Source organism: Lipophrys pholis (assembly GCF_963383615.2).
Source record: "Lipophrys pholis genome assembly, chromosome: 7".
Classification (NCBI taxonomy): Eukaryota; Metazoa; Chordata; class Actinopteri; order Blenniiformes; family Blenniidae; genus Lipophrys; species Lipophrys pholis.
The window spans coordinates 4465773-4609951 of NC_137638.1; the positions used below are offsets into that span (position 1 = coordinate 4465773).

Here is a 144179-nt window from a genome sequence, read left to right on the forward strand (position 1 = left end):
CTGTTATTATTTGATTTAAAGGGGCGTTGTTTATCTTGTTTTCATCCATAATCGGGCAAGCGAGATCTTAGACTCGTCTGATGCCTGGAAGTCCTGAGCTACGTTGCTCAGATACGGTTTGTATTGAGATTCAGGTGTTGGTTTGGCCTTAATCAGAAATGTGTGTGTTGTGTTGTGTTTTTTTTTTTTTTTTTTTTTGTCTTGTTTTGTTTTTTTTTTTTTTTTTGTTTGTTTTTTTTTCTCTTTCTTTTCTTCCTCTTTCCGTTTTTTCTTTTTCCTTTTCTTTACAGAAACGAGGCACCAGAAAGCACCTCATCACTATTATCTTTACTCTTAGATGTCTATCTCCATGACTCAGCCAGGTAACGGACTTCGCTTGATCTCCTGGAACACAAAAGGCATGAACAGGCCCACCAAAATAAATAAGGTATTGACACGTATAAAAGAACTTAAAGGAGACATTATTTTTTTACAGGAAACCCACCTCAGATCATCAGAGGTATCCCGGGCAAAAAGGTCATGGATGAGTCACATATTTCATTCAAGGTTTTCAGATAGGTCGAGGGGGGCGGCTATCATTATCTCTAAAAATGTCATGTTTAATCATTCTTCAACTATCTCTGACACCAATGGACGCTATGTTATTGCGACAGGCACGCTGCAGAACCTCCCAGTTATTCTGGCTTGTATTTACGCGCCAACATGGGATGATGATAAATTCTTTCCTACTTTTTTTTCTAAAATTCCTAATTTAGACAACCACCATCTATTGATTGGAGGCGACTTCAATCTGGTTCAGAATGTCAAATTAGACAAATCCCACCCTGGTAACTCTTCACTCTCTAAAGCAGCCAGCATGCTACAATTTCACGCGACACAGCTTGGTCTCTCAGACCCCTGGAGATTTAGAAATCCTGATGTTAAAATGTACTCCTTTTTCTCACACGTCCATCACACCTTCTCGAGGATAGACTTTTTCCTAATTGATAATAACCTTTTGCACCAGATCAGTGCCTCTGAATATCATCCTATAGCGGTGTCTGACCATGCTCCTACCTCTTTAGACATTAATTTTCCCACTCCCAGACTCTCCCCGGGGCCTTGGAAATTTCCCTCCCAAAATTTGGCTGATAAAGAATTTAAACATTTCATTAGTGAGCAAATCAACTTTTACCTTGAACTCAACGACACAACTGATGTCTCTGATGCAACGCTCTGGGAGGCCCTTAAGGCTGTAATCCGAGGCCAGACTATTTCGTATATCTCTCAGTTGAGAAGGGGCGAGAGGGCAAGAATACAGGCAATTGAGGTCGAGTTAGGGAATATCGATACGCTCTACGCATCTTCCCCCACCCCAGACACGTACAATAAACGGGTTCTATTGCAGGCAGAATATGATATATTGACCTCACATAGAGCAGAAAAACAGCTAAGGCAAACAAAACAACTCTTTTTTGAACATGGTGACAGGGCAGGGAAACTTTTGGCCCATCAGGCTAGAGCTGTGGAGGCCTCTAGGCTGATAACTAAAATCACAGCGTCCTCAGGGAGTGTGGTGTCTGACCCGATTGACATTAACTTGGCTTTCCATGAATATTATTCCAAGCTCTATACTTCTGAATGCAGTTCTGATCTGTCTTCTAGCCCTCTCTCATTGCTTAATTACCCTAGAATCAACGACTCAGTGGCGGAGGAGATGGGTCGTGCCATCTCCCCCTTGGAGATTCAAACTGCCATCCAATCGATGCAGAGCGGAAAGTCACCAGGCCCAGATGGCTTTGGGACTGAATTCTATAAGGCCTTTCCTTCCCTGCTGGTCCCAATACTAACCAGAGTTTATAACAATTCTTTTCTCACAGGTAAACTGCCCGACACCTTTTCACAGGCTTCAATATCACTACTGCTTAAAAAGGATAAGGACCCAATTTGCTGCAGCAGCTACAGACCAATTTCTTTGTTGAATGTCGACCTTAAAATTCTTTCCAAAGTTTTAGCTACTCGTCTCCAGCGGGTGATGTCAGCTATCATTTCAGAAGATCAGACAGGCTTCATTCAGGGCAGACACTCTTACTCTAACACCAGGCGGCTCTTCAACGTTTTGTATGCAACCCCATCACACTCTCCAGAGATAATTGTATCACTAGATGCGGAGAAAGCCTTCGATAGGGTGGAGTGGAATTATCTGTTTTATATTTTGGACAAATTTGGTTTCCATCCAAACTTTATTTCCTGGATTCAGCTTCTCTACACTTCCCCTTGTGCATCTGTTCGAACCAACAACACCCTATCTCAACCTCTCCTGCTTCAACGAGGGACACGCCAAGGGTGCCCCCTCTCTCCCCTGTTATTTAACTTAGCCATAGAGCCTTTAGCCATTTGGCTTCGTGGCAATGACAAATTTGAAGGGGTTATCAGACATGGCTTGACACATAAAGTGTCACTGTACGCAGACGACCTCCTTTTATATGTCTCCAACCCTCTCTCTTCCCTCCGCGCAATACTTGACATTTTAAACAGTTTTGGCCGGCTATCTGGCTATAAACTTAATTTACAAAAGAGTGAACTACTCCCTGTGAATGCTTCAGCCAGAGCCCTCTCACTAACAGCCTTCCCCTTTAAAATAGCCGTGGACGGCTTTAAATACTTAGGGATATTTATTTCCACTTCCTTTAAAAGCCTTTTTATTAAGAATTTTCAACCACAACTAGAAAGGTGCAAACTAGATATCTCCCGGTGGGCTTCACTCCCTTTGTCAGTCGCTGGTCGCATCAATCTAATTAAAATGGTAGTGTTGCCAAAATTTCTGTATCTCTTTCAACATGTTCCTGTCCTAATTAACAAAGCCTTCTTTACTAAACTGGATAAAATACTTGGTGCCTTTGTTTGGGGTGGCGGGCCTGCTCGTATTAAGAGATCGACGCTTCAGTTAGCTAAATTAGAAGGAGGCTTTGCCCTGCCAAATTTTCGTACATTTTATTGGGCCTGCAATATTATGAAACTGCCAATTTGGTTAAGCTGTCACTCCGCTCCTGATTCCCCAGCATGGGCCCAAATGGAAGCTTCTTCATTCAGGTGCTCTCCCGCCTCAGTGGTCTGCTCACAATTACCCACCCCGACCTCTAACACTGCTGACAATCCAGTGGCCTTACACACCATTAAGATTTGGCTCCAATTTCGTAAGCACTATGGCCTACACAGAGCCTCATTGCATATACCTATTTTGAATAACTCTTCATTTCCCCCATCTCTTACAGACTCTGTTTACCGTGTTTGGTCAACTAAAGGCCTTGTAACCCTCGACGATTTGTATGAAGATGGGATCTTCCTTTCCTTCTCTTCACTCGCCTCTAAATTTAGCCTACCCAACAGCCACCTTTTTCGTTATTTCCAAATCAGACATTTCGTACAGGGGTTGTTCCCCCATTTCCCCAATCGACCCCCCGAATCTGAAATCGACCAGTTTCTTCTACTTTTACCAAACCACAAGCGAATCATCTCGGTCATCTCAGGCAGAATTAACTCGCTGAACCCTTCACCTGTAATCTCTCTTAAAGAGTCCTGGGAGAACGACCTGGGTATTTCCATTTTAGCTGAGCAGTGGAACAAGATTCTCCAACTAACACACTCTTCGTCTATCTGTGCCAGACATGGCTTATTACAATGTAAGGTCCTTCACAAAGCACACTACACCAATGAGAAGCTGGCTAAGATATTCCCAGGTAAAAGCGGTGCATGCAATAGATGCAACCAATCCCCAGCCAATCACGTACACATGTTTTGGACCTGTCCCCGGCTCACCAAGTTCTGGTCTGACATATTTGAAACCCTCAGCCAAATTCTCACTACCCCTGTCCCCCCGGACCCACTGACTGCACTTTTTGGCCTGTCACAGGGTCATGGCTTGTCCTCTGCAGCAAAACGCCTTGTAGCCTTTACCACTCTCCTGGCCAGACGTGCCATTCTTCTTAAGTGGAAGCAAGCCGCCCCTCCATCACACAACAGATGGATCCAGGAGGTCCTAGCCTGTGTCCGTCTGGAGAAACTGCGATATTCTTTGAAGGGATCTCTCGGAACCTTTCGGGAGATCTGGAATCCCCTGCTGAGTCATGTGAAAAATATTGACCTAACCCCTGAAGTTAGTGATGTAACCCCTTGAGGTGTCTCTCTCCGCTCTGTTTACCACTACTATTATTGTTATTATTTCTTCTGTCTTTCTCTCCTTTTATTTGTGTTCTTTTACTATTATTATTTAATTATTATCTCTTAATTTATTTTATTTTTATTCTTTCATTTTATTTAAATTTTTTATTTTATTTTATTTAATTTTTTTTATGTGTGTGCGTCCGTGCGAATGTGGGACGTGCTGTGTTCTGGTGGCTAATAATGGGTGGGGAGGGGGGTGGAGGGCTGGGGCTTAGGGGGATTAAACTACAGACACTTTACCTTATTTTATAGACACTGTGTCAGGCTGCCACATTCTGCTCATATCTATGTACCCTTTCTACCTCAATTCCTGTGAACTAGTTCTGCACCAACTGTAAACGTTCTTTTTTTGCTGTTGTGATGCCTACTGTCTGTCTGTCGAAAAACCTAATAAAAAGATATAAAAAAAAAAAAAAAAAAAAAAAAAAAAAAAAAAGAATTGTGAAACAAACAACTATTTTCACAAATTTTTCTACCATCAAAACATCTGATCTGTTTGTGTTTATATTAATTAAAGACATTCGTAAATCATCACTTTATCTTTATATTGAGGATTCAGGTATTATCCCAACTTGTTGGGAATTAGACGCCTTTCTCATGTTATTCTCTCTGCATTCGTGACCTTCAGATGTTCTGCCTTTTCCCGTACTCAACCCCCCCAAAGTACAGTCCTTCTTTCATAAGGTTGTTTGCATAATAAATATGATGCTGTCCAAACAGCAGCCGTGAAACAAAGCAGAAACACTTGGTTTTGTGGAGCCTCCGTGTCTCATGAAAGCCACCGTGAGGCCCATTTATTCCCCAAGTTATGAATTATGGAGCACGGCTAATAGGCCGTTTCTACCCTGTTTAACTTATTGTGGCCACGGGCTTCTGGAGCTGATGGCTGCCGCTGTTTCTGCCCGGACTGCCCACCTCAGCACTCATCACCCAGATTATACTCCCCATCACTGTGTTATTGTCTCATTATTGTGTTACAGAGGTAGGTCGGGGTGGCGGGGCTCGGGGAGGGGGAGGAGGGGGAGGCAGACTGGATCTCCGTCCAAGTGACCCTCCCCGAGGACTTAACCCACACCGTCCCACCTCGCTGCTGCATAATGGATGAAGGACAGACATTGGGCGGGAGGACTGGGAGTGGGGCCCTTATTACCTTGTGATTCATTTTTAATGAGGTAAACAGGTCTTTCCAGGTCACCTGAACGCTCACACCCACCCACCGCGGGTGGTGTGTCTTCCCCATCGACTGCCTTATTGCTGCCCGCTTTGACATCCAGCATGGCTGCAGGGGCTGCGTAGTATAATTAGGTCTCACTGTCATTGACAGAATGTGTCTCACTTCCCACAGAGTCCCTTTCACCTCCTTCAAGTTAGACGCCACCAATTATTCAGTGGCGAGAAGACCTTATTATAAGCGCTCTGGGCAACCTTTGCCTCACTTCTTCCTCTTAGACTCAGATTTCCAGCCGTGAATGCCACCACTGACACTGTTAAGTTACCGAGTGTTGTTTCATCATTGGTTTCATTGCACTTTGCAGCCTATGAATTAAATTTTAAATCAGAAACAGAGACAGGAGCCTTCCTGTCTTTCTTTCTTTCTTTCTTTCTTTCAGCGCAGGTGGTCATGTGCTCTCTCCCTTTGCCTGGCATGTTATTGTAGCCCCTGCTCCCCCCCCGTTCTGCGTACATGTTAAAAATGACAGCCGATAAAAATGAACAATGTTGTGCTCTAATGGAAATGAAATGGGCTCCCTCAAGCAGACGTCTGCTTCCGGAGGATGACAGGCGAGGATGCACGCACGGGGTGTCATCTGGGAAATCAAACCCCGCTCAGTTCACTTGCTCTGAAAAGTCGGCGAACAGGTACGCCTTCGCAAACAGGGAGGTGGAAGAACTCCCACTGCAATTCTCCCGGCGAAGCCTGGCGAGCCTGCGAGAGGAAGGCGGGGGGGGGGGGGGGAGAGAGGGAGGGAGAGAGGTGAGAAGAGAGGAACAGATGGAGAGACGCAGGGACTCTGCGTTTACAGTCGTTTAAAACAGGTGCTATACATAGCCAAGCTTTCAACCCATCATCTCATCTAAATGATATCATTACAGCCAGAAGTCATTAAAAAAAGATCTCTTCCCCCAGACTGTATAGATTTCCTTCCCTCTCCCTGGGGAGCGGAGATGAAAATGAATTTCGGGCCCCTCCAGTCATTGAATTTGCTTTTTATCACCCGATAGCCGCGCTACATATGTGCCATTGTGCTGTATATGGGATTAGAGGGGATCTTTTCTGCCTGACTGGCTACCGGCTTTCAGCAACAAGACGGGGATCGTTTCCCCCCGCTGAGAAAAGCTCCGCTCAGCCCGGACGAAGCCCTCAGCGCTCACTCCACCGTCAAACGCTCACGTATGGATCCTCACTCGAAATCGTTATCAACGTCTGGGGCGCTCGAGATGCACATATCCCCGAAGGCAGCATCACATGAGTTGGAAAAACATGTATATGCTCGCACTCAAAGTGACTCATTTCCTTCAACCTTCATCAATAATCCCTCTCGGTGTTCTCTCAAGAAATTCCAATTAGACACACGAAGCCACGGAGAAGCCGTCCCCACCAGCGCCGGCCTGAACGATCACTCCGAGAGGTCACGTTCTGACTTAATGAGTGTCACACCATCCTCCAAGCAGCCTCTCATGGAGGATCGTTTGATGCTCGCTCCTCTCCCGTTTGAAGTCAGAGCTCCGAGCTCCAGAAGGCGCAGGATCTTTCCTGTCGCTCTTTCGTTCCTGTGTTTACTTGAGTCCGTATTTTCATGTTTACTTCAGTTTCGTGAGCGCACAACGGCTGGTTAATTGCAACCAGCGGACACTCGGTCACCCGGAGAAAAACTCAGGAGGCGGCCAGCGATACGTAGCCTTTGATCCGCCGTGTCGGGTTTCCGCACGGAGGTCTTTGCGCACGCAAACAAGCGAGGAAACAGCGACGAAGCTGCTGTTCTGCTTTTAGGTTCGTCCTTCCGTCAGTCTGGCTCAGGATCGCAGGATGCTGCAGACGATACCAGCTGACTGTTGATGAAGGCACCAATGATCCTCCGGGGGGGGACCTTCATGGGGGGGAGCCAAAGATTCACGGGGGGTCGCAAAGCTTTGTTGATTTTAAGTGATATAACACTTTAACAAATGTCTGAAAAAAATAGATGAGTCAGCATTTATTTCATTTATCTCACAAAAACTTCAAAGTTTAAGCGTTTATATTAAGATTGTAAGCAGCGGGAGAAGAAATGGTGGCTCGTCAGGCTAAAGAGAAAGATGAATCTGTCCCAAGAGAGTAACATAGAATGTGGCTTCATTGAAGCAATGGAAAAAGATTTGAACTAAATTCATCTTTTGTGATGAAAACCTGGTGAAGGACAGTTTGAAACGTCAAACTGAAGCAGCTCCAGACCAACAAACACCCTGAGACGGGGCGCATAAACCCCGAACTGCTCCCAATGGATGGCCCAGGCGCCTTGCATGGCAGCTGCCTCCATTGGTGTGAGAAAAAGCGTGAAACGTCATTCTACTGAAGTCTCCTTTGAAAAAAAAATACCTCTCAAGGATGAAGTGATCGAAGTCTTATTGAAAACTAAAGATTAGAAATACAGTAATTAAAATGCAAGACAATAAAAGAATAGAAACTGTTTTTCTGTTCTGTTGTACAAAGCAATTGAGCAACACAACAGCACTCAAAAAAATGATTTGTTAAGTAAACGTCATTTAATCACGTCACACATTTCCATCTATTCAGATTAAGTAGATTGAATCTCTTTTAATCCCTTGTATTAGAATGAACCATTCAACAAAGAGAAACTCAATATGCTCATGCTAATCAAACATATGTAACCTAAACAACATTTTTTTTTTTTGGAGTGAGAAGTCGTGTCAATGCTTTCCATTAGTCACCAAACTCAGAAACACCCCCACTCCCTAGTAAAACTCTCGTTGTAACATCCGACTTCGTCACAATATTGAAAGTTGTCAACCATATGGAAGCTTTTAGGAACGCTGCTCCCGCACTTAATCTTGGACACGGTTTACACGACAACATTTCTAGTGAAAACGCGTCGATGTTGAGTTTTTGGTTTTTCAGAAAAGATTCTTGTTTACGCGGCAACATTTTCAAAGCAAATGTCCATTTCCGTGGAAACAGCCAAAACTGTGAAAACAATGTAGTCAGCATGCCAGGCCACGAGTTAACGCTGCTGTTTGTTTTTGTAATGAATCCACACACACACACACACACACACACACACACACACACACACACACACACACACACACACACACACACACACACACACACACAGGCAGCAGAGAACAATACGCTATAAACATCAACAACGCGGACATTCGTAAGGACGGACAACGCTGACTGTCAAAATAAAAGTACCAAGTCCCAGGAGAATATGGACTGGGAGTCCATAGGGAAAACTTTGTTCTGATTGTCCGGCTACTGAGCACGTGCGGTTGTTGTGCACACTTTTAAAAAGTTGCATTGTCCACGTTTCCACGGAGATGCGATTTACTCCGTGCACCATTGTCATGTAAACGGAAGCCCGAAATGCAACGGGAGTTTTCTGTCTTCCCTTGAAAGATGCTGTCGGGTATAAGGTTAATTTAGGTTAAAAGACAGGGTAAATGAGGGTGAATGTAGTTGAAACTAGATATAGATTTAAAACCATATCAGAGTGAAGCATTTTGCAATAAGAAATAAAAAAAGTAGGAAAAAAAGCATTCATGCAAAAAACATGAGGGAAGGTGCCGGAACATGTGAGCAGCTATTAAAAAAACCAAAGTGTGATTGAAGGATTGAATCGTTTAAACATTGAGCATGAAGTGAAATGTCTTTATTGATGAGTGGCTGCGGGTTGGTAGAGCGGGGTCGTCTCTCAGTCGCACTGTTGCTGGTTCGATTCCCAGCCTCCATCTGTCCACACGTTGAAGTGTCATTGAGCAAGACACTCAACCCCCAAACTGCTCCCCAAAGGATGGGCCGAGCGTGTGAATGGGTGAATGTGATTAACAGTGTCAAGCGCTTTGGGGAGCTGCTCAAGTGCTACCTGAGTGATATCCATTCACAAACAAACAATCCGCGCATTTGTCCTCCATCACAGTCTGGTGAGCCCAGGAGGAGGGAGAAGTGAGATAAACATCGAAAAACTGACAGTTTTCCTCCACGGTTGTCTTTTCTTTTTTCTTTTGTTGAAATGACCAAATGTCGCGTTGAGTGGAGCGGCTGATGTGAGAGCTGTTGGATCAGTGTGTGTTTGGTGTGTGTCTGTGTGTGTGTGTGTGTGTGTGTGTGTGTGTGTGTGTGTGTGTGTGTGTGTGTGTGTGTGTGTGTGTGTGTGTGTGTGTGTGTGTGTGTGTGTGTGTGTGTGTGTGTGTGTGTGTGTGTGTGTGTGTGTGTGTGTGTGTGTGTGTGTGTGTGTGTGTGTGTTCAGCGTTTCCTGGCCTGCTGCATCCTCACCACTCTGGCTCTTGTTCTCCGCCTGCTTTCAACTTCTTAAACACTATGTTAATGCCGGCCCTGCATTCACTCATATCTCTCTTTCCATTGGCTTGCCCGCTGCAATTTGCTCCTAATGGTCCAACCACCACCACCACCACCACCACCACTACCCCCCTTTCTCCCTCCACCCCTCACCCCCTATTTTCCTCTCTCTCTCTCTCTCTCTCTCTCTCTCTCTCTCTCTCTCTCTCTTGGAGCCTCGAGGCGTCCCGTTTCAGCTCCTTCGCTTTCAGTCACAATGCTGTTGGAGAGGGTGAATGGGTGGGGTGGTAGCAGCAGCAGCGGCGGTGGTGGTGGTGGCGGCGGCGGTGGGGGCGTTTAAAGAGAGCAGTAGGTGGGAGTAGAGTCTGACCGCAGAGGATCTACTGCTTAAGAGAAAGGGAATTCTCTCTCTCTCTCTCTCTCTCTCTCTCTCTCTCTCTCTCTCTCTCTCTCTCCCTCTCTTTAACTCACCCTCTCGTTCTCTCTCTCCCTCTCTCACTGGCTGCGCACCATCAGCCGGCTCTCTAGGTAGACTGGAGTAAACACTCAAAGAGAACAGAGAGAGGAGGGAAGATGACAGAGCTGTCAGCGCTCTGAGAGATACAGACCGGTGAGAACATTTGTCGAGGGCGGCTGCCGGCTGATAAGGCTCTCCTCTTCCTCTTCTTCTACTGCTTCTTCTTCTGCTGCCGCACATTTTCCCATCGGGCTGTGGGCATCGTTGCACAAGAGGTAAGTCACCTTCTCTACCTGCTGCTGCAAGCCCAATGAATGAGTGCTAATTACATTTTAATTGAATGAGAACTTTTGAACTTCACACGCCTCTCCGGCTTGTTCTCAGAAACGAGGTGCTGCTAAAACTTTCCCAGTGGGATTTTTCTTTTTCCTTTTTTTTTCTTTTTTTCTTTTGGTCATTTTTTGGGTGAATTCACAGGTGGTGTTTGAATTAATTATGTCAATTTCTTGTGCAAATATCTTTCTGAAGTGACAGTTTTCTGATCTCCTGAGAGCAAAGTGGAGGCTAAATGCCACTGAAGGAGATTATTTTCCATTCATCCGAGCTGCTACTGTAATGCGTTGCTCCTGTTTTCCAAGCCTTCATCTCTGCTCTTTACCGCCTGCACCTGGGTGCCAATTATGGCTTTTACTGTGAAAACTTTTTTTTCTTTCTTTTTTTTTACTTCCTGGACATCGGGCACAAAAAAGGTTACGACGAAGGTTGAATTCTCGCAGATGAGCGGCGGTGTGTCCGGCTGCGCGTTATCGCCGGAGTCGCTCCAGCTGTACACTTTACGGCTCGCCAGCAGACAGTAGGCTTGTGTAACCCGGGAGACAGACAGCTGCTCTGCATTAGATGCTGCTGCTTGTTCCTCTCCCAGCTTCTTCGACGCGCACACACACACACAGACACACAGACACACACACACACAGACAAACACACACAGAAACACACACACACACACACACGCACGGCTGTAAAGTGGCAGCCTCGCTGTGATGCACTCGCACAATCGCCGGACTGTTCATCTCCATGTGCGTCGCAGCCGCCTGTCCCCGGGTCAAGCTTCATTTTGTTTGTTGTTTGCGTCCCGCGCGTGGGGGGAGGAGGGGGAAGACGCCGGAGAAAGAAAAACAGATTTACTTAAAGGAGAGGATGTTTGATGATAGATTAGAGAATAAAGCTGCCATTCATTTGGATGGAGTGTCGAAGCCAGATAGGCCACTTCTGGGCTGGTGCCAGTTTTTTCTTTTTTCTTTTCGGGGGCCTAAACAGTTCGAGGTCACACTTGTCCATTGTAAACTTTAAATTATAGAGTATCAACTACTCAAGCAGAGAGGAGTCAAAACCAACATCACTGAGTCAGCAGAACCTTCTGCAGGCTGGAGCAACTTGAGCTAGTTAAGCATTCTTCCCCCTTTCTAAGTTTAATTTGTAAATGCAGACATTTCCCATTTTAAAGTTTTTAATGCCTTATGAGACCGTGTTGAGACTGGAGGAGGGAGGAGTTTCATCTGAACAGCGATGAAAGTGCTCCTCTTGAAGGCAGGATTAATCACAGATTTACACTGGGAGCCCCCTCCAGCTGTTTGCAGGGAAGGAGGTTGAAGCCTTAAGAGCGTCTTGGAGAAAGAATATAGAGAGAACGAGGGGGGGTGGGGGTTGGGGGTGGGGGGGGATTGGGAGGGGTGCGGAGTGAGGTGGGCTGTGATGGAGGAGACCCGCTGGATGCCAGGGCCGCCTCTGCTGGATGGTAATTGTGTGATGAGGAGATGCAGGGGCTGCAGTTCTCCACATCCGACGACTGTAAATCCACAGTGATCAGCCAGAACATTATGACCAGTGAAGTGGTGTTGGTGGGGGGGGGGGTTAATGATAATGTGGGGTTGTTTCCGGTTTGCTGTGATCAGTTTCGGTTAAAAGATGTCCAAAGAATGGACACGGGTGACGTTGGGACTCACCTTCAGAGGTCCAGTAGAGTCCATAGGTCGACGTTTCAAGCTTCAGTTTGGGAGCAAAGAACGGGATCCAGGCTGGTGGTCATAATGTTATGGCCCATGATCGTGGTATCTTAAATGGCTTTCTTCAGTTTCATCACCGTCACCCTGAGCTCGGGTTGTGAGTGGCAGCACATGCGCGCTCTGGCACATGAAATGTTTTCTGATGCTTCCCGACACGGTGACACTCGGCATAATGATGAGTGAAAGAGCGGCCTTTTGTTTGGACAGCTGTTCGCTCCCAACGCTCCGCGGCCGACGCGGCTCCACGAGAGGGTGACTGTCTTTAACCCCACTTAGCTCCTCCAGTGGTGATTGAGAGCAAACAATAATCGCGGGTATTCATGGCGACCCACGCTGGGCAGGACTCTGGAGAGATGTTTTGGTTGGGGCTAAATGAATGTCATCTTTAATTCAGGCTGGTCCAGAACCCCCCATCCCCCCCCCCCCCCCCCCCCCCCCCCCCCCCCCCCCCCACCTCCACCACCACCACCACCTCCCTCCTCCCTTTGTCTCTGCCTCCTTCGACTGCACCGCCTGTTTCTGGGGGGAAAAAATGTTTCGCTGACTCTGGAAATTTGTGGCGCCGTGTAAAGTCCTGGCGGATTTGTTGTAATTTATGGTGGCGTGTTTGGAAAGTTTCACCTGGACTGCGGCGCGAGGCGGACGCGACCACCTGCGGTCCAGATGGTCCTCAGCTTGTGGGTAGTAGTAAAACCCCACAGAGATTCATGGCTCCTGGAGGATAAACCCTCCTGACGGGCAATCCAAATACCATTCTGTCATGTGTCAAGATCATGTGTCGAGAACATCGGCTGTATAAACACTGAAGCATGTAGCGTGCACACAAAAACAAAAACTACAGTGTAGTTCAAATACTTTGATATGCATTGGACCAGCCCAATTTGCCTATTGTATTCTTTAATTTAATTGAACTTAAACAAAACAAAATAGGTAGAATTTCGCCGATACCACTTCTTTAAAGAACGAGTACGCGCACCAACCTTTCGCTACTTGCAGATACAGAGTACTGATACAAGTACTTACTAATTTATGCTGAATAGGCAAATGAAGGGCATGCGTTGCTGCCTGCCACCTCATTAAAGCTACGCACACCTCCAATAGTCTACAGAATCCTTTTATTATCAGCAGAACATAATTTACAGTCTGTATTACTTTTGTCATTCTCATTCATTCTAAAGAATCTCTAAACTGCTGACAAATGACGTTATGTAGTACTAACCAGGTTGTATCGGGAATCTTAAATCAGCACAGTACTGCCACCAACTGGTAAGTTTGAATTGCCTTCCAAAAACACTGAGATTTTCTCACTTCTTGCAAGTTAAAATTAGTTTGCGTGCAACAATGAATCTGCTCTTTTCCTTTAACCACATCTCGTCATGAAGTCATGAAAACCTCATTTATGACTTGCTTTTAATGACTGAATGAGGTTTTTGGTAACAGGCTGTTGCTTTGGTTGACTTTGGATTTCCAAAGCTTGGACGTAACTGCTTTGGCTCGAGCATATTGCAAGTAAGACCAAGAATTCTGACTGTTGCATTTAAAAGACACACATTGGGTATGATATTTGTTATCAACGTCTTCAAATACAAGCTTGGCCTTGTGTTTACGACAGCATCTTAGCCTTGTCATTTAACTAAAAGCATACTTCACACTTCATATGTACATGACCACATGATGTACTGAATTGAAAAATGACATTGAATATTGAATCGATGTTCCAATACAGCCTGTAAGGAACAATAATGCAACAAGTGTGGATTGAATAAGGGTTGTTTACTCTAAAAGAGGCTATTTTTTGTTCCTTGAATGAATAGAAAAATGTCCATTTCCATCTGATGCTGGTTTGACTACGAATGCACAGGAGGCATTTGGGTACAGTGCTGAGCATGGGAGTTTAGATACACTCAAAGCTCAGCGAACAAAGTGTTCACTGCGCATGAAATAGGGAACACGGGACAAATAGTTAGTATTAATTTGTGGCATTTTTGCACGTTAAAGAAAAAAGCAATTTCAACCCAGAGTTCAACAACACCAAACCTTGCAACAACAAAATCATAATTCAGTTACTTTACTTGAATAACACACACAAGATAAAGTTTGGAAATATTCAAAACACAAGAAAAAACCTGAATGGTAAAAATGTAGGAATTAAGGACAAAGTAAAATGACTCCTCGACCATTAAACTCAAAAACTGCTGAAAAGCAGGAAAATAGAGCTTCATGCCATCTTACAAGTCTTCTCAGTATAATGTAAGACCAGGTAGCAACATCACAGTGTGAACCACTGAGCAGGGAGCGTCTCCATGGCAACAGACGGTGATCTCCTTTAATTATCCTCCATCAGGTGCTGCTCTCATCCACTTTGTATAGGAAACCTTTCTTCGCAGTTTTTTGAGATTTATTTGGAAACTCTTAGCCGTTAACGTCCCAAATTCTAACCAATTGTTCCTTGAATAATGACAAACCATACCTGAACACTTCGTGCAATTTGGGTGAGTAGTTTTTACGAAAAGTTGGTGAAATGCATACACCAATAAATAAATAAATTCACGCAGACGAAAACATAGCCTTCTTGGTTAACTTTGTCGGTGAAGGTAATGAAGAACTGACAGGTATCAAAAGTAGAAGTTAAATTGAAAATCGTGCAGAAGCTCAACCACAGAAACAAAATTACCCAGAAAAACTAGTCTAAAGAGGGTTCAAGTCATACGACTCTCCTCAGAACCAAATTGATTGACCCCATTGAATCCTCTTTCCCTTTGAGTCCATGTAATTATTTGTAAGGATTGGAATTTACAGCAATGTTCCACAGAAGCCACTGCAGCCTTTTCCTCCCTCAAGCCGAGTCACATTAGTCATCACTGGAGAACAAAGACCCCCGACTCAATGGAATCCAGTGTTTTAACCATCCCAGATGGTTTTTAATGTCCCTCCAATGCTAATGTGCTCCGGGAAAGGAGTGGAAGTCTTGGAGCTGTGGGATCCGGGATGCCTTTGTATGGCCGGGCTCTTCATTGGAGGCGGCCAATAGATGAGCACATGTGGTAGACTCTTCGCTGCGACACTTCGCCTCCACCAGTGACCCCGCACATTGGAATGCATGAGCCAGAATGTTGCTGGGACAAGATGTGTGTGTGTGTGTATGGGGGGGATCTTTTCAGAGGGGCAGACAATTTAAATTGTTGAAAATGGTTAAAAGGGGATAAAAAAAAAACAAAAAAAAGCAGGGAAGCCAATGAAGAGCCGACCTCGGGGACCGGGGTCATTAGGCTCATACAAGTGTGTGAATGGAAGGCACTCCCAATTTGGACACGCAACACGCTTCAGGCTTTCATCACAGACAAGGACAAACAGATGTCCGGGTATCCCAGCCAACATGCTCGCTTCCCTTTCTACAAGAGAGAGAAACTCTCTTCCACGCTGTCTGAATGGAAGCAACCAATAAAACCTCCAGTGTAAAGTGCTCCAACATGCGGTCTCTGAAAACCTGGACCTGTTGACTCAGCAGTGTCTACATTTACCGTTCTGTCACCTCAGACATCGGAACGATTTCCTCACAGAAGGGGGTGAATTCTGTTCTCCGAATGAAAAACGGCGCAGTCCTGCTGTCTGAGTTTACTCACCGGTCTATGTTTCCTGCGCCGAAGACAGAAAGGATTACTTTCCCAAGTCAACTCACTTATTGAAAGGATATTTCCTTTCAGTTTAATTCTGGTTCATTAGATGCTTTCATTGTTGTTAAAAAGGATCATATTTTGATGCCCACCGAAATGTAAATTTGCTTGTGCCTCACTAACTGGCAGACTGTCAGATTTTCCATTACCAAACATGACGACACGCGGAGCGCCGAGTTCATGAGCGGATAAATGAATCTCTGAGGTTTTTCCATTGTTTTGTGTTGTTGTGACGTTTACAATAAAGTGCACCTGATACAAACACGGATTACGTGAGGCGGTTGATGGGGAATCTGGTGCCAGCGGAGAACCTGGAACTGCTCCGGGACCGCCACTTCAGGCCGGTCACACGCGGTTGTTTCTTTGCCGCACGACACAGTTTGAATGGCGTGGCAGCAGACGGCGCACTAACTGGCGGGAGCATCATGTTTCCATGACGACTGAGCACAACAACATGGGGAGCGCAATGTTTACTACTGGGAAACGAAGGTCTGAGGAAGAATCTGGATTAGTCAACAATAGTTGCAGAACTACACCAGTTTTATGTTCTTTGTGCACAACAGCTCATCGCACTACGACAGCCTGAAAGCTCAAACGTACGTATAGTTGGGGCATAACTTGAGGCTGTACTACGCAGCAGGATTTTCTCTTATGGAGGAAACTTCAAGGTCAACTGGGTTTTATCTAACCTGCTCCGGAGCAGGTTATGTTCTGGATAAGTGATCGACCAGGATGAAAGCTCCGTCTCCTGATCAATCAGATCCTTTATAAAACGACCAGCCCGTTCCTAGGAAATCATGATTGAGTTTTTAGAGAAAGATGCAATCCTTTGACATAATGAAATACAAACCCTCACTGAGAACTTTGAAGGATTATAATTGTCCTTGTTATTGATTGTGTAGCTCCACAAAGGTTGATCTGAAATAATGAAGTTAATAAAAATGGTCACACGTGGCCGAGCCACTCGTGTCGTCACGGTGAGGAATTCTTGTTCCAACACGAAGTGCACTCACACGGGGGAAACTCAGCCTGAGAACAACTCATATAAACTCAAGGAAGAGCACTGAGGAGGCTCTGTCCGAACCATCTGTGCCATCTTGAAGGGAAATTGAGTGATCAGAGTGCTGTCGGTTCGTATTATCCAATTAATTAATATCCTATAATCTCACAAAGTTATGCATTAACAGAATCAGCAGTTTTCTGGTAGAATTCCTTTCTGGCCTTGCCTGCAGCAACAGTGTTGTTTTTGGCCTGATGTGTTTGAGTTCTTCAAACCCCGCCTCTTTTTATGTGACTGTGCACTGATCACAGTGAGTTTGTCAATCCAGATAACCCAGGTATGATAATCCCACGTAGTAGTCCAGACCTCCACCAACGCAAAGAGCGACCGGAGCCGGTTGTGTTTCACCAGATCATCAGTGTTTGTGCTCACACCTCTCAAAACTCTACTAATGACTAATAACTTCAGATATTAAACAACCCTGAGTATTACATAATTGACACTCCTTAAATTGGAAAAGGTTTTACGTGAAAGCCCAATGATCAATCATCTCAGTCTAATATTTGTAACGGCTGACGTTGTAAGCAGCTGCGACTGAGTCATTATTAACTTTGGTGAAAAATTTGCCCTCGGTTCACGAATGAATGCGAAAGAAAAATGTGTACCAACAAAGCAATTTGCAAAAACTTAAAGCAACAGATTAATTTAATTTCTGACTTCCAGATTATGTTTTCAAATCCTAATGAGACAATCATCCTGGCTGAGTCATAAGCCTTATTCTCATACTTATAGTACATTTCTCATGCCTGAGAGTGTTGAAAACTGTAAAAACACATAAATTAAATATGGATTATTGATGTTTCCATACAAGTAAGTAAAAATTGCTCTCAGTTATAATTGGTAAACAGATGGATTTATTCATGGATGAAACATCAGGACCACAAACATCATGAAACTAATTCCTGACCTGCAGGTAACACGTTGGAAAACATTCCAGACAGTCATGGTAGCCGATCGACAAATCTCTCTCTCGGTCTGATCTCCATACATTTGCTCATTTTCAGTATCTGACATGGTTCGTTGCTGTAACTGTGTTGGCGCGCTTAAAATTTCCTCTCTTTATTTCCTATGTCCTCGTTCTCGTTCTCTCGTGCCACTCAGAATAACTCTGCACTGAGAAATAATCAATTACAGCCCGTTAAGAGGTGTGAATGATTGCAAAACCGAAATGTGAAAATCCACGTTGATCCCAGAAGGAGCCGTGCAAATACTCAGCGCCACATGTGAAACCTGCTCCTGACCTCTAGATTACACTTTCAAAAGCTCCCCAGACAATCTTGCTGGCCGAAGCTCGTCTGAGATTGCAATGAGATTGCTCTCTCTCTCCTTGCAGCTGATTACCTGAGAGGGAAGGTGTTAGTTACACGGTAAGTTTAGACGAGTCCCCGGAGTTGACATCAATACCTCTGTGTAGTGCCACGGCGCAGGCTGCGGCGGCCGGCAGGTACCAGTCGGATTTCTATAGTAATTGCAGTGCAGCACGTAAGCCGAGGAGGGGATGTGGGTAGAAAGAGCAGGGCAGCGCAAAATTACAAAGCGTCTGGAGGGAACAGCAGGTGGACGTGCCGTAAAGGCTGCCAAGCCTGCGCGGCTCACAGGGGTTAGGCTAATAAACAGCAGGTCACCGGCACCCGACATGTTAAAGAGCTCATGAACAATGACGAGCGTCTAACGTCTCCATCTGGACCCGGCGAGAACGGCAGCGCAAGACGGCGGCGCGTCGGGGGAAGAGCCATAAAGAATATTGATGGGCCTCGCGGCGGGCACAATCACGGCGCGGCGATGTGAGCGTGCGCCTCGGGATTGACCCAATGAGCGCGCTCGTTCGTCAACATTCGTTTTCCCACGTTATCTCTGTGTCAAAGTTTGAAATTGGTTTTGGTTGAATGAAATAGACTTTTTTTTTGGGGGGGGGGGGGGGGGGGGGGCGGTATCAGTCAGACACGTCGGCTCGGCCCTCCGAATCACTCCGCCGGCTCGTCCCGGCGCGATAGCGGCTCGGCGTTGGCAGAGCACTCCTCTCGCAAGAGTATCCAGATAAGTGTTTCCTCCCGTATCTCCCAGCCAGCCTCCCCCGTCCACCTTATCAGCCTGGAACACACTAACCCCCACCACTCCCCCACTATCTGTGTCATCAGATCCAATGGGGTCACAGCGGAGAGCCAATGAGCACAGCCTCGCTTTGATGAAACCAGTCCTCTTTTCATCCATCAAAAACAGCCCCCCCCCCCCCCCGCACCATTTCCCTCGTGTTTAGCAAGTCAAATTCTTATTTTGCTTTTCTTTTCTTTTTTTTTCCCTCCCCGACCCTGTGGGAAATAATGATAGCGTAGAGAGAAAGTTGTAATGAAAATATTGATATGCTTCATTGATTTCTCAGCAGCGCCTTCAGTCCAAACGGAAAGATTTCATTCTTCAAAGAGAAAGAAAGTGAGGAGAGGTGGAATTTATTGACTGTGAAGCCAGGCTGACACCAGAATCATCTCGTTTTCCGAAGGGAAATCGAAGTGGGCAGATAGGGCAATGTGGAACTTTCTATTTTTCCGGCAATTTTCTTGAATTCCTTCAAGAAAAACTTGCCTCTGCTGATGAAATTGCTTTTAATTGAACTCCATGGCTTATTTGTTTTCGGAAAGTAAAACTTCAAAGACCTCTTTTGTCATTTGGTTCAAATATGTTCTTTTGTTTTTGAAAATGCAGAGCAGAACCTCGATTATCATTCAGTGAAAAGTTGGAGCGTGATGGATAAGATGCTTTATTATGCATCACAATGAGACTAAAATATTGTCTTGGAGCAAAAACCTTTTTTTTTTTTTTTTTTCATTTTGTTGCTAAACAATTTGATTTGGTAAATAATTACTTTGTCAAACAAGCTCTTATCTTGTTTGTAAATGAATAAACACAAACATTTTCATTGGGGTAAAGTAATGTCTGGTCTGGAGACATTTTCAAGGACTTTAAGGTTTCAGTCCCTTAAAGTCTTGAGATGTTCTGATCTTCATCTTGACTCGGTCTCAGGTGTGGTGGTCTTGATTGCATCACTAGTCTCTGATAAGACTCACAGATACACAGGTATCAGTTGTTGGGACAAACGGATCCGTGGCTCCTGTAACCGTGGAACAGTTTTCTACATTAGGATTGAATAACCAATGGAGGCAATGTTCAGATAACGGCTGTGTATCATAATCATGGACCAACGCGTCCTGCAACACTGCGTCTAGTTGTGCTTCGTTCTCAACGTTACCTTCAGTTCAACCTCCTGCTGTTTCCATTGTAGTTAGTGTTGATTTTTTCAATCTATCAGGAAATCTACTCTTCTTCTTGGATCACTGTATTGATTTAGAGCAGCGCCCTCTGTAGGGTTGAATTCCAAATACACATTCCAACACATTGGACACATAGGAGTATCAAGGCAATGACGTTGACATGGTTTGATGGACACATATATTTTTTTCATGTGTATGTAGGCACAAGTCAACTGGACAACATCCATCCATCCATCCATTCAATTTTTCAAACATCCATCCATCCATCCATCCATCCATTCACTTTTTCAAACATCCATCCATCCATCCATCCATCCATCCATCCATCCATCCATCCATCCATCCATCTATGCATCCATCCATTCATTCACTTTTTCAAACATACATACATCCATCCATACATGCATGTATGCATCCATCCATCCATCCATCCATCCATCCATCCATCCATCCATCCATCCATCCATCCATTCAAACAAAGCCATCAATGTTAGCTCTTGTCATCATCTAGATCACTGGGTAAAGTCAGTTTGTTTAATGAACATGCAAACTCAACCCTGAACATTTAGATATATAGATAGATAGATAGAATTTTATTGTCTGACCCAAAGGATGTCAGAAATTTGTCTTTGACGGGGCTCAATTACCTTTGGGTTTAAACAGGAGACACTCCTGCGGTCTACTGATAATGCTAATCACTACCTCACTGGGTGGTCCAGTCTCCCAGCTACGTCTCCAAAAAGCAGGGAGTGTCAGTGGGATGATTTGCGAGGGCTGCACAGTTTCCTCACAAGCTGGTAGCTTAGATTAGTTACAGTCATTCATGCTGCTCTGTGAAGCGTTCGCTGACCTCCTGAACCTGACTCAGGCCCGAAATATGTATCTGTCAGCCCGAGAGGAGGCCTGTTTTTAGCCAATTAGCTGTGACCCGATGTCATGGCCTGACCGGATCGCTGCCACATCCATCAGTCTTTTATACACAAGTTATCCAAGATAGGGTTGCGAGGAGCTGGGGTATATTTCATATATTCTGGGTGAAGGGCAGGTTGCAATATGGACCCATCACCAGGTCAAATACAGAATGATAGATGACCACTCATCCTCTCTTCAGTCAGAAAGAAACCAACATTTTCACACTCCTCCAGCTGGCCACGTGAGGATGCTGAATCAAATTACAAATTTGAAAGCTTTTACTTAAAACCATTTTTGAATCGGCTGCTTTGAAATTTGGTGCTAGGTAATCTTGGAAATGTAATTTCATATATGTGTATGTATACTTTAATGATATAGTTTTTATTAATAGAAGCAAGAAATTTAAAATGAAGTTATTTTCCAAAGTTACGATTGATTCCATACATTTCAAATTTAGGGGAAAAGTAACCATTAAAGGTCCCAAATGATTTCAACTTCACTTTCTCATGGTTTTCCAACAACAATATGTGTCCCAATAGCCTGTCTGTGAGGACCCAGAAGTGAAGAAAGTCTCTCATCTCCTCCACATACTCGCTCCACTTTTTAGTGAGCGTGTGCTCATACAGGTGAATCAACGATTTTCCCTTCATGACATCATGTGGGGAAACAACCACTCCCTCTGGTAGCGGATACTCACTTTGAACCTCACACAGGTAGATGAGCTCTGCCCTCTAAAATTAAGAGCAGGTGCCATTTTTTCAGACCGACACAGCTCATTACCATTTGAAGGTACGGACACAGAAACGGTCTGTTCTCAGTCAAGCTCACGAGAGGGACTTTTAGACTGGCTGAAATTTAGGACAAAGGCTGGAATTGGGGAAATTCACTTTATATACAATGTTGTTGGAATCTCTGACGCCTGTCTGAAAGTGTTGAAAAACTGTATGATATAGGATATTTAAGACAAAAGCTTCAGCTTTACACATGAAGAAACAGGACTTCTGTAGCTGTTGTCATGTATGACAGAATTAATGACAAATTAGCATGTGGCTACAAGAATGGTGTTACAGTAATCATTGTATTATAATATGTAATTCCTAACACTACCCTTCATAGACAGTTGATTGCAATGATTTATGTATGCCCATGTTTTGAGCCAACCACCCATCCCCTGTATGTGTTTTATGCAATTTCGTGCAATGAGGAGATAAAGTCCATTTCAGTTGATTGGGTAAAAGGTAGATATGAAAGCTATAGAGATTCCTCGAACATCACGGGGTAAACACCGAGACAGAGGCTGGTGTGAATTTCAAGCCCCTGCAGAAGCCCGACACATGCACAAGCAGAATATACAAACCTGGAATCAAACAAGGGACTTGTTGATGTGAGGCAACAGTGCTCACCACTACATCACTGGCTTATTCAAATCTAAAAATCTGCTCTTGGACGGGTGGGTTGGTGAATTGTCTCATTTTTACACCCCAACTGCCAGACATTCCTACCTGCAGACAGGCGATGACATGGACTGAATCCGCCCGGTCTCCTCCCTCCGTCGCCCATCAAGTGAGCAGTTTGCTTCTTCATTCTGCCGTCAGGCAGCTTTTTCTTCTCTTTTCATTTTTTTTTTTTTTGTGTACTTCAGCCCAACAACGATGGCCACATCGGTCATAAAAAAAAAGGCGGATAAAAAGGCAGACAGAGAAAGACGGCGAGCATGAGGCGATAAAATGAAAAAAGAAAAATAAACCTCTTTCTGAAAGCGGCATCAAACCAAGGCATCGATCGTGCTTTGAGCAGCCGTCCCGAGCTCGCGCCTCTTCCTGGAAATTCATTTCTGCGCTTGACGATTATAACTCACCGTGGTTCTGCTGTCCTCAGCAACTCGCTATCTCTCCGGCGCTGACCTTGGCGGAGATCCGGGAGCCAGATCAATATTCACCTGCTCGTAGACGCGGGAGAATTGCTCCACGCCGAAGCCCGACTCGACTGTGATGGATATGTTTATCACTTCAATTCTGTCCGATTTGTGGCTCCTCCTGATGTCAAATCACCCGTTCAGAGGTATAGACGTTTATTTCCTGACATGGCGGCGAGCGTCCGCGGCTGAGGCCCGTTTCCTGCTCGCTTACAGAGTGACAGTATCTCAAGGTGAAAGGGGCCTTCAGACAATAACCCCCTCATTCAGTCCTCACTCGCAGCGACCCAGATTTGGATTCTGAACCAAAGGAGGCAAGCTGAGTTTTTGTCATGGGTGACCTACAAAACTAGGCAAGCTTGATAAATTCTTCAGAATTGAAAAAGGGAAGCGTCCTATCAGACCTGTTTAACATACAGTCGTGGGACTTGAGTTGTAGTTGTCGTCATTGAATATTTACAGCTTTTTTACGCACCAAGTGGGGCACGCCGCTTCATTATTCACTTTGTTTGTTGTCGGGTTATCAGACGAACGCTCGGCGCGGCGTCTGCTCGACTCTTCTCCGCCCCTCCTGTGGAAATACTGCATCTCCGTGTCACTCCGCTTGTTTGGAGAAAAACCCACAAACCGATAACTTTTGCCTTTCTTTCTTACCAAAACAAATTGCATTTCCCCTTCAAAAGGACTTGCACAGATAACCAATCGTAGCTCCGCGCCCTCCAGGTAATGGCTTTCCGTTTAGATTTATCTCACAGCCGCCACATGGTCGAGGTCTCGGCGGAGGTGGACAGCAGCGATGATGGAGTTAACCTGCGTGTAGCGCCCGCTGAAAGCTGTGACACCTACGTTAGTGCAGCAAACCAATGGAAGGGAGAAAAAAAAGTGTTACAACTATGAAACAAGCTGTAAAATTGGCATGAAAACTCATCTTGGATTATAAACATTGGTGTACAACCTACTGAAAAAGTGATTAAGATTTGACAGATGGTACAATTACAGAATATTACAACTTGCAAAATAGAAACTATATATAATAATAATACCAAAATTAAGATTGGCTGGCACATTACCCCCTCTCTAACAAAGTCATGGTTCAAAAACTGAACCTGGCAGAACTGATATGAAGTCTAAATAAACTGTCAGCAGTGGACTAAAATAATTATGGTAAACAAAGACTTGCTGAAATAAATAGATAATAGCAAAATACAACTACCAAACCATAAAAAGCATGTAAAATAACAATCTAGACATGAAAATAGACATTTATCTCATATTTTATGTCATTTTCCAAGATGGCCGCCGTTCTCCTCAAAGACAACGCAACTCTTAGAAGTGCCGTCTCTGCGAAACACGCACTTCAGGGTTTTGGTGGTTCGGTTCATTTGAACTGGTGTATCGCACCATAACAAACTCAAGCTGAACTAAACAAAACTTATATGACAACAGAACCAGTCATGAATATAAGATGAAATCAATAATCCATCCATCCTTCCATCTTCTTTGCGGCGTCATTCCGCTCAGGGCCACGGAGCATTAGAGCCAATCCCTTAGCTAAGATAAGCTACATGAATAATGGATTATCAAGAAACAGAAACACAACCAGCAAGCGTTTGAAAATAACGCCACATGTTCGTACTGAATAAGCATTTCGAGTTTCCAACTGCCTTTATTCAACAGGAGTACCTGATGTGTGCAGACTGACGAACGATTCTCCTGAAAATCTTCAGTTAGTCGCCGGCCTTTAGGAAAAACACACATCTGCTCATCAATCTTTAAAACCAAAGGAAAGTAAAAGTTTGTGTGAATGATGGATGGAAACACGCCGCAGGAAGAGAAGAGCAACACTGGGGGGGGCGGTCCTGTGTCTTATGGGGGGAGTTTGTGCTGACTGGACGAGTCCTGGGTCTCCTCTTTATCTTGATCGGTCCTCCGTCGTGTGAAACTAATACATTCTCTCGATTTACATGAAGGACTACGGTAGAGATTTTCAGACGGCGCTGCAGACGAGGAGAAAAGAAGAAGCCGCCTGCAGGAAGCGTGCTCCTCTGCGTGCAGCTGAAATGTTTTTCACATTAAACTGAAGAGGAAAATCAGCTGTGCAGAAATGGATCGGACGTTATGGGTTCACGTTACTCACATGCATTATTCACATGGAATAGATTGTCCAAATATTTCCCCCCAAAATAGTGACGTAGCTTCAATTTGTTTGTGTTTCCATTGACTGTGTGTTTCAAATGGCATAAGATGTAATTGATTGCAGATATTTTCCCAAAAATGTCTTCATTAAAACATTGTTACTGAATTACAGAGGAAAAGTACCGTTATGTGAAACTAAATATCTCAAGGCAGTAATTCGGTATCGTCGTCTACGTAAGTGTTTGTTTTTATTGTGACTCGTCCTTATTGCAAAACAAAACAGCTTTATTGATATCATGTAGCCCCATAATGGATGTAATAATGATAAAAACCTCTAAACAGCTGAGGTTGAAATAAGTTTAGCTGAGGTTATAACTTTTTAAGTTTAAGTTTAACTGTCTTATCACAGACACACACACACACGCACACGCACACACACACACACACACACACACACACACACACACACACACAGTGTTTGCATGTTCTCTCTGCGCTTCCATTGACTGGACTGTGCTCATTATTGTACATTAATGACTTGTACAAAAATTTTTCAATTGTACCCCTTTTTTCATAACCTAGAGGTTAGAGGAGCTTACTTGGGATTGGACGTTTGCAGGTTAAAATCCCACAGCTGACAGGACACTACTTGACCCTTGACCTATGACACTGCACCCTGGCAGCCCACTCGTGTTATAATAATATAATTAATATCACGGGTATACGCAGAGATATACGTTTCCCAAGGGATCAATAAAGTATCAAAAAATAAACATCCTAATTGCACCGTCAGGTTGGTGAATTACCAGAATATTTAGGTTTTTTGGTGAATTTTAATTGCCAATTTGTATCATTTCAACATTTCTTTTTCCGTGTTATTTTAACTAATTCTTTTTGAAAGATTAAGAATACCAAGATTTAACTGCAGAGATGCTATTTTAGATCATAAAAAACTCTTTCACTTACTTTCTTGTGTTTTTTTGAGGGGGGGGGGGGGTGGAATTTACAGATTCTACGCAGCTTTCCAGGGACGGACAAACGGTTAATTTCTCATTGATGTTGAATGGTGAACTCATTCACTTTTTTTAATAAAATACTCCAACATACCTGTAAGCGGCAGATCCGATCAAGTGACCAATATTGTACCTGAACACCTCCTTTGTAGGTAAACAATGGAAGGTATTTGCTGTCATCACTGCTCTCAATATTGTATGTCAATCTGTGTAAAGTGTACACAGTCTATATAATACAGGAAAATTGTAATTGTCCAAACATATCCAAGTCTTTTCATAGAGGACGCTGCAAAACGGGTGCTCGATAGATACCCTACGTATTTGTCTACTCTGGGGGTCTTTCTGTAGGTGCTGCTTGGTTCAGTCGGTTCTGATTGGTGCTCCCATTCACTTCAATTCAAATACAACAATACCATCAAATTAATTTACCATCCCTCACCGCGACAGACCGAATCACTTTTGAAACGGGGCCCCGGCTGAAGCGTTTTCCAGCTCTCCACTGTGTGAGGTACAAAACTTCAAGTGTTTCCCGAGCGCTCAGTCACAACGGGGGTAATTTAGATCAGTAGCGCCGAGCGCGAGCGTGCCAGCAGGTTCTCGCCTGGTAAAATTCTCCTCACACTCAAACCACAAGGCGGGCAACAAGCTTTGTTGCCGTTTGAGAAGCTAACTATAGAGCAGAACCAAGTGAGGGAACCACAAAGCAGCAGCAGTCAGATTGTATCAAGTCGTGTCCACAGTGCCAGCAACCGGCCGCATTAGCATAGCGCCCGGACCACAGGGAGTCCGTGAAGGAAGTCCAAACAGAGGGATCAGCGCTGCGTTTCTCAGGGTCACACTCAGATTCTCTCATTGTGGCAGTTCTGCTTCACACCGAAGCCACGTAGATGGCAGCTCCGAGGAGGAAAGATCAGATCTGAACATTTCAACCGCCCCGTGGAACTTTCTCCTCTTCATCTATTTCTGTGCCGAGCCACACTTTTTGTTTTGTTTTTTTGTTGTTGTTGTTGTTTTTTTTGTTGTTTTTTTTTGCCAAACTCCACAGATTCTCTCACAAAAGGTCCCGCTTTTGGTCTCCCGGGGGTCGGCTCCTCTCAGAGGTCCATGGGGAGAGCAGCCAGCTTCAAAGTGAGAAAGCCAACCATCCGCCCAGAACTAAAACCTCAGCAGCGACTCAATGCAATTTTCTGGCTGTTTCATTGATTTAATCCCTGGTTTGTGATGCTTGGGCACAGCAGTGTGACTGTAGTGTGGAGATTCAGTGTGAGACAGGAGGATGAAGGTGTAGAGTGGAGGGGGGGGGGGGGGGGGGGGGGGGGTTTCTCCCGAAGGTCCCGATCCTCAACTCTCCCATCGGCGAGCCATGATCACAGTCCACACATGGAAGTGCTCATCCCCTGTCTAATTAGACGGCCTGAAGGTTGGAGGGAGGCCGTGGGATCCCTTCAAGCTGAGCTCACCACGCTTCATCACTGCGCCGTGTGAATTTACTCAACAAGGCAGAGAGCAATTGGCTGCAGCGGTATAGAGAGCAGATTAAAGTGTGCTGCACCAGATGGAAAGTGGCAGTGATTGTGCAGTTTGAGTGTCTTCTCAATTAGGCCGCGTTTACACGAGTGAAAACAAAACACTTTCATTGCGTTTTTGTTGTCTGTTTACACAACAATGATACTCTGAGCCACTGGAAACACAACATTTTGAAAATGCTCCAACTCTGTCCCTTTGGGGGGAAATTATTTTATTTTATTTTATTTTATTTTATTTTATTCTAGTTTTATTTTATTTTATTTTATTTTATTTTATTTTATTAAATTAAATTAAATTAAATTAAATTAAATTAAGAAGTTGTAATCCTTCACTGCTTCTCACTCCTTTTCGGACAAACAGCCTGATACTTTTCTGCTGTTTCTTATTCAGTTCGATTGGTGAAATAGCTTTGGTTGATTGGTATGCACTGTTGATTTTAACCTTTGAATCCGAGCATGTTCGAAATAAAAGATCAAATGAAATGAACCAAATCACCCTACAGGTCCCTGATGACTGATGAACACCTGAGATCTGTTCTGAGAACAAAACTCACAGACTTCGATGTAATGGCAACAAAGAGTGCTCACTAAAAGTGAATATAAGTATTTACACTGTAATGCCTTTTTAAAAGTCAAAAGATTTGCCCACCCCTGGCGTAGACACTACGCACTGCCCGATTTGTACTGTAGATGCAGTAGTAGTAGGATCAGCCTTTTTTTTTTTTTTTTAATAAAGATGGGAATGCTTAAGTGTCCTAATTTGTTGCCTTCTCTGACTGTTTCTATAATTTAATCTCTCGTTTATGATGCTTGGACACAGCAGAGGTAGTTTGGATGTGCATGTTTTGTTGATTTAAACCAGGGGTGTCAAAGGTTCAAGGTTACCTTATTAGTAAACGCGGGTAAATTAGTTTTACAGATTTTTGTGATGCATCTGACACGTCATAACAAATAAAGACACACAATGAACCAGACAAGCAGCTAATTGGTCGAGTGAAACAAGACGGACAAGACAAGTGCTCAATGTTCCGCTATTCACAGATAAATAAGATAAGATCAAAAATAGATAAGAACAAAACACAATAAAACCTTACAGAGATAAAGAGCAGTCACTAACATAAAACCAGAATAAGAACATTCAATAAAGATAATAACGATAATAAATAGAGCTAAGAATAAAATGGATATTTTAGATATACACGATAAAGTGTGATAAGAGTCTTAATCAGTGGTGAAGGTGAAGGAAGTTCTTCAGGTGCGATCACACGTCAAAGCAGGATTAAAAAGAGCTGCTTCCTCTCACTTGTCAGACGCCTAAAAATGGCAGACGAACGATGTGTTTTCACTACGAAGCCGCCTCATATATAATCTCGCGTTTTCACGTCAGCTTTTCCAGACCTTTTCACGTTGGCTGCTCGCAGGCGGCGTATAACCTTCGGAGCAGCCAAGGCACACAGCGGCTTTTTACTCCAGGTAGGAAATGATCAGTGTCAGCGTCTCTGAGCAAGGCAGTGTGAAAAAGCGCAATTATACGAACTCAGCCTGAGCCAAGTCTGCGGCTCTGTGTTAAATCTGTATTCATCATTCTGCCTCCGGTACTGACAGACAGAGCACTTTTATTTCATGTCGCTCATCACGTTCCGCCATTTGAATAACTGCAAACGAGAAAAAGAAAATGTTTTACACTTACTGCCTGGATGGTGCCTTTTGTGCAGTTTCTAACCGTTCTAAGAGCTAAAAATAAAGTAGTTTTAACAGAGCGATTTTGTCATGCGATTATTTTCACATTTCATTAAACAACAAACTAGCACATCATATTTTTTTTAGATTTTTACTATTTGAGCTGTTCAGCATTTTTTTGTGTGACTTTTCCAGTTACATATAGAAGTAATGGAGAGTCTTTGTGGTACTGTAGCATCATCCTGTTGTCATACAGTGACATCTAGAGGTCACACATGGCATGTTCCGCTTTATTTTGCTTTATGTCACTTTTTAATAGTTCCATGGTTAGACAACCAGAAAATTTTTTAAAAAGTGTGTATTATAGTCTAAAAAATAAGGTCTATATAATGTTTGTCAGTGTGTTGTTACTTCATTTACAGTGAATCATTTTTGTTTTAGAAAAGATTTCCATTTCCATGAAAGCGATGCAGTGTTCATGTTGGGCCTCTGGTGGGTGTGTTGGCTGTTTCTGTTTTGAAAATACGCACTCAAATACACACAGAGCTCAATACGCTATTAATATTAACAATGGGAGTACACAGACATTCTAGTGGACGGACGACCAAGTTGTAATACTGTGAACTACCAAGTCGTTCTTGTTGTTCCCATTGTACATCTACTGAGCATGTGCAGAATAACTATTTACTACAGCCATGATGCACATGCGAATCTTCAAAAAAGTTGTGTTTCAACCCTCAACCAACCAGTGTATTTTATTATGAATCCTCAGGTTTTTTTACTTTTGGCTTGTGCATGGCGACCTCAGCACATATTTCCTGCAGAGCTTTTAAAAGACTCCAATGTCTGAAAGGTTGAAAGCCGCGTGCGTGAATCATGTTTCAGAGAACTCAGGAGAATTGTCCAGGAATGCTGACCTGATGATTTCTTTCTTACTTTTTTTTTTTTTTTTTAAAGGTTGCGGAGACTCTCCGCTCGGGTTTTACAGGAAGCCCCCAGATGTTTTAACCATACGGTGGTATTAATCTGTCAGCTCGGGTTGTGGTCTGAGGAAAGGAGGAGGCTCCCAGGCTTTGCAGGTGTTACAGGGGGCCTGTTCACGTAGCCTGGTCAGGAAACCTTGCATAGACAAGGTCACGCGCCGCCGCCCCCACACAGTAATTGCTGCCCTTGGTTCTCGGAGGAATTGTGAGAAGAATGCACCCGGTGACATGCCGCTAAGTGTGTGTCTCCTCCGCCGAGAGTCGAGGGGCAACAGCAGTGGAGGAGGGCTTTTGTTCGGGGCAACGCCGGAAGGTTAATTGCTTTCTAAGGTGGATGCGATCATTTTCCCACTCCAGCGTTCGTCCCCGGCGTGTGCCGGCGTGCTTGGATGACGAAGGCGAACCAGAACAGTGTAAAGTGAAGACGTGAAATAACCACCGAAGAAAGACTTTTTTTTTTTTTTTAATGAATGAAATGTTTAAAGTTGTAGTGGTTAGCGCTCTCGGTTCCTGGTTCCCTGCTTTGGTTCTGCTCTTCAGGCCTTCCTGTGGATGACTTGCATGTTCTACCTGTGCATTTCTGGGTTTTCTTCAGCCAAGCCGGTTCCTCTCCCACCCGTTTTACACAACACTGAAAACGCGGCTTTTTGACTCCTGATGGAGGTTTCTTCTTGTTGACAGGAGAAACTCAAAGCAACTGAATCAGGCTAATTGGACCTGGGCCCCGGTTACACTGCAACATTTTTGAGTGTGAATAGAAAACCTTAGTTTCATTTTGGGTGTCTGTTTACACAACAACGGTGCTTCGAGTGACTTTTTGAAATTGGCTCCCAAGGTGAAACTTTTCGAAAATGCTCTGAATGGTGGTTTCATAAAAAAAAATACAAATAAAAATAAAAAACACTTGATATGAAAGCTACATTGTTTACAGCATTTTTGCCGTTACCGTGGCAACGGGCATCGTTTTCTAAAAGTTCCTGTGTGGAAACACAAAACTTTTCTGAAACAAAAATGCAAAAATTATGTGTTTGCCCTAGAAACGACATGTAAACGGGGCCTAACCTCTCTGTGATCGAATGTAAGAATTCTTCACTCATTATCAGCTCAGATTGGCTCCAGAACACTGTGGCCCTACGTTGGATAAAACCATGTTGAAGATGTTTAAAATGTAGATTTTTTTTTTTCCCATCTCATCTTTTCTTTCTGTTTGTGTTTTTCTGCAGGACCAGAGACCACAGCGTGTTTGACTGCCCGGCTCTTCTACGTTCAGTCGGTGCAAGGAAGTTGACGTCGTCATGGAGACGAAAGGCTTGGTGCTGGGCTGCCTGACCGTGGTCCTGCTCCTCCACCTCTCCACCGCCGGCCTGGTCAAGAAGGTCATCCGCCACCGCCGGGAGGCGCTGATGCCCAGGAAGACCCAGGAAAACCTCACCCTGCCTCACCCCGACCAGCCGGTGGTGTTCAACCACGTCTACAACATCAACGTCCCGTCCACCTCCCTCTGCTCCATCGACCTCGACTCGCCGGGCAGCGCCGACCTCAAGCACAAGAGCGCCGCCCCGGTGGACATGCAGAACACGGAGCACATGGACCAAACGCTGGACGGCGACAATCAGATCGTCTTCACGCACCGCATCAACATCCCCAAGCAGGCGTGCGGCTGCGACCACCAGCTGCCCGACATCAAGGACATCCTGAGCCGGCTGGAGATGCTGGAGTCGGAGCTGTCCAGTCTGAGGGAGCAGTGCGGCAGTGGAGCGGGCTGCTGCGGAGCTCCGGTCACCGGTACGCCTCCGCCCTCCACCCTCCACCCTCCACCTGGACGAGAGTGGATGTGTTTAAATGAGTTTATTCTGCATGTGAAATTTTGATTTGCAAAGTGCTTCGAGCCATTCGACGTCTGCAAGGAGGAAGGTTGTGTTTACCGGTTTTACGCAGTGGAACGAACACAACTCCATTTTAAAAGCTGCCCGAGGTGATGTTTAGAAGTGGGGGAACATATTCAAGACCAGCCAGCTCGGATTAGCCGCAGGTTTTTAGAAGTGCCAACACGGATTTCTCACAAGAAAGCACAACCTAATGAAATTTATCTGCAATACTCATGCAGAAGTGGCTTGATTTCATCGATATCCCAACAAAAACCAGCTGTGCAGTTGCTAAAAGCTAGATGCGTCACATTTTCAACCTCCATTTATCCCTGATATGCGTATTTAAATACCAAATATTTAAAGCTATGCAGTCAGAGCTAAGTGTTACAGAAGTGTACGTTTTAACCATTTTTACATTAGTTGCATAAAACATTGAATCTAGTCCGACATAAAGGTTTTACTCAATGTTGTGGATCTCTTCCTATTGTCAGAGGTTTCTTTAGATTTTAAACTAAATGAATCATACTTTATTAATCCCCTTGGGAAATTCCTTTTTTCCGCATTGACCAATCCTCTGTCTGGGATGCGGTTGGCGCTCCAGAGAGCTGATGGGGGTCAAGGGTCATGCTCAGGACTCCACAGTGGTGATCTGTACACTGTGGGAATTGATCATGCTCAGTTCTCTGACCCAAGGCCACTTCCTCTAACTTGAAGTTCGCCTTGACTTCAATATCGTTCATCTTCTCTCAATTGAACTTAATCCTGGCAAAACAATCGAAAAACACTTTCACTTTTATATAATTTTTTTAAAGTTTCAATCCAATATGTTTCAGTAGTTTGCATTCCATGTAAGGACCAACCAGAAGTCAAAAGCTGATTTTAGGCAGCAGATGATTCTGGGTTACGTTTGTAAGATGTATCAGTGCACATACTGTATGTGGTTAGTCTGGATATCGGTTTTTCAGAAACTAAAATGTAAAAACGATGAGTTTTCACTTGAAACATCGTCGTGTAAATGGAGCCGATGTTTGAATCTGTGACGTCACTGAACCACAAAGTGGCTCCAGATTTCACACCAAAGTGAACTCCTCAAGAAGATGCAGCCGTTAACTTTTCTTCTCCTTTCTCACCTTTCGTCCAGGTGAATTGTCCACCAAGCCATTCTGTAACGGACGAGGGAACTGGAGCACGGAGACCTGCAGCTGCGTGTGCGAAGCCGGGTGGAAGGGTCCGAACTGCACCGAGCCAGAGTGCCCCAACGACTGCCAGGACCAGGGCCGCTGCATGGACGGGAGATGCGAATGCTTCGAGGGCTTCGGCGGGGACGACTGCAGCCTGGAGCTCTGCCTGCCGGAATGCGGCGACTACGGCAGCTGCATCGAGGGCTCCTGCCTCTGCGAGGACGGCTTCATCGGCGAGGACTGCTCCCAGACCAACTGCCTCAACAACTGCCTCGGCCGCGGGCGCTGCGTGGAGGACGAGTGCGTTTGCGACCACCCGTGGACGGGCTTCGACTGCTCTGAGCTCATCTGCCCCAACGACTGCTACGACCGGGGTCGCTGCATCAACGGCACCTGCTACTGCGACGAGGGCTTCGCCGGGGAGGACTGCGGCGAGGTCACGTGTCCCGGCAACTGTAACAACCGTGGCATGTGCGTGAGGGGCCAGTGTGTGTGTCAGACCGGCTACAGCGGGGAGGACTGCTCCAAGCTCACCTGCCCGAAGAACTGCAACGAGAGAGGTCACTGCTTCAATGGCAAGTGCATCTGTGACCCGGGCTTCGAGGGCGAGGACTGCTCCATCCTGTCCTGCCCCGACAACTGCAGCAACCAGGGCCAGTGCGTGAACGGAGAATGCGTGTGCGACATCGGCTACGAAGCCGAGGACTGCAGCGAGCTCTCCTGCCCCAACAGCTGCCAGAACCGCGGCCGCTGCGTCCACGGACAGTGCGTCTGCGACAAAGGCTTCGCCGGCGAGGACTGCAGCATCAAGACCTGCCCCAAAGACTGCATGGGACGTGGGGAGTGCGTGGACGGGAAGTGCGTGTGCTTTGTGGGCTTCACGGGGAAGGACTGCGGCGAGCTGACCTGCCCCAACGACTGCCTGGACCGCGGGCACTGCGTGAACGGGCAGTGCGTCTGCCACAAAGGCTTCACCGGCGAGGACTGCAGCGAGAAGACGTGTCCCAGCAACTGCCTGGACCACGGCTACTGCGTCGACGGCAGCTGCGTGTGCTACGAGGGCTTCACCGGGCCGGACTGCTCCCTCCTGACCTGCCCGGGAGACTGCCAGGACCAGGGCCGCTGCGAGAACGGGCTGTGCATCTGCGACCAGGGCTTCATCGGGGAGGACTGCTCTGAAGGTAAGACACCAAAGAAGAATTTTTATCAGACAGATTTAAGTAAGAGTTTTGTAGCCGTTCCCACCAGAGGACACAGCAGGTCATATAACGCAAAATTCCCTTTGTAATGATTTTCCAACTATAATATGCATCCCCATACCGGGAGTGATGCCCCAGAACTGGCTTGTATAAATATTTAAGAGAAAGATCTGCGGTTCCAACACTTTCTTCTTTGGTCGTTTCTTGAGAGTGACTCAGTCTGGTTTTATTCGACGTGTCCACATCTGTTGTTGACCTCAGAACCCCCTCCCGTTGATAACCCAACAGAAAAGAAAACCTAGTTCTGCTTGAAGAAGCTGTAAATATTCTGCTAATTCTGCAGCCATCAACATGAATTTGTAAGTCCTGAGTGACTCCTTTACCCTCATGTTAACTTTACCTAAAATCTGATTAGTTCAAACCACTGAGACACGTTTAAATCATCTGGTAAAGCTTTTCTCCTTTAATCCTTAGTTTATATTGGTGAACGCTGTATATTTCTCTTGACGGGACAAAACATTGCCTTTGTTTCCATCATACTGCAAGAATGAAAAATTATCCCGCTTATTTTAAGTGTCACATGATGAGCGATGAGCTTTGATTTTCTGTTACTTTGTGAAACGATGTCTGGATTTTAATGGGCTCAACTTTTTTTCCTGCTAATATCCAGTGGAAAAAAGTTCAAATGTGTTTTTTGGAAGCTGCTGATTAGAAGTTGGCAGCATGAAATAATGAAGAATTAATGCATCATTTGAATGTGTTGTATTTCAGATATAAACCACAAACTCAGTTTGGGTTTAATTTTAGATCATCACAACTTTATCTTCTTGATGGAAAAATGGATCTGAATTTTTAAGAGTCATTACAGCTTCTGGAAAAATGTTCCTTTTTCACTCGATATCGTGTCAATAAGCCCTGAAACAGCTTGTCAGAATATTAAACAAAAAAACAAGTGAACATGTATTTGCTTCAAAAAACTAAAACTTGATGAAATCCCTCCACAGACCAATGCACAACCACATCATTGCAAACATTTATACAGTATATCAACCTGATTCAAACAACATTGTCCCGATGTAAAATCCTCTGTCACCTTTCGCTTTCACTTAGAAACAACTTAACAGTCCCACCGAGGCCCTGAGGCTGAAAGCACTCTCATAAAGGTCCAACGTTTCTCAAATATCACACCAGCAGGCTTTCAAAGTGATCACTAAAATCTTTAAATGAACTCAAGGGGGCAATGGAAGGACGTTGAAATTAAAATAATGTTCTTTGTCTGTTAAAACCAGTAAAAATAAAACCAGACTGAGACTTCCTGTCTCTCATTGTTCTGTTCGGGTCAACACATTTTGGATTGCTTAGTAAGTTAGCCGTAAATTCAATACAAAATACAAAGTAAACTTTGTCAATGACAAATGTACGATTCAAGAAAACCTTTTGATTAAGAAATGTATTTTTATTTTAAGGTACATCTTTTGTCAAGACAATAACGCAGAGTTTGGCTGCTCATGCAAGTTATATTCAGTAAAGAAGTGATTTATATATCAAAATAGACGGTACATACCTCCTGTGACCACTAGTTGTCACTGTATGACAGTAGAAAGTTACCATGGCGCAGAGAAACTGTTATCGTGATGAAGAAAAGAAAGAAAACTAATCATGAACTAAAAGTTGAGGAAGAAACTCAACAGCTGCTGGACCTGGATTATAACACTGCAGGAACTGGAAAAATAAATGTGTTCGGTGTCCCTCCACAGTGTCTCCACCCAAAGACCTGAACGTGGTGGAGGTCACCCCGGAGTCGGTGGGCTTGTCCTGGGAGAACGAGATGCGTGTGACGGAGTACCTCATCACCTACGTGCCCACCAGCCCCGGGGGTCTGAAGCTGGACATGAAGGTGCCCGGCGACCAGAAGCTGGCCACCATTCAGGAGCTTGAGCCGGGCATCGAGTACCTGATCAGCGTCTACGCCGTGCTGAGCAACAAGAGGAGCGTTCCCGTCACCGCACGAGTGGCCACACGTGAGTTAATGCTGTCTCCAGAAGTTTCTGTGGGTGGGTTTGCTGGGGATGCACCGATACCACTTTTTAATGGACGAGTACAAGTATGAGTATAGCTACCTGCCGACGCCGAGTATTGATATGGGTACTTATTAAATGACAGAAAGACTAATTCATACTTAATACACAAATGATAAACGAAGCCTTGCTACACACCACCTCTGCACAGTGTCTGCGTCAACGCTACACACACCTCCAACGGCCGTACAGTCTACGGTACGCATAGCGCAGTGTGTAGCATCTATATACACACTGTCCTATGTGTACTGTAGACCGAGCTTGGGAGATCAGGGATCTGTTACAATTACTCCGTGCATTATTGGCCCATTGACCCGATACTGGTGTCGGTATCGGTATCGGTACATCCCTATCGTTTAAGCTTGTGGGTCAGTTAATGGTCAGAACCAAAGAAAACAAAAAAGAACATTTTGATTGTTTTACAGCAGTGGATGGAGAAAAGAAAACTGTACTGATTTGTGTCATTTAAGCAAAGGATGTGGTGCTGGGAAGATGCTCTATAAACACATTCTAGTTCAGGTTCCTCATCCAGCCCAATTTCAGCTTGAGTGGGCCAGACTGGTAATATAGTACCATAATAACCTCTGAATTTTAAATTTAAAGTATTTTTTGTTGTTGTTTTGGTCCAGAGTCTACGTGATGAAAATACCAATATTTTCACAAAACCAAACAACCACTACTGAAAATGGCAGCAATCTCAACATGAAGCCACTTTTAATTAAATCCAGTGAAATATCCAGAAACCTTCTCCTATATCTGTTGCACCATGCATGTTTTTATAAACTCACCCTGACAGCGTGGCTTTGAGGCAAGTTTTCATGGCAGCATCACCGATATCTCCCAGTCCCAGTGTTGAGTTGTGTACGCTACTCTTATGAAAGTTGTTAAAAATCAGTGTTTTCTTTGAAATTCTTACCATTTGCTTGGTGGTGTGGCCGGATTGGAGCCTTTTGTGGGTCAGTTTTTGACTACGGGCCTTATCTTTGACACTCCTTCTCTATAATGTCAACAAAACAGCTGGATTTAGACTTTAAAACCTGGATGATGGAGTAAAATCAACCCCTGCCTTATGCTGGATTCTGATATTTTTCCTTTCAGCTTCTCCAGGTCACCTTTGATTAGCCAAGACATTCCAGTGAAGCCAAACGCTGGTGGACGGTATAAAGTGTTTAAAAGTGAAGACAATGCTTTCTCTTTGTTTTCTTTTCCTGTCAGATCTCCCTGAGCCCGAGGGACTGAAGTTCAAGTCAGTGCGAGAGACGTCCGTGGAGGTGCAGTGGGACCAGCTGAACATCCCCTTCGACGGCTGGAACCTCATCTTCAGAAACACCGTGAGTCCTCGTTCTGTGGTTGAACTCTAAAGCCCCTGTCATTATCCACATTTTCCTCTGGTGGAAAGCATATCTGACCCCCTTCTTCTTCCTCTCCTACGCACACACACGAAGCTCAGGCTGAGCGTCCGCTGGAAAACGCTCGCGCCGAGCCAGAAGGCGAAAACAGAGCAGTTAAAACTGTTAGCAAGTCCTGACAGCTCCAATGACCGTACAGCACCCGCTGAATGTCACTTTGTTTAACGCTTTATTTTCCTTTCGGAGCGCTCATACAAGCCTTTCCAAGCAGTATCGCTGGGATCCACTCAAAGCCACACTCTGTTAAACCCAACTGGCTGTCAGCTCTTAAGTCCAAACACCACCCAGAATGCTTTTATGTATGTTTTGGCTGTTTGGGTTTTTTTTTTTGTTTTTTTTCCACCTTCTTCTACACTTTCTGCCAGGACGGGGCTTTGTGGTGGTTGATGACTGCAGTGTTTTTTATTATATGGACTTCGGGGGGGGGGGTGTTTCTCTTGGCAGAAAGAGGAGGACGGTGAGATTCTGAACTCCCTGGGCCGGCCAGAGACCACCTTTGAGCAGTCGGGCCTGGGTCCGGGCCAGGAGTACGAGGTCAAACTGTCGGTGGTGAAGAACAACATGCGTGGACCGCCGGCCTCCACTAACGTCTTCACGAGTGAGTGTTCTCGGTCACGCCCGCTAACCGGTTTACGGGGGTTTTGTTTGGCGACGGTTCGGGTCCGGGAGGATGAATGTATCGTCTGTCTGCTGCTCTCACGCTGCTTCAAAGCCGCGGGGATTCAGACAACAAACACAAGGTGCAGAAAGAAAAACATCTGCTGAATTAGCAGCTGATTACCGCCTTGTTTGGATTTCTACTAAAAAGGTTTGAAATACGCTCTTTTCAAGCTTCGGATGATTTTTGAACTGTTTTCCTGCTTATTCCAAAAAATAAATAAATAAAAAATCAGTAATTCTGGCTTCAGAGCCAATGAGCTCCATTTGCTGGAGTTGTCCTCCTTTTCCCCCAAAATATGACGTCAGGAGGCGATCAACTGAACACACAGAAGAAAAATTATGTATTTTTCTAAATTCCAAATCAATAGTGTGGAAAATATGAAAATAATACAATGTTATGCTGAGTCGCTTTTAGCTCAGAGATCAACGACTTCACAGCTTTTACATATGAGGAGCAGAAAATGGTTTTAATGCCAGACATGTGGGATTCTCACTTTCAAACTAAGAGTGTTCCAATGTTAGTTTTGTAGAAAACCCTGGTATTCTGTATCAGCAGTTTGAGAAAAGACGTACAGGACCAGAAACTACAACTTTGATTCTCTTGCATCAGTTTAGGCCCCCGTTTATGCGACAAACGTGAAAGTGGAAAACTTCTGTGGCGTCTTAGTCGACGGTGCTGAAAACGCAACGGTTTGAATGATTGATTTCAATTGGATGAAAAAAAATCCCTTTGTTTAAATTCAATAATGGCAACTTTGTGATGAATTTCTATTTTTGGTGGAATTTCTTTAATCACACCAGAAAAATAATTGTTAATGGAGAAAAACAGCCAACAAATATTGACAGAAGCTTTAAAAAGCTTGTCTGAAACAGATCATTTGAAGTAAGAACAGTACTTTCTGTTATGTGTACAAGTCAGATGCAGACTTCATGAAACTGAAGGTTTTCCAGGAAAACGTCATATTTGAAAAATGTTGCTCATCAGTCCAATAATGTAAGACACACATCAGGTTACCGTGATATTTGCAGAGAATCGATGTAATTTTTCTTTTCCAACATGTGGCCTGACGGCTGTGGCTCTGCAGAAATTGTGGCATAAATTGCAGTTGTGGAAGCGAATGCAAACAGCAAGCTGTCACCTTCAAAACCTTCATACGCTGCGCGGGATCATCGCTTTCCCCCAGATCTGATTTATCCGTCTCGCCGCCCGTCGGTACAGGAAACAGCCCGACGCGTCAGCCCTGAGCGATCAGCTCATTAGCTGTCACCGCATTGTTGTGATTTAGCGCGCGTAGTAAAAAGAGAATCGCAGCCGTATTGGCAGGCGATGAGATTTCTCCATCGCCTCCATCACGGTGAAGATCGAGGGTTTGTGAGGCTCGGAGGAGCAGGAGGAGATCAATATGGAGTCTGGGGAACGATTCAACGCACACAGAAACTGCTTCATTCATTTAACTTTTTATATTAACAGGAAATGACCCCATATTAAAAAGTGTTAGCTCGCTAGCAGCATGCTGTGAGGGAGGTTCCACATTAGATCTACAAATAGTAGTTTTTGTTCCATTAGTTCTATCAAGAGACAAGTTAAAGAAATGCTCTCTACACTTTTTTTTCAATCATTTGTCATTCAAATATGATTTTAGCATGTTAACCATGTGTAGCCGGTCTTCTTTCCGCTCGCCGGATTATTAGCCTCGTTAGCATAGCATAGGAATTCTGATGCATTTTTAGATTTTTTTGTTAACAAGCTTAAGAGTAAGCAAATTCAATACATGCTACAGTGCTAACGTGTAAATACAATGCTGACATGTGAATACTTTTACGCGACAACATTAAGTGAAACCGCATTGTTTTGGAATTTTTATTTTAGAAAAGTTTCACTGTTTGAAAACGATGGCAAAAATTGGCAGAAACCCTGAAAACCATGGAGTTAGCATGCCGGGCCATGAGTTGGCGCTGTTTGTTGTTTTTGTAATGAAACCACACAGGCAGCAGAGAACAATACGCTCTGTGCATTAACAATAGGAGAACACGGACGTTCTAGTGGACAGGCTCTTAACTATAAAACTACCAAGTCCCAGGAGAATATGGAGTCATGACACTCTGGACGAAAACGTTCTTATTGTCCATCTACTGAGCGTGTGCACAACAACGAGTTACTGTAGTAATGTTGTGCATGCGTAGAAGCAGTGTTTTCGTTTTCCAAAAGTTGCGTTTTCTGTGACTTCCAGCACTGCTGTCGTGCTCAAAATGATGTGAAATTCTTCTGTTTTCACTTGAAATCATTGAAGAAAACTTTTCTGAAACGATTCGTGTAAACGGAGCCCAAGTCACTTCCTCAGCTCAACTCTCGTGCGATCAGCTGAAAATGATGAAGATCTCCAGAGGAATTTTAAAAAGTCTTAAAAAAATAGTGAATTCTCAAAAATCCACACAATCCAAACTGTACACACAGTTTATCACTAGAAATGCATTAAAATGTGTTTTTAATGAAACTTATGAACACTTTTGAGTAAATGTCTTGAACTCTGATAAAGTATTATGCATGTGCATGAGGACTTTGTTTGAGTTTAATTTAATTGTACATTTTCATGCCATATTTCATTAAGAAATACATTCATATAGCGATCTGAAAGAGTCTGAGTGAACCCGTTGTTCTTACGCTTCAGATAGTTTTGAGTCCAGCTCACAGCCGCCACACAGTTTTTTTAAATTTCCTCTGTTAAAGGCTATTTCAGGCGCTCCGGCTGGGGGGGGGGTCAGCATTAAAACTCTGCTCCGAGTTATTAAACGTGTTTTCTTTAAAAAGTAAAGCTGCACGGCTGAAAGTGAAACTCGCCCGGTCCGTCCCACGAGAGTTTTCTCTTTCAACGCGCCGGTTTGAAGCGGCGCTGCGGACGCTCGCCACATTCAGCGTTATTATTTATGGTGTGAAAATATTCTGCGTGGAAATACCATCGGACACGAACACGACACGGAACATTTAGGCTCTTTACATGAACTGCGCTCTGATTGCCAGAGTTTAACCAACAAACTCTGGAAATCAGTTCTGGTGCTGGTTCTCGAGGTTTTACCATGTTGTTGGAACACATTTTATGTTTCTGGATAAATTCACTTTAAATTCAGATTAGGAGGTAAACGTAAAGAACCCAACTCAAGTATTCTGAGTCGAGTTCAAATGATTCACGGCTGCTGTTAAAGAGTCTATATCTTTTCTTTTTTTTTAAAGTCTGGATCTTTTTTAAAGAGTCTGGATCTTTAGATTTTTTAAAGAATCTGGATCTTTTTTAAAGAGTCTGGATCTTTAGATTTTTTAAAGAATCTGGATCTTTTTTCAAAAGTCTGGATCTTTTTCTTTTATTACAAGTCAGGATCTTTTTTTTTTTTTTTTAAAGAATCTGAATCTTTTATTAAAAGTCTGGATAATTTTTAAAGAATCTGCGACAAGGGCCCTGGTTCAAATACCAGCCGGGGCCTGTCTGTGTGGAGTTTGCATGTTCTCTCCATGTGTGTGTGTGTTTCCTCCGGTTTCCTCACACAGTCCCAACAAACATGCACCATGGATTGCATGAGCAAGACCCCTAACCCCCCCCCCCCCCCCCCCCCCCCCCCCACACACACACACACACACACACACACACACACACACCAGCCCCCCTATGAGCGCCGCACTGTGAGGCTGCTGCCGATGGGTCATTCTTAAATTGTCCCAAGAGGATTAACACAGTATGATAAATAAATTAAACAAACTAAATTAAATAAATAAGCAAACCAATTTACACGCATGCATGCTTACACACTTAAAAACACATAACAAATACACACACAGACACACACGTGCACACAAACATACAAGCTTAAACATAAACAGACTTGCCCTTTGTAAGACTACACTCTTTGCAGGTATACACACACACACACACACACACACACACACACACACACACACACACACACACACACACACACACACACACACACACACCGCAGCTCTGCTTGGATTAGGGAGGTTGAGAGTTCTTCATGTCACTCAGGCTCTTAATGTTTCCCATTACAGCAGCTTGCGAGAGCAACACTGTGGGATTTGCATGCTGTGGAGCTAATTGTGTGAAAAGAGTCTCTCCCTCTCTCTCTCCCTCTCCCTCTCCCTCTCTCTCTCTCTCTCTCTCTCTCTCTCCCTCTTTCTCTCTCTCTCCCCCCCTCTCCCATCATGTGTGGGAGGCTGCAGTCAGTCAGGCAGTCAGACTCGGAGGGACGCCGGCCTCCCAGCGGAGCGCCATCGCCAGCCTCTCGCACTCAAATCTGTGTTAAGCTCACATGCAGATTCTTCACTTTATCAGCCCGGCGCAGAGGCTTGACTTTCCCCAAGTTGCCTGCGTGTGACAAATCAATCTGAGCGGCGCCGAAAAGACGCCCTTCATGGCGTTTGGGATTGGATCTGAAAATAGTTTGAATAACCTCATAAATTCACCTGCTCAGCTGAGGAGACTGGCTGTGTTCACGCGTACGACTCCCCAATGTTTACGCCGTCACAACCTTTCTGAATATTACTTTCAAACGTCTGAGGGAGGGGAAGGGTCATTCGCAGGTTACTCCTTATGAACGACACACCAATCAGCCGTAACATTATAACTTCCTCCTTGATTTCTGAGCTCTGCCCTGTGGCCACCTCATATAAAATAAAGAGTGAATCAGTTACATTTTTAAAATGAGTTAATTGCACAGTTTTTGTCAGTTCGTCTTGATTAATTGGAGTTTTCCTGCATGTTTAAAATTATGGACATAGGATTTATTGTGGATAGATGGAAAAAATGAACCCAACACTCTCAAGTGTTATCTCCTCCACATTAATGTGACATCGAACGTGAAAGAGACATTTTATAAAAAAAAATGTATCCTTATGTATGTATGTATGTATGTATGTATGTATGTATGTATGTATATGTGTGTGTGTGTGTGTGTGTGTGTGTGTGTGTGTGTGTGTGTGTGTGTGTGTGTGTGTGTGTGTGTGTGTGTATATATATATATATATACATATATATATATATATATATATGGATACATGTAGGGTTGACAGAACAAATGAGGGGAAATTTAAAAAAAAAATGTAATTAAAAAAAACATACCAAACAGAAATAAAGAAAGAAGAACAAGAACAAAGAAAAGCAATCGGACAAAAAAATGTATAACTAAGAACAGAACAAGCTAACTTGATAACTAGTTAACTAGATTGTGAGATACTGTACATAGTTTGTTGTTTGTATGTAGTCGCCCTCGGGGTTTCACTCCGAGTTTTATTATTTCTTACCCATTTAGACCAGTTGTTGGTGAATTTCTCATTTTGGAGATTAAGCATGTAAGTTATCCTTACAAGGACTCTCATTCTCTCATGTGAAGATGATTGACTCAATTCGACAAGACTTTTCCTTTCTTCATCCAGCTGTGGTTTGTTGTTGGTGCCAATGCGAGCTGACGCTGAAGGCAGGTTACGTCCTGAAGAGATCAGCCGTCCATCAAACACACTACAGGCAATTTAGGTTCCCCAGTTAACCTCAAACACAAGTTTGAAAAGAATTAAGAGAAGCTACAGACAGAAATGTTTCCCCAACTGGACCCAAACCGAAGGTACAATTTGCACAGAAGTTGAAGAAACTGTTGCTAATGAAAGTTCCCCCCCCCCGCAGTGATCGACTCGCCGAGCCAGGTGGACGTCCGCGACGTGACCGACACCACGGCGCTGATCACCTGGTTCCAGCCCGTGGCCGACGTGGACGGGGTCAGCATCTCGTACGGGCCGAGCTCCAGCCCGGCGGAGCGCAGCGCGGTGGACATGTCCTCCACCGACACCCAGTACCACCTGGGAGGCCTCAGCCCGGACACCCAGTACGAGGTGACGCTGACGGCGAGGAAGGGCGAGCGCAGCAGCGCCCCCGTCTACGAGTCCTTCGTCACAGGTGAGGCTGTCGCTCTGTGAAACGCCGCCCTGCTCCCGGATGTGGGGCGTTAGTAAGAGGGACTGTGGGGCGGGTAGGGGGGGGTGTCAAAGTGTCCATGTGTTCTCATGGGTTTAAGTGGAAAGACGATCACTCTGTAGGGAAAAAGAATGAGGATGAAGTTGGAGACTGGTGAGGGAAGGAAGATAGAGGAAAGAAAAACATCTGTGACAACTGGAAAATGTCAGAAAATCGTAGCTTTTTTTAGCCTGCATGAGGATTTCATTATAAATGATCATGCTGACTGTCACTGTCCAGCTGTGTTCTTAGGGAGACTCTGTCCACAGACTGGCTTTTTATCTTACTCTGCCACTATCACACCAACGTTTATCAGCGTGCACTCTTTCTGCTAAACACTTTAATGGTGTTCATTCTTCGTGTTAGATTACGTTACAGTATTCATTAAAAATGAATGCTCTTCTAATGTGGCTACAAGTGAAGAAATCGAACAGAACAGAAATGTAAATCCCCAAAGATCTGTGCAAATCAAAGAAAATGTGTAATTGGTGAGTTACTGGAAGATGCTCTATAATCTGATGTTAGTGGGAGGGAGATGTTCTATAGTGTGGATATTAGAGGAGTAAGATGCTCTATAATCTGGATGTTGGAGGAGGGAGATGCTCTATAATCTAGATGTTAGAGGAGGAAGATGCTCTATAATCTGATGTTAGTGGGGGGGAGATGTTCTATAGTGTGGATATTAGAGGAGTAAGATGCTCTATAATCTGGATGTTGGAGGAGGGAGATGCTCTATAATCTAGATGTTAGAGGAGGAAGATGCTCTATAATCTGATGTTTGTGGGAGGACGATGCTCTATAATCTGGATGTTAGAGGAGGAAGATGCTCTATAATCTGATGTTAGTGGGAGAAAGATGCTCTATCATCTGATGTTAGTGGGAGGACGATGCTCTATAATCTGGATGTTAGAGGAGGAATATGCTCTGTAATCTGATGTTAGTGGAGGAAGATGCTCCGTAAATCATGGAGACGTGCAGTTACTGTACATGAAGGTGAAGATGGGATTATCTGTAATCCCATGTTCTTGTTGCAGACCTGGACGCTCCCACAGACCTGCAGACGGTGGAGCTGACGGACGAGAGCATCACCCTGGAGTGGAGGAACAGCCGCGCCGACGTGGACAACTACCGCATCAAGTACGGGCCGCTGTCCGGCGGCGAGCACGGAGAGCTGCTGTTCCCATCGGGACCTAAAGACTCCACGCAGGCCAAGATCACCGGTACCACAACCCGGAGCCACACACACAATCCAGCCAGGAATCTTTACACATTTACACTGACTGCAGGTTTTCAACCACATTTAATCAGGAGCTTTGATAGTAAAAACACAAACCCAAAATAAAGTCAGGCGGGACATGAGGAGTGAAGCAGTCAATAAAGTAATAGACAAAAAAATTACAGATGACAGGTGGCTAAAAAAAGAGACCATATAAAATAAACAGGGCATCATTTTGAGTAAAAATAAATCGATGGAACATTATCGCTGAAGGTAAACCTAGAATAAAACCAAGTTTATAAACGTGACTTTTTAGAAGTGATAAAATAAGGTCCTGTTTCCTCGTCAAGTGAAAATGCATCGTTTTTGCATTTTCCTTAGAAAAATGTCATAATTCTTATCAGAAGAGTTTCACGTTTACACATCAACACATTGAAAACAATGTAGTTTACCTGTAGGGCCACTAGTGGGTGCTGTTAGTTGTTTTTGTAATGAAATCACACAAACATGCAGCAGAGCACAATACGATCTAAACATTAACAATGGTGACATTCATATAGAGAAAAGACGAATGGGATGCTGTTATACTGTGACTGTCAAAATAAAACTACCAAGTCCCAAGAGAACATAGAGTGGTAGTCATGACACTCTGGAGGAAAACATCGTTCTTAATGTCCATCTATTTGCACATGTGAACTATTAACTATGGCTGTGGTGAAGTTGAGTTCTCCCCCGTTTCCACAGTGACAGATTCAGGCTCAGCAGCTCTGTTGTCGTGTAAACAAGACACCCAAAATGCAACAAAGGTTTTCTGTCTCACCTGAAAACGTTGTCGCGTAAACTGGGCCTTAACAACCCTGATAATCTCCAGCTTCTTCGGAAGAAAGAAAGAAACCCTGCAACATTATATTAGTCCTTATTGAAGACTTGTAATGATTATCATTGATGACATAAGACAGCTTTTTCTTTACACGTCACTCAAAATTCCAGTATGACATTGTAGTGGTGATTTGTATTTACTTCACTATTAACCAGGAAGCAACAGATAGCACGATCCATTCACGTTCTAAGACACTAAAACCAACAATATTCTGAATTCACGGCTTCTCATGAAGGCGTTTGAAATGAGAAATGAAGCACATCAGTGGCTGTTTAACCAGTAATAAAGCCCTTCCTCTCATGCTGATTGCAGCGGAGTGAAAGAGCTGTCTCACTCCCGATTCTCACATCGGCTCATTACCACTTTGCATCCCAATGAACAGCAGAGAGTAAAAAAAAAAAAGAGATACAGTGTGGAGTGTTTGGTCTCCTAATTCTCGGGGCAAGTGTCCCTGTTAAACACTTGGAGTTACGTTCAGCCTGCTCATTTTCCAAAATGGGTTCCCTTTGTCCCGCGTCGTGAAATGTTTGCCTCGTCCACAAAAGACTCCACTTTATTAGAAAACCACCCAGGAGGGGTTTTTGGCATTCACTCGTTAAACGGACCAACAGCAGGTTTTTTTTTTTTTTTTTTTTACTCGTTTTCGCCGTTCTGCACCGCTGACATCATAAAGCTTCCAGCAGGCGGATGTGTGTGTGTGTGTGTGTGTGTGTGTGTGTGTGTGTGTGTGTGTGTGTGTGTGTGTGTGTGCGTTTTAACTTGGGAGTTAAGTTTCTGCTCTACATGCCGCAGTGAAGCAGCATTAAAAACCATGAGAAACATGAAGGGGAAGAAAAAAAAAAAATCCCCCAAAAAACTGGCTTGTTGTGTCTTTGTCTGGACCCCGTCTTTGTCCTTGGGAGGCCCGTCCCGCGGAAATAAAGCAGTGTGTCCATTCAGCTGACGCCCCCACCCGCCCCCGCCCACCCCACTCAGCTCCACACACACACACACACACACACACACACACACACACACACACACACACACACACACACACACACACACACACACACACACACACACACACACACCTCAGCACTTCTTTCACACACTTATTATCTGTAATTGCCTTCACGCTCGTGATTTTATTGATAATGAGTTTCCTGGGCATTAGGTGTAATTTCATGCTGCAGGACTCGGTGTGCGATGACCTCTGTGGGAGTTAATAAAGGAATTAGAGGCGATCAGTCCTGGAGAGGGCTTAATTGTGGGAGACCAAAGGGCCCCCGGAGCCGGCGGTATCATAGCAAGGAGCGTTCCCGCTCCGCGACAAGGGCCCTATAGATCCATCAATGCAAATACGGCGCCGGCGCTCCGCGGAGCCACAGGCTCACCATGAAACGCAATTAGGCTGCGATCCATTGTGCAATCAAGCCACAAGAGAGCGTTTTTGTATGCGTGCATTTGTGTGTGTGTGCGTGCGTGTGTGTGTGTGTGTGTGTGTGTGTGTGTGTGTGTGTGTGTGTGTGTGTGTGTGTGTGTGTGTGTGTGTGTGTGTGTGTGTGTGTGTGTGTGTGTTGCCAAAGGCACCAGAGCTTTGAGCCCAAACAGCTGGCCACTTGACTACAGAGTCTTCCCCTCGTTCGGCCGACGCCTCGCTGGATCGGTGCAAACAGAAACATGACAGGGCTTATTTCTTTAATCTCCAGATCACAGCTCGTTTCTGAATGTCAATGTGGTTCTGCAGGTCTGAGGCCCGGCACCGAGTACGGGATGGGAGTGACGGCGGTGAAAGAGGAGCGGGAGAGTCTGCCCACCACCACCAACGCCGTGACCGGTGAGACACTTTCACACACTTTTGAGTGTCCATGAGCATGTACGGGAGCGGTCCCACCGTGAGGAATTCATCAGGTTTTTTTGGGGGGGGGATCTTGTTTTGTACGAAGGCAAATGCCAGCCTGCATCCGTGCCTCATTAGTCTGCACTTATTGGAAAAGCCGGGAATGTACAGCCGGTTATTTATGGAATTTATTGGACGACTATTACACACTTTGACACACTATCACAGTTCCCTTCACAAACTCTTAATTTATCCACAAAAGAAAACTCTCCCTTCATCTGAAGCAGACTCCTTTTCTAAACTTGCCAAACTTCTCAGATGTTTCCTGGATTCCTGCAGTTTTATAGGATTTTATGTAACAGCCTCCGCGGTTCCTTCCTCACACGGATTTTCTTCCCCGCTGGTTTCACTTCAGCTATCATCGCGACGTTCCGCCTGCTCCTCACAGAGACGCCGATCCCAATGAGCCATTTTCAAAAAGTTGTGTTTTCAGTGACTCCGGGCAAAACGCAACAAAAGTTTTGTATTTTTTTCTTGGAATCGTTGCCGTGTACACATGCCCTTAATGACTCATTATAAACCGCGTGCAGCTGACGCCTGGTCATCAAGTCCACCGTTCTCACACAACAACGTTGTGAAAAAGAGATAAACACTATAAACATTAACAAAGTGGGTGCACAGACATTCGTATGGACAGACGACCCCATTGGATTGTCTGCTGAGCACGTGCAGAACAACTATATTTGCTACGGCAAGAAAATAATTGTCACTATAAGTGTAAACACATGCATTCACTTCCACTGCCTCCTTCCTCAATGCTTTTATTTTGTAAACATGTATTATGGTAGAAAAGAAGCCCACACTTAATCTTCTCCTGAAACTGTACATTGGCAATGAGAAAGTACCTTCTTTTGTAGGTTGTCTCATAATCATGAACAGATTTTGTCCTTTTCTGTCTGCAACAATTCAAATCATGAAAAGAAGCTCATGGGTTTCCCGTCTCAGCACTTCAGTGACGTCTGTGACAAACTCTCGTCTCCTCCTCCCTCCACTCACCAGCCTTGGACGCTCCCAAGGACCTGACGGTGGCGGAGGTGACGGAGACCACCATGGTGCTGGAGTGGAAGCGGCCACTGGCCAAGCTGGACGCCTACCGGCTGGTCTACATCTCGGCCGATGGCCATAGGGCCGAGGACGTGGTCCCGGGCGGCGCCGAGTCCCACGCCCTGAGGGGGCTGACGGCCGGCATGCTGTACACCATCAGCATCTCGGCGGAGAGGGGCCGCCGGACCAGCGTGCCCGCCACCATCTCGGCCCCCACAGGTCAGCGCCACACGGATATTCGCGATACGAAATGATCTTTGATTGCGACTTCACAACTTTCTTTTTTTTTTTTTTAATCAAAGGTTTTATTCATGTTTGTGATTCATGTCCATGATTGAAGGGAGATGGTTTTAACTTTCCCTTCAGCATTTAGAGCCGAACATCTTCAGAAAACAGTGATTCAGATAACGACCATCCAATTCACTAACTTCAGGTATAAAAATTTGCTTTTTGTAAAAAGGGTCAGAATCTCCCCCGTTTCACCGTCTCATATGCACTTCAATATTTCTATCATTTGAATTCTTCTTGCCTGGAACTCATTTTTCTCATGATTCCAGTGCCCCCGCAAATGCAGCATTAGCATTAGCATTCAAACCGTGTGTTTTTAGGAAACAGTGAGACTAGCTTCCCCTCGGACTGCCAAGGAAACATGAGCCGTTACACAACGCCAGGTATTTAAAATAAATAAATGATTAATTAGTTTTTAAGTTTTTCAAAAATAAGTGCAAGCTAATTCATTTTGTATGAGGAAGCTAAGTGAGCCGCGTTTACAGGCAAACGTTTCTCTCCAGCTTCTGCATCAACTCCAGCTGCAAACGTCTTCGTATATAGTTTATCCAACGATTCAGACGTCAACACAAATACCTCGTTAGCCGTAGCAAATAATGCTAAAGCTGCATTCGCACAATGCACGCAAATATTTTGTTTGAGGAAAACGGTGCTGGTTAGCATTGCTAATGCAGATTTTTGTCAAATCAGTGATTATTAAAACTGCTAACTTTAAATAAAATTACACTTAAACTCTGGAGGTAGGCACATATTGCAAATACATGTAACTTCACGAGTAAATTTCTATCAATTGGCCAAAGTCTTTTTTTGTTTTTACCTTTTGTATAACTCAAAAACATGCAAACACAAAAACTTTTACGGGGCAAAGTGAAGAATCGAGCTATAAGTTATAATTTCGACTCAATTTGGGGGTTTCAATCCAGATATCTGCTTCTGAAGCTGGTACTGATGATGTGCTGATAGTATTTCATCTATAAAGTGGATTTTAGCTCAGCGATATCTGGTGGAGATCGTCGCTCCGTCACTGGGAGAGGAAGCAGACGTTGTAATAAATGCAGCTCTCCCAGCACTTATTGCAAAGTGGCTTTGAGTGTAAAAGACACATTAAACGATGTGGAAATCCGATCCGATTTAAAGCGCTGCTGGTCCGCATACCACCGGAGCGGAGTGAGACTTGGCATGCGGGACCGCCGTGCGTCTCGCAGCCCGCCGTTTCCACCATGGCTTGGAGCTGGTGGCGCAGCGTTAAAGAACAAGAGAAGTTCTCATTAACCATAGGTTCATTTTTTTTCTGTCCTTCAGTACTGCAGCCAAACCGAGGCAATGAATTGAATTCATTGTTAGCTTCTGAATGTAAGTCACTCTGTCTCTACCTCCCCCCATCAAGGCTCATTTATAGCATGTGGGATTATTTTCCTTCTCCCCCCCTGCTAGTTTACCCCCCCTTATTTCTTTCTTAACTTAAACATGTGAAGACAAATGGGGTGATTGTGGCACATTTTTTTCGTGCCTCCAAGACAAATATATTTCACATATAAATCTTCCTGTTATGCAACGTGTGCCCATTAAACGCATGGCTACGGGCGAATGTCGATACGGCATGAGGGAAAAGTTCTGGAAAAACTATCTTTTGCTGCATTTCTGGGAGGATTGCACGCTGCCAATATATACTGTGTGTGTGTGTGTGTGTGTGTGTGTGTGTGTGTGTGTGTGTGTGTGTGTGTGTGTGTGTGTGTGTGTGTGTGTGTGTGTGTGTGTGTGTGTGTGTGTGAGAGAGAGAGACAGAGAGAGAGAGAGAGAGAGAGCAATCCAGTCCTATTTCAACACATTGAGCCTGAAATCCTGCATAAAGTGCGCTAATTAAATGCTAGAAATCCAGGAAATGTTTGAAAATGCTCCCACTCCGTCTCCGTGGAAACGTAATTTTTTTCCGAAACGTGGGTAACGCACATATCACTGCGGCTGTAGTAAACAGTTGTTGTGCACACGGTCAGTAGATGGACAATAAGAACAGTGATTCCTCCAGAGCATCGTGACTCACACACTGTTTAAAAGCTTGTTGTTCTCTGTGCGCATGTTTGTGTGGTTTTATGACAAAAACAACCAACAGCGCCAACTCGTGGCCTGGCATGCTAACTACATCGTTGTAAACAGGCGACGTTTTAAAAACTTTGCCTTGAAAACGTGAAACTTTTCTCAAACGAAAATGAAAAAACTTGCGACGTTGTCGTGAGAACGGGGCCCTCGCCACTTGGCCTACATTGATCGCTAGTCTTGATTGCTGGAGAGAATCATTGGTTTAAGACCGAACGGAGTCCTGTGGAGGTTGTAGTGAGGCGGGCCGCGGTTAGCGTTACTACCTTATCGCTCTCTTGTTTGTTTATTTTGTAGTTTTACCAGCATAAGGTTAGAGTTTCCCATTATTCATTATGCTAAGCTAGTGCACTGTGCTAACTGGAGATAATTGTGAAATGAGAATCTGATATAATGAGAGCCTGAGTGTTTGTATTTATAATGTGTGTCCGTAATGAGATGCAAACACACGCACACACGCACACACACACACACACACACACACACACACACACACACACACACACACACACACACACACACACACACACACACACACACACACACACACGAGTCATTCATCTACTATATTAGCCTCATAGCTGAATTGTGCACTTGCTACGCGTGCGTGTGTGGTCGTGTGTGTCCGAATGAACAGACAGATAAACTGAGTCTAGTGTGTGTGTGTGTGTGTGTGTGTGTGTGTGTGTGTGTGTGTGTGTGTGTGTCTGGGGGATTGTGCGGACATGTGTGCGCCCTGCGCATTGTTCATTCATGTGATAATTGTTGGCGTGAGCCCTGCTCCCCTCTGGTTTTGTGCGATTTGACCGCGATGAACTGCGGGCTGTGTCAGATAAAAGGCCACATGCTGCGACTCCTGTTCAAACATTGTCTCCAGAATAAGCCCCCCCCACCCACACACACACACACACACACACCCCACCGACCCACCCACCTCTAATCCACGGACCCAGCCCGATCCACAGACTTTATCGTCTCCAGACACGGATCACGCTCGGTTTTCCAGGAGGGGGCGGAGGTGAAGTGCGGCCGCGGGGCTCGTCTTGTACTTGACAATCATCGAGGAGGGTTAACGTCCCGATCTGAAATGTTTCAGAGGAGAGAGAGCAAACACCGAGCTGTGACGAGCTTCTAAACATAAGGATGTTTACAGATGAAATTAAATGCAATTTAACATGAAAAACCTGCAGAAACAGACCCAAATTTAATCAGCTGACTGCAAACAAGAGCAGCAGTGCAGCCGACCCTTAAAGGCGCAGTGCATAAGATATAAGTAATGCCACTATTGTGCGTTCGATGGCAACACTGAGTCAAAGCAGTTTTTGTTTTTTAGTTAAACTCTTTTCAACTTATAAGTTAATTAGTAATTTGCGGTTTTGCAAAGTGCCGTAATGTTGTTGAATCGTGCGACAACGATAGGATTCGTGCTAAAACACTTCATGCGATGATCGTAACATTTTTTGGACTTGTTTTTGAGTTATATTTTCTTGATTTTGTGCTTCTAATTTTGAACAAGCTTGAAATAATTCGAGCTGTTGATCAATGACAATCTTTCTCTAAATTAAGTGTTCGGTTTTTGCAAAATAATCACCATGTTTAACTCATTTATTTCACAAGGTTCTGCCATTTTGAATCGCACCACGTTAATGCACAATGTCCAGGGAAGTAATCTAGAACTGTGTTTTGTAGGTTGTGCATGTCGTCATTGCAGTAATGATCATTTTGTGTCATGGTGAACAACTCTACCAAAACTTCCAGTTTATGTTCTGTTTATGATTCAATTCAGACGTTTCTTTCATCGGACCGATGACAGACAAGATGTTGACGCCAAAGCAGATACGTTTTCACCACTTTAGCAGGTTCAATGCTATACTAGGCGCTCCACTTCCATCGGCAGTGCTTTGGCGGTTCAGCTTCCGCAGTGAAGTTGGGGATTAATCCGCCGACCATGAGATGTGATGAAGATCTACCCTAACTGACGTCATCGGCCATAATTACAGCAGAACAGCAAAGAACAAAGATATTCTATCCAACACCTGGATCTGTGCAATGGAAAACAAAAAACACTGTTGAAACAAATTTTCTTGTCAGTGGTTTAGTTTCTGGCCGAACTTTAGCCAGATTTTGTTTAATTTAATAAAAATGTTACGAGCCTCCCATTGGCTCATCGGAGCTCCCGTGATGGTCGTGCATGAACGTCTCGATTCAACGAACAAACGGAGAGCGCGGAAAGCATGAACAGCAGCAAGATCTCCGACCTGCATGCGTGGAGGTGATCTGTGCTGCAGCGTCGTGAAGGTTAAAGACGCTGCCTCCAGACTAACATGAGATGCTGCTGCTGCTGCTAACACATGAAAGAGTGTGGATCAAATGGAAGATATCTGGATGACAGGATGATATCTGTGGGGAACATTTGATTTTCACATGTTTCTAACTGCATGGCCTGATTGAAAGCGTCCGTCACGACACAAAGCTTGGATTTACAGTGAAGATAAACAGATTGTTTTGGTCTTGGCAGCAATAAAAATATATTTTCCAGATGTGTTCACCAAATTCAGTTAGCTTTAATCAGTAAGTAATATTTATTTTTGTGCAGCTACTTTGAAAACCAAACTATATTCACCATAATGAAAAGTGAAATTGAATTTGAATGTTGTTGAGAAGTTCCTTCTAATCACATTTCTGCCCTTCTTTCTGTGCTAATTTAGCAAAAAGCTATCGTTTCTCCTTATTTTCCATAAACTGAGTACTTGAGTATATAAAGAACCACTTCAGAGCACCTTAAAACAAACACATCGCTGTTTGACATTTATTTTTTAAAAGCTAAAAAGAAACTAAAGCATGTCAGCATTAGCAAACTTACTTGCATAGAAATTTATATAAGCATTAAACCCACATGTAGAAAGATACAGCGTGTAGGCACATATGCTCAGACTCCAGGGCTGATTTAATCTGTATACCATTTAGGAATCATCTCTGTATATCTGATAATACAGTGGTAACAGTCAAAGTTTCACACATCTGGACTCTGCATTGCTGAGTCACATCTCTCAGGACCAGATCATCATCAGCCACAACATGCAGTAAATGCACTTCTCCTCATCCATGTGCCTCTCTCAGTGATCAGCTGATTCCAGCAAAGCCCCCACCCCCCACCCCCACCACTTCACCTCCACCCCCAACCTGCCCCACATGCCCATCACATTCCTATTGTCTCCCATCCCATTTACTCTGCACTCAGCGAGGAGAGGATAATGGCCGCCTTGATGTTTACCTGTGCCATCAATCGCCATCTCTTTCTAATCTGCTCTCTGAATGCTTGCACACACAATGGACTCCAATTACAGTCTGCTGCACGAGGCTCTGCACGCCGCCCCCCACCACCACCACCACAGGTTTGAAGTGGACAGCGTACTTCTGCCTCACCGGCCGGGCTACGCTGCACCTTCCAACGTTAATGGCTCGTTCGCGGCCATTAATGCCGCACAAGCTGCATCAGCATGTCCGCCCGCCGCTTTCCCTCTTTACGTCTTCCCACTTATATGGTAATACAGAGGAGACGGCTACGGGCAGCCGCCGATAATGAGCCTGTTTGTTCCCTCTGGCCTTTTGTAGTGGAAATAGAGGGAATATTTCCACTCCACGTCCTCTCTCTTTCTCTCCTGACAGCAAAATGAAATGATTGAAACACAAATGAGCGCTCGTCAGTGTCAGGCCCTTTGTTGCAGATGGACTCGTTCACACGCCAACCAGAGTCGCGTCTTGTTTGTTGTTTGCGTTGGACATGTGGCCGACAAGAGAAAAGTTTGAATCCTATCAAAGGTCTTCGAGTGTGTGCGTTTTGCGTTGGATTTGTACAATGTGCAATGTCGGGTTATCAGCCTGACAAGAAGACGAATGTGGTGATCGGAAATAAGAGTAGCAAACAAGTACGCATACTACTTAATCTAACCAAATCATCTAAATATTGAAATCCCAAACTTTGAGTTAAAGTGTTTTGGGTGAAAGAAGACATTTCTTTCAAACTTGAATGAAGTGGACGGGGTTGTGGAACCCCTGCTGAAAAGTCAACTCAGATGTAGTCTGTTCCCTTCAAATAGTAAATGGATTTCACTTATTTTGCATTTTTCCACTGCTTGAGCTGAAAGCACTTCACACTGTTAATCACATTCACCCATTCACACAACGGTGGAGGCGGCTGCCATGCACGGCGCTTAATCCATACATTGGAAGCATTTTGGGGTCTTTGATTTTCAAAAGTGGAAACTGTAAAGTTGGTTTGAAATGTTGAGTTTCACTGTGTTTCTAAATGCCCCCAGGCAGGGTGTAACGGTATAAAGTGTTGGTCGTGTGCAGCCCCGTGGCAGTGGGCTGATCTCCAGTCCACGAGGATCTAATCGTCTGTTCACTGTGTGTTGTCGATGTGTCTGTCGCCACCCAGAGGAGGAGAAGCCCCTGGTGACCAACGTCACCATCAGCGACGTGTCGTGGGACAGCTTCATCTTGTCCTGGTCTGCGGACGACGGTGCGTTCGAGGCCTTTCTGGTAGAGGTTACCGACGCCGAGACGGGCGCCGAGTGGCAGAACCACACGGCGTCCGCCGACGCTCGCAGCTTCGCCGTCAGCGGCCTCTCCCCGGCCACCTGGTACAGGGTCAACCTGTACGGGGTGTTCAAGGGGCTGCCCTTAGACCCCGTCTTTGCGGACACCATCACAGGTATCCTCGCCGTCACTGCCGAGGCCTCGCTCTGTCCCCTCGATTCCTCCTTCTGCACAGCCGATTAACCAGCGCTTCCCCGCTCTGCTCTGTCTCAACGTGGTTGGCTTCCAGGTCCTGCGCTGTCGGGATGCTTTCTGACATGTCGGTTTCACCTCGAGACGACGAGGACAAGTGACTCGTGCTTGTCAAAGAATCAGATTTCTGTCAGGAAGTTTGTGGCCACTCTTACCAACAACCTGTAGAGCTTGAGGCTTTTTCTTAAAATTACAACTGTGGTTCTTTAGTTAGCCTGAGGGCCCGTTTCCATGGCAACAATTTCAAGTGAAAATGCAAAACTTTCGTAGCGTTTCGTGTGTCCGTTTACACAAAGGTGCTCGGAACTAAGGTGGAAAAGGCCTTTCGAAACACCTTTTGCTCAGGCTCCGTCGTCATGTAAACGGGCAAAAACGATTATTTTGCTCCTCCACGAGTCGATGGACAATAATAACAATGGCGGAGTGTCATGACTCCCAGTCCATATTCTCTCATTTTCACTTGAGTCGTGTAAACAGGGCGTGAGACGCTGACTCATGCTAATTAAAGAACCTGAGTTTTTTTCCATTAGTCTTACAATGTTAGATAGTTTCTGGTCATGTTTCTAATCTTTTTGCCTCTTTGCTTCTGCCTTCTTTAAGCTTTTCCCCAAAAGGTGTTTCATTTGCTTCAATCAGTGCAGAAAAAAACTCTTGTGCTTCTTTTTCTTACTCTGTCAGATTCTTTCCTTGGAAAAACCTTCATATGATGAATGTTTGTGACTGAAACTCGCTCTTCAGTACTTTTGTGAACGGACTCCAATAGATCCTTGTGCTTTTTCACACTTTAAAGCTTCATCTCTTGAAAAATGTTGCTTCCAGAAATGATATCTGCAGTGTCCTAGGTATTTACACACATATTGATGAAAACGAGGCAAAAGTATTTGCTGTTTTGACGAATTTCTGCAGCTGAAGTTTCCTTTGTGTGGATCTTTTAATTCATCTCCTGTTGAGACATTTCAAATCATCCTCTCAGCTCTCATTTCCTGAGCACAAACTGTTTACCTGGAAGTACACGTAAACAGCTGATAGGCTACAGGTTATCCTTCACTGAGTAAACAAAATCTCCTCATAGAACAACGCGTTCTTCCTCCTCGCTCTGTCGGGCACGTAGCCCTTCGCTCGACGCCAGCGAGACGGGTTCTTTCAGTCTGTGCGAGTCCGCCGCTGTTTGATCCACGTCTGAGCCGTCGGTCCGCCCTTTGGTACGAGTCCAGCCTGAAGCAGCACCTGGTCTGTTGTTCGATTGGGTAGAAAAAGCACATAAAATAATAAGAAGAATAAAAAGCGGTGAAACAACAGGTGCGGCGGAGTCGCCGCCCACCGCGCCAATCACAGTCATTATCAGCGATTAAAAAGCTGTAAATCCCAGTATGCGCCTAATGAGAGGGCGGTAAACAGTGAAGCCAAAACAATGCAGCTTTTACAAACACCAGTCACACAAACAACACGGCGACCTGAGGAAAGACAGGAAAGCGCAAAAACAACAGTTTTTTTACTTTTTTTTTTTATTCAAATAATCGTCTACATCTTTTCTATCATCATCATTCAGCGGTTCACTGATGAGAATCAGTCAAGTGGAAGAAAGATGGGAGGACTGACAGAGCGGAGGACAGGGAAAAAAAAACAACCCTGAGGCGCTTTTGTCACTTTGTGTGAGGCCTCTCGTCTGTATGCATCCCCAGTCCCCTCCAGCCTGGACCGCTCTCCATTCTCATGCTGCCATTGCCCCTGGGCTCTGGTGCCGGGGTGCCAGGGGCTTCTGGGGCCACGCCGAATATGGCATGCGCTCAACACGGCCCCATTGTCTGCATGCTAATCGCACGGCGGAATAAAACCATCCGAACATTTTTCATTAGCATCGCTTAATCCATAAAACATTCCCAACTTGTGAATAGCAAGAAGCGCCGGCTAATTTGATCACGTTATGCGCGGGCCTCGACGGGCGGACCGGAGGGAGGAAGGGGAAGAGATGGAGAAAACTTTGACGAACAGAGAGAGCGATTGATGGAGCCACAAAGAGACGAGGCTGGTATCAGACCGGAGTTATCAAGTCTGGGTTCGGATCGCAGACCCCCCCCCCCCCCCTCCTCCTCCTCCTTTTCAGGAGGTCCGCTGGCGCCGACGTACCTCCTCTAAACACAGAGCCGGGATTGTGTTCCCGCAGGTCTTGAAGGGGAGGCTGGAGGAGAAGAAGAGGAGGAGGAGGGTGAAATCAGTAGCGAGCTAGCACATGTTAGCTGATGGACGCGGCCCTCCCTCTCCTCCACTGACCAGCTAAAGCCGCCCGGCGGCTAATGAAGAGTGACAGCTCCCTGGGATTTGTCTGCTCTGCTTCTCATTTCCACCGCTTCTTCTCACAACAAATGCCTCATGCCCCCCCCCCCCCCCCCCCTTACAAAAAAAAAAAAAGAAAAAGAAAGAAAACTGGGGGTTTGAGGCGAGTTCAAGGACCCCTGAGACCCTCACATTTGGTGTAGTGTTTTAATGAGCAGTGGCGCTGGGCTTTATTGAGCCTTTTTTCCCCGAGCCCACTTAATATCTGCTTCTATCCAGACTGCTTTAAAAGCTCCGTCCGGTCCGTGCATCCATCTGCGCCACTTCCGGAAGTTTCTCTGGCTAATTAGCTGCAGCGGACTCGTCCTCTGGAGAAACGGAGCTCTTTCTCCAGCAGCTGGAGGCTCCTGCTGTCTCTCAGCCCCTCTTCCTATCACCGCCATTATTAGCTGCCGCTAATGACTGCTTAACTACCAGCTCTTACAGCGCCACATGCACACGCTCCCATCTGCATGCGCACAGATGATTGCGCCGCACCGTACAGTACCGCCGCACCATTCTGAGGGAAGCAGCTGTTGTTGTTTGACACAGGCACTTTACTTTTATCTGGGCTCGGTCGATTGGACTTGAAGAATTTTGGCAATTTGAAATTATTTCAAGAGCAGCTCATGTGGCTTTGCTTTGAATGCTCGATTGAATAAAAGCTTGAGTGCATTTAATATTATTACCAGTGAAATCGACGTGATTAGTAGATTTGCTTGCAGAGGCAAAGTGAACCCAGACAAGTTTTCAGCATCTCACATTTTCACCGGAAAGAGTTGTGACTTTTAGCTTTGTGCTACTTAAACTCATCAACCAGTAGGGGACATTTCCAGTCTTGACTAATTTATGTTGAATATGTAGAATGAAATCATTCACAGAGAAACTTTGTGAGCATTTCACAAAACATCATCGTCATGTAAAGGTAAAAAATTATTAAATACTCAGCCGGATGAAGGGCCCGCTTGTATTGCAAGTGAAGATGGAAAACTTCCGTAGGGTTTTGGCTGACAACGTTGCTTGAAGCCACTGAAAACACAACTTTTTGGCAAAGGCTTCCAAGGTGGAACTTTTCGAAATCGCTCGGGCTCCGTCTTCATGTCAATAACGGAAGCGCTGCTACTGTGCATTCAAAGTTTCTCTACAACATCACTGCTGCCTCATTTGAATGATTTCTCATCCAAGCAAGGCTCAGAAAGTTTTGGCGCCAATGGAGGGCCACCTTTAAACTGTGTTTCAACAAAAACAAAGTGTAAAATGAACAATTTGTTTTATTTCTTGGCTTTAATTTGATCTTCTTTTTTTTTTTGTCCGAGCACAAATCTTGACTTTTTCCATTAGAGTCAGTAAATCCTGAAAATTATCTTTGCGTAGATTTCAAGCAGAAACACGTGAGCATGAAATGACTTTAAAATTTTAGCTCAAGCAAATATACAACCATCTTCCTCCACTAACTGATGTAATTTCAGCTAAACTCACAGTCATTAAACTGATCCACACAGTGCTGACAGCTAATGCTAATGCTAACACTATGTGAGCCTTATTTCACTGGACTAACAGACGACGATGCAAATTTGCTTTCCCAAGCAAATACTTAGGTTTAATTTAGAATCACTGTTGAAGTAACTCATTTTAAAGATTCAACCAGTAACTGTGATTAATGACAATTTTTCAGTAGCTTCCACAACAGTGAAGATGAACTCAGTTAGCGTGTAGCTCCTGTGCACAAGAATTAACATGAAGATTTAGTTTTCATTCAAAGATCTGTCAAAATACCAAATCATAGAGAAAAATACTGATTTAGATGTGAAAAGCTGTGTTTTTTTAAACGGTATATGACATTAAAGAGGCTGGTAAATTGTATTTTTCAATATATAGGGCCTTTATAGCTTTACTAACCACAGTACTAACATCGATGGATCACACATCCAAGCCTGAAACGACTCATCTGGCTCAACGATCAACCTGAACTTTTTCCTCTTCCTGTGTCTTCGCGCTACAACTCTTCTCATCTCGCCGCTCTGGAAACTTTTCCGTCCTCTTCTGCTGCTCTTCAAATGTCAAATAAGCTCTTTAATTTCCAGTGGGGGAGGAGAAACTAACTGTCGCACCCCTGTCACTCAGAGGCCGAACCGGAGGTGCAGGATCTCCTGGTCTCTGACGTGGGCCCCGGCAGCTTTAGGCTGTCCTGGGAGGCCGACGAAGACGTCTTTGACACGTTTGTGGTGATGGTGAGCGAGGCAGAGGACCCTGGCCAGCCCAGAGAGCTGGTGCTGGGCGGCGAGGAGATGAGCGCTGAGCTGACGGACCTTGCCGAGGACACCCAGTACACTATTGAAATTTTCGGCCTGGTTTTTGGAAAACGCTCCAAGTCTTTGACGGAGCGGGTGAGAACAGGTACACGGTTCAAAGGACGGAAATCACATCCGGAGCCCGACGTTGTCCATGTGGTGTCAGTAGCAGCTGTGTTCTAATACTCGTCCTCGATGCCTCCGGTCTATGTTGTCTGCTAACCTCCCGGCAAAGCGCCACGGTGTTCGTCCAAAGCTCGCTGTGTGTTGGGTTCTTGGTGTTCCTGAGCGGTTCCAGCAGATGGCAGCAGCCTCACTATGTCCCTCGTCCTTCACCAGAGGCTCAAACCAACAAACATGCTCACAGGCCTCCGCTGGATCTGACTCATCTTTTAGTTACTTCATATCCTACTTCCAGGAAAATAAACCTCTACACCGATGATGCACCGTTATTACAATACAGAGTAATGCAGGGTCCCTCAGCAAGCAGCTGATAAGCTAGAGCAGTTATCTCAAGAGACAAAACTGATTTGATCATTTTTAAAGCCTAAATAACATTATCAATTCTGGTCATTTTGATTAAATCCAAGTTGCAGGATTCAGTATTTTGGTTGTATTCTAAGGTGAGTGTCAGACGTAAGCCCCGCCCCCTTGAGGTCAAAAGACTAGGTCAGAATTCTAAGTTTAAAATAAACAGACTCACAAATATAAACAAAATGCATCATCAATTCAATCCCAGTGAAACCAAATATTAATCATCAATAAATGTATTTTCCATTTTTAACAACTCTTAGCTACATTAATCAGAACAAATACAACACTCAATTTGAAATATTATATTTAAAAACAAACCTATTGAGAAACAGATATAGCGAAAAGATTAGTAGCCCAAAGAGAAACAATTACATTTAAATTTACTCAATGTATACACATTAAATTTACTTATATGGTAAGAAATACATAGACAAAGCGCAGACAGACAAACAAAAAGCAGAAGATATGGTCTGTTTTTAATTGTTTTAAGGTTTTAGGACTAAATCCTGCAGCACTTTATCAAGTCAGATGTCCTGAATGCAGTTTATTGTTCAGTTTTTTCCGTCTTTTCAGCTCTGTGTCGCTCTGTAGTGCGTCTCCGTCCTGCAACATGTGTTGTCTTTGTGAGGAGAGGTGATCCGTGGTGGTTTCAGGTGGTGGTGGTGGTGGGGGGTGGGGGTCGGGTGAGGGGTTAGGCTTCGCTCTTGGGTTGCGTGGCGCATGTTTCACTTTTGTGTGTCCATGAAATGGGGGCAAGTTAATCTCCTCAGGTCTGTCACGCGAGATACTGCGGCTTCGCTCTTAACCAGGAAGGGCCTCTGACTCCGACCCGGTGCCCCACCAGGACCCCCCCACCCTCCCAGGCCTCCGGGCTCTCCTTTTTTTGTCCTGTTCCCTCTTCTTTTGGGTGGTGGATCTGCTTCAGCTACAATAACAGTCTCTATGTGTCTTTGCACGTCCCGCTGCTTCGTTTCCATCGCAGAACGCAACACGTCAGCACACCCACTAACTCACTCTCCTCTGTCTTCTATGTGTGTGTGTGTCAGACATGGGCTCCCCCAAAGGCATCCGCTTCTCCGATGTGACCGACACGTCGGCCACCGTCCACTGGGTGACCCCGAGAGCTCGGGTGGACAGCTACCGGGTCACCTACATGCCGGCCCACGGAGGTCAGTACGTCCACAACACGCTCTCCTGCATCGGGCGGTAACGAGGAAACGATTTGTGACGCCTGGCAAACAGATTGTCAAACAAAATGCTGTGATTTCTTCCATTTAGCTGATTTCACAGTGTGAGGACGGCTCATTACTGAGTTTACACAGTGTGCACGCCCTGGCTGCCGCAGCAGCTGTTCCAGGCTCAGGAGTCTCTGTACTGTACAGACAGACTGATGCTGCCCCCTGCTGGCCACTTAGAGAAATCCACGCTTAAGCAGAAGGAATATTGACTGATAATAAATATTCAGTCAGGTTGATGTGGACCAGTTGTTTAGAACAAAACAGGAAACAAAATTACATTGAGTTAAAACAACACCCTCATTTGGAGGCACTTTCACAGACACACTTTCTGCTCTCCAGACACTGACGGTTACAAAAGTGGTGACACAGGTCATCCTTGAAACACAGACTGCGAAATATCTTTGTCAGTCAAAACAACTTTCCCGTAACAGATTTCGACCATTCTAATTGACATTTTATCTGTAACATTTCCCTAAAACCTCTTTAAAAACAATGTGTTTGTTGTGTGGCTCTTTGTCAGTGAAAACAACTCGTATTCAGTTATTAGTTTTCCACCTTATTCAACGTTTTCACATTTCAAGACATTTAGTTTAACAAATGCTGAATCAGACAAATAATTATAATCTCCTGACAGTTCATCTATATGCAAATACTAAAGCTCACTGTGTTGTGTTTGCAGCATTAAATTGTGTTGTTTTTGTTGATCCTGAAAGCAATAAGCTCCACTGAGCTCTGAGCAGAATGATTAACCTTCATTGTTGCTGAGACACAAGGTTCATACTCACACTTTATCTGTTTCAGGTAAAAAATAAAAAATAAAATACAAAACAACAAACTAAGATTGTTTAGTTTTACTGACTGTGAGCTTTGCTCGGCGCATGACGTGAGCTGTCTGTCCTCTCAGGAAACGCTAAGACGCTGACGGTGGACGGCTCCGACTCTCAGACCGTGCTGCCCAACCTGACGCCCGGCGTCACGTACGAGGTCACCGTGGTGGCGGTCAAAGGCTCCAGGGAGAGCGAGCCGGGGTCGGACAGCGTCTCCACAGGTAACTCGAATCGAGATGCTACAAATCCGACGCTTTCGGGTCAGAATCAGGGAATGTGGATTATTAAACGTTGATCTTGTGATAATTATCGTGGATTTAATACGTTGCGGCTGGTTTAGCTTTGCAGTCGCATCTCGTTTCCATGACAACCGAGACCACCATGTTGAATTCCTCACCGATTTTCAATATGAAGCATCCTCTAAACACAATAAACACAACATGAATTATATACCATACACCCTACACATAATATGTGTGTGTGTGTGTGTGTGTGTGTGTGTGTGTGTGTGTGTGTGTGTGTGTGTGTGTGTGTGTGTGTGTGTGTGTGTGTATCTTCCAGCTCTGGATAAACCTCGCGGCCTGACGGCGGTCAACATCACGGACACGGAGGCTCTGCTGCTGTGGCAGCCGGCCATCGCCACCGTGGACGGATACGTCATCACGTACCTCGCAGACACAGGTTTGGGAAGCGAAATAAAGCTTTATTATTTTCACATATAATCGGACACATTTCTTAAACAAGTTACACATAGATATAAATACAGAACTTGATTGACGTCCCGTTCATAAGATTCTGAAGTCATTGTAGATTAAATCTTCTCATTTAACTCCATTAGATTACAGTTTAATTCATTCAAATGTCAGTTATTGTGAGAGTCTGACACTTTTGATCGAAATCATGTTTTAAAGACTGAATTGGCTTTCTGCACCTTCGTTTAAGAATTTCAACTTTTGTTCAGTAATCCTGTGTATACTTTTCTAACATGTTTAATTTTAAATATCCAGATACAGTTTCTACATTTTCTTCTTTATTGTTCGAGATTCACTGTTAATCAACAAGGCACGCAAAGGTTTCTTATCTAAAAATCATTAAAACTTTTAAAATACATTTAAAAAAAAAGATATTTATGTGCATCCAGTATGTTTTTATCAAATATATTGTTTATTAGGTTTTGTTTTTATCCTGTATTCTTCTTAATGTTGTGCTGTTTTTAAGATTTTGATCTTTTAATGACTTTCTCAGGTGAATTAGAGGACTGTCCCACTTAAAGACCATGTAACGACCCTCCAGATGTTCCTGAAACTGTGACTTTACCCTGCTTTCATTTTCAGCGTGGTCGGTCACACATAGAAAATACAAAAATGATTAAAAGAAAAGTTTAATTCAATTCAACATTATTTCTGTAGTATCAAATACAACACGGTCATTACAGGAACTTTTATAGAGAAAAAGACAACAATTCCACGGGGAGACGGTGGACAGGAAAAACTCCCCTTTAACAAAAGAAAGAGAGAAATAGATACGATAAACAGACAAGAAGTCGAGGAAAGAGATGTTAGTAGCATGTAAAAGTGTAAGACACATGTTGAGTGAGAAAGGAAAGGAGTTCAGTGTAGGTCCTCCAGCAGTCTTCTCCTGCAGCAGCTTGACTAGAAAAACTTATTTAGCTTTATTAAGCTTTATTAAGCTTAATAAAGAAAAGTCTTAAGCCTAGCTGTCAAAGAATACACCAACCAGAATTACCACTGAGGGAAGAACGGACGCAACAATACACTGCTTAAGATTTGAAGCCCTTTGTTGTTTTATTTTTCCTTATTTTGGCTGATAAATCATGAAAAATTACAGATAAATCTTAAAATATTTCATAATATTGAATATTTTTCTTATTTTCCAAATGGAAGAATTAAAATCTGATGATTGAAAATAAATGAATAACTGTCATTTATACTAACGAAGCCTTTTTGTTAAAATACAACATACAGTTGATTATTTAGAAATAAGTAGTAGATATGTAAATGTCTTTCTCTCTCTCTATAATTGACATCTCTGACCTCTGACCTTTGTGTGTGTGACTTGTCGCCCTCTAGGGGCGTCGGTGATGGAGCACGTGTCGGGCAACGTGGTGGAATACGAGATGAGCTCTCTGGCGCCGGCGACACACTACACCGTGAAGGTGTACGCCGTGAGGGATCTGGCCAAGAGCGCCGCCACCACCACCGAGTTCACCACGGGTGCGTTTCCTGCGCCCGAAGCAGTTCAGGGGAGGAAGAGATGAGTTTCAGACAATCAGACAGCAAAACTGAAGCTAATTCGGTTTGTGTTTCCAGACGTGGACGCCCCTCAGCACCTGACGGCCAGCAACATCCAGACGGAGAACGCCATGCTGACCTGGAGGCGTCCCCGAGCCGACATCACCGGATACATCCTCACCTACGAGTCGGCCGCCGGCCTGACGCGGGTCAGCCCAGATCACAATCCGTCCAAATACGATTATTCAAAGATTTCGTCTGTATTTTCTGAACTTGAAGCCAAATACTTGAACTTTTCAATTTTGAATATCTTTGTAGACATTGACAAATCGGATTACATGTACAGATTTGAATAGAGATTAACAGATGGGTCATATTATGCAAAAGTCACTTTCTAGTGGTTTTCTAACAGTAATAATCGTCCTCATACCTGGAGTGACGCCCCAGAAGTGAAGACAGTTTGTCCTCTCTCTCCCTGGCTTGTTTCAGTTTTAAAAAGAGTGTTGCTCCAACCAGCCAATCAGAAAATCAAACCCTATATAGTGTCATCGGGGGTTTAACCAATCACAATCAAGGTAGGCACTCCCTTTGACTCCTCCCACAATTAGGCAGCTCTGCTCTGGCAGCTGGCACCACGAGAGGAAGTACTTCCTCCTCTTCCCAAGATGGACATGTGTGGGTGGAGCCAGTCCAGCTCACACAGACACAGCAGATTCTGAATGCAGCTCCTATGATCCAATATTCAAATGGATGGAAAATCAAGGAAAAGCTGCATTTGGGGCAATAAAGTTTGAATACAGCATCTTTGGACCAATGAGACCATGTGAAAGTGTTGAAAAGCTGGATAATATGACTCCTTTAAATGGGAGTCTGTTAACAGTCCTATAATGTTGTTTTGATGGGAGCTCATGTTACCAACATGTATTGGACGAGTGTGCTACATTAATGGGTCAAAAGGCTTTAAATCTCTGTTTTCTGTCGGGCAACTCAATATTCAATAGGGCTGCGCCCATATCACTTTTTTACCTTGTCTATAGCTAGTACTGATAGGAGTACTTTTTGAAGTCTAACTTAGAATCAAAATGCAATTGAGACCTGAAGGCTCTGCGTCAACATGCCATATTGATGTAGGAGTTTTGTTTATGACAAACATGCATTCAGAATTCTGGCAGAATTGAAAATATTAAATTGTTTTTTGATGTTGTCAGTTTTGCTCTCAGCGTTCAGAACGATGTATTTTGGTTGTTTTCCCCACAGGAGGTCGTCCTCAGCCCCACCGCCGTGTCCTACAACATGGCTCAGCTCAGCGCCTCCACAGAGTACTCCGTGAGGCTGCAGGCGCTCGCCGGGCCCAAGAGGAGCCGGCTCATCTCCACCGTCTTCACCACCAGTGAGTTGGTCCTCAGCAAGGCTCCACCAACCACAGCAGACACAACAATCGTGAATGTAATCCATTACTTCAATACAGGTTGAAAACATTCATCTGACAATCCAAAGTAACCACAGACTGACTCAGAGTTCAGAAAAGTCATAAAAAGTTGTACTTTTTTTGGTTAAAAATAGAACTTTTTTAAAAACACCTGTATAAAATATCTTTATTCAAAGCAACAACACTGCTAAACAAGCACAGATAAGAGTTTTTTCTCTCTGTTGGAAGATACATTTTCTGATATTAGAATCCAAAAATTGACAAGCAGTTTGTTTCGTAGCATTTTTCTGAATCAGGTGAGATATATAAGTTATTAATAACATTTATTTTCAGACTGTTGGTAAACTTGATCCCCTTGAGGTGGAAATGGAGATTATGAAGCTCGGTAGCCGCGGACTCGTTTAGCTAACTTGCAAACTTTGGCGTTAAAATATAAATCCACTGCTGCATTTTATAGAAAATGTTGCAGAAGAAAGAAAAAAATTAAAAATGATCATGTTTTTGTTTTTTTTGTATTTTTTCATTTGGCCTCAAATGCAGTTAATTTCTATGTGGTGTTCTGCAGGGAGCTATTCTGGGACTACTGTTGTTCATTTTTTGCCTAAAACTAGAAATGTTTCAACTGAAGAGCCACAAAGTCACCGATTCTATAAATGAGTTCATCATTGTTTCCAAAGTACAAATACAAGAGAGTAAAGAACATCTGGAGAAAAAAAAACTGTTTTAAGTGAAAACCGCAAATTTTTCTTGCGTTTTGACTTTTGGTTTAAATCAGGGGCGCCAAACTTATCTTATGTCAGGGTCCACATACAATACAGTTTGATCTCAAGTGGGCCGGACCGGTTAATTATTACACTATAATGTAAAAATAACTGGAAGTTTTAGTACAACAAAGTATTATATTATTAAGAAGTTAACATTTAGTTATACTTCTTCCTACCCCCGTTTCGAACACGTAACGCACATATTGTGTGTGTCATGAACTCTGGATTGTCGTTTGGACGATCGTCTGTTTTTCTTCTTCTTCTTTTGGGTTTAACGGCAGTTTGCATCCATAAAGTTGCATTACCGCCACCTGCTGGTTCTATCTATCTACGTCGTTTCCCATCGTTCAGCTTCCTGAGTCTGCTACGTCTCAGAGTTGTCACAATATCTCTTTTTTATTGTTTGTTTATCTTGTTTCTTCTTTTTTTTGCACATGTTCAATAAATAAAGAGATAAATAGGAAAGTGATCTGAAACAAAACGTCAAAAAAGGAAGCAGTTCCCACTGGATCGCGGATAAACTGCTCGGACCTCAGTACGGTGGCAGTTCCAAACCTGATGGGTTCCTCTTTGTGTTTGTTTGTTTATTGCAGCCGGCGTCCTGTACAGACACCCGAGGGACTGCTCGCAGGCCCTGCTGAACGGAGACACGTCCTCCGGCCTGTACACCGTCTACGTGGGCGGAGACGAGAGCCAGCCGCTGCAGGTTTACTGCGACATGACCACCGACGGAGGCGGATGGATCGTAAGTCCAAAAGCAGGGAGGCAGAGCAGCGGTAGAGTCGCACAGAAAACATTCAACATATCTGCTTTGTGTGTGTGTGTGTGTGTGTGTGTGTGTGTGTGTGTGTGTGTGTGTGTGTGTGTGTGTGTGTGTGTGTGTGTGTGTGTGTGTGTGTGTGTGTGTGTGTGTGTGTTTCCAGGTTTTCCTTCGACGTCAGAGCGGCCGATTGGAGTTTTTCCGTAACTGGAAGAATTACACGGGCGGTTTCGGGGACATGAACGATGAGTTCTGGCTGGGTAAATTTTTGCTGAGTTCGGTTGTTTGTTTGTTTGTTTTTTCTGAGTTCCCGTTTCCACGGCAACGATTTCCAGTGAAAACCAAATCATCTGTGCATTTTGAGAGTCCGGCGCTCGGAGCCACTGCAAATGCAACTTTTTAAAAGCGGCCCCGAGAGTGGCAAGTTTTCGAAAATGCTCAGGCTTTGTCGCCATGGAGACGGGCGAAAACGAGACTTTCTGGAAACACTCGGGCTCCGTCTACGAGGAGAAACCTCCAGAGTGTCATGACTTCCAGTACATGTTTTCCTGGGACTTGGTAGTTTTATTTTGACAGTCACCGTAATAACAATCCAACTTGGTCATCCGTCCATACGAATGTCCGTGTTCTCCCATTTTTCATGTTTATAGCGTATTGTTCTCTGCTGTATGTGTGTGTGGTTTCATTACAAAACAAAACAACAGCACCAACTAGTGGTTTGACATGCTAATTACATCATTTTCAGTGTTTCTGTCGTTTCAGTTAGATAAATAAAAAAAACGCTACGTTTTCACTTGAAATGTTGTGGTGTAAACGGAGCCTGAAAGTGGAGTTTGTGATTGTCCCCCTTGTCCCTCCCAGGTCTGTCCAACCTGCATAAGATCACGGCCGGAGGTCAGTACGAGCTGCGAGTGGACCTGCGAGACAAAGGCGAGGCGGCCTACGCTCAGTACGACAAGTTCTCCGTCTCCGAGCCCCGAACGCGCTACAAGGTTCACGTGGGAGGATACAGCGGGACGGCAGGTAGGACCTCGGGCCTCCGCTCTGTCTACAAACACAGATCTTTTAATGGCCTGAAGGATTCCACTTTATTTTACCGCTTTACTCAGATCACTGTGAGATGATGCCAAACTGTGGTTCTCAAACTTATTCCACCTGAGACAGAATACAAAAACTCAATCAGCTCTGGACGCCTAACAAAGGAGACATGTCTTCCTCTAATGTAATGCTTACATTTCTGGTTTTATTTCTTTTCATTCCAGGTTTTGTATCGTTATGATAAACAGTTGAACTGGAACTTTATGCACAATCCCAAGAAAAGAATTTGCATGTAGATAAAAGACCTGATTGACTCATTCAGAGAGAGAAGTGCAAAGTTACTACCCACCTGGTTCTCACAATGAATATAGTAGTACCATCAGTATACACAAAACATACAGATAGAACTCTGTCCATACTGTCTCAATATATCTACATACCGAGGTTTCTTTCTTTCTGTCTTTCTTTCTTTCTTTTTTTAGTTAGTTAGTTAGTTAGTTAGTTAGTTAGTTAGTTAGTTAGTTACAGATTTATTTACTTATTTATTTATTTATGTATTTCCTTAGTTAGTTACTGATTTATTTACTTACATATTTATTTATTTATGTATTTAGTTAGTTAGTGATTTATTTACTTATTTACTTTATTTATTTATTTACTTAGTTACTGATTTATTTACTTCTTTGTTTATTTATTTATTTACTTAACTATTTATTTATTTAGTTATTTATTTCCTTAGTTAGTTACTGATTTATTTACTTACATATTAATTAGTTAGTTAGTCAAACTGTGGCAAACATGAGATGTATTCTCTAGAAATATTTACACAATTTGGAGGAAAACGTTGCATTTCCTGACCATATTTGTCAATAATAAGGATAAACGTCTGAGCGCACTGAACACGTTGTTGTGGTCTGCAGGCGACTCGATGACCTACCACCACGGCCGGCCGTTCTCCACGTACGACCACGACAACGACATCGCCGTGACGAACTGCGCTCTGTCCTACAAGGGAGCGTTCTGGTACAAGAACTGCCACCGGGTCAACCTGATGGGACGATACGGCGACAACAGCCACAGCAAGGTACCGCCTCCATTCGTCCTCTTTCTTTTTCAGCGTTTCAAGACTTCAGAGCGACGGAAAATCTTATATAGTGTCACTGTGAAGAAGGGAAACGAAGAAGACGTTTTGTTTCGTTGCAGAATGAGTGATAGAGAAGAAAAGCTCAAACATCTTAAACTTAAAAAAATGTGTATTTCTTTTCCAAAATCTGCACATGTAGTCACTTTAAGGCCTGTTTACACGAGACTCCTCTTCCTCTCCTCCTCAGGGAGTCAACTGGTTCCACTGGAAAGGACACGAGCATTCTATCGAGTTCGCCGAGATGAAGATCCGACCATCCAACTTCAGAAACCTGGAGGGGAGGAGGAAACGCTCATAAACAACAACAACAACAACAACAACAACAGTGCTACCACTCTGTCTCCACCTCCACCTCCACCAAAGCCACTGCCAAGAGCCCCGCTGCCTCCAACCAACTCATCCTCCCTCCTCCTCCTCCTCCCTCCTCCTCCTCCTCCTCCCCTCCTCCACCCGCCGGCAGTGCGTAAAACCCTCGTGTGCATGTTACGAACTGGACTTAAAGCGAAGCCCACCAACAGACCCTGCTCACGCACCAAAGACAGCCGGCTGTGACCCCCGCCTTCCCCTCCCCCACGTCTGGAGGCGTGAGCGCGGCTCTTGGCCGTCGCCTCGTGAGGACGCTCACAACAACAACAACAACAACAACAACAACAACAACAACAACAACAACAAGAACATCAGTGTCAATCATCCGGATCATCAGAGGAACTCGGCAAAAGGTTCAACAAGACGAGAAAAATCCAGACATCCACATCTCCACTTTGTCTTTATGTTAATGTCAAATACAAATGTGCAGTGAACACATTTACATTTCGTTTCGGTTTTTACTTTAACCGATTTTAAAATCACCACATAAAGGAAAAGCTCTCTTAGACTAGGAATTAAAAAAAAAGGACAGAATCTTCCACTAAGGTCAAGGGTGTCAAACTCATTTGAGTTCAGATCCTAAGTGGACCTAAGTGCCACGATAACCTTTGAATTTAAACTTGACAGTTGTTGTGGCGCAGAGTACACGTAATGAAACTGTCGATATTTAAAAAAAAGACAAATAATTACTACAATCGCAACATGAAACCAATTTCAATGAAACCTTCTGAGAAATGTCCAATAAGCTTCTCCTCTGAGGATGTTGCATTATGGGTGTTTTTTTTACAAACTCCCCCTGACAACATAGGGAATGTCAGTTTGCTCTATTTTATGGCCGCATCACTGACGTCTCAGTGTTGGACTCTGTCTTGGACTCTTGGGTTTGACACCCCTGACTCAACCGGACCACCTCCACCTTCTACATCTTCCATCTTCCAACACTACGAGATCCACAGCTCCATTCTCCGTCAGCTCTGATTATTTATTTGCTGCTCATGGTGTTACACGTTCATCACATCCACATTCTCCTACGCATTAGGATCAGTACTGTGTGAAAGGCCGTTTTAAAGCCTGGAGGGAAAATCCGATCATGCACAGAGAGAACAGGAAAACTCCACACAGAAAGCCTGGATTCGAACCCGTAACCCCTCAGCGTGACCATAGAGCGCGAACCACTGCACCACCGGGCAGACTCATGGTGGCGCAGTGGATTCGCTCTCCCACCTCACACTGGGAAAGTTCCTGGTTTGAGTCCACGCCTGGTGTCTCTACATGCATGTTGTCCCTGTTCATGTGTGGATTTTCTCCAGTGTGTTTTGAGTCGCATAAAAGTAGAATGAACATAACCACAAACTGGAGATTCGGCGAATGTTCTCAAAGATTTTTAACTCGATCGTCTTGTGCCCCCCCACACACACACAAGCCTCCAACGCTGGAAAAGTTCAGAAGTCTCCCACTAACTCGCCCCTTCGTCCGTCTTTGTGCGACTTAACTCGTCTCCGTGTCACTTCACCCCACCCCCCCCTTCACCCCGCCCCACCGTCCCAGGATTTAAAGGTGGAAGTGTTTCACCCTCGCGTCTTGCGGACGGCCATATTCCCCCCCCCCCCGAGCCCCCGAAGGCATCACAGTGTGTTTTTGAAGAGAAGAAAAAAGAAAAAAAAGATTTGTTTCTCTAATGAATCCGAGGCAGGACCTATTATTCAGTATATTAATGACATGCGGTGAATTTTTTTTTTTAATTTCTATTCCTCTTCTCTTTTTAGTTGTTTTTGTTTTGTTTGATTTTTAATTTTAAATTTTTTTTTTTTTGCAAAATGTGAATACAGTACATATATGTGGAACAAGAGAATGTTATTGTGATGCTCGAAACTTTTGAAAAAAAAAAAAAAAAAAAAGGCCAACTCCAGTGGAATTCCAGTTGTCATAGTAAGTTGATGAAAATAGTGTTCGGACAGGCCAAAATAATAGAGAACTAGTTACTGTTTTTACCCCACCCATGCCCTAAAAAAAAAGAAGAAAAAAATTACCTACCCCTCTGATTCCCCCGTACCCCCCCCCCCCCCCCCCCCCCAATCCCCTTCCTGCCCCGGCAGGATACTAAACCACTGACCTTCTAAAGAATGCCTGTGTAAATTAAGTTTGTTTCTATTTGTTTATAACTGGGTGAAAAACAGGTGTTTCTCTGTAAGCTGTATTACAATAAAACAGTTTGTTTTAAAAGGATGTCTGAGTTGTTTTTTTAATACACATTCCGCAGCAAATCTCAATGTATTTTCTCTTAAATGCAGCTGAAACTGTACATTTAGTTTTCATACCTATTGCAGCTCACTTTGGTCTGCGGTGATTCCGAGCTCCTCTACACCAGCACGTTAAAAATCCCCTTATCATCTTTCCAAATTTAGACAAACGACCCACTTTCTCTGCTGAGATCCAATCTTGAGAACCTCTGTTACTCTCTGATGCACACACTGCCAAGTTACTTTAGAAATGTGCTTTTTTGTTTACCGACACTCTTTATTCTCCTCTTAATATCTGTAGAAGGTTGGTGTGCACGGAACTCGTCGCCTCCTGAGCATCACCAAAAACAATTCAGTCAAACATTCTGTCTTCAAATTTTTCTCCACTATTAAAGTAAGATTTCAATCACAGGGAGAGAAGTTTACAATTGTTGTAATGGCTCCACCTGAAGTTTAACAAGTATTTATCAAGAAAAATAGAATCACACAATTTGTATAGTAATTGTTAGGGATGTCCCGATCCGATCGGTAGATATCGGATCGGGGCCGATATTAGTGATTTGTGAGTGATCGGGGATCGGCAAATCCAGCCGATCACCCCTCCGATCTAGACTATTATATATAGACTATTGAGTATATTTGCAATAGCAGTGTGAGTATCGGATCGGGAAAGTATCGGTATCGGCCGATACTCAATTCTGAAAAATCGGATCGGTATCGGGGGCAAAAAAGTGTGATTGGGACATCCCTAGTAATTGTATTCATTCTTATTCCCAATGGGTAATTTACTAATAATATAAATAAGTTTAAATAAAGGTTATTATTTTAATATATTGTATAATATATATAATGTAGGCTGTATTTTGTTGTGCTGATGTGGCTTGGATCTTTTGGGCTTTTGATGATACCTTATTCTTAATCTTGATTTTTTTAATGACTTTTTAGAAAAAATTTTAATCACATATTTCTATTTTCTTTTTTGCAAAGTGTTATAATTTCATGCAAAGCACTTTGTGTATGAACTAACAATAATAACAATGATGATAATAATAATTATTGTTATTATTATTATTATAATCATCATCATCATCATTATTGTTATCATTATTATGATATATAATTTGCATTATTTATTTATAAGTATAAGTTTATTGTAGTTTTGATGATCCAGTTATATCACCACCAATCATGATAAGGCTCTTTCTGTGATCTTCGGCTTCTTTCGGCTCCACTCGGCTCCACTCGGCTCTCAGCGGTCTCCAGTGGGAGTGGCTGCAGGCTTACTTCCTGGTCCTGTCGCGGTCCGTCCGGACGGACCTGTTTTTCTGGGGGGGGGGGATATATGTTTCTGTCGGAGGCGGTGGTTCTGCGCCGGGATCTGTTCGCATTAGCCGGACAGAAGCGCCTCGCGGGCGGCGGCGATGCGGACAACTTTTCCCTGGAGGTTGGTGAAGTTTGTGTCGGCCGCGGCGCTGCTCGCGCTCCCGCTTCTGTTCGCGCTGAGCGGTTGGACCGAGAGCGAGGATCCGTTCCTACCGAGCCTGCTCCCCGCGGAGGACTACCGCCTTATCTCCCCCCAGAGCTACCGGCTCCTCCTCGACCAGCCGCACGCCTGCCGGGACCGCAGCCCGGTTCTGGTGCTCCTGGTTCCGGTGGCGCCCCGGGACGCTGCTGCGCGGCGGGCGGTCCGGGCCACGTGGGGCTCCGCAGGGGCGGACACCCTCACCTTGTTCTTCGCGGGGGTCCCGGCAGGTGAGGACCAGGGGTCCCTCCTCCAGGAGGAGAGCCGGCGCCATGCAGACATCATCCAGATGGACTTTGTGGACAGTTACCAGAACCTGACCATCAAGACCCTGATGATGATGAACTGGGTGGCGACCCGCTGCCCCGACGCCTCCTACGCCATGAAGGTCGACGCAGACATCTTTGTCAACGTCTTCTACCTCCTGGAGCTCCTCAGGACCTTCCCCAGGACGGGCTACATCACCGGGTCGGTGATCCGGGACGGCAGACCCAGGAGGAACCCGGACAGCAAGTGGTACCTGTCGGAGGAGCAGTACCCCGAGGACTACTTCCCGCCCTACGTCTCCGGCGCCGGCTACGTCTTCTCCGCCGACCTGGCCCGGCGGATCTCCTGGGCCTCCGGGTTCGTCCGGGCCATCCCCATGGAGGACGTCTACGTGGGGCTGTGCCTGCGGGTCCTGGGGGTCCGGCCGGTGTACTCCCGGAGCCTGCTGGGCCTCAGGAACCTCTTCGAGATCCGATCGCTGGAGTACGAGCGCTGCAGCTTCGCCCGGCGGGTCATCGTCAACGGGTTCCAGCCGGCGGAGCTGCAGGAGGTCTGGAGGGACTTCTCTAGAGGTCACAGCAGCTGCTGACCCCCCACCCCACCCCACCCCACAGGGAGGGAACCACAGCCATCAGACCCGGTCCAAGAGTCAGAGTATCCGGTCCCGTCTGAACCGTGAAGTCACATCATCAAATACTTCGAATTTAACTGTGCCTAAGTAGTAAAAGTGTTTCTTTAAAAAGACTCAATGAATGAATGCAAGACAAATTTAAGTTTGATCGTTTATGTTCGTCACACTTAAAAAGTTTATTGAATTTTGTTTAAATTCAGATATTTTAGAATAACATGTTAATAGGAAAGAAAAAAAAGTGCAATATTAGTTAACTGATTAATTTTTTACCATTTTTTTAATCAAAAATTTGCCAAAAGTCTTTTTTTTTTTTTTAAGGGTTTTTCTTTGTTAAAATTTAGTTTTCTAGTTGGAAGTTAAGACTGTTTTTTACACCACAAAGTAAAAACGGATCATTTTTGCATTTTCCACCTTTTGGATCCGTTTTTTTTTTAAGTCGTGCTTTCAGTGACTCCCAGCACCGTTGTCGTGGAAACGACTCCCAGAATGCCACAACATCTGACTTAAATGTCGGAATACTTGGTGGTTCCCAACGTGTGGAGCAGATGTGGCTTTTAAACAAGAAATCGTGATATTATGATCACAATAATTCACTTTGCGCAGGTGGATTTTCAGGAATTATTGCACTTTTTTGTTATATGTTACTTTAAATCGTCTCTCAGTGATTCTACAAGTAGAAAATTCACATTTCCAATTGAAGCCAAAAACTTTAAAAAGAAGCCATTTTTCCCCACGAATGCATATTATAAATAGAATTATATATTAAATAAATTTGTTTCTAATTTAAAAGAAAAAACCCACTAATATTTTAGCACCCTCATTTCACATTTGATTGTGAATTAACTCTATCATTATTGTTATAATTATTAAATTACCATGAGCAATGTTTCAGGGAATTTAACTAAATGGTTACTTTAACAACGTCTTTTACTTTTTTAACAGCAAATCAACATTTGCCAAATGTTTCTGCACCATCTGCCTGACAGACGGAACCGTCTGAGCTGTAATCCGAGTAAAAATATCCGCTGTATGGCCTCTCGCTATTTAAACCTGTTGGCCTTAAATATATTTATAGCATGCACTCTATTTATAAAAAGAATAAGTATGTTCTGTTTACCGTAAATCTTGTGTGTTTACTAGTTTCTCACCTGCAGGTGGCGCCGTTACAGCCGTCCTGAACCAAACGTGCGGTTTGAGACGAGGTTGGTGGCTGCCACTAGAGGGCATTCAAGAGACGTGTTGTGTTGTAATGGCTCCACCTACAGGAGAGAAATGTATGTGCAATATTGGCGTCGCTCGGTCCTTAAAGCCGATGTTTTTAAAGAGACTCTAGAGTTTCTTCTGCTGTTTACTGATTTATGAAAGTCAGTTTTATACCAAAGTCTCTGTAACGCTTGTTCAGTTTGTGCCTGATGGGTCGGAGGAGCTCCGTTACCCACAATCCACTGAGCCTCACGCAATAACTTCAGGATATCCTAAATTGTCACGTGTATCAGGGTTGGATGTCGGTTTGTTGTGCAGATAAGAGAAAAGTTTTTGTAGGTTTTACCTTTACTGATCTCGATATATCAGAATAGCAATTTAGCCGCTAACGCATACAGTCCAGCCTTGCAATACCATTTTGTACCACTTGGTGCTGCGTTGAGTTACTTCCATGCCGTCAGTACAGAAATGAAAAAAGCAGTTGAAGCAAATCTGACAGATGGAAGAAAAAAAATGGCAGTAACAAGGACTGACGCTCTCACTGTGACTCTCTACTGCCACCTAGTGAACAAAAAGTCTTCACCGCCAACTTTATGTACCGTACCTTTAAGACATTAAACGTAAAGATGTGTTTGAGATGGAACTCAGTGCAGCTATCCTGGATGTAAGCAGTTAGCGGTTTGGAGTATGATTCCCGGGTCGAGTCTGTAAAGTGTTCGTTTTACCGTATTATCCAGACTATACGTCACATCTGTCGTCCCTCAACTCTATAACTTAAGTTGTTTCAGTGAAAAACTGATGTAATAGAGGTTTTTCTGTGTGGCCGTGTTCTGTTGTCACACAGTGACATCTAGTGGTCAGTTGAGCTAAAAACAAAGTGTGGCCTATAGTCCAGGATGTACGGTAATGGTTCTTGCTTGAGGTTCAGGATCTTTAAAGAGAACGAAGACGTTCCACTGCAGGTTTATTGATCGGGATCGATCTTCTGTGCCTCTTCATGCTTGTTTTGTAGCTCTGCTGGTAAAATCCAGTCAAACACACTTTGACCTTTATCACCAAAACGCCTCAGTGATTTTTACTTCTGAGAAAATGCTTTTTATAATTTATCTGGAGCAAAGCTCTGACAGGAAATCTTGTTTTCATGCTGCTGTTGTTTCCAAGCACTTCCTGATGTTTAAGTTCAATATGCTGGAATCAAATGCTGAATCAATAAAAAAAAAGATGCTGAAATTAAAGAACTAGGTCTGATTTCTTATTCTCGTAAATTCAGTTGAAACTGTTTGGAAAATGTAAATAAAACTTGATTTTTCTTCTCATAAAAGACATTGAGGTTTTTTTTCCCCAATGGAAAGGTTATGTCAAACATTTACATTCATTAACATGACAAACAATAGCTCACTTGAAACTCAGCACAATGAAACTATTTAAATTTTTACGTTTTATATCGTTATATATGTATTTTACTGTTAAAATGTGTACGATTACTTTATTTGACCACCAGATGGCGCCAAACCACAACATAAATCAGCTCAATAGTCCTTCAACGTTTTAACCAACAACAAATAATTCGGATTAATATAAATATTTAAATACATAAATTAATACCATAAAAACAAGATCAAAATAAAAACTAAAACAAAAAGAACCAGGTTAAAAAAAGGGAATAATTCCTTTAAAAAATATTTCCAAAGTGTAAAATGCAATATTTGAGGAAAAAATGTATGTAATCCATTTTGTAAAAAAGTTTTAACATTAAAAAAAGTGAAGGGCTTTTGAATACATTCTCTAAAATGTTATTTGTGTAGTTTTAAAATATGTGTAAAAACTATGCTATGTTCTATATATGGATATTTGTGACCACATTTTAAAACAGTAGACATTTTTATTAAATGTCCTTGTTTTAGTGATTTTAGCAATTTTCGACTCTTTTAGTATATATTAATGTAAGTTGCCGATTTATTTTTTCTTTTTATTATTTGAGCTCTTTTTAGATAATATTTTAGGGACAATTTCAAATATTTCTTTTTTTCATTCTCGCCAATTCAGCTGTTTTTGTCACAATTTTTGAAAGTAATTTTAGTTGTTTTATTTTATTGTATTTATTTTAGCTGTTTAATTTAACTGTCTTTTTTTTTTTTAACACTTTAAGTTATTTTAGACATTTTTGTTCATTTAGCTCTTAGCATTTTCTTTCTATTTTAACTAGAAGAATCTCTTTCAAAAGCGTTAAAAGAGTAATGAAAAGAAATCAGATTATGTACAAACTCCATACAGATTATTTACAGTGGCAGGCCTGCTGCCGGTAACAGTGTGAGTAGTTTCTACATATAAAAGCAGCAGGTGTATTATAGCAGCGGGATGAACAGCAGAATGTACAGACTGGTAGTATTGCACAGTGTAAAGTAAAAGTAAGTGTCTAACATTGACGTAAATAATCCACACAAGGACGCTGATATTGCACATGAGACAATATTACACAAAGCTCTCCTTCTCTGGGTCTTATAGAAAATGGATCCTGTTGCTCGTGCGGTGCTCAGGTGGCGAGCAGAAAGTCCAACACCTTCACTATGTTGTGCAGGCGCTTCCTGTCCTGTAGGGATGGAGTGACGCCAGCAGCATGTGGAGGAAGATAAAACATTTTCACACGTGAACTGACAGCTTTCCCCCCTCCTCCTTCTCCGTCTCTCCACGGATCGTCCGTTTTTCTCTCAGTTTGTCCTCCATCTTTATCACACGGTTTTACACACTGTGTGGGAGTTCATGCTGCAGGCCGTCACAGAGCAGCCATGAAAACACTCCCTCCTCCTCTGCTGCTACTGCTACTGCTACTGCTACTACTGCTGCTGCTGCTGCTGCTGCTGCTACTGCTACTGCTACTGCTACTGCTACTGCTACTGCTACTGCTGCACTCAGTCTTCAACATTCTGATCACTCACATCATGAACCAGGTTGCAGGCCAACCATCTGGAGAACATCTAGAGAGTCTGAAGGTCATTTAGAGTGTCTGAAGGACATTTTGGAGGACCTGAAGGACCTTTTTGATGGTCTGAATGACCTTTTAGAGGATCTGAAGGACATTTAGAGGGTCTGAAGGACCGTTGAGAGAGCCTGAAGGACATTTTTGAGGATCTGAAGGACATATAGAGGGTCTGAAGGACCGTTGAGAGAGCCTGAAGGACATTTTGGAGGACCCGAAGTACCTTTTAGGTGGTCTGACACTTACAAGGTTTGAAGGGGTCCTTACATGAAGTAATAGTTACTTCCTCTGATTTGCCACCAGGTGGAGCTATAATAATAAGTATAATACATGTGCATGTGTATTCAAGTATAAAGTATCTCTCCCCAACCAATGACGACGTTGTACAGGAAAAATTCCCCCAAACTTTTATTTTCTCTTCTGTTGCTAAATGATTAATTCCCCATTTCTTTAACAATCTGATCCCAACAAGAATCGCCAGAGAAGATTAGACCTTTTCAAATGATTAATATTAGATTGATTCCTACAACGATCTTGTAACAGTGAAAAGATTTACCAAACGAATCAGTAAAACGAATTAAAACATGTTTGTACTTAATATTGCTTGATTAAACTTTATTCTTTCTTAATGATATTTTAACTTTATATTATATTTCTATCTATTTTATTCTATTCTGTGTGGAGCAACATTGCATAGAATTTCCCTCCGGGATTAATAATGTGTTTCTATTCTATTCTATTCTATTCTATTCTATTGTATTCTGTTAAATTTATCTAAATATTAAATTTTGTTCATGTACATCTGCTGTTTTAATTGATACATTGAAAAATGCATTACTAAATATTATTATTATTCAAATAATTTATGATTAATTTCAATAAATATCAGTCTTAAACTTCACTTATTATTGAATTGGTCTCGTTTGCGCGCATTGAGAGAGACACACCCTTTAGCACGGGCGCAGATCTGTTCATAACACCAGAAAGGCCTCGCGCTCTGTGGGCGGAGCTACACCCACGGACGCTCGTGAAGCTGCTTCCAGGACAACACGGTGCAACGTGCATTTGCATGATCAGAGAGGCTGAGAGAAGCTGCTGCAAAGACAAGAAGAAGAAGAAGAAGAAAAAAAAACACCACAAAAAAGAAAAAAAGAAAAAACCCACCGACGCACGAGGCTTCCTGCAGAGGGGATGTGATGGAAAGTGTGTGACTTTTGAAGTCTGTCTGCTTTCAACAAGCTGCACAAGGAAAGCTGCAGGAGTCTGCGTGAGTACATTTCATCTGCTTTGCGTTTGTCTGTGCACTCTCTTCTGCAGCGGCCATGAAGGTCATTAAATAACCTCAGATCAAATTATTTAAAGAAGCCAACACATACTGCATTTGATCAACAACTTTTACACATTTAGAATCTGAAATATGGAACCCGATGAAGTGTTGTTGCTTTTAATCCCACTTCCTACCACAAGGGGGAATCACTCTTGCGTACAGCTGGGTTTGTGGATTAATTGAAACTCTTTAAAATCAGATGGAACTGAACTCTGAAGTCCATAAATGACACAAAACAACCTTAAATCTTTCAAATATTATATTTTAAACATTAAATATATATATCGCCATTTATCGAGGATAAAATGCTTGTTTCAAAATAACCAACAGAATGTGAAAAAAGCAACAACCAGGAAGTTAATTTAAAGAGTTTTCTACATTTAAAATGTGAAATGTGAAACTTGATGAAGTGTTCTACGTTGTAATACCACTTTCTACCACAAGATGTAATCGCGCCTGTATACAGTTGGTTTTTAGATGACCATAAACTCTTTAGAATTAGATGAAGATAGACTCAAACTCATTGTTTTCTATCTTTGTTGGAAATCCCGACGTTACATCTCATCTTTTTAGTAACAGCTGAGTCATGTAATATTATCTAATATTAGCGACTTCAAAGGTACAGTGGATCATATTTTAAATGTTTAGTATTAATAAATAACTTCAAATTATCAACAGAATGAGGAAAAAGTTGAACATTTAGTTTTATACATAAAGAAAATAATATGGAATAATAAGCCCGATGATGTGTCCCAGGTTGTAATACCAGTTTGTACCACAGGGGGTGCTGTGAATCACTGTAGCTCACAAGCTGTCCTCTGGTTAGTTAAAAAGAAAACAGAACGTTAGTAGATTAAAGTGTGAATGGAATCTACCAACTACGTAAAAAAGAAAAAAATAATCTCACGTCTGCCACCTGAAGGATAAAAGTGGAACTGCAGAAATGTTGTGTTTTTTTACATTCGAAGCGGGTTAGTTTGGTTTTGTGTTGCTGTTCTAAACTTTTCAGCCTTAACGAAGAAGTAACAACTAGAGAGTAAAATACTCCAGTGAAGACCAGTAAAGTTGTAGTTCTCATGGTTGGTAAACACCTGAATCGTGACGCAGAGCGAGTAGATCTGCAGGTTTATTTTCCCTTTAGTGTCACTCTGATTGCAGAATAACTGAATATCGTTGAGGAGCCTGCTGTGTCGTGTCGTGTTCTGCTCATGTGTTGCTCCTGCCCACCGTCCCGTGTTCGTGCTTTGGCTCATTTGTTGTTGCATGTGTGTGGTTTTTTTTTTTTTTCTTCCTCCTCAGCTTCTGCACAGAGACCGCCGGCTCGGCTCCACCGCCCACAAGATGCACATGAATAGCTTATTAAATCAATGGAGTAAGTACCCGGATATTTAAAAATTCTCCTCGCACAATGATTTTTTTTTTTTTTGTGTGTGTGTGTGTGTGGGGGGGGGACCCTGAACGCACCATGCTGAGAAACTCCAGCTGTGTGTGTCTATAGCGAGACGTGTGCATGTGTTTGGTGTGTACATACCGACCTGCAAATGTCAACAGGCTGTATTCTTCTAAGAGTCAGGAGTGTCCAACATAAGGCCCGTGGGCCAGAAAAGGCCCGTATAAGGCTCCAATCGGGCCAAACCACCAAACAAATTGTAAAAATTAATAAGAAAACATACTTTTTTTTTTACAAGTTTTGGAGAGAACACAACATTGGCTTTATGTTGAGATTTTAGTCATTTTCAGTAGTGAGTGTTTCGTTTTGCACATATATCAACATTTCCGTCATGCGTACTCTCCACCACAACAAAGAAAAACGTTAAAATTAAAAGGTTGTTATGGCTCTATTTTGCCGGCCCAGCCAAGATGATATTACCAATTGTGGCCCAATGTGTTTTACACTCCTGTTCTAAGTTGATTGAGCCTTTCGATCTTGACTGGGAGCGTCCAAACCAAGAAGTTCAAATTTATTTATTTATTTTTCAAATCTGGTCTGAGGCAAAAGTAAAGATGAGGTTATTTACGAGTCCCGGTAGGCGTGTGTGCAGGTGCTGTGCTGTGCAGGGTTTGTGTTGAGCTCTGCATTGTTCTGAAATAGAAAGACTCGAGCTCAGCATGCAGCGCACAGGAACAGAGGGAAGGATCCTCTGACCTTCCCTCCGAGCTCCACTCGTCCTGCACCGGCTGCAGGTTTCCTCTGGAACTCTCCTTCTCACTTCAGTGCCAGTTTACACATGATTTTAGACCCCCCCCCCCCCCAAAAAAAAAAAGATTTATTACAGAAATTATGACACAAATAAATGATGCAAAATGTATGAATAGCGACAGAATTTGCAAAATAAGTAGTCTCAACCCTCGTTTGCCGAGTTTTGGTTGTGATTTACTGAAAGGTTACGCGTAGGGACGCCCCCTATACCAGTGTCAGGTCTCGGGTCCGATACTGTATTACGTGACATCATCCATCAGCGCCGCAGGTTCACAAGAGAGCACCAGTGGTGTCAGTGGTTCGAAGATTCTTTAACATGAATGAGAATGACAGAAGTAAATTATTAGACAGACTGTAAATTATGTTCTGCCAAAATATCAAGAGGAGGAGAAAGATAATCCGGGCTTTCTAGCGGACGGAGCGAATCAACGCAACGCAGTGCATTTTGGGTAGTGAACAAACAATCCGAAGAAGCAGAATTTGAATTCTAAAAATTTGAAAAAAAATTTTTTTTGACAAATGTGCCTTCTAGTCTAGAAAATACGGTATTGCACTTTTGTTTCGTATTTTTATTCTAAAAATTCACTATTTTTAAATACATTTTTCAAACTGTTATTGACTAGAATCATATAGAATCACGCTCATCGTAGCCCGGTAGGATTTCTAATCTAAGTTTACGGATTTAGATTCAGCAGTGCTCCGTTTGTCTCTCCGAGCTGTTTCCATGCTGATCGACTTAACGGCTCAAGGTCAGAATTAATTCACGGGCTGTTTTTTTATTTTTTCTTCTTCCTCCGCACTCGGTCCAGCGTGCCTCGACTTGGTTCTGAATCAGGTTCTTGGCAGACCATCTGTGTTGTGGATGACAGTTTGGATTACTGCACAGGCTTGTTGTGGGAGTCTGGACAGTGTGGAGATGGATGGATGGATGGATGGACGGACGGACGGACGGACGGAGAGTGACTCTTCCTTTCACTTGGATGTGGGGATTTGAGGAGGGATTCCCTCTCATGCAGATCATCAGCACTGTGGAGAACTAAGCCCCCTGAGAATAATCTGGAGAATAATCTCTGACAAATCCCGTGAACTTCACATCTTGTCCTTATGATCTCTCGCTCGGCGCCGCCTCTTTATTCTCTATCTTGAGTGTCTGAGGGTCAAGTATCGACATAACAATGTGAAGACTTGCGTCGATGATATTAATGTCTTTAGGCTTTAAATTACGTTTCTTTCCCTTAATTAACAGTGCTCTTTCTCTTGCCTCAAATACTACTACTAATTTACCAATAGTGTAATCAAACATCCATGATGATGATGACGGATGATGGACACATTTTTCTGATCTACCCTCTCGATCCACTGGTCAATCGGTTGCTAGGCAACACGATTAAACTGGTTTTCACTATGACAGAGTTGCTCTCGTTAAAAACTCTCTGGATATGAAGTTTTCAGAGTATTTGAAAAACTGTGTCTGATTTACGAAGATCCTGCATAAAACATGCCAAATTCTACTTGCACGCAGATATCTAACGCTTAAATGTTTGCGTGCGTGGTCTCAGTGAAACAAAACAAATCATGAAGTACCACTAAAGTCATGGGTGTATAATTTAGAAGAATATGCAGTGAGTGAGTGTTTCTGGCTCTTTTTTCAAGATAACGTAAAACGTGTTTGGACAATGTCGTGTTAATTATTATGTGCGACACAGTGATGAGTTCTGCCTGCAACTGGGCAGTTGTACAGCAAAGAGCCTAAATAGTGAGTGACTTGGTGCAAGGCTCCAATTCTCCGCTTTCGGGTATTTTTGTGATGTAAAAAGGTTCGAGGTCAGACTGTTAGACGCACATAAACTCCTGGAGTAGATCGGTGCGCTTCAGCCTGCGGACAAGTCGGATGGATCCAGACTTTTGTGAAGACATGACAACACTCATGAATCCGTTGACCCGCGTGTCCCCCCCCCCCCCCCCCCCCGGGGTGCGTTCGGGTCAACTGTAGCTCGACAAACGTTGCTGGAAGGCGCCGCGGTTTCAGTCCTGCTCGCTGGTGGGAGGCAGCGGGAAAGGAACAGAGATACATTGTGCCGTTTCTACATTTCGTATGACCTCCAACACCGTTTACAGCCCACTCGCCCATCTCGCACAAGTGGCATGTTGTTCTCAAGCAGGGTCTTTTTTTTCTCTCTCTCTCTCTCTCTCTCTCTCTGTCTCTGTGGAGGGAAATACAGAGCCGAGCATCTCTCTGTGTCTCTGCGGTCTGGGTGTCACTTTGTTGTGCAACAACAGCAACAACAACAAAAAAAAATCAGCGGCGTTTGTCTGGATGCCGTGCAGAACACAGAGAGAAGGTACAGGCTGATATGGTGAGACTCTCGGGTTCCCAGATGGCCTGAATGCATTTTTTAAAAGAGCTTTTTCTTCTGTTGTTCACAACCATGAACCAGTTCTTCAGTGAAGTGGTAACCGAGCTTCTCCTCGCCAGAGGAATCGGCTACTCTTAACGTTAATGCTAACAGTGGGCTCAGTGAGCAGGAAACGGAGACAGCAGCTCTACATTTTACTTTTTCTTCCGTGAAAAACCAGCGGCTACTCTTCACTCGTAGAAGCTAATGCTAATGTAGCTTCTCATCGCCGTATTAAACAGGTCCTGTAATGCTAACACCTGTAATGCTAATGCTGACAGAGCTTCTCGTCACTAGAGGTAACAGCTGCTGTAATGCTAAGATAGCCTATCTTCAATACATTAAACAGACGCTATACTGCTAAAACTAAAACCTCCTCTTCACTCTATTTAATGGTAATGCAAATGCTAAAATAGCTTCTCTTTACTGTATTAAACAGATGCTCTAATTCTAATGCTAACATAGCCACTCTTCACTTTCAGGACACTTCTCGTGTGATGCTAATGCGAACATAGCTTCTCTTTACCATATTAAACAACTCCTATAATGCTAATGCTAACATCACTCATCACTATAGGAAATGAATAATAATGGAAATAATGCATAGGTTTGATATAGCGCTTTTCGGGACACTCAAAGACACTTTACATTGCATTATTCATTCACTCCACACTCGATGGAGGTAAACTACGCTTGGAGCCACAGCTGCCCTGGGGCAGACTGACGGAAGCGAGGCTGCGCCTACGACCACCACCAACCACTCACTCTCACACTGCATCCACCCAGCCAGTTTGGGGTTCAGTTTCTTCCCCAAGGACACTTTGGTGTGTAGACAGGAAGTGATGGGAATCGAAGCCGCAACCTCCTAATTGGGAGATGACCGCTCTACCAGCCTCGCCATGCCGCCCCCCAACAGGTCCCATCGTTCTAATGCTAACATAGCCCCACTTCACTATATTAAACAGCCCCTGTAACGCTAATGCTAATGCAGCTTTTATTCACTGGAGGAAACAGCTTTTGCTTTTGTTGTTTACAACCGTGAACATGGCTTGAGGTTTTGTGTGGATGTGCGATCCTCTTACCGGCCTCCCTGAGTGCTAAAGCAGATACTGGTTTCACATGTGCTCATGAAAGAGGCTTCTGGATATTCAGTTTCAGTCCAGTAAAAAAGCTCCAGGCACAAAAACTAAACCATAGAATGACTCGATGGGTCACAGTACAGCTCGCATGCTACCTTTGATTTAATTATCCACTATTGTGATATCTGCTGTGATCGTCCCTGGAAGAATTTCACTATTGGTAAAGTTTCTACAGCTTTTAACAGCCGACTGCTCTCTCAGTGTTTGAGCGCTCCTATTTTAAGACGTCATATCAATACGCAGTGATTCGCTCAATGTTGGTGTTTCCACTGCTGTTCTGTGGAGGCAGCAGAAAGTTAGACGTACAAGGTACATCTTTCCTAACGTTCTGTTACTGCTAAAAGTACAATAACACATACTTTTAACAGAATATTTTATAAATGTGTGGTTTCCAAACCGCAAAAAAAACCCTCTTATTGCGTGTTTTTCTGTAAAAAATTAAGAAAATCTCATGAGTAGATAACGTCTCTACTTTTCTGGGCCTTCCTCTTTCCTCTTTCCTCCTTCCTCCTTCCTCCTTCCTCCTTCCTCCTCCTCCACCCCATAATTTGTCAACAAGCCTCTTCACATGTCATGTCCAAAATACCCTTAAGTCTGTTTCTGCATCCGTGACGTCTCCTCCATGAAGCTCGGCTTACAACACCAACCACATTACAGCTTCACCGTGGTATTTGGAGGTGTACCGCGGGGCAGTTCAGCCAGGAGCAGATTCCTTCTCGGATGTCCTGACGCTGGACAGGTCGGAGAAGAACTGTTAGTGATTAGCTTGGCTGATCAGAAATAGTTTCCGGCAAAAAAACTTTAGCGTAAGATGATCTTGAGCTCGGTAAATGAATCCGGCGAAGTGAGGTCAGTGGAGCGGAAAGACACAGAAGAAGAAATGTATAATGTATTATTTCCTGAGTGACGAGGCTTCGCTCTGAGAAAAAAAAACAAAAAGCCTCCACTGGAGCGTTTGTTTACGTGCTCTCATTAACCAGATGAGTTACCACTGTTAGCATCAATTTAGGGGCATTTATTTATAATGTCATGAGCAGCTGCTCTTCATTGGCGAGAACAGGGTCGCGTCTCTAATCTCATACTAATCAGTTACCAACACTTTTAACTGCTCAGAGTAGAAGCCTTACAGTTTTGTCTAACGTTGTAAAGCTGTTGGTTAAAGGATATTACTGGGAGATGGTACAGTTTGTTCGTCCAGCTTGTCTTTGTTGGGGACCGACGTCTTCACTTTTTACTAAAGCTAAATGCATGACAGAGAAACGGCAGCACTGCGACTCTCAGTTTTTCAGTAGCTGTACAACTAATCCCATCATGGTATTATTCTTTCCCTTTTTTAAATTTTTTTTCATTTCTTTTTTTCTTCTTTTCCCCCTTTTTTTTTCCTTTTTCCTTCATCTTTTTCTTTTTAAAATTTTTTCTTTTCTTTTTTTCTTCTCTTTTCTCTTTTAAATTCTTTTCTTTTTTTCACCCTTTTTTCTATTTTTTCTTTTTTCTTATTTTTTCTCTTTTCAATTTTTTTATTGAATTTTTTTCTTTTTTCCCATTTTCCTTTTTCCTTTTCTTTTTTCAATTTTTTGTTTTATTTTTTCCAATTATTTTCTTCTTTTTTTTCTTTCTTTCTTTTTTTTCTTTCTTTTTTTAACCCCATCGTGTTAAAAAGTTTTTGCTAAAACTAAAGCTTGTGAGCAGGACAGAGAGAAGCACCAACTTCATAACAATTTTCAAAAAGCATTGATTATAAGTTGAACAAGATGTTAACATAGGTTCATCAATGACAAGAATAATAAGCCCGGGTAAAACTTTATTGATATAGTAATTAGTAACTAACGCATCAGTGTTGTTATTCCCGTGGTTCATGTTTTAAGAGCAGGCCTGACAGGAATAAGCAGTTTTCTCCACGAGTGAAAAGAAGTTTAGAGAAGAGGAACGGCGTCACTATTTGCTAGAAACAACAGCAAACTGCAAACAGTGAGACAGACCGAGAGAGACGACAGCTTTAGAACATTTACTTATGATTTAAGCAACTGTTAGATGTTGCTTTTTGCACATGAGAAATCTTCAGTTTTTGTGAGTGTTACATCACTGGTTGATGGCCACCATGGAGGCTCTGCTCGGCCTGGTCTATCGCTATCAATCTGATTTCTATCGGTGATTCCTCCTGATGGAGGCAACGCTGTGGAAAATAGCTGGAGCAGCTCTGCCGTAATGATGGGCTATTAGAAACTGTCATGGCAGGAACAGTAATCCAATAATGTCCAATAACGTGATCATTTTAGCTGTGTCCTCAATCAATGAATATGACAACTAGATTATCCTCTATAGTTGTTTTTTTTGTTAAGCAAACCCTTTAATTTCGACTTCACTATTAACTTATTAAATGAAATATGTAATGGTTATTGGATCAAATATTGTATTACACAGTTACATTATTGGCTTTATTCTGTTTATAAAGGCCGTAATTATTCCGTTATCGGTTGCTCCAGGGCTGTTGGAGGCTACTGGGGCAGATTATTGGTCCGCTGTGGTGCAGTTGTCTCTCCAGGCTACTTACTTCATGTCTGAAGTCACTGCATCTCAGAGGATGTCGTTTCCCTCCCAAACTTTAACTTCAATCTGAACTCTGCACTTAAACCTCAAGTCTCCTTTCATCGGAGTAAGAATCGGCTTTTCATGAGAAGTTTCATCAGTTCATGAGCCACAAATCCAAAATTCACAAATGGATGAGCGTCTTGCTGAAGTTATTTCCATCAGCAGCTTCTTTTGTAGCTTTTATCAAATCCGTGTTGTAAATAGAAGACGGAAGTTCATGGTAGAGCCATCTTTGACAATCTATTTCCTCTTTTTTTCACACTGGTTCAACCAGAGTTGACTGGTGATTTTAAAAGTGACTAAAAGTCAATGAGTAAAAAAAAATCAGGGTTCACCCTTGACAGGTTCATTATGAACAACACTGACATAAAGACACATTCACAACTAGAGGCAGGTTTTAGATATATGGAGGGATTATTGGTGAAAAAAGGTTTTGAGCATTTAGCTCCTCTCTTCTGATTGGCTGGACAGAATGCTCTCTCCTAATTGGCTGTGAAATCAGTCAATCCCAGACAAGCACAGGTAGTGTATCACCAGATATCTCAGATGTGATGTGAAGTTCTTTTCCCACCAGTGTTCATCTACAAATCTCACATCGATAAAGAAGCACAAATATATATTTTCACCAAATTTACTGAAACAATTGTGGGAAAAATGTGAGCTTTAATTAAGACGTTGTAAAAGTGGCATTTGTTGTTGTGTACCTGTAGAATTTCTTTCACAAGTGCTCAAACCTTTTTCACCAATAGTACCGCCATATAGATCCACCAGTCGTGTTTTATTCTGGGTTAGTGGCGGTTTCTGTGTGGAGTTTTCATGTTTTGCTGGGCAAAGACAGAGAGGCAGGGGGGCTCGGACTCGGCAAATGAAGCCCACCCACCAAACAGACTCCACAAAGAAGAGCCACGAAACCCGATATACAGGATTTTTTTCATTGTGAGAGTGTGAAACATTACACCATTATGTAGTTACTTTTAAAAAAAAACACATTAATGCAGAGGAGGTTAGTTTACCCAACAATATTACAGAAATCCAAACTAAACGGTAAAAATACATTATTTTTGCTTGGCAGTTGCATCATTTTTTAAGTTTCCAACCTCCACTAGAAAATGTCCTGGCGTTGGTGCTTTGTGTGCTCGCAGGGTCTCGGTGAGTGCGTGTCCTCCGGGAAGTGAGCGCGTTATCAAGTTCATTAGCACGTGGAGTGTCAAAAATCTGAGCTTTTTCCCTTTTTGGCCTCGTGCGAGTCGAGTGAGTCAACGTCTGTGATGACACCTGGTGACATGAATCACCTTGTCTGGGGAGTGACACGGTTCCTCGTGGCTGCTCACAAGTCACTGGTGTTGAGTGCGCATGCACGCATGCACGCACGCACACACACACACACACACACGTTCCTCAGACAGATTCCTCGTGCTGACAGTCGGATCACTGGAGAAAAGTCTCACTTCCGTGTGAACGTGTTCTGACAGTTAAAACTTTCACGAGCAGCGCCGCTGATCGGCTGCGAGGACGTCAGCGCGGCCTCGGCCCTGATTTTTTTATTTTTTTTTACCGTAGATGGCGTGTTTGTCCAGACGCTGGTCGACCTCGCAGTGTGCTGCGATAACAAGACATTTCCTGGATTTTCCCCGGTTTGACCTTCGTATCCCACGTGTGAAAGGACACAGAGTTTCACACTCGCCTCAGCTCGCATGCAGAGGAATTCTGACCGGATTGCTCCTCGAGCAAGTTCACACTCAATTAAAAAAAAAAAAAAAAAAACAACCCTCTAATGGGATTGCTCTGCTGGCGTGTGTGATCTGAACCCAGATGTACCTCGAAAAGCTCTGGCACAAACCAATCTGTTTATCTTCTATCGTTCATCTTGATGGGTAAAGGCGGAGTGCATTCATACCAGTCCATCACAGGACAAACACAGAGACGGACAGTCACACATACATACTCATATTTACACAGACGGGTAATTTAGAGTAGATTTGAATACAACAGGATTGAATACATTATATTAAATACCTGTGGGGAACCTTCATCATCCTTTAATAGAGGAGGAGGGTTACATAACAATCCACCGTCTCCAACTTTACCCAACTAATTCAGCTTCAAAGGGTCATGGTCCATTTTGAGGGACCTCCTTTGTACCCCCATGTGACCACCTGATTCCAACGGCCACATTGAATGTCTCTAAAGCGCCATATGTTACCAAGCAGTGACACGCTGGGCTCTGTAGTCCATTTACATAGAAACCATCAACTGGTTATTTAGTGAAAAGCATGAACTGATGAAGGCACTTGGGTGAGGAGCTTCAGTCAAATGAGGAACTTAAGCATTTCTTGATGTTTGTTGTCCGTCAAACCAGGACGACAGCCTCTCTTAAATTTAATGGCGGTGTGACTCTGGATGATTGGAGCAGTAGTGTGTTTACATTCATTGCTTTTCTCTACACAATCAACCTGATTTGCATGATACTCTGAGGGTTGAAAGCCACCGTGCAAAATAAAGGTAACAATGAGCAGAGGCACGTTTTTAGATTATTGAACCTTTCTGTTCCAGGTACTTGGGTTGAATTGTGGCTATGGCCATCTATAACCTTCATTCCCCTTTTAATAGAACCTGACCGCTGCAGACTGAAAACACCTGACAAGAGCTGCAAGTACGTAGATGTTCTGAATGGCTCAAATCCTAACACACTCGTCTGCCTTTAACACAAAATGCTCACCTGCTATCTAATATATTTCACCCACAAACTGAGGCCTCGATAATAACACTAACTGATACTCTGAGCTCTTTAAAAGCTCCTGTTGAGTTGTCGGGTAGAAAATTCAGTTTTTTTAATAGTTGTGAAAGTTTCCATCTGTTTGCGTCATTTAGTGCAGTTTGACAACTGTTGGCGTGAACACGAAGCTCACCTCTTTTCTGTGCTTTGCTTCAGAACAGGAAACCACACAATGAGTGTGAACAGAGTCCCATCAGTTGGTGGTGTACACGGTTTAAAGTCTTTATAGCCGTGTTGATGCGATAAGAGTACGTCTGCAGAGTCTCACTCTGACATCTAAATGTGGATATTCTGGCCGGTGAAAGATCACGGCAGGCGGTAAGCCCAAAGTGCAGCCTTGAAAATGTCCAGAAACCAACACATGACGTAACATGTGGGAAGAGTCAGAGCTGGTTTGGATGAAGCCACCAGCTGATGGAAAAAGAGAAAGAGGGGCAGACGTGGTGGGAAACAGCAAAATGGTAGAAAGTGGAGTGTACCCAGGAAAACTTCTCTAGACAAAAACATACATTTATCCAGTTATCTTGCATTCATTTTTATTCAACCATCCATCTGTTCTTATATCCATCCCTTATTCAATTCATTTCTTCATCCGATCCTTTATCTATCCAGCCATCTCTCCATCTGTTTGTCCATTTATTTATACGTCTGTTAATTTATTTATTCACTCATTGCTCACCATTTATTGACATGTCTACCCATCCATCCATCTGTCATGTATCATCTATTATTCCATCCATGCATCAACCCTCCATCCATCCATGCATCTTCTATTATTCCATCCATCCATCCATCCATCGATGTATCTTCTATTATTCCATCCATCTATCAACCCTGCATCCATCTATGTATCTTCCATTATTCCATCCATCCATCCATCCATCCATCCATGTATCTTCTATTATTCCATCCACCCACCTGGAGAAAACCCAAGCACCCTCAGAAAGTGTGACAAAGCTAACCACTGCATCATAACAGGAATGAAATAAAGTAAACAATAACAGAATTTTATTTTTAGTCTCTACGTTGAGTGGCAGAAAAGAAGTGACAACAGTTGAAAAAAAGAGCACCGAGAGTCGGATCACAGAGCTGCGCTGTAAGCATTTCCCCCCCCCTGACAGAGCCGGGGTTGAAAAAGTGCAGTGATTGTTCAGTCCCGAGCCGGACCAACAAACGCCGGCATGAATAGCTGGGGTTGATTCCCCCTGCCTTGATAGACAAAACCCAGCCAATTGTGTTAGCGTGTCAGCGCGCGCTTCCCACCGGCGTCATTGTGACAAAACCAACTCTGGCCTTCTCTGCTGTCACGCCGGCCCTCTGTGGCTGAAAGTAGGTCAGGACTACCCACTTAGACCGGGTGTGGGAACTCTCACCGCATCCCAGACTTACACCAACAATTCTTTAACCGTAGAAATATGGAGTACCCCAGGGATCATGTGGTTATCACCAAAACCACAAATGTCGGTCTAGTCTAGGAATGCACCGATATCAGAATCGGGTATCGGGTCCGATATTTCAGTGAGTATTCATACTCAGAAAAAGAGTCTGCGATGTCGATTAGTAGTTTAATTGCACATCACGTAACTCTGCACCATGCTACATGCTAAAGAGTTTCAGGACTCTCATACCAGCGATGCTACATGCTAACCATAGTTAAAGTATGACTGATACACTCATTAACTTGCCTGAGCGTGTGACACAGCGAGCTCTATCTACAGTCTGTAGTACGCATATAAGGCGGTGTGTAGATAGATGCTACGCCCTGCCGTATGCGTACCGTAGACTGTAAAGCTGCTGGAGGTGTGTGAAGCGTTGACGCAGAAGTAACACGTATCATTTGTGTATGGAGTATGAATTAGGCTTCATAGCATTTAATAAGTACTCGTATCGGTATTTTGTATTGGCAAGTAGCCAAAGGTTAGTCGTCATAGAGGTGCATCCCTTGTCTAGTCCCATCAACAAAAGGATAGAATCACAATCGGAATCACAGTACTTTTTTTTATCCCTGGGGGAAATTCGTTGACATAGCTCCACACAGGTTGAAAAGGACAGCTTTAATAAAGTAAAATAAGTAGCATCAGTGAACTGTCCATTCATACAGAGTTAAGCTCCTCAGTGACGGTGTAGCAGAGCAGGGCGAGCTTAACAGGCAAACACAACACACACACTATTTACAAGGAGGAGTTCTAGAATCATAATGCCACAGGAATGAAGGAAAGCGCTCGCCACCACAGACTCATAGAACAACGTCAGCATAGTGCGGCAGATGTTGAAGGACCTCAGCCTCAAAGAATTAATGCAGCTTTGGCCCTTCCTCTAAAGGAAGAGCCCTGTTCTCCCTCAGGTCCAACACCAGCTCCTTGGTTCTTTGTCACATTGGGCTGCAGAGTTCTGCTCACATCAAGTGACAGAGTCATCCACTTGTCCAGTGTGTACCCTGCCTTCACTCATAGTCAACTGGAGTTGACTCCAGAAGATCAATAAATCGATATTTCTCATCTAAAGGTGTCTCTTTTGCAGCTCATTCTCTTCTAACAGTGATTGCTACCATGGGAGTGTCAGAACCCGAGCTGCTATAATTTTCAATCATTTAAGTGTTTACTGCTGTTCTTCAGATACCAGGGGCAGAAAGGAAGTGTTACAGGAGTACATTTGGCTCTTGTGCATTAACCTAATCCCTTATATGATGGAGTGAAGTAGCAATATGCCGCAGTAATGTGGAGATTATTCAGGGCTCAGCACAGGCTGAAGTGCTGCCACGAACCAAGACTCACGACTTGATTTTCAAAGCAAAGTAGCCAGGAAAACTTCAAAGGGTGTAAATGTCTTTACTTCCTGGAATGAGTGTTCTTAACGTACAGGCCAAATACCAAGACGGAGAGCAGAGTTGCAAAGTAAACCATGGCTACAGCGGCACTAATGTTGACACTGAGAAAGAAGCACAGGGTTGTCTGTGAGACTGTTAAACACCTTGCGGTGTCACACGGTGGCTCTTGAAACATTTCCTTCATTTCTCATGTGCTCCATTGGTCCATATAAATATATATATATGTAAGCATCCAGAATATGGACATAAATATGGACGAAAGGCTTTGTGTGTACACAACTGTACACCTACTGTCGCACGCTTAAGCATGCTCTGATTCCTGGTCACCCTGTCCTTTTAGGGGCGTCAAACATAAGGCTCATGGGCCAAAACCAGAGTTTGTAAAAACACCCACAATGCAACAGCTATGGGAGAAGTTGTTTTTGGACATTTCACTGTATTTTACACCAGAATGTTTCATTGTATTTGGTTTTCTGTGGAAAGTTTAAAGTTGACACACTAATGTGAGGCCTTGTTGTGTGGTGAGCACCTCACAGAAACTAAACTACCCCTCCATCACATCTCCCGTTAGAGCTCAGTGATGAGACTGGCCCTGCTTCTATTTTAAGCCCTGCATTATTCTTTGCCTTTGTTTCGCACTGAAAAGTGGTCCCGCTTTCTTTCATCCGTGCAGCTAACAAGTGGCGGAGTGAAATTAGACCTTTTGTGAGCTCCTCTTTCATGTGAGGTCGCTTTCATACTGTTAAGTGAATAAATTTGCCCTTTTGCTTTTCACACACTCTATTGTGTCGGCGTGATCAGCTGAGCAGCTGAGCGCAGTGTGAAATATTTAATATGGGGTTGGTGTGATGCCAGAGTGAAGAGAAGAGATGTGAGTGACATGTGGTGAAGCTACTCTGGGATTATGAGACTCAAGAGCTTAACAATTTTGGATAAACCTGAAGCGAAATGCAGAAATAATGCCTGATAGCTTCATGAATGCACAACTTGAAAAAGCCCTGAAACACCCTGGGAAAAACCTCAATCAATCAATTGAAAATACCTCAAACTACTCTATTACAGAGGTTATTTCAAGTAAGAAAATATCCAGAGCATGCATGTGATTGAAAATACAAACATAGCATTGATATTACCTGCCAATATCCTCATATGTCCTTGTGACAGCTATACACTTGATCGCAAGTAGGAATCTAAAAAGGAATGCTTCTAAGATAAAACTGGATAACGACATGGACTTATACTTCACAATTGGAGATGATTCAGAATAGTTTTATTGACTGATTGGAGGATTTCAAAAAGGCTTTGTTAACCAATAATCTCTCATTTGAAACTAAATGCCAGGCAACACTCAGTAGCCCTTCATGGTACAGTGGAGAAAAGGAATTAGGATTGAATTACTATCTATTTTAGTTTGTCCCTCCTATTGTTTAGTTATCTATTTTGCTGTTCATGTTACACAGTTGGATTGCGTTTGTACAATTGAGCTTTTTCTGGCATTTCTAATGAGGCGATGGGATACAAAACACGTTTCATAACAATATTGAAGGTATTGTGGCCCAAACAGATCAAACACATACACACGCTTGAGTTAAATGTATTTCACATAGATCAATAATACTTTTTGGTGTACCTCAAGGCTCTATTCTTGGTCCCATTTTAATTTTAATTTACATCAATGCTTGCCAGTGGAAGGTAAATATTATCTTCCTATTACATTTGCGTTGATACAGTACTAACCTTACCAATAATAGTTTAAAATACCAATCAATCATGAAAACAATAAGTTGTCTGTAATTGTTTTCAGATGTGATCTCTATAAATGGAGTTTCTTGACATTTTGCAAAAATATAGAAAATATTTTGCAGATGATGCTGAAATCTTAATAATACTGAAATGATTCAGATCAGATCCAAAAAGCTCCTACATTCTAACATGTTGAACACACACAGACACACAAGCACTCTTGCCTTCCCATTGATGTAATACATAAACATTTACAACATTTAAAACAAGTCCGACAAGAGTAAAATGTGCTTCTGGTTTCCAGGATCCACAACAGGAGGAATACAACAACACATAAAATGTCATTAATTCTAAATATATTTCTAGGAATTAGTGCAGATTTTTCCCTTTTCAGTTAATGACACTTATCTGTAATGGATAATCTTTACACCTTATAAAACCTAAAAATTTAACATGTTTTACAATTGAAATACTTATGTTAAGATTAAACAGCTTTCATGCCTGTTGAAGAACATAACAACCATAACATGTCATTACACGGCTCACTTTCAGAGTGGCTGCACTCACATTTAGATCTTCGCCGATACCCAGAACCGATCGGAATACTTTATAAAGTGATTACAATACATTGCTGATCCTTTACCGAGCGTAACCTAGATTTTCTACTTCAACATTCACTGGGTTTCTCCAATGTTGCGTCCTCGATTACTTCACTGAAATATGTCCACACTGTCAAATCAGATTGGTTTTCTGACCGCAGTCACTATGATTTTCATTGTTTTGTGGACTTTCTGCTCCAGGGTCAACTAAAGTTACATAACCACAGATTCCACCGAGAGCGTTTCAGAGGCGAAACACTGTTGACTTGTTCACTTTTCTTTGATTGTGTGTCTTTGACTTGGGGCCTGTTCTCCTGCTGGAGAGTCAAACCGCTTCTGGTGAAAACACCAGGATCATTTAGAGAGGCCGAGGATCTCTCCAAGTGCTGCGGCTGCATTGTGCAAACGCTGCTTAACCACACACCGGCCACAGCTTCTTGTAGAAGCACTTCTTCAAACAAGAAGCGGTTCATTTGAAGGACTGGACTAAAACATACAAAATTCAAGAGTTTGTTCAAACACATTCATGGACAGCTGGAAAAGGGTTGTTTTCTTTTCCTCAAAGCATCATGGAAGAGTTTTATAGGTTGAAGTTAAATGGTTTCACAGTCTCTTACCTTTATTTGGCCACACTGATTACCCCTGGGGAGTCAAACATAAAACCGGCTCCAATCCAATCAAACCACCAATCGAACAGATTTCTTAAAGAGTTGCGGACACAACACAACACAGATATCGCTGATGATGACATGAAAGATAGCAAACTAGCATTAGCCTCAAAGCCACGCTGTCGGGGTGAGTTTGTAAAAACACCCAGAAAGCAACGGCTGTGGGAGAAGGAGTTTTCAGACCTTTTATTGTATTTTACGTCAGAAGGTTCCATTTGAAATAGTTTTTTGGAGAAATATAAACATTTTCATCACGTATTCTCTGCGTCACAACAAAAAAAAACCCTGTAAAGTTAAAAGTTTATGATTTATTATTTTACCAGTCCAGCTCCTCGGGATGAAATTAGACTGTATGTGACCCCTGAACTAAAATGTGTTTGACACACCTGGTTTATTTGGTTACACCTTCCTTGAGTTTCATAATGTAAACACCAAAACGTCCCGCCTGCATCTTTCAGTCCATCGTTTTAAATGAACCCTTCAATCGCCACAGTACAGTCAGATCAAGCTTGGCGCATAATTTACAGTCTTCATTCATTTTTATCTCCACGTGGCTGAGAATGCTGCTCCTTTACTGTGAAACTGCTCTGCTGAGAGTTCGTCAATAATACGGTATCGTACCACTTTTACCCCTGCACAGTATTGGTATCAGTGTATTTGTATTATTTTCTCCCCCCCCCCCAAGTTGACACAGTATTACAATAAGTTGTTCAAGATTACATAACTATTGGTTATTAACAGAAAACAAAAGCTGGAACCTGAATGAGTGAGCGCCTTGATTGATTGTATGCCTTTCTACATCGTTACACGCCTTGAAATCGACGTTGGTGATTGGGTTAGTATCTCTCAATCGCCCTTGATTGGGAGTCGCCTTCACAGCGGACACGTCTGCATAGATATATGAAGTTTCCGTGAATTGCTTTTGTCAAAACTCGACTCGAGTTAATCGCCGTAGCCTAAACTCTCCCCTCTGACAGCGGCTTCATTCACCCTAACCTGTTTGTCCCCGCCTCCCCAGCCGACATCTCCAGCATGTGCGATGTGGACGTGTCCTCGGAGCCCAGCAGTCCCACGCTTTACGGCGAGTCCTCGGACCAGTACTACCAAGTGGACCGCTGGCAGAAGCTCCGCACGGCCGTCCGGAAGCTGGAGTTCTGGGAAAACTTCAGCGCTGAGCTGATCGGCAGCGGCTTTTTCTCCAAAGTCTACAAGGTTTGTTTTTTTTCCCCCTATCGTAACCCCACCCCACCCCCACCCCTCTGAGGCCACCTACATGTGAGCTGCCATCAAAGCTCGCTTTGTTTCAGGCACTAATGAGGACATTCCTGCCATTCTGTAATTGGCCCACCAGCTTTGGGGACCTCGGAGTCACAACTGTCACTCATAACCGAGATCTTCCATCATTCCCAGTGTACGATCCATTCAAGCTTTGTCTTTGATGAAATAAGGGAGAAATAGTTTGTAGGATGGTTGAGTGATTGGGGAAGTCCTGCATCTAGTCTACTCTGGTGTAAAGATTTCATTCAGACCCGAGGTCATTGAAGTTGCTTTGCAAGAACAAGCAGAGGTCACATGACAGAAACTGCATTTAAAGCAACAGCTACAACATACACATCCACTCATCTGCATTCTAATCTATAAGCTGCAGTAAAGAGTGGGGTATGAATGAATGAGTCAGTCGGCTTCACCCATATTTCACATTTCCCCAGCTTTATAAGCAAGTTGCTTTATCTTTTTAGTCATATTCATCCTTTCACACGCTCACCCACCAGTGGAGACAGCTGTCATTTAAAGTGCCAGCACAGCTTTGGGAGCGTTTTGGGGTTCAGGGGTGAGAAATTTCCACATTTCCACCAGTTTCACACTGAAGTTGACCCATTTAGCAGATTATTTTTAGTTTTTTTGGGGTGTTGGAGGTGAATCATAGTCTGTGATGCTTCAGCGTCTGACAAATTGCACATTAACTCGCATAACAACATCATGTTGGTGACAGAGGCTGCGAGGTAAACAGAGACGAGCAGGATGGATGCTGCTGCTGAAATTGAAATCCTCTGGTACGAATCATGATAAGACCACTTCACTCTCTCCGGTACATTTATGGATTTCAGGCCCGTTTACGCAACGTTTCAAGTGAAAACGCATCTTTTCGCGTTTCTATTTTTCAGAAAAGTTTCGTATTTTTATAGCAACACTTTGAAAATGATGTCCATGTGAAATGGTAGAACTGCTGGAAATGATGTAGTTTTGATGTTGGGCCACTAGTGGCTGCTGTAGTTTGTGTTTGTAATGAAACCACAGACATGCAGCAGAGAACAATTCTTTGTAATTATTAACAATGTTTCTTCAGGCTTTTCTTCCGACATCACAGCTTCATGTTCTAACACAGTCATTATCGTGGACAGTCGAACAAATTGCATTATTACGGTGACTGTCAAAATAAAACTACCGAGTCCCAGGAGAATATGGACTGGAAGTCATGAGGCTCTGAAGGACGACGTTGCTGTTAATATCCATGTATTGCGCATGTGCAGAAGAACAGGCTACCACAGCTGTGGTGCAAATGCGTGAATTCAGAAAAGCAGCGTTTTATCCCGTTTCCATGGCGACAGAGACAGAGCATTTTCGAAAAGTTGCGATTTTCCCCGTTTCCACAGAGATGGAGTCAGAGCATTTTCCAAAAGTTGCAATTTTCCCCCGTCTCCATGGAGATTGAGTTGGACACAGAGATGGAGTCGGAGTGTCTTCGAGACTTCTGCCTTTAAAAAAGTTGCGTCTCCAGTGGGTCCGAGCCCCAAGCATCCCCTGAACGCAACAAAGCTTTTCGACTGTCACTTCCTCATTTGTTTCTCCAGAGTCTTCGGTATATTTGTGCTCTGCTTCTGTGTCGCTCCTCCATCACTTTACATAATCGTTTCTCTCACGTCTCCCATAACTTTCAAACAAGTCTCCCCTCCCCACATTATCAAAAGTTTCCTCGTCTCTGTCTTACCCGTTCATTTTGTCCTGAAATTTTAACACAATGTGCTCGCTCCTTAGTAGTTGCCATGTTTCCATGACAACGGTTGCGCGAGTGTTATCAGGATGTTTTAGAGTGGACCAATACAGACCGTGGAAGGTAGACGTGTCGGCTGACCCTGGTGAATCGTGTTCACACTGACCCTGCTCCCAGCAGCAGGAGTTCAACTGTCGATCCCAGAAGATGCTTCAAGATGCCCAATTCTGGGCATAGAGTGTTTTTTCCTGTGGGGTTTGCATGTTCTTCTTCCACATCTGGGTTTCCGTCCACAGTCCAAAGACACATATATTCCGTTTATTGATGACCCAGCATGATGTCTGTGTTTGTCCTGTGATGAAACCCGTCCAGCTTGAAACTGCACAATAAGTGATCATCATCACGATGTGAATATGTACAACATCCATGAAAACACACAACGAATCGTTTTACATGCACTTCAAAATGAAAATATTTTCATTACCGTATTTTCCAGACTATAGGTGACAGTCGCGCCTCAGTTTTTCCAGACACTCTGAACTTTTTCTCCTGCTTTGCATCTGATTTTTTCTCCTGTTGATTTTGTAGTTTTTAACTTTAAATTCCGCACTCGCTTTCAGTAATATGGTAAAATTTTGGTTTTTCTGCGTTACTGTAGCAGCTTACTGTTGTCACACAGTGACAGCTAGTGGTTGAAAATGGTATGTACCATATATTTTGATATATAAAGCACATGAACAGCCAAACTACAAAAAACTTTTTACAGTCTGTAAAATATTTTAAAAGAGCAGTTAATATATTGATAAATTCACAAAAACTTTGCAAATAAATACTTTAATCAAACAAAACTAATTATCATTTCATACACGATTGCAGAGAGAAACCTTGTTTCTGAATTCCGGCTCTCCCTCTCCTCTTTAACCAAACAGGTGATGCACAGCACCACCCGCAAAGTGATGGTGGTGAAGATCTACAAAAACGACGTGGACCAAGACAGCATCGTGCGAGAGATCAGCCTCCTGCAGAAACTCTCCCACCCGAACATCGTCAGGTAACTTCACACTTCCGCGTCTGACCTCCTGAAGTGTGTGAGGATTTCCCTCGCAGCACATGTCATCCCTCCTTGCCGCTCCTGCAGCCTCCCACACTTCACGCTTTTCTTCCGACATCACAGCTTCATGTTCTAATTTAACATCACTGCCTTTGCCTTGCACATATTATTCCTACGCAACCAGTTTATATATGTAGTATATTCATATATAACATGGGAGTAATGAGGAATGCATATGGGTGTGTTTAAGTTGGAGAAAATATGTATAACGTATAATGGAAAACTGCACAATAAAACCATAGAAATGAATTCTTATGCTCTGTATTAATACGCAATGAAGAGCAAGAGATAGTTGAAAACTTTATTATTGAAATAAATTATGAAAGTTTGCACGTATCCCTTCACACAATTAATTTAAGTTTTTTTAATCTATTTCGTTTCAAATGTTCAGTTGTTATTTTGTTGAAATAAAGTGTTATATATACACATTAGGCTCAGAAACACTCAAAACTCTTTCTTTCCTCTTTTTTCCTTTAAACATTTAATAAGTGTGGTAGAAAGAAGTTGAAAATTGGAATTAAATAAAAAAAATGCGTAACATGATAAATCAAACATGCTTTCTACTTTAAAACTATTTATCTGCATTTTCAAGTTTTTTGATTATAATATAATGCAGTTATTGCAGCAGGAAATAAAATAAACTATGACTCACTTTCACTGCCATTAGATTTATGAACATGGCTTCTTTTTTTTTTGCAATATTGAAGATGAGTACTTGATTGTTGCTCTTTTTTTCTAGATATCTGGGGATCTGTGTGAAAGAAGACAAGCTGTATCCCATCTTAGAGGTGAGCGGCGTCTTTCTGAGTCACCGTCAGTGTCTCAGTGTTTCAGTGCTCAGTTCTGAACAAACAGATTTGAGAAGTGTTGAGTCACGTCTCGTATTGCGTAATAAGATCTGGAGCTCTCATTTTTTTAGCTGGTTTTACATCATTTTATTTACAAGATATGCTAGTTCGGTTTTCCGTCATCGTACAGAATTAAAAAAAAAAATAAAAATGATAACGGTCACATTTGAAATATACATAATCGGTTTCAAGAGTAAATTCTAATGCGTGAGCTCAGTGTAAAAGCCAAAATTATGTATGTCGGAATGGCATGAACAGGATGTAAAATTACAAATTTATTTGTATATATTATCGGAATTTTCGGACACTAAGTCACTCCCGAATATAATGTGTATTTAAAGCCTGAAGATTGGAAAAACATCATAAATATTTATTTTTGGAAAAATGTTTTTTGAAGGCTTTATTTCTGTGGTACTGTAGCAGCTTTCTTTTGTCATACTGTGCCATGTAGTGGCCACGGATTGTATGTACCTGTATATTTTGATATTAATCTTTTCTCAATATGAGTTACATGAGCAGCAAAAAAAAAAAAAAAAAGTGCAACTTATAGTCCAGATAATACGATAAATTTCGGTAATCAGATTTTAAACAGATTTTTACAACAGATTAGCAACATTCATATATTTAGAAAATCAGGAATTTAAAAGGCTAGTTCTGAGTATTCTTTAGCAGTACTCAAAAATATTTCAATGATGGCCTTATAAATGTTTTTTTCTTTTTTTTTCTTTTTCTGAATTCTCCCAACTGGTTATTTGGCGTTTCAGTACGTGAATGGTGGCTGTTTGGAGGAGCTTCTGGCCAGGAAAGACGTTCCTCTGTGCTGGAAGGAGAAGGTGGAGCTGGCCTGTGATATCAGCAGAGGGATGATCTACCTGCACTACAAGAACATTTACCACCGAGACCTCAACTCCAAGGTGACTCCCTTCTGCTTGCTAGACACTTCGACTTGTCGTACAACAACGATTTCAAGTAAAAACCAATTCTCACACACACACTAACGATCATGGCTGATATGCAAGGTGTCGGAGTTTGATTGAGAATAACGTATACGCTCATCCAGGGACACTTTGATCAAACTCTTGCGAATGGGTGACGTCTACCAACTGAGCCACAGCCGCCTTTAATACATAATACATTGGGATACTCCCATATTTAATGTTTGTAGTGTATTGTAAACAAAGCGCTTTCACTTGAGGAGTTGTGTAAATACGGCCCAAGTCTTTGAAGTTGAAGTTTTTCGGTCCAGTTTGCAACTTTCTTAACTGCGAAGATTTTGCACTCAAGCTTATCTAATGAGTTTAGTTTGTCCCATCACACTTCCAATAAACTCTGAGTGTTTTTAGGAATTATATCTTAGTCAGAATGATTGCGTGGTTGAAGAAATAGCATCCAGCTAATAATCCGATGACCTCCGTTAAAGAATAAATAGCTAAAGTGGTCATATTATTTAGCTTTTCAACACTTTCACGTGGTCTCGTTGGTCCAAAAACGTTGTATTCAAAGTTTATTGCTCCAAATCCAACTTTTTCTTGATTTTCCATCCATTTGAATACTGATCACAGGAGCCACATTCAGAATCTGCTGTGTCTGTGTGAGCTGGACTGGCTCGGCCCACACATGCCCATCTTGGGAAGAGGAGGAAGTACTTCCTCTTGTGGTGCCATGTGCCAGAGCAGAGCTGCCTAATAGTGGGAGGAGTCAAAGGGTGGGCCTACCTTGATTTGGATTGGCTAAACCCCGGATGACATTATAGGGTTTGATTTCTGATTGGCTGGTTGGAGCAACACACTTTTTAAAACCTGAAACAAGCCAGGGAGAGAGAGGACAGACTGTCTTCACTTCTGGGGCGTCATTCCAGGTATTTGTAAACATATTGGGGAAACCATTAGAAATGTAATTTAGCATATTATGACCCCTTTTAGTGGGAAAAGGAATCCCCTGATCCCCTTCCTCTCTCTGAAATCCTCTGTTTTCACTTACATTTTCATTACCGCTCACTACAAAGCATTTCCCAAAAAAGTGTTCCCTAACCGTAGCAGTTCAGGTCTTTTCAGCCCAGTAAAACCATATTTGAGCATATTTCTCATAAAAAGACCAAACTGTGTGCTCCAGGCGGTACTTTACCAGGAAACGTTCCGTCTCTGCAGCAGAACGAGTCCTTGAAGCTCCTCAAACCGGTGCGTGGGTCCTGCTTGTTCCCAGTGTGTAGGTGCATGGCTCTCCCGCGGTTGCCAGGCCTCCCAGCAGAAGCAGTCAGAAATGAAACGCTCGCCATTGTCATGCTAATCGTCGGTTGCTAGTGGAACGCTGTTGCTGCACACGTAACTTGCACGTTGGCTCCTGTGTGAGGACAAAGAGGCCTCTCCTCCGCGGGACGTCAGCCGGACGGCTGCACGTCAGAACGGCAGCCCCCGGGCTGCTCACTCCACTCCGACCCAGTTCTCTCTACTCCGGGACGGAGTCACGTCACGCTCTCCATAAAGTCCATCGATCCGCTGTGTCCGATCAATGAGGACTTACCGCAACTGATATTGAGACGATGCACTAATCAGTTGAGCTTAAATCACATCTAAACTGACAAACATGCTGATTAAACTGCAGTTATTCGATGTTTTTAATGATTATGAAAATATTCTCTGAAGCCTCGACCATCAAACTGTTCTTCTAGTATAATTAACTTGAGTTTTAGTTTATTATTCACATGTAATGAATGATAGTATTACACATATATGAAACTCCTCAATATAACATGTTTTAACAATTTGTTAAAAGTAGTTCTGAAATTTGCATGAAAAAAAAAAAACTTTTACTAGTAAAAGTAGAAACTATTGTGAAGTTAGACACCAAACAGCATTTGTAACTGCTTTTGAATTACCGATGGCAAAGAAAAAATGTATATTTTGACTTTTAGTTTGTCTTTTGCTTGCTGTAGCCATGCAGTTAGCTTAGCTGTAAAATTAGCTGCCTTGCTAACTTCCTGAGTGAAAATGCGTCATTTTTATTTTTTCGTTTCACACAAGTTCTGCGTTTACACAACGATGTTTTGAAAACGACGTCGGTTTCCACGGAAATGGCAGAAATGCTGAAAACGATGTCGTTACTGGGAGTCATGACACAACAAAAGTGGCCATGTTTGTTATTGTCCATCTACTAAGCATGTGCAGAAGAATTATTTACCACGGCCGTGGCGTGCATGCGCAGGAGCAGCGTTTCAGAAAAGTTCAGTTTTCCCCACTGTTTCCATGGAGACGGAGTCGAAGTGTTTTCAATAAGTTGCACGTGGTGAGCCGTTTACAAAAAGTTGGGTTTTCAGCGTTGTCATGTAAACGGGGCCTGAAACTGTAATGACTTTAGCAGTGTGATTAGCAGCGTTGCTTTTTTTTGTTCTTCCTCAATGAGCTGAGTTTCTACGTGTTTGACTTACAAGCTTTGTTAATATCAGACCTTTACCTGTATTTCTTATTACTTTTTGTCTTGGTGTCATTCTTGACCGTATCTATGCAAACAGCAGTCAAACTCTTGAATAATCAGTTTCGTTGGCAGTAGAATGCAGTTAGCTGACTTTATTTGAATCGTCAATCTGTCAAGTCATTAAGCTTGGGACATAAGGAAATGTCGGGACACCAAAATAAAACCCAGATAAGATAAAAAAAAAACTAAACAATAAATTAATAATGTCTTCTAATTAAAGTTATTTAAAATGGCTGTGGTCTGTTTTTAGGTGCTTCATCGTACTTTTCACTTTTTCCTCTTCTTTCGATGTTCAGATTTGATTTGATGTATTTCTGTCTTTACTCGGCTTTGCTTTAATCACATTTATCCTGTAATTATCTCGCTCCCCACCGCCATCCGTCTTTTAAACGGAGGACCTCTAATATCTCATGTGGGATCACGGTTTGATGTGCCCCGTAACTTCCACTCGTTCTCTGTTTGTGCTCTGCTTTTATCTCTCCGACCCTGTCATTCCGTTCTGCAGTGCGTTGATGGTGTAATTTGCCAGAATGACAATAAAGTAATCTGAATCTGAATCTAATTAGTTTAGCTGTCAAGCTTTTTTTCCTTTGATTAATTACTTAGATTTTAGCTTATCTGCCTTTCGTTGACTTTAGCGTTCTTAATTTGTCTCCATTTCTTGATTACATGACGGGACGACTGATTTTTTGCTTTTTTCATGAGTGTTGTTGACGTTTCTGTTCCGTTTCAATCGAATTTGTGATTAGATGTTCTGTACGGTGTTTAATATCAGCCATAGTTGTTATATGGGGAATTAAACAGAAAATACTGAGCCTGTAACATCAAGTATTACAAAAAAAAAAAAAAAAAAAAACATACAGGATTGGAACAAGTGACCACATAGAGATTAAGCCCATTTGGATAAGTGGAGGTTTGCTACTGTGACACTCGAGTTTCTGGCCACATCAAGTTTGTGACGTCAACGTTGGGGGACGTCTGCATGCCAAAATTACATAACAGAGTCTCCAAAAGAAGCTGAGGGGGAAAAGAAAGGGTCATTATTGCCCCTCTTTATGTATGAGCGGTTTTCTTTTTTGCTCCCAAACTGTTGCTTTGCTTGGCCGAGAGGTGAGGTGCCGCGGCTAAATTTAGAGCCCGAGTCTGGGACTGAGGTTTTTTCCCCCCGGGAGCTTCGTAATGACAGGCTACTGCATGGAAACCAGTTGCTGTGCAATGAGAGCCAGATGGCCGAGAGAGACACACACACACACACACACACACACACACACACACACACACACACACACACACACACACACACACACACACACACACACACACACACACACACACACAAACACTCTGAGACTCCTGTGGAGAGGACATATATTTACATGCATGCAAAACCATTAATACCTCCACTGACATGGACTCGTGTCCACCCACAGTTCTGTCTCTCGTCACGCCTCACGCAGAAACTCAGTCAACCGATCACCGAGTCGTTTTTCTCAGAAAATATCGGCTCTTTCATGAAGCCGTCGGGCCGAGGCTCGGGGTGGTTGGGCCGGTGGGGGTGCGGGTGGTGGGTGGGGGTGTGTTGGAGGCCAGCCTGAGCCACGCGGGCGGCCCACTGGCTCCCCGAGTGTGGAGGTAAATTATTTAGTGTGCTGGGAAGGTGATGACAGCAGATCCTATTGAGCCTATTGACTCGCCGAGAGACTGTTTGTCTGGCAAACACACACACACACACACACACACACACACACACGCACACAAAGGAAGCTCATACAAAGATCTTTCCTTCTCTGTTGACGCCATCAACGCAGCAGCTATGCAGCGCCCTCTGCTGGCAGCATTGCTTCAATTCCCTCCGTGTGTCTCCCCCTGCGTCCAGAACTGCCTGATCCGGGTGACGTCTCGCGGTCGGGAGGCCCTGGTGACGGACTTCGGCCTGGCCCGGGAGGTGGTGGAGCTGCCGGTGAAAGACCCCGGCAGGAAGCTGTCGCTGGTGGGCTCGGCGTTCTGGATGGCGCCCGAGATGCTGCGGGGGGAGCCATACGACCGGAAGGTAATGTGTATGGGGGGGCGTGGGCGTATTTCCCACAAAAAAGCATGATATAAAAAAAATAAACAAAATGTGGTGTTTTAAAACTTTTTTTTTTTTTTCATTTAACATAAAAAGTAAAATCCCTCCTAAATGGGAAATTACCAACAAAGTGTCCTAAGTTCTCAGATCCCTGTGTTATTGTCCCAATACAAAATGATTACATTAAACAATACAGCCGGACCCTTGGTCTGTGTCCTAAAAGACATTTATGATGTGAAATGAAAATACAATTCCAACAAAAAAAAGACATTTCATACTTCGCATTTGATCATCAGTGTATTTACAGACTTGATTTCTGAAAGTTTTCGCTTCTCATTTAATCAGATTTTACTATATTACACGTATCTGATGTGTTTTTGTTAAGGTGAAGTAGTTTTAACTGCTCTGAGAGAAAAATATATTTTGTCCCCAGGGTTAGAAAATAAAATAAAAATTCCATAAGGAAGCAAAAAGTATCTGGATACTCCCCCACCATACCTACTGGTGTGTGAATGTGATTAAGGATGTAAAGCACTCTGGGACTGCTCAAGCAGTTGGAAAGTGCTGCGTAAGTGAAATCTATTTCTGGCAAGTCACAGCCTGTTTATAATCCATAAAGAGGTCATCAAAATGTGAGGAAACAGCTCTTCGACTCCATATATTTTTTTTTTTATCTTGATCCACATTGGATAAAATCTGAGCCCTTTGTTGAAATCATTTGGATCTGTGACGTTTGTCTTGAATCTGAATTTGACATTAGATAAAATGCTCAACTTGAATGACACATGGAAGTTGACTTGACTTTTCATTCATTCCAGGTGGATGTTTTCTCCTTTGGCATCGTGTTGTGTGAAATCTTGGCCAGGATCGCTGCAGACCCGGAGATTCTCCCCAGAACGCAGGTACAGCTCCTCTGTATACTATATATGGTTTTTATTTCTTTATTTCACAGAGAATAAAAACAGACTTTTACAAAGTGATGTGAGTAGAATTAAACATAAATGTCAGAGAAGTATCCATGGAATGAATTGAGACGAGCTGAAAGTCATAAACAAAGGTAGAAAAGAGGTATGGAGGCTTCGTACCAGTCAAAATACCATTACAATAATGATATATGGAAAGCGCTCTGATACTAAATTAATTAAGAAGATGGCCGAATCAGTCATTGTCATTGATTTTTTGCAAAACTGTTTCAATGTTTTCTTCATGTCAATGCTTCATCAATGACTTCTAGATTTTTGTGGATCAGTCCTGAATCCGTTTAGGATTATTTCTTAAAAACACTTAGAAACAAACAGTTTGTTGTTTCCGTGCTGGAGGAGTACTTTAAAATCATCTTCATGGATATGAGGTCAGTATCTTCAGCAAATTAAATATTAAGAAATATGTACCCACGAGTGGCAATGTAAAAAAACAAAACAAAAGGGGATCAAGTATAGAGCCTTGAGGTACACCGCAAAGTACTTTTGATAGGTTTGAAATACATTTCTGTGTACAATTTAATACCTCTTGTGTGCGTCTCAGGACTACGGCCTGGATAAAGCGGCGTTCAGAGAGCTGGTGAACGACTGTCCTGAGCGGCTCCTTGATTTAGCCGCCAGCTGCTGTATGGTGGGTACTGACTAACTGTATCTCGACGTGTTTCACAGGTTACCGACAAACACACAAACCTGGAACAATTCAGAAATACAAGTTAAAATGGAATAAGAATAGAAAATGACTGGTAGTAATATGATAAAATAAATAAATAAAGGAAGGGAAATGGAAAACAAAACATCTGGCACAATATTATGTGGTATTAAAATGTCTATAAAATCCAGGATCGGTCTAATTTGTGCTGAAATCCAATTTAAAAATAAGAGACCAACTAAAAGAAAGGGGTAGAACAGAGTCGGTGCAATATCTAGTTACCAAAACCTTCCACGTCTCTATGACATAAAGCAAAATATAAAGTGATCCAAGTGTCAAACCAGTTATCAAATAATTTACTTATTTAAACTCACCAATGTGAGTTTGTTGTAAAAATGGAAAGGAAATCAGATGAAATGGAAAGAAGTAGAAAAAGGGTAAAAACAATATCAGTTGAATTTAATTAATAATGTGTCATGGGTCTCAAGCCGGCCATGGTCCTCTGGTGCACAACCTTGATATCTAAAACGTTGAGAGGCTTTTTTACACAATAACATTTTAAAGTGAAAAGTTTTGTTGAGTTGACACGATAACGGAGCCGCTGAAAACGCAACTTTTCAAAAATCCTCCGTCTCAGTCTTTGCAGAAACAGGCGAAAACGCAACTTTTGGAAAACGCGTATAACAATCCAACTCGGCCTGCCCATATGAATGTCTGCGTTCTCCCATTGTCGATGTTTACAGTGTGCTGCTCTCTGCTGCAAAAACAACCGACAGCGTCCACTGCTGGCCCAACATGCAAACTACATTGTTTCGTCCGTTTCAGCGGAAACGGACATCGCCTTCAAGACGCTACTGTGAAAACGGGAAACTTTTCTGAAATGAAAATGCAAAATAATATGCCTTTCCACTTGAAACGTCGTCGTGTGAACGAGGTCTCAGTGACGTTTTTAGTGGAGTTTTTTTTAACAATAATAAATAACAATTCCATACGCACTTTTCATTCTAAAAAAGAAAAATAACACAAGTGGAAGATTTAATAGATCATTTAATTTAGTAGATCATTGAAAGGCTTTAAATAGAAGTAAGTAAGTGAGGAAAAGGATGCATTTTGAAACAAAGGAAGACATTTTGAGAGATAAAAGTAAATTTTTGAGAGACTGCTTGAACACCGCTGAGGCTCATTGGAGTCTTCAGGCCGTCATGTTCTGTCCATATTTAAGCCGAGCTTTGTCCTGCTGTCTCTCTCAGGTGGAGTCCTTCAGGCGGCCGGCCTTCACGGAGCTGCTGGACGAGCTGGGGGAAGTTGCCGAGAGTCTGGAGTCCCCGCCGAAGCCCGAGCTGACCACCAGTTGAGCGGATCGGTGAGGGGAAACCTGGAACCTCAGGCTGCGTTGGGATGTTTGTCGCTCTCCGTCCGGACAGAAAGACGGACTGAGTCTCACAGGAAAAAAAAAAAAAACAAAACATAAAAAGCAAGAAGAAAACCTGGATGTTTCCGTGGCAACACTCCGCTCCTCCACTGAACTCCACTGAGCTGCTGGTCGGGGTTTTGTTTTTTTGTTTCTTTTTCTTTTTCTCACGGACATTTCTGCTTCGACACGCTAGAGTACAGACGATTCGTAGGTAGGAGTGAACACACATTTGTTTCTGTTGTTTTTCGTCGAAACAAGAGACGCTCTGGCTGAGCGGTTCGTTCAGATCATCAGGTCTGTGGAGTCGCTCTCCACGAGGCGGTTTGACAGTGAAATGACTGCTGTCTGCTTACATGTGGAAAGTGTGTGTGAACAACAATTTCTATGTGTGTTTTTAATCTGTCTTTTGTTCACATTAAAGCCTCATTTACACGACAACGTTTTCAAGAATGAAAATGGAAATAGCATTTTTGGGGGGGGGGGGGGGGTTTGAATATGAGACATTTTCAAAAGGTTGCAGTGTAAGCAGGAAGCTTTTCTAAAACAAAAATGCAAAAACAATGCATTTTCACTTGAAACATCGTCGTGTAAACGGGGCATGAGACACACACACACACACATGCCAACAAGGACACGTAAATGTCTCTGTCTTCACGTCATTCAGTTTGTCTGAATTGTCTGGTGAATTCTGCTCTAATGCTTTGACGGAGATTCCTCCAGACGTGTGGGTTTTCTGTGCCCTCAATCCGGGTTGCGTGCCTCTTCTTTCTCCACTCTGTCCTTTTACTGTGCAGCCCTCATAACACACATTACACATGAATTTAATTTACAGCAAAAAAAAGAATGTCAGTGGTGGGATTTGAACCTGTGAACCTCAAAGCAAATCCGCTCTCTAACCTGGAGGCCACCACTGGTCCTGACTCCTCACTATGGTAAAATGAGGTCGTTAAAAATGCTGCAGTTTGTAGCCAGACCACTTGGTGGTGCTGTAGTTTTAGAATACAGCCACCCAAGCATGTATGCTGGCAGTGAACGTTGAAGCTCCTTTCTTCATCATATAGGTCGACACAGTATCTGCTGTATGTAAGAAATGCGTTTCCACTTATGCAGATGACGGGGTGGTAAACGTAAAGATTCAAGAGTGAGCAGCACAAGCATTACTCTGGGATCTGACATTAATATTATCGTAGCTCTATAGAATTTTTTTTTTTCTACGACGATGCTGCTCATGTGCGGTACTGTGCCTTTAAGGAAAGTTTCCAGTTTGCATCGTCGTCATGTCAACCAACAGTTAAAACACAACAGAAATTTGACATTTTATTTGAAAGAATCATGTGAAGGAAGCCTAAGAAGTCAAGCTCATTGACTGGAGAACTGACATTACAGGGACCGGACGTCATATCGATGTCAGATTGATTAAAGAGAGCCTGTGAGTCTAGACTGAGGGGAATTAAAACCACTGAGAGGCACTACACTGCTTGTACAAATCCAGCTGAGTGAGAAATGATCTGAGGTGGAGGTGAAGACAGACATTTACTGATTCGTATGACACACTTACAACTTCCTTCAGGTACACACACACACACACACACACATACACACTCACTGCTATTCTACCCCCGTTATCTTGGCTGCACTTCTTCGTTCTGCTCTTCAGACCCTTCACTGGGACAAAAACACCGCTCTGCTTTTCTATCCAGATAAGTAATTTTGAGACATTCATCTTGTTGAGTCTGCATCCGGTTAACAGTTCACGCACTCATTCATTTGACATCGTTCTGTCTAATCTATTTATTATTTTTACAAAACGACTCTTTCCGTAGAATAATACTGGAGATTTCAGCTCATAGCGAGAAGAAAATAGGCCATTTAGCCTCTATTTAGCACAATGAGTCTCGTTCTCAACTCGATTCTGCAGTAAAATTTAGAAAACGTGATAGTTTTCATTGTTTATTAAAGTAAATGTCTTGTTTTGTATTGTTGCTTGTTTTGAGTTGTTTGAGTTAGAGCGTGTAAATATTTAAGCTTTTTTTCTCTTTAGCTCACAACGTTTTATTGTTTTCCAGAGGAGCTAAACATTCTGAGTTCACCATGTTCTGGCTTTCTTTGTGTTCTTAGAGAGATTTTTCTGGCAGCTACAAAACAAAATGCATCGGTTTGCTCATTCAAAGTCACTTTGTTGTGTTTCTGGTGGAAATAAATGAAAATAATCATCATAACTTTATTTCCACATTCTTTTCTTTAATTCATTTTTTTGTGACATTCCTCCATTTTCATTTTATTTACTTCAATAAACCTTGCTAAAAATTGACATCATTGTGTGTGTTGCTGGAAATCAACTGCTGTTACATTTAAATACAAATGTGAAACTTAATTATGTGACTTTTTTTGTAGAAACTACTACAAAAATATGAAGAAAAAGAAAACAACAAACGTCACAACTTTTATTCAAAGACGTTACAGCAACTGAAGTTAACAAATGGACTCGGAGCACAGTCAGGTAATACCACTTCATACCACCAGGTGGTGCTTTGAGCTGCAAAACGGTTTATTCAGTTTTGACCCTGGTTTGTAGGACACGACTCGTCTCTGCAAAAAACAACTGAAGGAAAGCGCAACGTCTTTGTTTTTGTTTCTGGAAAGTTTACACTGCCACTTTTTTGAAAATGATTTACGAAGAAATGCTGAAAATGATGTAGTTTTGATGTTGGGCCTCCAGTGGGTGCTGTTGTTTGTGTTTGTAATCAAACCACACACATGCAGCAGAGAATAATACGTTATAAACATTAACAATGGAACAACTCAGACATTCTCGCGGGCAGACGACCAAGTTGGATTGTTATTACGGTGACTGTCAAAATAAAACCACCAAGTCCCAGGAGAATGTGGACTGGGAGTCATGACACTCGAGGAAACATTGTTCTTATTGTAACTCTACTGAGCATGTGCAACGGCCTTGGCGCACAGGAGCAAAATTTTCAAAAAGGTGCATTTTTCCTGTTTCCACAGAAACAGACGGATCTTTGTCAAAAAGTTTCAGCTTGGGAGCCACTTTGAAATGCCGGGCATTTTCAGTACGTGTGAGCAGCGCTGTCGTGTAAATGGACACCCAAAACGTAACTAAAGTTTCCCGTTAAAACTGGGGCCTAAAAAACCGTATCGTTTTTTTTCAAGAGCTCAGCTTTGTTAGACTTTTTGTTCTTTAATGAGCTTCGAATCCTCAATGTAAGATCAATGCTTTGGATTGGCGACGGAAAGTAAAAAAAACCTGCGCACGCACAGGCAGAATATGCCCCAAACCTGAAACCCCAATGAGTACCCCACTTTCATTTTGACACACTGACGTGTAAACAAACCAGCGTCTTGTCCCTGTAAGTTTCGATCCAAGAAACATCTGTTGCCTTCATGAGTGCTTACCAAAGCACTTACTTCGCCCAGGGAGTGCTCCACCAGGTTAATTACGAGTCTTTTGAAGCAAAGCCTTTTAGCATAATCAGCGTGAAAATCAAATGCAAATATTTCCGAATGAATGGACCAAAGTGAAGCATCCCTTTGAGCCGTTACGCTCCAGCTCTCTCTTCAGACTGTCCAGCCGTTCTCACTCTGTTGTCAAATAAACTGACATAAAGGCGTCGCACAAACACATCAAAAGATCATGAAAGATTCAGTGTCCGCTTTCAGGGTTCCAGCAGCACGCTCGCTCTGCTCGCCACCGCCCCCTCCGACATCAAAATATAAAGAATGGCTCTGATGAGGATGAATTATGCAACACTGATCGGTTTTTCTGTTCTTTCTGGATGTGTTTCGTTTAATGACGGTTGTACAGGGAGAATGAGGTTGCAGGGGCCAGGAGGGAAAGGCAAAGTGCTTTACAAAGGCACTGCAACATTAGCTGTGGCTGTACACTAATTACAAGCATATTGATTCAGGACCTCTCCATTGCACATTCATGCACCTGGGAAATCCAAAAGTTACCAGTTGGGATGTCGAGGTTAGAGAAGTGGACTTGGGATCAGAAGTACTCGGGTCCAAATGGAACTGCAGGTCACCTGGTCAAGGGACCCTGAGCAGGACCCTTTGCTCTGGAGATGAACCGGTACCGGTACAAGTATTTGGTACTGAGGTGTTTTCATTCCTGCGATGGTTTTAATCATTGCAGTGATTTCTGGGGTATAATTTAATGGGTCTGTACACGCCTGACTGAGCTCTTTCACTTCTAAAATGCAGAAACTTTCAGTTACAAGTAAACCACTAATTAAGTGGAGCCGATGGGATGCATTACCCAGACTGTCCACGCAGTGGAAGTGTTTCCTCAAACAACTCAAACCTGAAGCTGAACTATCAGCATTATCACAGTCAACGGTGGTGTTTTTCTCTGAAAATCCCTCTGAAAATGACAAATCATGAGAATTACTGACTGCATTAGACCCATAATGTTGCCTAACAAGACCGATGACCCAATGACTGTCAAACACTGCAAAAGTGTCCGACTTGGAGATAAAATAACCTGTTTTAGTACTTTACCTCACCTCACTTCTCCTTGGCGATAACATTTTTTTTTATATTTTATAGCTACTTGTGGTCTGTACAGTTTGTTCTACAAAGGCTCCTTGAACACTAAGATGTCCTTATAAAAAAAAAGCATTTCTCCTCATTAAAGTCAGACTATAAAACAGCTTGTATTTATGCCCTCTAATCACATGTTTCCTGTTCAGATTTAAATTAAAGCACTCCAAGAAATGCCTGGAGAGCTCTGGCAGAGTGACTGAAAACAACCCAACGCTGAAGAAAAATGCCAATGAATGTCACTATGAATTTATAAAGCAACATGTAGCCACCACTAATGTAATATCTACATGATAATTTTGCCAATTTAAAACGTGATAAGTCTATAATGTAATAACTTAACAAGGAAAAAAAAGAAAATAAAACAATTCACAATAATATTTGATGATGTACTGAACAGGCAATAATGAATTAAGTAATTAAAAATGTAGTAACAAAGTTTTAAAATGCAATAGTTCTTCTGCACATGCACGAGTAGACTCAAGACAGCAAGATAGGGACAACTTCAGAATGTACCGGCGCTTCTCCATTAAAGTGTATACACACTCTACAGAATACTACACCATCATCTGCATACATGGACACAAATTTCGGCGATTCAGCAGATTCTCCGTGGGCCTGTATGACGAAGAGAGACAGATTGAAGCAGTTTGTTCTCTGTGTGCGTGTGTGGGAGTTTGAATTTCTGGAAAGCACAGCTCCAACTATTGGCCAGACATTCAAACTACAAGTGTTTTCAGTGTTTCTATTTGTCCTGTCGTCATTTTCCGAAAGTAAAAATTTTCCAAAATTAAAAGTCAGAAAATGATGCAGTTTCCAGTTGATTTTTGTCGTATAGTATTTGTTGGTAAATTGCCTGCAGGCGTATACACGAGTGTGTTTGTCCTGTGATGAACTGGTGACTTCATCAGCTCGGTGACCCTGAGCCGGCTGAAGTGGTGTATAAAAATAGATAGATGGAGGGATGAAGTGCTTGGATGGTGGTGGTCACAGGTAACCATCGGCAGAGGGACAGCGGGAAAGTATATCTCGATATCAGGTCAGTAATTACACTTTACCACGCTGCTATGATTACTGCTCTTAGCCCCGCGACCTTCAGCTGAATGAAGCCTTATGGGAGATGATCTGTGGAAGACGTTCACTTATTTGTCGTATAGTTTGTGTGTGTGTGTGTTTGGCATAACGTGGCAGAGTGCTCGGATCACATAGAGCAAATGGATTGATAAATAGATGCACCATGGATTGTGGTCGGGTCAGGTTGTTGTTGGAGTCGTTTGAAGCACGTGAACAAAACTTTTATCTTCTTTTATTCAAGGTTTTCTTCACATGATTTTGATTGAAGCTCACTGTTGCAGAGGTTTGTGTTTTTTAAAGGAAACAGGTAACCACAAAATATACGCAGTATTTAGTTATCAAATGTATTTATAGGGAAGTTAAACCAGAAAACCTTGAAGTCAACCAGTTTGTGTTTTTGACTCCTCAGTCTCTAATATTCTTATTTTAAAACTTCAACTTGTTTTTTTGTTGTTGTTTTTTTAGCTCTCAGGGACCCCGTTTACACATTTCAAGTAAGTGTGTGTGTGTGTGTGTGTGTGTGTGTGTGTGTGTGTGTGTGTGTGTGTGTGTGTGTGTGTGTGTGTGTGTGTGTTTAAAGATGTGCATTTACCACCTCCAGCCCAACAACTGATAAGTTAATGAGCTTCTGGGCTTGTGGGCAGGACTATAAAGATTAATCTCTTCTCAGTCTCTTATACAAAACACCATAAAGACTCTTGAGCGTGTGCACATACATATACAACACAAGCTTGTGCATGTTTGTTCACAATGCATGTCAGCGTGGAAGTGAGTCAATGGGAACAATATAATGCACGCTGCCAGACTGTGTGTTGTGTGTTGTGTGTGTGTGTGTTGTTTGTGTCCTAAGAGCCTGGAATGGAAGTTAGATCGCCATATAAAAGCCACTGTTAAGGTTCTTTACCAGGCTTCCAGCTCTGGGAGGATATCAGAGCGGTAATCACTGCAGGCCAGACAGAACGTCTTCCAGTTTAATGCTGCGTGTAGAATGGAAACGATAAGGAGCAGACGTGGAGCTCCTGACCTCCATCTCACCCCCCCTCCACACACACACACACACACACACACACACACACACACACACACACACACACACACACACACACACACACACACACACACACACACACACACACACACACACACACACACACACACACACACACACACACACACACACACACACACACAAACTTAAACACAGCGAAGACGTGGAGACCTGGCGGCTGGTTTCCTGCCGATGAGGTTCTGCAGACGATCTGTGGGAGTCACATGAGGAGCGAGAAACCAGGCTCCTTGGAGAAATTAGGTTACGGCAGGAAATCAGGGAATGAGGTTACGAGTTCTGCTCTGACCTGGTTCATACACCGCTGGTCAGTGAGTGTTGATTCTTGATAATAACTCCTCAATGGTTCTTAAGTGGTCCTAGTGGCAGCTGCTTATAAAGTGGATTAACCAACTTTGTGAAAATATGTGGCGCATCGAAATATTGGACGTACATCCCACTTTGTACAATTTTCACACTTCAATTTAGGCGGACTGGATTTAGTTTGCTTTCTATAAAGTATTTGCACATTGAACATATTTAAATATGTCTTTTAAAATAAACAATGACCCATTTTCTTTTTTTTTTTGCTTCTTCTAGATTTTAACACCCTGGATAGTTTATTAAACAAACAAACTCTGTTTTATATGGAATTCTGTAAGTCTGCTTCTGGGTCCACCTTCAACCGTGACAGTTTCTTTTGCTGGTCACACGAGAACTATTCTGCTCAACACTGCCCCCACAGGTCATCAGTGGAATCAGTCTCTTTGCCAAAAATCCGTAAACGTCTTGGAAACGTAATGAGCACGGAAGACAGACAGAAGGCTCCGTCCATATCTGCGTATTCAGGATTGAGCATAATTGGGCATTAAAGGACCAATATTATACAGTTTTTCAAAAGTTTCACATTAGTGTCAGACGTCCAACAACATTGTATTCAAAGTCTATTTCCCCAAATCCAGCCATGGTCTTAAATTTCAGGCAGTCTAAAAGTCCCTCCAGTGAGCTCCACTGAGAACAGTCTGTTTCTGTGTCTGTACCTTTAAATGCTAACGAGCTGTGTCTGTCCACGCCTACTCCAAGCCGAGAGTGCAGAGCTCGTCTACCTGTGGGAGGGTCAAAATCAGCACCTACTGCCAGACGGAGTCGCCGTTTCCTCGTCTGACATCACGAAGGGAACATCTCTGATTTGCCTGTTTGACCACACATTCACTAAAAAGTGGAGCGAGTATGTGAGACTTTCTTCACTCCAGGCTGAGAGGACACACATTACTGTTTACACATTATTGGACCCTTAATGGTTAGCACTCTCAACCTCGTGGTTCTAGCCTGGTTTTTCTCCAGGTTCTCCAATTTCATCTCACACTCCAGAACCATGCGTTCATTGGCGACTGTAGATATCCCGTAACTTTGAATATGTCTTGGTGTTTGTCTTAGTGACGTGTCCAGGTTGTATCCTGCGTTTGTCTAGTGTCAGCTGGGATCAGCACCATATGGAGTTGAAAAAAGATGGATGGGAACTTTCTTCAAAGAGTCATTTGGACACCTTGATGATTAGCAGGTAGAATGCTCCAGTATAAAAGTGATAAATAAACAAACAAAGCAGGGAAAATAAGCTTTTTTTTTATTTGAAATGTTTCCTATGTTCTTCTGGTTCTCCGAGTTGAACTTTCAGCTCTGCAGAGCTGCTTTTAAGTGGGAGAACAAACAGTGAAATAACAGTCTCTGGATGAAAACCTAAAATTTCTCAAGGGCATAAGAGAAAAGAAAAAGTAGTTCCTCCCTGTTCTTTGAAGGGTTGCACAGCCGGACCACCTCCCGCAGAATCTCCTCCGTTTGATCACAAGAGCTGCATCAGTGTTGTTCAGTCAGGAAGTTCAGTCCTCAGGATCTGGATCACATTCATCTTTTATATGACAGGAGATACAATGCTCCGACCCCAGCGGGCTGCGAGGCGCACCACGGCCCGACGTCCTCAATAATCCAACGCTTTGCTCAACGTTTCCTCTTTCGTGGAAGAGAGAGCGTAAACAAACCGTCCGGCAGACGTGTTGAGTTGATTCATAACCTGAAGCCCCAAAGAGGAAAAAAAACAACAAACCCTGCAGCCAAACATTTTCTTTCAAAACTATAAGCTGGTAATATTTTGATGTACTGGAGCCAAATTAGGCTCAAAAACAACACGTCCTCACGCCCCCAAAACACTCAGGATTTTCCTCTCACCTTAGTGACTCAGCGGAAGTTATTTTTGTTAAAAAAAAAAAAAAACTGAGCCGATAACTGAACTTGGACAACATTCACACGCTCGCAAGTGAAATTGTAGAGTTTTTCTGTTTCCGTCGCAGAAAAATTTAGTTTTTACACGGCAAGATTTTGAAAATGATGTCCGTTTCCATGGAAACAGCTGAAATGCTAATTGTTAGCGCTTTAATTTAATTTAATTTTAAAATGTTAAAAATGTTGGAAAAGAAGGATGAAACCAATAAAATCAGGTACAAAAACAGCTGAAAATGTTCTTAAATAATTACCATCCTAAATAGTAACAAATGCAACATAACATGCCGTTTTTGTACGTGTTTCAAACCTACTGAATATATGAAAGTTCAGAAGCTGAATGGCTGTTTTGGTGATAAAACCCCTGCACTTCTTTACACTCGCAACAAATCCACAATTTCAACCTCCATTTATTTATTTTACTGCTTTCTTAAAAATGTGTTTGGATTTTTCACTTCAGAAATGTTTCTTCTGAAAAACCCCCCCCCCCCAACAACCTTCAGTTGTGTCACAACCTCGAAAGGTGAATTTCCGCTGCTGCTCTCTGTTATCAATAAACTAGCAGGATTTGTCTTGTGACACATTTACTTTGTCTTTTCACCTTTGCCAGAGTGCGTTTGATTCTTTTAACACGCCGACCGACACATGTTGAGGAGTCTTTGATCGATGGCGCAGCCTGGAAATGTCAAACCGCGGGACCTGCGAGGAGAAAAAAAGAAAAAATAAAGAAATGCGGCGGGTTTCGCTCCCTGTAGATTCACAACGCAGAGCCTGCATGAGTCCGACGGGCGGCGGGGAAATAGTGCGTGAAGGTGTGTCGTGGGGGGGGGGGGGGCTTTTTTAGATCGATATTCAGAGGTGAGAAAGTGTGTCACGACACGAGGGTGATAAGAACATGGTGATGGAAACTGTTTTTCACTCTGTTTATATTTTAACATTTGCAGACTAATGAACAGCTCCAGAGAGGTGAGCTTGTTTTCTACCAGAAGGTTCTTGAATGCTTTTCATTTGTAGGTCAGAGCGTTGAATTGCCAGTATATCGGTGTGTGCGCGTGTGTGTGTGTGTGTGTGTGTGTGTGTGTGTGTGTGTGTTTGATCAAAGTAGGCCAGTAGGCTTCCTGGGCCGCGGAGAGCGGACCGCCAAAGGTGACCCGGTATCAAAGAAATGACAACAAATTGATTTCGCCGGACGGATATTTTGGAAGGACATGAGCGCCGGCTCATGTGCCAGCAGCATGTGACCTTAAAAACCTCCCTGGACGGGAATCCGGCGCCTCAACAGAGGCCAGCTCGCTCTACAGCTGAATCCGAGGGAGCCAAGTGGAGAGACAGATGGTCCCAAACCTCCAGACTTCTCACACCTGATTGGAATTCATCCCAAAAAAGAAAAAAAAACAAAAAAAAACAACCACTACGAGCTTCATAAATTCAACCCTGTTTTTAGCATCTTGAGTCCTGGGCTAATTTCTTTTTATTGTCCATGGATCAGGTCCAGAATGCTTCTACTTAATCAGAAATTTGAAGTAGGGGGGGAAAAAGAAGAAGAAGAAGAAAAATCCAGGCGGGTAGAACGAGTCAGTGGACTCGGAGGCTAATGAGCTTTTTCACTGAGCAGATTGGAGAAACGGAGCGTGTCAGGTCCAACCTCTGAACATTTGTTAATTCTGCAAGGAAGAACACACACCAAGTTAAGAATGGTTTTTACTCGCGAGGAGAACGGACAGAGAGTGTTTCAGTTACAATCTCCAACCCGCTCTGAAAAACCTCTGCCGCCTCCTCTCCTTTTATTAGGGTTCCTCTTATCTGATTTCAAGGCACTTCCCATCTGCAGACCACATTCCTCCTTACCATAAAAGATCACAGTGGAGAAATACAAGTCGTAGCAGATGAGAAAGAATGTTGGTACAATGAATGTGATAACCTGTCGTAAGATTATTCCAACAGAGCGCATCAGCGCGGCGGCGTGCATTTCAATCTCAGTCGCACCAGACAGCCTCTGCGCTGGACACTGTGAAACGAAGGCAACAGGTTGCTCATGAATAACGCAACGAGTTCAGTTTGCAAGTTGCTGAGATGAAGAATCCTGCAGTAACATTTGGGTTCGCGTGGAAAGTCGGGCTGCTTGGGCTCACCAGGATCCCGTGGAATTAAGAGAAAGTAAAGTCAACATAAAGGGTTAATTATTCCCTGTGCTTCACCCAGTTTAATATATGTTCCCCAAAGTCTCTTTTTCCCGGTGGTTTTAGACAGAACGCTCCATTTGGTCCATGTTCAATTCCCACCGCGGACAAGTCATCACTGTGGGTCCCTGAGCAAGACCATTGACCCCCATCAACTCCCTGCAGTGATGAAGATCTGATGAAGACTCGTCTTCTAAGACAAATGACCAAGTCCAGTTGACCTGATTCGGCGTGGAGGTAAAACTCTCTCTGACTGGAATAATCTCCCACCGCTCTGAGATCTGTCACATCTTCTCCATTGCTTCAGGATCCCTCCAGTTCCTTGCTTTAAAAGACCCCGAGTGTATTTCTTAAACCTTTTTTTTTTTAACGTGTGCAGTAGAAAAAGTCGACAAATCAAAGTCAAGATTTTTTTTTTCACTGACAATTCTTTTTAATTTTTTTCTTCTTTTTTTATACAAAGTGGAGACGTCTGATGTGGATGTGAAGTCACATTAAATCACTTAAGTCTGACTATGTAGGGCTGCTTACTGCTTATAGACGTGATTTTACACTGGATTTCCTTGTTTGGTAATTCCACATTATATAATCGTCCTGGGATCCGAGCCTTTGTCCTTCGTACTCGACGAACGTCTGCGACGGGACAACGCTGCAGGCTGCACCGTCTCTTATAGTCCGAATAGTGATGAAGCATCAGTTCACCACTTCATTAAAGCGCCTGCGATGCATTTTGTAAAAAACAGTCACACAGTGGACTTCGTAAAAAATAGAAAATTAAAAATTATCATTTTCATTTATTAATTTTTTTATTTTTTAGGCTCTGAATTCTTTTTTTTTCTCACAGTGAGCAGGACGGCTTTTATATATTTGTGTGCAATGTTATTTAGTGTTTGTGTTTTTGACTACCCAGTACTACGCATGCGTTTAGGCCATCGGTCCTTCGTCTTCTTCTTTTGGGTTTAATGGCAGTTGACACCCGTGAAGTTGCATTACTGCCCTCTGCTGGTTCTATAATAGTCCCACCGCTCTACATAATCCCCAAATAGACCCGTTGCCTTTAGAAACCCATTTAAACATTTTCTACCCCGTCCTCTTCCATCCCACTCCAGTCTCTCCTTCACTCCACCTCCTTTCATTCCTTCTCTCCACAATCCCTCCATCATATTCTTTCACTCCTGTTCTAAAGTTGTTTGCGTGTGTCCTTTTTTATGTTTGCCTTGCCTTCCGGTAGCTTCTACTTCTATTTCCTTGGTTCTTGTTCACAGTTACTCTGCTGCTTTTTGAAACTGAATGAGAAAAAAAGTGGTAAAAAAACCCAAAACATATTTCCATTCTGTCTGGTGTTGTTCACTGTCCTACATAATCAGCTTAACACCTTTGAGATGCCACCCTCTTTTATTTGAGGCATTATTCAACTGAGATGATTCACTTCTGTGGTATGTAGGTGAACATCTGTCAACATAACATAACATAATAACATAAGAAAACAGCTGTTCATATCTACCATCAGAGCCAAATAACAACAAATAGTTGTTAATGTGGAATATGATTAAGGGTTGAAAAATGAATGCATCCATCCATCCATCCATTCATCCATCCATCCATCCATCCATCCATCCATCCATCCATCCACTCCTTCAGTTCGGACTCAAACTACTTTCCTCAATGTGTTCTGAGTTAACGCTGCCAGACCAACAGGTCAGTGCAGGACTGAACACAAACTTTGCCAGCATCAAAACTTCTCAACTATTGAAAAAGAAAAAAGAAAAAAAAAGAAACAGGCTCCATTCGGCACTGGCATCAAAACTCGTGGAGAACGGTCTGAAAATACTTGGATCAGGCGCGTCGCCTTCACTGGCTCCACTTCAGCGTCTCTTGGCACATAAGTTGCGAGGACGGTTTTCAGAAATCGATAACTTTTTCTTTGGGGTTTAGTCACGTCCAGTTTATCAAGGGGTCACACTGCAAAGAGGAAAACCATGGCTGAACCACATATTACATTACAAACCTGGAGTGAAGGACTTGTATATAAAGGACAAACAAGAAAAGGCTCATTACAATGGATTTATTGTGATTTAATTTCATAAATATTCCTAAAAACCTCGTAAAAGTCCATCAGGCCTGCTAAACCAAAGCCAACAGATGGTAGCAGTGCCCATAATGTTTGTCCTTATAATCATTTTATTATGAAGTCAATCATGGTTTGATAAATAACATTTTTATCACCGAACATAAAACATCTCTCTACAAAGTGTTGACAATTCAACGGTGGACACTTCAATTCAAATTATTGCACAAATGTTAGAGTTCTAGAAAATAACTGACATGAATGTGTGGATGACTCGTGGAATTCTAACAAAGCAGCAATTAGTTAAATGGACGTTACCGGAAAGCAGCAAATGCATCTCGAAGTGACTGAAGTAAGAAAGAAACACAGACTGACGGTTTGCAGCTTTATTCTTCCAGTGTCTTCGCGTGTTTGAATATTTGGATTTAGCGATAAATGAAGACCCGTTTCCACCAAGTGAAAACTCATCTTTCAGAAAAGTTTCACATTGAGACGGCTTAAAATGCTCTTTGACGATGTAATAAACGGTCGGGATGTTTTAGTTAATGAAACCACCTCCAGCATGGGTGTACACAGAGAACACCGTAAACACTAAAGCTCCTTTAAACTGATTTTTATCCCTCGTTGTTTAGATCCACTGAGTATCTGTTGTTTGTGAAAAATAAAATATACATTTTAAAGTGCACTTTATTAGAAAATCACTGTTATATTTATTAAAGAAGAGCACACGCCGCATTCATTGTTATGAATGAATATTTCTTGTGTTTGGGCAGAACTTGTTACTGTGTTCTGAATATCAGGGTCTCAGAAAAGTTTCCCCCATTTTCACAGAGCAGGAGCATTTGGAGAGAGTTTTTGGTTTTGAATGGAAACTCAAAAAGTATGAAGTTATGTGGTTTCAAACTGTTTCGTGCGACTTTTAGAGAGCGGCTTTTATTTTTTTAATGACTGATCCTCGTGTAACTTAACGGACGTTGAGTAACTTTGGAGTAAACTTACAGGCTCCACATGGGCAGTCTTTGATTGTTTGAGTCTCGGTTGTGTGATTGTGGTCGATGGTGGAAATACTGATTTGAAAGACGGTTAATGTGAAGTCGCTTTCCAGTTCTGCCGTGTTTTTCCTCCAATGATTGATATTACTTACTTTTACGCTTAGTGACAACACAGGGGAAAGCAGTTTGGCTCTCTGGAATAATAATTTATCGACGGTCACAAAGTCTCGATCAGTCTGGACAAATGTAAATAGTTTTGTTCCCTGACTGATTAAATAAATAAAATAAATGTGAGTGTGAACCTGCAGGAGTCACATAAACAGAGATTGATTTCAGGCACTTCTCAGATCAGTGAATTTCAGCTTACAGCTCGATCGGAGTTAATAGACGGCGTCCAGTGTGCACGAAGTCCTTAAAGGACGACTTTTCCCAGGAACTGACCAACATGAGGAGCCCCTCAGCAAGGCAGCCAGTCAATTAATGGTTCGGAGCCCCGGCGTTCCATTAGTCTCCCTACAAATGACCGGCCCTCAAAGTGCTGAGCCAGCTGGACGCCTCGGGCAAACGAGCCCGACCGGACCGCAAAGTAATGGATGGTTGGAAGGAGATCTCCATGAAGTGCACAATAATGAATCTGTCCAATCCCAGAGGTCGCGCCGTCCAGATGACAGCCACGCCCCCTCAAATCCCCCGCCCCCCCCCCACCACCATCATTCTGGAAAAGCTCTCTGCAGGTGTAAACTGTGGTTGAACATTTCTGTTGTTCTCTGTAATTGGAGTGCGCCGGCTCGCGGAGGATTTACTGGCGTGCCGATGGAGGACGATTGACGATAGATCAGAGCCGGCAGAGCGGCGGCAGATTGCTGTTGGGCCTCGGCGACGGAGCCGTTTGTTAACTGCCGACCGCTCGTCAGGTCTGGCTCGGTGCCGGGCCGAGGATTCTGGCGAAACCCGGGCAAACGGTGATGAAGTGCAGCGGAGAAGAAGTTTAAAGTGACTGCGGCAGGATGAGGGGGGGGGGCTGTGGTTAATGTTTTTTTATTTGGTGGAATTGCCTAAAAGAGAGGACAGATATTCACGTGAAGCGTTCACTCACACTCAGATTTAGCAGATAGCTTGTCGTTTGAACTTGAGTGCGGTGGTGATGTCACCCGGACACAAATCTTGGAGTCGATCCACCGACAGTGAATAATGGCCCGACTCCCGGGACAGAGGCGATTTTACTGGGAACGAGGACACTGAGCTCAGGGTCGCTCCATCATTCACCATCATCATAAACTCACTCACATCAAGTGACTCAGCCCAGCGGAGGAGAATCTGTTTGTTCCTTTCGATGTGGTGATTACCACTCTTTAATCACAGCAAGAAGGCTGTAGGTTCAAATCCCGGGCCTTTCTATGTGGTGGTTGTGTGTGTGAATTTTCTTTGCTTCCCCCCCCCCACAGTCCAAAAACATGTCATGATCTTAATATATCCATTGATTTGTTCCACTCCTGCACCGCCTCATTCAGCTTAGTAAGCTCGAAAAGAAGAGCTGCAGAAAGTTGTAGAGATTACTTTTGTACAATTTACTGTTTCAAAATGACTCGACCACTCGAACACATTGAACGATATCGGGTTGCCACAGGTTCGGTGTGCCAGGAACCGAAAGGAATTTTGTCAGGTGTATGACAAACATCCAGTGTTTAAAGTTACTTGACCAGAATTCACACAGGAAAAATGACAAATTTAGGCTCCAGTTTTAGTCGTTGATGTAGGTCTCTAACACGTTGTCAGTAACTTTCTGAAGGAAATTCGACTTTACGCTCGTGCAAACATGCATTTCCATCAAAATGATTACCGGTCAGTTTCACAACATCGGAGATTATTCTTGGAGCTTCAAGACTCTTTCTTCGAGAAAGTCTGGCTTTTTTTTTTTTTTTTGGGACTGAATTCGTCAAATGTTGATATTTTCACTTCAGCTGCCACGACGATATCTTTCATTTCCCAGAAACCCTTGCGGCAGATTTTCGAATATGACGTCTGTTAGAAAAACATAGAAAAGCAAAGTTTGATGGGAACAAATTCCCGTTTGTCTTGTAAACATGTCGACTTTGGTGTGATCGATTTGGGAAACTGGTTTGGAAATTAATGGACTTAATCTTGTTTTGGTGTTTTGGTTTTATTCTCTGTGCAGAAGTGAGACCTTTCATAGGAAGTACATTTTAAAGATTTTTTTTCTGGTGGAGTACCTCAGAGGTGGAAAACCCCCCTGCAGAACCAGATTCAATGGTGGAAAAAAAAATAAAAAATCCACCATTGAGTCTTCCTGTTAAAAAGGATTTTTTTTTTATTTCCACAGCCACCGTGCAGTGGCGGCCTTGAGGTTAGAGAGACGGAGTTGGGGGCCAACACGTTACCACTGCGGGTCCCTGAACAAGACCCTTAACCCACTTAAACTCCCTGGAGCGCAGTAATGTGACAGCATTGTTCAATGCAGTAAAATGAAAATTCCCCAAGAGGATTAATAAAGTATGAGCATGAGTCTCTTATGTTTGCTCATGTGGAATTGTTGGGATTTTCACCATTGAAGTGCCTTGAAGTGACTGTGTTGTGTGTGGCTCTACGGAGATAGACTTAGATTAGATTAGGGTTAGGGTTAGGGTTAGATTAATGCGTCAAGGTCCTAGACTCATCCAAATACTCACACACACAGCGTAAACCTGATGTTTAGGTTCTCTGTCATCCGGGTCAAAATACCAAAGACATGTCATCTCTTACTGGAGATTTTTCTGAAGCCTTGCTTACGTGACATTTTTCATGTGAAAACGCAAAGATTTTGTCGCATTTTGAGGGTCTGTTACCAGTGCCACTGAAAAGGCACATTTTGGAAAATTTATATAACTATGCTAATAATCATATATATATATATGTAGTGAAGATTTTTAGTGATTTTAACAGACGACGAGTTTTCTGGAGTCATGTTGGGTGGCGTTTATATATATATATATATATAAAAATCTTCTTTTTTTTTTTTTTTTTTTTTTTTTTTTTTTTTTTTTTTTTTTCTATGCCCTTGTCCTGTTCGGCAGCTTGGGCCAACAATATGATGTGATTGAGAGCCTTCGGAGTCAGAACAGTTTTTGGTCTTGCAACAGGGAGAGACCTGGAGTCTCCTCCTGTTGCCTTCTCCGTCAGAAGCTGGCATGGCTGCCGTACACGACCGGGGGGGAACGCACAAAGAGAGAGAGAAGAGAAGAGAGAGAAGAAAGTCGAGGGGGGAGGGGGGAGGGGGGTGGGGGGAAGGGGATAACATACAATGTCCTTGTTGTGCTACATATATTATTTGCAATAATCACACTCATCCAAATACTTTCCAACTGTTATTAGATTGAACCAGCCTGAGCAGCTCTATCTAGACAGTAACGTGAAGCAGGAACATGAAATAACAAAGAGGCAACAACAAAAGAGGAACATGATTTTTAAAGTTTGAGCAAATGATGACAGACAACAAGCAACTTCAGAAGCACCTTTCGTGAGGAGTGAAAGTGTGTGTGTGTGTGTGTGTGTGCGTGTATGTGAGTGTGTGTGGCTTGTCCACTGGGTGTGGCCGGAACTGTTGTGGGGGGACCCGTGGTGACACCCCGGGGTCCGAGGCCACCGCGCCCGGACACCGCCACCCCGGCAGACAGAAGCCCCCCAGGCCCGGGGAGACCCCAGCGAACCACCCCAGAGAGCCCCGCCCCCGCCCAAAAAGCACCCGACGGAGAATGCAGAGAGGAATCCCCCCCAGGCAAGAGGGGCCCACAAGAGAAGGACAAAGGGCACAGGGCCCCAGGCCCCGACCCAAGCCGCCAAGCCGAGAAAAGGCCGGAGCAGGGCCCCCGGGCCGAGCGGGCCGAGAGCCCCCCCAACCCCGGCGGCGAGTCCCACCGCACCCCCGGGAACAGGCCCACCCACCGCCCCCCCCAACCCGGTAAGGCAGAGACGGCCCCAGCCGCCGCGCCCCGGACCAGCCCCGCCCCCAGACCCAGGAAAGCGAAGCCCGGCGCAGGCCCCGGTCGGAGAACAGTCAACTCTACACCCCCAGGAGCCTCATAATCCACCCGCCCCATAACCCCTCCCCCCGGGTCTTGATTGGGAAACCCAACCCATGACCCACCCCGCACACACACACACCCACACACCCACACACACCCACACACCCACACACCCACACACACACACACACACACACACACACACACACACACACACACACACACACACACACACACACACACACACACGGAACGGGGGGGGGAGTGATGACTCTCGCACCCTCAGGCCGCCGGCCGGGCCCCCTCCCGGCCACCGCGGTATCCCAACCTCCACCAATCCAACAGCAAGTGGAGAAGGAGCACCGCACCCCAGCCCCCCCACAAGCGCCGCGCCCGAGGGAGCGCGCCCCCCGTACTCCAGCCGCACTCACCCCGGGCCGGGGCGGGACCCCAGCGGGAGGTGCTGGGGGGAGCCACGTCTCCCGCCCTTCCCCTGCCCTATATGTGTGTTGGATGTATGTAAGGGTGTGTTTTTGTGTTTTGAAAAGGTGGATGCGATGTGTGTGTCTATGGTGCGGTTTAAAATTGGGGGGTAGCGGGGCCCGGGCGTTCTACCGCTGACAAGCGGCAGAACCCCGAAAGCGGCTTACCCCCTCAAGACCCTGCATGACTAAGTGTGGTTAAAATTGTGGGTGGTGCAAAGTCGGGGGAGGACCCAGACCGCAATTAAGTAGCCTGGACCCCCCACCTAGGCACCGCCCCACTCTTCCCTATTGTGGGGTAATATAAGGTGAGGTAAGGCAGGGAGGGTTCTGAGGGAGGGGGTCCCCCCGTCGCTAGGACCTTGGCCCAGCTGGACCCCCCGCGCTGCCCCACCCCACCCCCCGAGCGGCCGGCCTAGGACCAGGGGGGCCACACCCCCCCAAACAAGGCGCCGCAAGGGGACCCGGGCAGGGAGCCCCCACCCCACCCAACGGCCAGACAGCAGAGTCCGAGACCCGCAGGGCCCAGTGCGAGCCCAGCCGGAGGCCAGTGGCCAGGGCACCCCCCCTCATTCGCCCACTCCACACAGCCCCACACCCCAACCCACACACCCCAACCCACACACCCCAACTCACACACCCCAACTCACACGCACACGCACACCCCTATCAGGCCCTGGAGGTCACTCTCAGTTAACCGTCCATCCAGAACCCGGAGCCCCCCCCGTACCCCGCTCCCCCCAATCCGGGAATGAGGCAGACCCGGAGCGCGGCAGCAGGGGCCAACCCGCCCCACCGGGGGAGGGGGCCAGAGGGAGGACCCACCCCCAGCGCCGCAGCGGGCACCCCCACCGGGAAGGGGGAGGCCCCGCACCCCCAGGGCCCGGACAACCCGCCCCCAACCTCCCCCCAGTCGACAGCCCAGCCGGGGCCCGACGCCCAGCCCCCCCATCCCGCCCCAGCGGGCCCGACCCCGGCCCAGAGCAGAGCCCCCCCCACATCCCCGCCCAGGACTCCCCAGGCCAGGCCGTAACCCTCCAGCATAGATGCCAGGATACCCCCGAGCCCACAGAGCCACCAACCACCAAAGCCACGACGCCCCAGCCACGGACGGTCCCCAGAGCCCCGGGGTGGAGCCACTACCCCCCCCCACAGGGCTACATGGTGTATTTAATTATTGGGGACCATGTGGACTCAAATTCTGTCAAATGATTTTTCCTACAAGCAGACATTCTCTCCAATGTGATGTGGTCTAGAAGTAAGTTTTTAAATAACTTTATATTCAAATTACTTTTGGATTTCCAGTTCATGAGGATCGCCTTTTTTGCGACGCTTAGGGAAACCAGGAGCATGCAGGACTCATTTTTTTCTCTTTTAATTTCTGTGAGATCTCCTAACAAGCAAAGTGAAGGTGAGACTGGAATAGGGTGGCCCAGGCATAACGATAAATCTTCACAAATCTTTTGCCAGAAGGTTTGGACTGGCGTACACAGCCAAAGTGCGTGTAGATAAGTATCTGGGAGATCACCTGTGCAGTTTGAACATATGTTAGTGGGAGTGAGCCCCATCTTGAACATCCTTTGTCCTGTGTAATGAACTCTGTGAAGGATCTTGTATTGTATGAGCTGTATATTGGGGTTTTTGCTCATTTTGAATGTATTTGTACAGATTTCTGACCAAAACGTTGGGTCTCTGTTGATGTTGAGATCTTCTTCCCATTTGAACGTGGGAAGGGATATTGAGATATTTGAACCTGACAGGATTGAGATAATTTTAGAAAGAGGTTTAGGTGCTGAGATCTTCAGGAGGTTTGTCACTGTCTGAGGTAAGTTCAAGTTAATCTGTTCTAGTTTGAACTTAGTTTGTATTATTGACTTAAGCTGAAGATATTCCAGATAGTTGTTTTGACTGATACCATATGTTTCTATTAGTTCATTAAATGGAATAAAAGAGTTATTGGAGATAAGTTGTTCTAAGTGTCTTATTCCTTTATTTTGCCATCTTGGGAAGTTTATTGGTTTTTTTCTTTGCAGGATGTCGGGATTGTTCCAGATGGGTGTGAGTTTGCAGGGAATGAGTGTAGATCCATTTATTTTAAGAAATTCCCACCAAGCTGTCAGCGACGTGTTTATATTGATGCTTTTGAAGCAGCTGTGCTTTTTGATGTCAGGACTGAAGAAGGGAAGATCTCTGACTTGGAGATCTTCACAGAATGTTTTTTCAACGTCTAGCCAGCCTTCATCTAGGGGTTTCTGATTGATCCATTTTACAACATAAAGTAGTTTATTGGCCAGATAATAATTATAAAAATTTGGGAGTTCTAAACCACCTTGGTCCTTGGTGTTCTGGAGTGTTTTTAAACTTATACGTGATGGTTTATTTTTCCATAAGAATTTTGAGACATGAGAATCAAGAGTGTTAAACCAGGTTTTTGGTGGTTTTGCTGGGATCATTGAGAAGATGTAGTTAATTTTAGGCAAGATCATCATTTTGATTGTTGCTACTCTCCCCATAAGTGAAATTGGGAGTGTCCTCCATCGAGTGAGGTCCTCCTCTATTGCTTTAATAAGGGGGGTGTAGTTTAAGTGTACCAAGTCTGAGAGTTTGGCTGAGACGTTAATGCCGAGATATTTGATGTTCCCTGGTTTTAGTAGGGTGTTAGGTGTCTGCTGAAATGTAGAGTTGATAGGCAAGACTACTGATTTGTTCCAATTTATAGAATATTCTGAGATTGAGGAGAATCTGTCTATCAACCCTATTGTTTCTGGAAGAGAGGTCTGTGCGTTTTGCAGGAAAATTAGCACATCATCCGCATAGAGACATATTTTATGTGTATATATATATAAAAATCTTCACTGCACTCCAGTTAAATGCCAAATGATCAATATAATGACTCAGGCATTATCAAACTCCTTCACAGTGGATTTATTTAGGAAACCTTGATTGCCGCTCTTTAAATCTCTCAGACAACATTTTACCAACGTGTTTAACTGTAATTAATGCAGAATGAAGCTAATCTTTGCAGCAGCAGCAGCAGCGGGAGAAGAAAATAGGATTAATTACCGAGAAAATGTGTCAGATCAGCCCAGAGGAATGTCATGGAGAGGACGTATGAGCTAAATCAGTCTCCTGGGACGTAAATCTACATATAAATCTGTGCAGGAATTCATAAACCAAGACATAGAACTGCCACAGCTCACGACAGAGGAACATTAACACTGTCTCCTGAGATATTTTGAGGACTACTCATTTGCAGGGGCAGGCTATGATTGTATTTGTCATGTAACAGGGTTTGTCCCACTTACTGCCATGGTGAAGCTCTGCTAACCTGCTGATGATGCTTAACTTTTATTTAGATGTTATGCGTTGTTCCGGGAGTCAGCGCAGATTGGGATGCTCTCCTTTTGTTTTGTCAGGATGTATTTGGTGTAGTGCAGAGTGTATTAGATAATGAAATCCTCCATTTTGCCTCCACCAGCCTGTTGAGCGGAGAGATGATACAGACATCTGGTCATTATGAACGGCAACTTTTTCATGACTTCATTTTTGAAGATTTTAAAACCTTGTAGATATTTCTGCCACCGTTCTTCTGTGATTGAGACATTTCAAGTAATTGACTGAGAATCATCCATATGCTGTTATCAGTTTCATGATGTCACTGAGAAGTCCTGTGAAAAAAAACCATCTGATTCCAGGTCCTTGAAGGTTTTTTTCTTTCCCTTGACGTTTTGTCTGAGATTTAAATGTTGCAGCAAAAGGGCCATCAAAGCTCCATCAAACAATAACAGTTAAAACAATATCAAAGAAATTGTTGAAAAGTATCACTAAAGTACTAATAACATTGGAAAAGTATCAAAAAGTAACAATAACATTTGAAAAACTATCAATATAGTACTCATAATAGTTAAAATGAATCAAAAAGTACAAGTAACAGCGGAAAAGGTATCATTGAAGTACCATTAATACGTAAAAAATAGTCTGCAAAGTACCAGCAATTGTGAAAAGGTATCATTAAAGTACTATTAATATTTTGAAAGAATGAAAAAGTACAATTAACTGTGGAAAAGTATCAATAGAGTACCAGCAATAGTGGAAAAAGTATCAAAGCACAAATAATAAAATCTACAAAGTAACTAATTATGGAAAAAGTATCCAGAAAGTACCCGTGATAGTGGAAAAGTATCAGTAAAGCATCAGTAATTGTGGGGAAATTTTCAAAAAGCTGCCAATGAAGTACTAGCAATAATGGAAAAAGTATAAAAAAAAAACCCAGTAATGGTTAAAAAGAATAAAAAAGTAAACAAAAGTATCACTAAAGTACCAGTAATAGAGGAAATATATCAAAAAAGTATCTGTAATAGTGAAAAATAACTAAAAAAGTACTACATATAGTCAAAAAGAATCAAGAAAGAACCAGTAGTAGTAAAAAAAGTATCAACGAAGTACTGCTAATAGTCAAAAAGAATTTAAAAAAAGTTACCTGAAATTTTTAAAATGTATCAATAAAGTACCAGTGATAGTGAAAAGATATCAATAAAGTACTAGCAATAGTCTAAAAGAATTAAACATATGCCAGTAATAGTGGAAAAATATCAAAAAAGTATCAATAAAATACCAGTAACAGAAAGCATCAATAAAGAAGTTGAATAATGGATAAGGATCAGTCATTTGCTTTTGAAAGATCCAAACTGTTATTCTCGGTACACTTGATGTTTCCAGCTGCAGTAACTTTAAAGCTCAAACAAACGTCTCTCCTCTGAATCGGTGAGATTTACGCAGGTTAAAAACCATTAAGAGAGCGGAGTTGAGACGAGACGGTGATTTACGGCGACTCAGGATACAATCGGCGCTGACCTGCACGGACCTGTTTGTTCCAATTATCCCTGCGGCTCACACTGTGCCGGGAGACTCCAGCGGATTGATCGTCGGGGCGGTTTAAAGGTCAGACGCCCTTCACATAAAATGATGTTATGTAATCTGCTCGTGAAATATTAATTGGGTCCTTGACCGGGCGAACGCTGGCTTCTTCATGAATACGATGCTGGAGGCAAATAAATAAGCAGGTGTCCTCACACATGTTCATCCTCCACGGAGCTCAATTCAGCTTGATGAGTGTGTCTGAAGTTTTTAACAAGAGTGGTCGTGTGGTCAGGAGATTCGTCGGAAATGAATAAAGACGGGACTGGAAATGTCGCTGAATTCTTAACTCCATGTCAAATCACCTGATTGAAGCGTTCAGATTAAAAAGTAGGGATTCAGCTCGGCTGTAAACCTCCCGTGGTTACTTTCTGCGTGTGGAGCCGAGATCTGAGTTCACGTCAAAGACGTAACCCACTTCTGTCAAAGAAAACCACACACACACACACACACACACCTCAACTCCCAGCAGCACGTTACGTAACAGAGCGACACACAACCTTTTCCGCAGCGCTGCTCACACGGTCGCCGCTCATTTCCTTGACAAGCGTGCACGTGCTCGTCGCCGAGGTCACGATCGGGCCGCATCCTGCTACGATTTACCCAAACCGGGATACAGAGAGTGTGAATAATCAGCGACGAGTTCCGACCACAGCTCCAGAATTCAGTCTCCGTCAGACACAATGACACTTAAAACGATGTGATTTATGAGGGAAATGCAGACAAAATGGAAGGTGAGAATGTGAGAAACACGCTTTTCTTCAGACAGACTCTACAAAATAAACAAAGCACCTGTCGATAAGTGTTCCTATGGATATTAGAGGAGGAAGTACTTCCTCTCACGGTGCCATGTGCCAGAGCAGAGCTGCCTGATCGTGGGAGGAGTCAAAGGGGGGAGCCTACCTTGATTGGGATTGGCTAAACCCCGGATGACACTATATAGGGTTTGATTTCTGATTGGCTGGTTGGAGCAACACACTTTTTAAAAATTGAAAAACAAAGGGAGAGAGAGGACAGACTGTCTTCACTTTTTGGGCGTCATTCCAAGTATGGAGACGATTGTTATTGTTGGAAAACTATTAGGAAGTGAATTTTGCACAATATGACCCCTTTAAATACAATCTTCTCAACCGAGTGAACCACAGCGGCTCTCTGATGTCTAAATTAAAAAATTTAAAAAACATCTTAGCGATGTGTGAATATGTGTTGGTGCTTTTAAATGAATTGGATCCTGGAGAAACATTCTCTCACCTTGCCTGCACTACTGTTGTACTGTTAAAGCTTGATTCAATTTGATTCGAGTCTGTGTACTCGTCCTTTAAAACAGCGGTATCAGTACGTCCCGAGTGAAAACACTTCCTGTCATTGCTTCTCCGCGAGGTCACGAAAAGCCTCCGCTCCTCTCTGTCGGTCCTGTCAGCACTTTGAGTGTGAAACAAGGAAAAAGAAGAAAAAAAAAAAAAAGCTCCCCACTCGATCCCGCTGCCGTTCGCTTGAACCGGGTCGACCCCCGGGAGGCGTCCTTCCTGTCGCCAACATCAACACTCCGCCCCTCCCTCGCCGCACTGCCCTCCCGCCTGCCCCGTCGAAATTCAACACACCCTGATTAGGCAAATTAGCGGCGCAATCAAGAGTGCCAGTTAGCGGTTGGCCTCAGCTGGAGGAGGAGAGGAAGAGGTGGCTTCAATTACACCTCCCGAGGAGAACTTTATCTCCACACACAGTGTGTGAGCTCCGTACACTTCAGGATAATTGGGGACTTACAAGCATTAAGAGCTTGTTGGACAGTATTCATTCTCCTTACTTTCTATATCCCACATGAGCACGGCTTCAAATGTGGAGTATTTAAAAAAAAAAAAAGAAAGATCCAGACCGAATCAACAAGAGAGATAGTTAATTAAAGCTCTGCATGCATAATTTATGACGGGTTTTGTTGTCGAGGGTTGTGTGGGTGTCGCTTGACCACTTTTCGTTGTTTATTGCTATCAGAGTTTAATTTCTATTTTATTTTTTCATCCCAGAGTGGCCGCCCACATCCAGCCTCTGAAACAAGAAGAAGAAAGACAGAAGCAGGTGATTATAAATAAGCTCAATGAAGGTTTTTACAGAGTGAGAGGATGAGCCCCAAAACACACCTTCTGGGTGTGTTGGTTCAGGATCCACTGTTTGACATTCACCCATTCACAACCACTAATGATCACGGCAGCCATGCAAGGTGCTCAGCTATCCAGTTGGATAGAATTGGGGGTTCAGAGTCATTGCTCAAGGACATTTGGACCTATAGGCTGAGGGACATGGGGAATCGAGCCTGCAACCTTTAAAGGGGTCACATTATCTAGCTTTTCAACACTTGTACATGATCTTGTTGGTTCAAAAACGTTGTATTCCACGTTTGTTGCCCCAAATCCAGCTTTTCCTTGATTTTCCTCCATTTGAATATTGGATCATATGAGCTGCATTCAGAATCTGCTGTGTCTGTGTGAGCTGGACTGGCTCCGCCCACACATTCCCATCTTGGGAAGAGGAGGAAGTGCTTCCTCTCGTGATGCCATGTGCCAGAGCAGAGCTTCCTAATTGTGGGAGGAGTCAAAGGGAGAGCCTACCTTGATTGTGATTGGCTAAACCCCCGATGACACTATATAGGGTTTGATTTCTGATTGGCTGGTTGGAGCAACACACTTTTTAAAAATGTAAACAAGGCAGGGAGATTACACACTTTCTTCACTTCTGTGGCGTCATCCCAGGCATGTGGACGATTATTACTGTTGGAAAACCATTACAAAGTGGATTTTACATAATATGACCTCTTTAAAAACAATCCTCTCAACCGACTGAACCACGGCAGCTCTTCAATCTTCAAAAAAGTGGACTTGATCATTTTAATCAATGTGAATTTGGACCCCTCTGGTGCTACAATGGATTAAGTCGTGAACTTGAGTGTTTTGGACCCAGGTTCAAATCCCAACTGATGCAGGATGAGCATCCGCTGTAAAAACTAACAAAAGTCTATTTGCATTGACTTTCTGCTGTAAACCCTTCAGTTTTACCCACAGCCAGACGTGGAACAGTCCTCCCTCCCCGACTCTCAGATTGTTGATGTGCCCCCCCCCCCCCCCCCCCCCCCCCCACTGACGCTCTCTGATACCCTCCAGGTGAAGGTTATCCCTACAAATTAAAAACCAAACTGTCCAAACTTTGAAAAGATTTCAGACACATTGTTATGAAATCACTCGCAGCCAGACGTGGAGTGTGAAGAGGCCAGATTATCTCCTCTTCAATAATGAGGACGGGCTGATTGACAAGCGTTCAATTACGACTGGCAGACCGCGACGCTGGTTTGATGAAGAGATTCGTTCCTCTCTGGGGAACAGCATGTTCCAGTTATTCTTATTCCTATTTACAGTTGATTTATTACTGTTTGGAAACATTCATCTATCCTCCATCTTCCTTTTATCATCAAACCTTTGTGAGCCGGCACTTGGTACAATAACATTATGGTTTTCTATGTGACAATGTAGGGATTGGAAAAACAATATGTGTATGAATACTGATTCCCACAGGAATTTTTGTTGTTGTTGTTGATTAATATAGAAAGTTGAAAAAAGAAGATCTTAATTGTGGACAATGCTTAACATCTTGTGATTTTCCAACATGCTGATCTGCAGTTTAACACAGTCATGATCAATGTTGTGTGGTTTATGAGTTTGTGATAAAAGTTAGGTTGTTTAAAACATGTCACTTGTGGTATCACAGTAAATTGTTAGTTTATGGAAGATTGATCGCTCGAGGATTATAATAATCTAATCCAAGGTTTCCTTGCCAGAACAAAGATCTGAAATCAATAAAGTCTATTGACAATTTCTGTTCAGGTTTCCATCTCGCTGTGATGTTGAGAGGCTTCAATGTGGAGTTAAGTGAAATAGTAACTGAGCTGCATTTCATTAAGTATAATGTAAATGACTAATGCTAAAGGTAAACAAGAGTATTAGGACCACTCAAGAGGAAAAGAATTCTAACAGGTACTTTTTTTTTTTCATCGTGCACTTCGAGAAAACAATCGGTATGCAAACTATGTTAATGCTAATTGACTAGTCACTGGTCTCAGTGTTGTGCTGTCAGCTAGTCCTTTTGTTTTCTTTTAAATATTTATAATTTTTTTTCATGTAATTTATATAATATCTATAATTGTTATACAACTCTCTGATTGTTCCATATCTGACCCAACGTGTGTTGAAGTTTGAGGAAGTGCCAGTAAGACAAACATCCAGTCACTTTAATCTTACAGAGAAGAGCCGTCAGGATAATCAGTAGAAAGAATAGAGATCCAATAAACCCGTTATTCAGCCAGTTAAAATGGTTCATGACAGTAGATTTTAATATTCAGCAGATTATGCATAAAGCTCCTAAACAAAATGTACCCATGAATGTGCAAAAGTGATTTGCAAAAAGTAATTGTAATTTAAAAAGTAAGGGAATGCTGCATTTCAGCCAAAAGGGTCCAGTTATGGAATAATCTAGACAAGGACGCAAAAGATTCTAAAACACAAGCTATTTTTTAAAAAGTGATTAAAACAAGGTTTTTATTGAAATACAAAAAAATGATGTAGGAGAATCAAAGTGTTTCTTTTATAAGCAAAATTAAAAATCTGACACAAGCAAGAGTGGTTGAGTCGGCCTGTCGGACTATATAGTAATTTTGTTTGTTTGATATTTGCTGTTTGCTTTTAATTTATGATGGAAAGGATTATATGAGATCAAGCGGCAGATTAATTCAGTTAATCTTCTTTCTGCTCCCTTTCATTCAGGAATTTATAAGCCTTTGTTCTGTATTGTATAAAATTGTTTCGTTCTTTTGTTTTTTATCATGAATGAAAGAAGTGAAGTAAACTAAAGTAATTTACTTGGTGGTTTGACCAGATTGGAGCCTCTTGTGAGCCGGTTTCGTCCCTCGGGTCTTATGTTCTGCACTCCTCACCTGACCTCACCTGAGCTCATTGTATGTGGTCGAAGTTAAATCCGAAATTTGCTGTTCTAGTTTACTGCCAAACTGTGGAACACTGGTGGACAAATCGTCAGCTGTAAATGTACAATACGAGTTGCTTGAGGAGAAAAGCACGAAGGAGGATGAGTCAGGCCTGGAAAACCATTTGGACTGTCACGAGAGGAGATAAGACACAAAGCGGAGTCGCTCCGAGCGGAGCAGCAACACACCAGCAGGTGCTCGGGTTCAGCTGATTCTCATTTTTCCACCGTCTCCCCGGGGTCGAGTGAGGTGGTGCGACTGAGGCAGCTTCCACTGTAAAAGCCGTGCGGCAGAGCTGACTGTGCACGCCGACAAAAAGCATGCATCATCTCTATATACGCTCAGAGTTCAATCCAAGTGGAAAGCCGGCTTTATTATGGTAAGAAATCTGAGATATAGCACAAAACCCGCATCTGTGTTATGGAAGGTTTTACTTCAGCGCGCGCTCGCCGGTCATGAATTTACAGATTGGTTTCTGTGCCACTCCGAAGTTTATTGTAAACTTGTAAATTTAAAGGTCCGACAAGCATTTTGCCTTTCCACATCCAGGAGACTGTAAACAAAGTGGAGCGGATAAATAGAAACTTCCATCTCTTAGGAAACTTTGAATCATTCATGATGTTCACCTGCGCCTCACAGAGCGCGTCTGAAAGCCGTGACTCAGGCAGGTCATGAAGAGGGAGCTGAGATTTTTCCTCTGCTGGAGAGTGAAAACATTGAAACCCACGTCAGAGCATCGACTCAACCTGTTTTCTCCAAATCAGGGTGCAGCAGCCGATTGTAAGCGAAGGGTACATCCAGAAAACTGTCGAACTGTTCCCACTTGAACGTTCTCCCAATGTGCTGCTCCGCCATTTTGGCCTCATTGACTCACAGTGACAACAAAAGGTTTTGTAATGTAAACATGGAGCCAGTGAGTGACTTCCACCTCAAGGCGGAGAAACTAGAGAAAATACCCCTGGAGTTCCCCTCGAAGATAGGGGGGATAGCTGCGGGGTCAAGAATCCTCCACTGTGATTGGCCAAGAGAGGACTGGAAGTGGGTCAAGGGTCACAGGAAGTGCTCCGAAGAAGGACCGTCTTTCAGAGATAAAAACAGCAGAGCTGCTATTGTTCTCCTCCGTCGTATCATGACTCCCAGTCCGTGTTCTCCCGGGACTCTGGAGTTTTGTAGTTGACCGTCACCGTAATAACAATCCAACTTGGTCGTCTGTTCATAAGAATGTCTGCGTTCTCCCACTGTTGGCGTTTACCGCAAATTGTTCTCTGTGTTCATGTGTGTGGTTTCATTCCAAAAACAAATAACAGCGCCCACTAGTGGGCCAAAATGAAACCCACATTGTTTTAAGCGTTTCTGGTGTCTCAGTGTAAGCAGAGTAAACGTTGCCGTGTCAGTGTGAAACTTTTCAGAAACAAAGTCCCCGAAAATGATGCGTTTTCACTCAAAACGTGTAAATGGGGTCTTCGTTTACGAAAAAGTTTTGGCATAATCTGATTGATGATTGTGGAGATTACTGCAAGGAGATTTCAAATATGTGGCCTTAGTCTTTAAATAAGTGAGAAAATGTTCAGCAGATGTCGCTGGCAAACGGAAATGAATGAAAGAGATAAAATTCTATGTCTTATCTCTTTATCTTGAACATCTTTGTAGATTATCTGTTTGTTTGTTTTTTACTGTATCATGCAAACTGCTACTATTGAAGTATAACTTCCAAATGTTGAGTTGTATGTGTGCATGATGATAAAGTACATGAGAACTACAGATCTGAAATGCCAAACAGCCTCATGGTTGAAGGCAGCAGCGGCTCTGACCTGGTGCATCATGGCTGCGGCAGCTCCGGGGCTGTTTTCAGGCCATTGATGTTTGTTTGCTATCAGGAGCCCAGCAGGGCGAAGGGCAAGGCTGAATCTGGCGCTCTCACACCTGACCCGACCCGACCTGATCGACCTTCTGTTCCCACTGCTTTGAATATCCAGTCGTTACGTAACACTGGAGGTTCGGATTTGTATCACTGTGTTTTCCTATTTCCTGTTCTACCACGGCTTCGTAAATAAGTATGAAACAAGCCGACCACCACTGAGTCGTCTCCATTACAGTTTTGTTGGCCAAACGTCGGGTTTTCATTTACAAGGCAACGATTTCAAGTGAAAGGCTTCGTTTTTGCTTCAGAAAAGTTTGGTGTTTACACAGCAAATACTCTGAAAACGATGTCCTTTTACACAGCATTGACAGAGTGTCATGACTCCCAGTCCAGATTCTGCTGGGACTTGGTACCGTTGGTGTTGTTTTCTGTGTTTCTGCCATCGTCATGTAAACGGACATCGTTTTCAAAACGTTGCCATGTAAATGTGAAACTTGAGTTTACGTATGTGCCTTGCTAAGGAGACACTTTGGCCATGTTTACACGTACCTGGGTATTTGAAAGAAACTGTGATATTTTTCTGCGTTTGGGCATTTACACATAAACGCGGCTACGACTCCCCACAAACGATGATTCCTGAAAACTCCGGCCACACTGGAGATTTGAAAAAACTCTTACATCTGAAGGTGGGTTGGTGAATATTTACGTCACAATTCGTGACGTTGTGTTTTCGTCCCATAATTCTGATTGGCTATCATGGCTTCATGCTTCTTGTTACACTGCCCCCTACAGGTTTGGCACGCTACTGGCAGCTCTGAACCAGGTGTACATGTGGATCTGTGTCAATGAAGATTTTTTTTGCAAACTTAGAGGGAGAAATATCAGATTCAGTGTAAAAGTTTTAAAGACAGAGAAATATAATCTTTTTTAATTAACCGGTACGTGGAAACAGACTATAAATGAAATCCTTTTTTCGACCCTGATTCCCTCTGTGTGGGAGTCTGCTCTTGGGTCCCATCCCGGTTTGTGACGGGGGAAATCAAACCTACAAACTTGCGACTGAAAAAACAACGTT

General features: G+C 43.3%; 3 protein-coding genes across 5 annotated transcripts; all 3 read left to right on the forward strand.

Moving 5' to 3' along the window:
* Positions 1-10218: 10218 nt before the first annotated feature.
* Positions 10219-73972, forward strand: tncb (tenascin Cb). Of its 2 annotated transcripts, none has more exons than XM_080467403.1 (22): positions 10219-10453; positions 31630-32191; positions 33416-34636; positions 36412-36675; positions 37948-38063; positions 38586-38739; positions 44486-44755; positions 45847-46032; positions 48638-48727; positions 49790-50053; positions 56658-56933; positions 63195-63317; positions 64291-64434; positions 64775-64894; positions 66304-66447; positions 66544-66674; positions 67723-67855; positions 69252-69403; positions 69582-69678; positions 70280-70441; positions 71377-71540; positions 71788-73972. In XM_080467403.1, the coding sequence occupies exons 2-22, from the start codon at positions 31702-31704 to the stop codon at positions 71896-71898; spliced, it is 4812 nt and encodes a 1603-aa protein (XP_080323529.1). In that variant the 5' UTR covers positions 10219-10453; positions 31630-31701; the 3' UTR covers positions 71899-73972. The 2 variants fall into 2 exon arrangements, with proteins under 2 accessions (XP_080323529.1, XP_080323530.1); XM_080467404.1 differs by having other exon boundaries at positions 10285-10331.
* A 1567-nt stretch (positions 73973-75539) lies between these two features.
* On the forward strand, positions 75540-79140 carry b3galt8 (beta-1,3-galactosyltransferase 8). The gene has a single exon (XM_080468258.1). It carries the CDS (start codon positions 75628-75630, stop codon positions 76582-76584), a length of 957 nt encoding a protein of 318 aa, XP_080324384.1. The 5' UTR covers positions 75540-75627; the 3' UTR covers positions 76585-79140.
* A 2691-nt stretch (positions 79141-81831) lies between these two features.
* On the forward strand, positions 81832-114920 carry LOC308112156 (dual specificity testis-specific protein kinase 1). Of its 2 annotated transcripts, none has more exons than XM_080467434.1 (10): positions 81832-82073; positions 83433-83505; positions 100089-100282; positions 102992-103113; positions 103913-103961; positions 104786-104935; positions 109369-109542; positions 110379-110462; positions 111085-111171; positions 112440-114920. In XM_080467434.1, exons 1-10 carry the CDS (start codon positions 81876-81878, stop codon positions 112542-112544), a joined length of 1236 nt encoding a protein of 411 aa, XP_080323560.1. In that variant the 5' UTR covers positions 81832-81875; the 3' UTR covers positions 112545-114920. The 2 variants fall into 2 exon arrangements, with proteins under 2 accessions (XP_080323560.1, XP_080323559.1); XM_080467433.1 differs by having other exon boundaries at positions 81848-82073; positions 111085-111175; positions 112446-112681.
* The last annotated feature ends 29259 nt before the right edge of the window (positions 114921-144179 follow it).

Coding starts and splice junctions, on each gene's coding strand:
- tncb (XM_080467403.1), top strand. CDS start 31,702: ATGGAGACGAAAGGCTTGGTGCTGGGCTGCCTGACCGTGGTCCTGCTC. Junction 50,054..56,657: donor CACCATCTCGGCCCCCACAG/GTCAGCGCCACA, acceptor GTCGCCACCCAG/AGGAGGAGAAGCCCCTGGTG. Junction 70,442..71,376: donor AGGATACAGCGGGACGGCAG/GTAGGACCTCGG, acceptor TGTGGTCTGCAG/GCGACTCGATGACCTACCAC.
- b3galt8 (XM_080468258.1), top strand. CDS start 75,628: ATGCGGACAACTTTTCCCTGGAGGTTGGTGAAGTTTGTGTCGGCCGCG.
- LOC308112156 (XM_080467433.1), top strand. CDS start 81,876: ATGATCAGAGAGGCTGAGAGAAGCTGCTGCAAAGACAAGAAGAAGAAG. Junction 103,114..103,912: donor TCCCACCCGAACATCGTCAG/GTAACTTCACAC, acceptor CTTTTTTTCTAG/ATATCTGGGGATCTGTGTGA. Junction 111,176..112,445: donor CGCCAGCTGCTGTATGGTGG/GTACTGACTAAC, acceptor TCTCAGGTGGAG/TCCTTCAGGCGGCCGGCCTT.